Here is a 144,179-nt window from a genome sequence, read left to right as displayed (position 1 = left end):
CTACTTGAGGCAGGACTGAACATCTCAAGTACGCAAGCCAACTGCAGTTAAACCCCTTCTCAGCTCCTTTTGTTCCCGTCTGATACTTCCTCTTCCTTTAAGTCCGAATTCAGCCATGCCGTGAGCATAAAAGGGAGCGGTTTCACTCCCGTGGGGGACACGTCCTCCCCACAAGGGCCCACGCAGGCGACTTGCAAGGAAAAGGTCAAAGTTGTCTTGAGTGCCTGTGATGAGGGCCGTTTTAAAATGAGGGGGATGCTGGAGAGGAGCAAGGGCAGACAGGGTGGTACCCGCCATAACTGAACTAGAAGAAATCAAAAGAAAAGGGGAAAAAACAGCAGGCAGCACTCGGTTACAACTGTCTCTTCATCATCCCCAGAGAATATTATTCTCTGCTTAGTAAAGGGAGGCAGGGACTGAGGTGGGGAGACGGGCGGCAGCCATTAGGGGAGATGTGTATGCCACCTTAGTTCCCGCTGGTTTGTTAGAAGAGCAGGTTAGATGAAGTACCAGGTATTTGTCTAAGTCTGTGCATGCATCAACTATGTGTGTCATCTTATCCACAAGGAAATTCGGGAAGCTAGTGTTACCATATTCATTATATATACAAACAAGAATACTGAACCTTGTAGAAGCTCAAAAAAAAAAAAATCAGTGTAAGAGCAAATACCTAGTCAGTAGCAAAATCCAAATTTAATCCCTGATCTATCTGATTCCCCCAGTGTGTTCATATTCAAGTATGTCATCTGGCTTCCATCAGACATATATTTAGGCCAAAGACTCAACCAGACCCACTGGTACTTAGACCATGTGTAAATAAAAATGTAAAGTTACGTTTCGATTTGCCCGTACTGCTAAACCAGATCCACTGGACATGGCCTCACCCAGAGTAGATAGGTGATGGGCAAAATGCCTTTGATTCCTTTGGCCTGGAATATTGGCTTCTCTCACCAAGGCCAGCTTTCCTGGTCTCATCCTTCATTTATTCACCTATGGTAATACTTCACCTACCCCTCCACTAAGTAACCCACTGAGATATGAAGGGCAGGGACAGGCAGATTGTAATGTTGATTGCTTCACCCCGTAATAGAGCTTGGAGCTCCTCCATGAATTCAAATCCAGGGTGGTACCTGGCCACCTTCTCCAGCACTCTGAACCAAAGCTAATAGAAAACTTGGTTTTACAAAGCTTGAACAGTGAGTTTGTTTTAAAAAAAAAAAAAAAAAACAGAGCTAGTGGTACACATCTGGGTTTTGTCTGGAAGCATGTTCCCTACTGTCAGCAAGGGTCATCCAGAATGAAGAAGCAAAGACTGACCCTTCTGCGTGGCCATGGGCACACTTCAAAACATCTGTGGAACAAGCTACACTACGAGTCATCGTCTAGTCCTCAAATCCAGAGGCAATCCCTTCAGTGTGTTTGATCATGCCGTTCAGCTGCACCCTTGCAGGAACATCAAGGGACCTACTAATCCAGCAGCTAAGCAGTCAATCCACTCACTGTCTGACAGGCAAGAGTGCATGACTAGTGTGGGACGATAATGCACAGACTCATCCCACGCTGACATCTGTTACTTCAGGCCAAAGTCTAGAAGACCATGGATGTCATCACGTGAGGCTGTATGAAAACTGAAATTCAGCACGTGCTATCTGCCATGATGCTGCACTGCTTCCCATGTGGAGGTGAGAGGGGGTTCCTTCATTCCTGTTGTGTTGAAGGTTAGCTCGGATTGGCTGTGATATCACTGGAAATGAATACAGAGGAAAATAGAGGTGTGGAGTGTCGGGGGGTGCATGTGTGCGGCTCATGAGATGAACCATATTGAATAAGCATTCCTTGTTAGACTGTCTCCCAGTTCCTAGATGCTCCCTCAGCCCTTGCTTGCTCTAAATGGTGCTAAAACTGGCTTTCCCCAGACAGTACCATTGTGGATGTTTCAGGCCAAAAGGCATCAAATTTACTCTCTTTCCAGGGGTCATCGGCATGCCCTGGCATATGGCTCTACCCAAGAAGAGAAAGCAGTGATGCATGAACTTGGACAATTTCTTACAGATTATGAGACAGGGAATTGAGCGTAGAGTACCATGGGCGAACACTCCCATGAATATGTATGATTTGTCTCTAAGAGGAGACGGAGTCTGTGGACTAACTCTGCATGTGAGACGTGAGCCACTTAGAACCTCACTTGCACCATCCAGCTGCCAACATCTCAGTCTCTAGAAGCTCCAGACATGTGACTGCCACATTTTCAGAGTCTATGTTTTCCTTAAATCTCCTAGGAAGCCCTATGTTAAAGATCCCACTAGTTGGGAAAAAAACCAAATACTATGTTTCCTATTGGAAAATTCACAAGATATGATATTTGTGTTAAAGGCTCTGGGAAGTCCTGAAAAAATAAAATAAAGGAAGGAAGGAAGGAAGGAAGGAAGGAAGGAAGGAAGGAAGGAAGGAAGGAAGGAAGGAAAAGAAAGACAAAAACCCTCTTTTTACCTTTAATCCAACATTCCCAAGGGATGTTTGCTTAGTAACCATACCCTATATTTCTTAGGAATAACTATTAGTATCTTGAGAAACTACTAGAAACCCCTCCCAAAATGAGTAACCTTGTAGGTGTTGTTATAGATAATACTAACCTGGCAATCGAAAGCCGAAGAAAGCATCTAGAGAAGAGTTAAAGGGACCCTTTACACCAAGGACTCTGCACCAGGAACCCTTGGTGGGGAAGGACTCTTTAGGCCTCTGGATGGGGAGAGACAGGCAGGAAAGGGGAGGGATGTGAAGAGTCCCAAAGGCAGGGGTGAGCACCAGGGAGGAAACAGGGCCAGGCGGAGACAAATCTTCAGGGCAATTTGAAGAATGGAGGAGGCTAATCTTGCTGGTGGTGCTGGCATTATGTTCCCAATTCATCAAGTGATCATCTGCTACTACATCCACGGCAGCCCTTAATTTGCTTTAATCTGTATTCACATCCCTGTTATTGTTTTAAATTCACTGGGGATAATTTTAAACCAATCTTCTAATCTTTCTCCAAGAGCCCCCATCAATAATAACGGGAAGGAAGATTAAAATAACCCACTGTGTAGAACAAACTGAGTCAAAATTACCGTGAGGAGTAAATTACTCTAACAGAGATACAACGTCAATGCCATTATTTATAAAAGATTTGTTGTCGAATGCTATCTCAATGCAAAACTGTCTGTGAGTTGCAGAATGATCCTTGCTAGAGTGTCTAAGGAAAACAAAAAGATAACTGAGGACTGGATTTTGACCTCCACTGACTCATTGTTGTAGGAAGGATGTGATGGACGAAGGAACTGAGGTCCTGGGAACTCAGGAAACCCTAACTCACATCCACGTTCAGCTGTCCTCTGCAAGACCACTCACTTTCCTCCGAGCTCTGTGAAGCCTCCATCCGAATAATGATTTCCTTTAAAAGGCAGTTAAGCCCGGGAGGAAGGATTGATGATGGAAGATGAGACCAGCACAGGGGATACAGGAGCACACCACCTCCATCAGTCAGACACTGCACTCAGGCTGTCTACTACTTCCCACAGGGCATTTGCAGGCATTTTTCTCAACAGCAAGCTCTTGGGTTCCAGAGTGACGGCTGGCTAAGAGTGAAGTGGTATCTGGTAGAGCAGTGCAGTAGCAGAGCATTGTGAAGAAAAACAGCAGGGAGGGTACTTTAGAAATCATGCATTTCATTCCCCTCAGTGTGCAGAATGGGAAACCGAGGCTCAGGGATGCTCAGCAATTTGCTCATAAATCATGCAATCTAATTAGGGTGCAAAAGAACTTTGCCTAGCAGAGATAGTTCAAATCCCTGGCCTTATTACTAGGCGTGAGATCACTTCCTATCTTGGTCCCGCGTTGTCATTTAAAATGAAAGCTTTTCTCCTGCCCTCCTTGACCGTCAGCATGGCATGGCTCAGTGAGATCAAGGGCTGCATTGGGCAGGACTTGACAGTTGGCCTCGGTGACCAGTTATCTGAATCGATGGCAGAGGCTATTAACCCAAGCAGAGAGCGGGGCAGTGACTCAAAACTAAGAAAGCTCACAGAGAGCCATGCACAGGAAGGCTGTGGCTCACTTCAGCACTGTCCTCCAAGAGTCTCTCGGACATAGTGTTCCTGGAGTTGTTAGGATCAGTGTCTAAGCCCTGGCAGTTCTAACAAGCTGGGTTTGGCCACTCATCCTCAATAGGTCATTAAACAGAGAGGAGGACTGGGGATATAGCCAGTGGATAGAATGCTTGCATAGTACGTTCAAAGTCCTGGGTCTAGTCCCCACCCAGCACGGCATATCCAGGACATAGTGTCACATACCTGTAACATCAGGACTAGGAGATAAAGGCAGGGCCATCAAAAAGCAGGAAAGGCCACATTGGAAAGAGAAACAAAGAGATCCAATGACTTCTGCCACGTCCATCATGGGGATTCTGACATGAGGCTTAGGTTTAAATAGAGGGTGAGAGGTATGAATAGCTGAGCGGTCCCTGTCAAGATGTGGTCCTGACCATCACTGACCTGTCACTGTGTCAGCTGCTGTGGTCTCTCCTGCAAGGAGATGAGACAAGCCCCTCCTCTGGCTGGCAGAGGCCTCAGCATTTTCCCTCCCAGCATGAGAATCCTGAGGAAAATTTGGTTTCTGAGGAAGTTATTGTTTTCATCATCAGAAGGTAGGGAACCTGTCTCTTCAGGATCAATTCATTCTGCCAGGAAGATTACAACACGGTATTCACTCACTCCTAAACTCATCTGTTCACTGTTGGGCACCAAGGATTGGGTTTGCTTGGCTGAACAGAAAGGGGGCGTTGATCTGGGAGGTGGCTGAGGTGGGGAGGGGGGGCTTCAACCCTAACTAATAAACCAGAACCAATCCAAAGTCATGGGGTAGCCAGGAAACAGGTGAGCCAACACAGATAAGAGTCATCCCAAACTTCCAGCTGTGACTGGAAATCCTCAGCAATCAGGGGCCGACCACAGAATAACTAATGGTTAGTGATCTGGAAGAACTTCTACATCTTCCTGGACACACATGCTTGGGCCCCCAGGGAAGCCTGACGAGTTACCAGTGAGAACCAATGGAGATGTCTTGTTTCCCTGGGGATGCGCCCAACATTCAATTGTGGCTAAAGTTGAGAAGGTTCAAAACAAAGATACAAACTTGAGATGCGAACTGGTGTTTGTACGTAAAGAGCCCTACAACAGAGGGCAATAGTTTACAATAATATCGGGTCATCACTGTCCTCTGAAAATTGGGCGGCAACCCTGGGGTCAGCATCTTCATAGCTCCCCTGATGACTTCCGGCACAGTCGAGAATCATTACCTAGAGTCAGGCATGCCTGCAATCATAATGCTTAGGAAGGAAGATTAGGAATTCCAGATCACTCTGAAATACAGAAGGAGAAATTCAATAAATAAATAAATAAATAAATAAATAAATAAATAAATAAATAAATAAAGCAGCTACCCAGACTTATAGGCACTCACATGGCAGCTCACAACTGCCTGTAACTCCAGGATCTGACAACCTCACACAAACATACATGCAGGCAAAACACAAATGCACATAAGATAAAAAAAATAAATAAATAAATTTAAAAATCTAAAAAAAAAAAAAAAAAAAAAAAATACCTGTGGAGAGTGGGAGAGCTGGCCAGATGTCATAAGAGCAGGAGAGCTGTCCCTGCCCCTCACCAGCTGCAACACTCTAGTGGCCCCTGCATCTTGCCTGGGCAATGCAGGAGAGCTGGCCCTGATGGTGTAGGTGTGGGGAAGCTGACCCCGAGGGCATGGAAAGCAGGAGAACTGGCCCCGCCCCTTGCTCATGACTGTAAGGGGTGAACCAGTCAGGACGATGCTGGAGAGCTCACCCTGGTGGTGAGGACTGGGGAGAGCTGGTGGGCTGACTAACCCTGCAACTACCCGGGGCCCAGAACCAGGGTTGTGAGTTGACCCACCTCAACATCCACCCACCCCATCTATGATCTGCTGGAGCATGTGAAGGGGCTGGTCCTGCAGACCCAAAGCTGCAGGATCTCCACGACACAGGGCAACAACAGGATATCCAAGAGGAGTCCCAGTGAGGGCCCAGCATCGATAGTGGAACAGAAACCAGAGGCCTTTGAACCAGACCAGTGACTCTTTGCAATGAACACTTGCAAGTAAAGATATATTGATAAAAGGGTAAAATGTGTGACTCACTGTGTTACACTACAGCTTCCATGAGGAGATTTTTCTTTCTTTCTTTTCTCTTTATTTTACTTTATTTTATTTTGGGGTAGAAGTTGCAAGGGCGGAGGGTGGACACAAAGGGACAGGGAGATGAATTGCATCAAGATGCATGATGTGAAAGGCACAAAGAATCAATGAAAAGAAAGTTTTAAAAATTGCCAAAGCTATAGAAAGTGTTGCAAGTTAGCTTTCGTTAAGGCCCAAGCTCCGGGGAATCCTCAAGAAGCACTGCCTATTGCTTGTGTGGTCCTCTATCTCTCCCAGAACAAAGTTACCCAGATCTCTCCTCCAAAAACCCACAGTCTCCATTATGGGTCATTTGCAATGTAGTGGGAGTTAGAAGTTGCGAGCTTTCTTCAACTATGAGTCACCTTGGGCCTGGGTCTTACTGTGGAATCTGTAAAGAGCTCTTGAGGTGTCAGCGATTCAATGACGTCATTATTTTACACACACACACACATACACATCCAAAGTCATACTGAGGAGGTGACTACTGAGGGTCCAATACATTCTCTGTTTCTACAAGTTTGTTGTTGTTGTTGTTATTGTTGTTGTTGTTTTTGCCCCTCCCTGCCTTGCCCTGTCAGGTAAGATAAGAGTTCCACTCAACAGTAGGCATCCCCAGGATGAGGCTGTCTGCGTCTTTTCATCCTGGAACTAGATACAGAGACTGAGTTCAACTCCGTGGAAACCAGATGCTGCTGCCCAAGCACAACAGCTCTGACCCCATTCAAGCCCCCAAAGCTGAAACAGATGTGCTCAGCTGTCCTCATGACCTCACTTGTCCTGCCACAGCCCAGGCAGTGACATGAGCACAGGTCACAGATGAAGACGTAGATATCAGAGAAATGATTTTAAGTCATTCAAATACAAAAGAGATATCACCGATTGAAATGCGACTTGAGCCCAGGTCAGACCAATGCCAGTACCTCGTCAGGTCCTCGCTACACATCTCTGTCTTTAACCAAACAGTGACAGGCGGCCCCAGACTGACCCAGTGGCCTAGCCAGCCTTCATGCCTACTGATAGGCATAGTGGAACTAACAGAATGCACGTCGGACAAAGTGACCAGATCACCATAACCATTTCTGCTGCTGGGAAAACAACCAAAAGAATAATCTTGCTTACGTTATCAGTCAAGGTCCTAGAGAGAAACAATCCCATTCTGAAGAAGAGGGTGTCTGTCATTAATGAAAGACTGCCGTTAGAGGGATGGGCAGAGTTAGGGAACCAACATGAGCATTTGGCTCCCAGTACTAGCCCCAGGAGGAGGCCATTCCTACTCTGGGGCCTGAAAAGCAAGGAAGAAGGTGGTATCACTAATCCTGGTGACAGGGAAGCCACCAACAGGAGCTATGGTCACTTGGCCACATTGAGTATCTAACAGGGATGCAGTGTTAAGGTACCTTGCATTGTCTGTTCCACACTCTGTCTCCTATTGGTCCCCTCCTGTCAGTCCCAACCAGAAATACATGCAAGTTGGGTAGTCCGTGAGGGTCAGCCCACTCAGACACCAAGGTAGCAGGGAGAGGACCAAATAGGCCTGGAGGAAGGGAGGGCAGAGCAAGGGATAAAAATGTGAACTGAGATGGTTTTACAGGGATGGCGATGCACATTGTAAGGAGCTGTTTTGTAAAAAGGCTTTTCCCAATAGGTCCCCTAATGACAATCTTTGTGGTTTCAGGTGTCTCCTGTGTGGCTGATGCTGTTCCAGAAGCTTCACGGGTGGAGCAGTCAGGTGTGAAGGGTTCAAGAAATGAGGCACATTTTCTTGGCTATAAACTATTTTTTTTTATTATTTATTTTACATACTAACCACAATTTCCCCTCCCTCCTTTCCTCCCGTTCCCTCTCCCATGTCCTTTCTACTCCATCCTATCCACTCCTTAGAAAGGGTAAGGTCGCCGGGTGGTGGTGGCACACACCTTTAATCCCAGCTCTCGGGAGGCAGAGCCAGGTGGATCTCTGTGAGTTCGAGGCCAGCCTGGGCTACAGAATAAGTTCCAGGAAAGGCGCAAAGCTACGCAGAGAAACCCTGTCTCGAAAAACCAAAAAAAAAAAAAAAAAAAAAGGTAAGGTCTCCCAAAGCATGGCATATAAAGTCGAGACAGGACCAAGCTTCTCCCTGCTGCATCAAGGTTGAGTGAGGTATCCCACCATAGGGAATAGGTTCCAAAAGCCAGCTCATGTGCCAGGGACAGATCCTGGTCCCACTGCTAGGGGCCCCACAAACAGACTAAACCACACAACTGTCACCCACTGCAGAGGGCCTAGGTCGCTCCCAGAAAGGCTCCCCAGCTGTCGGTCTAGAGTCCATGAACTCCCATGAGCCCAGGTCAGCTGTCCCTGTGCGTTTCCCCATCATGATCTGGACCCCTCCCCCCCTTGCTCATATAATCCCTCTTCCATCTCTTCAACTGGACTCCTGGAGCTCAGCCCAGTGCTTGGCTGTGCATCTCTGCATCTGCTTCCATCAGTTACTAGATGAAGGTTCTATGATGACAATTAGAGCATTCACTACTCTGATTACAGGAGAAGGCCCGTTCAGGCTCCCTCTCCACTATTGCCAGGAGTCTTAGCTGGGGTCATCCTTGTGGATTCCTGAAAGTTTCCCTGAAACCAGGTTTCTCCCTAACCCCATAATGGCCCCTTCTATCAAGATATCTCTTTCATTGCTCTCCGTCCTCCCCCAACTCAACCATCCTGATCCCCCATGCTCCCATCCCCCACCCCTTCCCCTCTACTCCCTCCCCCAGTTTACCCAGGAGATCTCATCTATTTCCCCTGGGCAGTCTTAGAATCCTCCTTGTTACCTAGCTTCTCTGGGGCCAAGGATTGCAGCCTGGTTATCCTTTGCTTTACATCTAGTATCCACTTGTGAGTGAGCACATACCATGTTTGTCTTTCTTGGTCTGGGTTGCCTCACTCAAGATGTTTTGTTTTGTTTTGTTTTGTTCTGTTTTGTTTTGTTTTGTTTTGTTTCTAGTTCCATTCATTTACCTGCAGACGTCATGATGTCGTTGTGTAAACTAATTTTCATTCTGGAGTCCTGTCCTTCTCAACTGTCAGGACTCTTGACAGCAGTCAGTCCCCCTTTGTGCTTTTGCAATCCAAGAGGACTCATCACACACACAGGCTTTGACAGGCACATCTGCTGTCCTACCATCATGGCCCCTCATATCCAGTGGCTCACTTGATCATCTTCTGGGGCAATGGGCAGGGTTGGGCTCCTTGACAGGGTGGGGCACCCCACCTAAAGCTGCCCATTCCTGCAGCCATTCTTCCATGGGCTTCTACAAGGATGCATGGTCTAGGTCCAGCTGCCCATGAACAAGCAAAACCTCTCAAGAAATCCAGAAACCTTCCTTCAGTATGAAGGAAACTTGTAGACTGAAGTTTCTAGGTCCCACCTGGTCCTGCCCGGGCAGCAGCCATTTTTATAAAATAATCACTCAGAGGCTTAATATTAATTACAAACTGGTCTATGGCTCAGGCTCATTGCTAACTAGCTATTTCATATTAAATTAATCCATTTCTATTCATCTATATTTTGCCACATGGCCATGGTGTTACCGGTCTGCTGGCATCTTGTTCCTTGGGCAGCTGGATGGTGTCCCCCTGACTCTACCTTTCTTCTCTCTGTCTCTCTCTCTCTTGTATTTCCTGCCTGGCTATAACCTGTCTTGCCATAGGCCAGAGCAGCTTCTTTATTAACCAATGGTAACAACACATATTCACAACAGAAAGACCATCCCACAGTACTTCTCCTTTTCTGTCTAATCAAAAAAGAAGGTTTTCATTTTAACAAAAAAACCCTCCCCTCTATTGGCCTAAAGAGAATATCTTCCACAAGTCTCTCTTTACCTCTTCTGAAAAACTTCCACATTGTCTCAGAAGTTTGGGGTTTCAAAAGCAGAAGTGGGGAGTAGTTGAAACAGTGCTTGTCTGCACCGAAGAGCTCTTCTTCAGCTCTGCCTTGTGCTTCGCTGGCTGGGAGACTCAAAGGTGGAAGAAGAAATCCAGGCAAGACAAGACATCAAAAAAGATCACGATAGGATCCAGCTGCACCGTGTTAGCCTTCTACTAATTTTTTCTGTGTTTTGTGGTGACATGACACCTTAGAACCTTGGTGATCCTGGAGAAACCACCCCTCTTGGGGTTGGCTAATTTGGAGGTGGTGAGAGACTTGCTGTGATGATGTATTGTGTACCCTAATAAACTTGCCTGAGGATCAGAAGACAGAGCCAGCCACCAGATTAGACGTAGAGGTCAGGCAGTGGTGACACACACCTTTAATCCCAGCACTTGAGATCTCATGCCTTTGCTTAGAAAGTACTCATGCCTTTAATCCCAAAAAGTAATATGGCAGGGCAGAGAACAGTATATAAGGCGTGAGGAGACAGGAACTCATTCTCCTTAGGCTGAGGATTTTGTACAGGTAAGAACTAGTGGCTGGCTGTTCTACTTCTCTGATCTTTTAGCTTTTACCCTGGGTTTTTTTATTAAAAGACTATCTAAGATTCAAACAGCACTTGCTTGTGGGCACATGTTTGATACACAAACCAAGCAGTCTGGAGCCTCTTCTCTGAACCATTTCTTGTACCTGGAAATCACCAGGAGGATTAGCTTTCATGCTAATCTGTACATGGACGTAGCATCAGACAAAAGCAGGCAGCCTCTGTTCCTGGAACCCATTTTCCAGCTGGGATAAATAACCAGCCTGCTTCCTTCTTACAAAATCACAATAGAGGCTCTGGCCACACTTTCCCTTTGCCCTGCTGTGCCTCCTGACCCACTCTGGTCACACACACACCCTTGGGGCCCCCTTAGTCTTCACTGGTGTGCTGTGCCTCTTGTTTCTAGGGATCATTGAGTTTAGAATCTTCCTTCAAGACAATTATTGTTCCCGTGTGTGTGTGTGTGTGTGTGTGTGTGTGTGTGTGTGTGTGTGTGTGTTGCCACTTGTGAGGAGAACAAATCCTGGGTTCACTTTAATACAACATAGGCTCCAATTTCACCAATGAGGTTCAGAGCAGTTCGAGCCTCCACAGAAACTAGAGTGTGTGTGATAAACCCATTCCTGATTACCTCCAATGCCTGCCCTCCTAATTAATTAATTTAGAGATGGCAAGCAGATGATACTATATGAGCCAGCCCTGACTGCCTGGTGTGGCTGTCTTTGGGCCAGCTCTGACTAGCTGGTCCTAGAAACTATATTGAAGATTCCGGTTGCATAAGAACTCAGTGAGAAGCAGTGTCATTACTGATTGGCAAGGGCTTATGTGAGAAGCCTGTGTACTTGACCTATGTGCTTTGGATCTATTTGCTGAGAATTAAACAGTGTCTGTATATAATGAAACAATCTGTAAGACAGAAGTGGTTTGAGTCCATGCAATGTATGGACAGAGGGATGAGAAGAATACATCAGAACGACCTCCCAAGGGTGGAGTTGCTGAGGGAGGCAGGAGGCAGGCGGCGGAAGAGGAGGAAGCAAGGCACACAAGCTGGGTGGGAAGACAAGGGTGGAAACTGCTTAGTTACCATCAGTGCCCGCCTCTCACCTCAGAGCCAGTAGTTCTGTTGGCTCAGTTCTTCTGATACTTATTCTAACTCATACTTAAACTTCGTGCTCCTTTTACTCAGGACACTGAAGGAAGTAGCCACTCCGTCTGCCCCGCATACCTCCTCTATGGCTGACCCTAGAAACTGATCCCAGAACCCTGCCCGCCACCTCCTGTCCCCATCCACCTACCACAAGGATATCAAGTCAGAAAAAAAAAAAAGAATTATTTCATTATGATTTCCCTCGTATTTTCCTTCCAGAAGCTTTACTGCCCTTCCTCCCAGCCCTGTAGATTGGTTGCTTTGTGTTGATTTATGTGGAGCTGGGGATCTTTGTGGGTTTAATTAAGAAAAAAATTGCACTGCTGTATGTGCTTGTCAACTTAATTTTCAAGATTTGCGCTGTTTTACGTTGTAAACTTTGGGGACAATTTGTTCTGCCTTTAATCAACCCATGCAGGTTTGTTTTTTTTATTTTAGTTTGTTTGTTTTCATTTTTCGCTCTTATGCTTCCAAGGCCAATACAAATAAATATGCGTCACATTCCCCTTGTTCCACAGCCTGTACCATCATGTTTATAGTCAGTTGGCTTTGAGGAAAACACAAAAACCATTTGCGCTTTTATGAAAGGAAGCACTTTGAGCATAATATAAACTAGTTTAAAGAGTCCTGAAAACACGGTCAAATAATCTATTGCCGATGCTGGCTTCATCCATTTCCTGCATGATTTCAAAACCGTCGCTGGCCTTCTCTTACCTATAAAGTGGATATATATCTGAACTTCGTGGGCTACGTGGGGATTTACGGATCTGATGTTAATGTTATTATTTTCAAGCAACAGAGAATTTTTCTAGCTAGCATAAACTTTAAAATGGAGGAGGCTTACATCTATGAAATTGCAGAAAGAAATAAACTGTCGAATCTAGGGAGGACACAAAGAAAGAGGTACTTTGAAAAGTCCACAACAGGAAACCTTGGGCCTGCATTCCGATGTGTTTCCATGGGGATCCATCCTTGCCTCCTCCCACGCCTTGGATGGAGTTTAGAAGTTCCAGGAGAAACAGTGCAGCTGGACCAAGTCATCCTCAGAGCCAAGGTGTGCGATACCGTTTGGGGGCCAGGCTGGAACCATGCCCGGGTTGCAGCATTTTGTTATCAGAAAAAAAGGATGGGAAGGGGTTGGAGCTGTGGAAGAATAATTGGCAGATAAACAGTGATTACCATGGTCTACTACTAAATAGTGCCTAGTGTACACTTGAGTTTTCACTTGGCATTGTTTTTTATTTTTGGTCGAAAGACTCTTTTGTTCATTTTTCCACGTAGGACATCCTACCTCCTAGTACACTCCCTCCCTTTGGGTCCATCTTTGATGTCATTTACAGCCTTGGGCAGCCATCAGCCAGTTTTCTGTAAAGGCTCTGTGGAACATCAGTCTCTATCACAATTCCTCAGTTCTACCATTAAATACTAAGCACCCAAGGTCCATGGATAGTACATAAACAACTACATATGGTTATATGCCAGTAATAATCTAGGCATAAATTTGAACTTCATATACTTTTCATGAAATAAAAAAAATGTGTTTTAACCACTTGAAAATATAAAATTATTCACATCTTCTGAGCCATACACAAACAGACAGGAGACAGGATTGGCCTGTGAACCACCGAAGCTTTCCAACCCTATTATAGGAGCATTGTCCCCAGAGGACAGAGAGGAAGATGACAGAAGCCAGTGTCCTCCACCCTTCCTGTTCTTCTTGATCAATCCACGGCCATAGAGGAATCTAAGCATCCCACACCTGGCCGACAAGAACCCTCAGAACCCACACACCTGCATGGCTTCCAGCCGCTTCCTAGTCCTTCCACTTCCTGCTCCAGCTAATGCTTTACAGCATCCAGAGTGGTCTCCCTAATGTGACTCTAATATTCTTGTTTAAGATCTTCCCAAGGTTCCTCCGGTTCCTCCAGTATGATTAGCACGTGTGTGTGACCAGCATCTGGCTCCCTTCGCTGGCTTCTGCATCCCCTTGTGTCTTACAACCCTGTCTCTCTCATTTGGAAAGGTCTCCTTTGTCATGCTGCTGTGGCTTCCAGGACCCTCCTCACCTTGCTGTCTGCTTCCTCTCTTAGATCCCACTGCTGATGTCATTTCCCTCTGGGTGCTCGGTCCATGCTGGTACCCTGCTTCCTCTCTTAGATCCCACTGCTGATGTCATTTCCCTCTGGGTGCTCGGTCCATGCTGGTACCCTGCATTTTCTGGGAGTACATCCCTTATTCCCACCCAGGATTATCAGGCTGTGTGGAACTGCTGGTGTCACTCGAAGGAAGCGCTACTTGATGACTGAATCATCTTTGTATTTTCCCACTGCCTTTGAAAACTTGGTCATCTGGGGTGGTTTTCAGTCTGCTATTGGATGAAAATTCTCTGTGTCATTTAAAGCAATAAAACATAGCGCCAGTGGAGAAAATAGAATTTCTACTCTACTGTATGAATCCCTCGTCTGTCTTTATGATTTAGACTTCTACTTCCTCACCAACCAGAAACCTTTGGCCTGCTGCCTTGAGAAAAGGGATCTGATTGGCTCCACCTCTTTTTACCTCTCTAGTGTCAGAACATCAAAAAGCACGGAGTAGAAGAGGCCTCAGCTTTTATGTGACTGACTGTGGTCTTGAGTTGGCACCTTACTCTTGTTCTAACTGGAGTTAAAACTGTTTCTCTGTGAGTGACTTTAGTCTTTTGGAGGCTCCCCAGATGGGATCTCCTGACTTGTGTGCCCAATAGTGGGGTACTGCCATGTGTCCCTCTCCCTTGTTCCTTCTCCCGACACCATAGCAGGCTTCCTTTAAGGCCCCCAGCCAGCTCCCAAATCATGACATGGAGATTTGCTCTAAGTTCTGAATGCTCGGCCTTAGCTTAGCTCTTATTTTAATCTGTTTCTCTTTATCTACATTTTGCCTTGGGGCTTTTTACCTCTCTTTCTTCCTTTCTTTCCTTCCTTCTTTCTTTCTTTCTTTCTTTCTTTCTTTCTTTCTTTCTTTCTTTCTTTCTTTCTTTCTTCTTTCCTTCCTTCTTTCTTTCTTCTCTCTCTCTCTCTCTCTCTCTCTCTCTCTCTCTCTCTCTCTCTCTCTCTCTCTCTCTCTCTCCATGTCCTACTTTCCTGTTCTCATGTCTGTCTGTCTGTCTGGCGGCTGCCTGGCTTCTGGCCCTGGGTGTGCCCCTCTCTTTCTCCCTTGTTCTCTTCTCCTTCTTCTCCTGTCATTCCCTCCTATTTATTCTCTCTGCCCACCAGCCCCACCTCTCCCTCTTCTGTCTAGCTGCTGGCCATTCAACTTTTTATTAGACCAATCAGGTGTCTTAGGCAGGCAAGGTGAAACAAATGCAACACAGCTTTACATAATTGAACAAACGCGGAAGAAACAAATGTAAGACACCTTCACATAGTTAGAGTGATGTTCCACAGCATAAACAAATATAACACATCTTTGCCTGGTTAAAATTATATTCCTCAGGTTTTTTAGTTGTCTCCACCACTTAGATTAGTGGTTCTCAACCTGTAGGTCTCAATCCCCTTGGGAGTCAAGTGACGCTTTTACAAGGGTCTCATATCAGATATCCTGCATATCAGGTATTCACATTACAATTCAGAACAGTAGCAAAATTGTGGTTATGAAGTAGCAGCGAAAATAATTTTATGGTTGGGTGTCACCACAACTGTATTAAAGGGTCACAGCATTAGAAAAACTGAAAAGCACTACTCTAGAGTTTCTCTCCAATATCAGTGTTTTCTTACCTTATAGGCCACTTGGAGTTATCAAAATGATAGAAAACCAGGAAGGCTTTCTGTCATACATACATAAGGTCCAGTCCACATCCATATGCCCTGACAGTTTCTGAGAGTAAAAGTCAACTTCAACCTGGTTCCTTTTCCTAAGTCTTTTCTTCCAGATTTCTAGGGCAAGAGTCAAAGCCAAGTCCACAATGCCACCAACTACAGGAAACACATCTTAAGTCCTTCAGCTGATTCTCTGAAAATCTAACTCCCTGTATTTAAAGCGATAAGATACAATTAATTAAGACTATTATCTTCTGGATCAAATAACTCACACATCTCAGTGGCTTAAGACAATATAATTTATTGCAGGAGAAAGGAGAGGGTGAGGCGCGGCTGCTTTCTCTGGGAAATCCTTCAGGACTTGGGGATATCAGATACACTGTCACCCTCAGCACACCATTTCTAAAGTGCCTGTGGTCACCAATGTCCAGTTATCAAATAGGAGAGGAGACAGAAGCTTGGGCAGAGTTTTTGTAGCTAAGACTGAGAACGAGCATTCCTACTTCACCTGTATTCCATTACTGGTCCTCAGTCCCATGGCCACAGATAAGGAAAGGTGAGGAAAGTAGATTAGCTGGAATAAGAGATGACTGAGGAGTAAGGCTGCAATCTGGGGAGACCTCTGGCTTCAGAATCAGGACACATAATTTCAGATCCAATCTATTTCCAAGTATTCGTTAGACTTTTAGCAAGTCACCAGTTCACCTCTCTGTGAACCTCGCTGTCCTCATCTATAAAGTCAAGGGATTGAGTCAAGGCATCCCCAGGTGTCTGCTCTCTGATTCTGGGGTGCTGTGACACTAAGGAACACACCTGCAAACGGGGGTGGCTGTACTCTAATGGCGTCAGTGCCCTGGCTAAGGTGGAAGATGATGCCTGGTCACACACAAAGAAAAACTGTCCTCAGCGATGTCTCTTTCAAGCTAAGGGACATAGGAGCTCTGCAAGTTGAGGAGGAGATTCTCAGAGACTTCTGGAAATCCGGTCTTTCTTTTCACCCCCAACTTCATCTACATCTCTCTTTCCTGCTTGGGTTACCATACTGGTTCCCTAATCAGCCCTCCTCCGTGTTGCCTCTGTAGAAACAGTCAAGTTGTTGGCTTGTTAGTTGCCTCACTACTTCCTTCCACTTTAAAACGCAACCACAGAGCACAGCGCTCTTATGCATCCATCACTGGAACTCAGAGTGCCCACCTACCCCCACTCACCACGACAAGAGTCTGCACACACCACGCCTTCTGTTCCCCACTCAAGCCATTAAAACTTGCTTTTCTTTCCCGCCATCTTTGTCTCCCACAGACGTGCTCTGGCTCCATAGCCTGCTTATTTGGATACACCTCATCTTTTCAGCTGAATTGCAAGGTCCCTGAGGGAAGACACCATAGACAAAGTTATTTATGTTATACACCATTCGAAGTGTCTAATTATTTATAGACTGAATGAAAGACGAAGGAGGGTAGAGGATTGTTAAAAAAGCAGATGCGAGGCAGCGGTGTGGGAAGCAGCAGCAAGTCCCACCTCAGCTTGGCGAGTATATTGTTTTCCTCGGCATCCGCTGTGGCCACGCTAAACAACCCGCGGGAAGAACCGTAGGTGCGAATCTTCAGCCAAGACAATGATTACATGGGAGCTCTGATTGAATTCAGGCTGGCTCAGGGGTGGTATTAGAAAGCCAGTTAAATGAGAGATCATATTCCGTCAAATCCTGAGAAAATGGCTGGTCGCCTGCCAGATGAGAAATTGCAGCTGGTCAGCCTTTCCTCTCTCCCTTGTTTAAATGTGAAACCGTGTGCTCTGAAACAAAACGGAGTGAGCAGATGAGGAGGTTTTTCTGAGAATTCAATCAGGGTGGATGATTGTTCTATTAAATTCAGACAAAGTAAGCCTTCCCTCCTCGGTAGCAGGAAATTATGAGCTACTTATATGAACTCATACTTCGGCCTCCATTTCCCGTTGGTCTGTCTGAATCAACGGTCATAGCCAGCTGTGTTCAGTTAGCTTACAAGGGCAGAGACTGAGCCTGCACCCCACCAGCCGCAACCCTGGTACCGTGAAGGTCCCTCAGCTTCCCTTCCTCTATGTGCCCCAATAGGGCCAGAGGAGGTAAAGAATCAGGACCCAACTGTCCTTGGTGCTAAAGCATTTCAGATGGTACAGTTCCCCAGCACCATCCGCCCGGCCCGGCAACACCAGGACACAGGAAGGCTTTGTGTCCATGTGATCCTGTGTTCACACACATCACTCTCAGAAAATAACAAACACCTGCCGCCGACCATCTCCTCTGCACCCTGGACACGGTCTCCAATTTCACACCAATCTAAAAAGATACAATCGACTTTAAATGTGAGAGAACTGAGCTCTCACATGGCCCAAGGTCACAGAGCCAGCATGTGACAGGGCCAAGATTTGAAGTGACATTCAACTGTTTCACCACACACTTTTGCTTTGGCCCTGCTGCCTAGTTCTTCAACACATACTCCACACATCCCAAATTTGGGCCGTGGAGTTATAAAAATGGGGATGCTGGGCGCTCATTTGGGGTGCAATGCTGTATCATATACACAGCTGATGTGTTCCCCCATGGCAACCTGATACAGTTGACGGTGCAGTGGAAACCCCTGCTTTACCCATCAAGAGAGGTCAGACTGTGACAAACAGAAATTCCATCTCAGTTCTCTTTTCTCCGGGTCTGAATCCCACCCAGCATCAGCCTAGGCTAAGAGGGCAGATTGTTTTCATTTTAACCATGACTAACTCATACTTCCTACTTTAAAACCCCCTGTGGTTTCCGTGACTGTAGGGTTAAATTTAACCACATTATTCCACCTCCTAAAGACCCTCATAATCTGGTAACTGCTGCCCAGCTGGGCCCTCTCGGCTCCCTCTCAGCGTTACCGTCTTGAACAAAAGCGAAGGTGTACATCCTCTGGAGATGTCACAGTGTCACATACCTGAGCCCTTACTCTGCTAGTCCCTCTGCCTGCACAGAGGGAAATCTCATACTCAGAGGGTCAGCCCTTTCCCAGCTCCCCCCAAGTGCAGCGGGTTGCTCACCATCAATCTTACCATGGCACCTGTTCCCTCATCTCTGAGTGACATGAGCCACACGCGATACACTGAGTCAGCGTCTCCTCCAATCATGAGATTTTTCTCTTCAGTGACTATCCTTCTCGGCTCTTTGCTGGAAAGACAAGGTCCTCACAAAGACTAAAGCCAGCACACTCACAAAGACTCACCCGGGTTCCCACCCCTGGTCGTCTCTCTCGCGATAGCAGACTGACTTCCAACCTCCCAGGCACGCTCTCACCCTAGAGCTCTGTTCTTGCTCTTTTGTCTAGAGAATCTTCTTCCCATGCAGTCCCCAATGCTGAGTCACTCACCCAATGCCTTGACTGAGGCCTTTTCTGGTTGCCCTACTAAATTTCTGTCTCTCTTCCAACCCTGGGACCCTAATTCTCCTTAAATACTTTATTTTTCTTCAAGAGATGTCTCAACATCTAAGAGGCTGTATATTTAAGTGTATTTTATTTTTAATTCTTTTTCTCTTTGATATTAGAATAAATGCATCTTCACATCCCTAATTCCTTCCACTCTCAACCAGATCCTCAGTGCAAATGTCTGAACAGTTATCTGGTTCCCTCAGCTGCCTGGAACACTCTAAAGGGCTGGCCAAGCCTGGCTTCTTTCTATGCATGGAGAACACTCAGAGAACCAAAGGCAAAGAGAGTATACTGCAGAGTCAGAGCTGTGGGCCAGGACAGGCCCTTTGTGTATAGACCGTCCCTCTGACAAGTGTGGGCCCTGAAACACTCGCTGTGGAGATCAAGTGTGCAAGGCACAGGAACTGAAGAGAACGCAAGGCAGGACAATGCAGGAGTCACTCAAGAGAGGATGCAGTAGGAGGACATTGTAGAAATGCTGGCCCTTGATGTGTGTCTGGTGGCAAATTCCACGGGCCGAGCAGTGTGGAGAAAGTAATCAATGCAGAATCGATGGATTAGCGACACGGACGACAAAGGAACCAGCCTGGACTTCTAGGGGCCAGTGGCTTTCTGGCCTGGTTATTGAACAGCCTGCCTGTGTGGAAGCTGCGATGCCGATGCTCACAAGAGCAGGTGCGGGGCGGCCCTGAGCGCTCACTCAAGGCAGCGGGGAGGACTCAATGCAGCCCGTTCATCTCCTTTTTCTGGGAAGTAAGACCAGCGTTCCCAGCAGGTTCTTTTGGCAGAACTATTCCACCTGATTAAGGAAATCATCGGCATTCAGTGCCCGGTCTGAAGTTCTGGCTCCAGCATGAGACGTTCTCTGCTGTGAGTCCACTAAACCGAGCCTGAAACGAGAGCTGTTCGACCTGGAGACACAGGCAACTCAACTGGGCGGCCCTGGGGGCCTCTGATGCACAAGACAGCCGGCTTGGGGAAACAGTGCAAATCGGCCCCGCCACCACTGTAGAGACAGTAATCCCCAGTGAATTTGATTCCGGCGATCAGGAAAAGGCTGGGTGCACACACAGAGCACAGCTAGATACTGTCTGTCTCTATGTGGTGTGTTGGAGAGACTGAAGAGTGGGAGCCAAGGCCAAGAAACAACCATTGCTTCCTTTCAAGCCTTTTTGTACCGTCTCCATCATTCTGCCGAGGGTAAGGGCCTTCCAGATGCAGCCAGGACTCTGCCGAAGTGTCTGCCTTTCAAAATGCTTCCTTCGTTTATTTTTTGGGAAACAAAAAATCACAATCTGCACTGAATGAATACTACTGAATGAACTCAAGACTAAACAATATAAATACGGACACGGAGGTCCACATGGGTGCAGACAAAGGTTCGGGTATAGTGGTAAAGATGATATGAACCTGTACATGGTCGGTTCTGCTCTCCACCCCGAAAACACACTGTTCTTTCTAAAGGTAACCACCGACATTAACTTGTCTTCAATGCACTTCTCCATGTATTACAATCACACACGAGCTACGCACACTTTTTGGCATTAATGAGCAAAAAATTACCAAATATAGTTTTTGTGGCTTTTGTCACTTAACAGAATGCCTCAGTGATCTTTCCATGCCTGTCCTTTTAATATTTAATTACCATATGGCATTCTAGTGAGGACACACCAGACTGTATTTAATCTCCTTTTGAGGAATCCATAGACGAAGTTAATTTTTCTCACATCTATGAAAAGTAAACACCCTGGCGTCAGGTCTTTGTAAAGATGCACAGGATGCCTTTTGAATTGCTAGGACTGGAATTCAGATCAGCCATGAGCCTGATTTAAAGTTTTAAATGTGAGAGGAGAGCGGTTGTGGACTTGGCCATATTTCATTGTATACAGGCATGAAATTCTCAAAGAATAAATTAATTAAAATATTAAATATTTTTATCTTTGAGAATTTCATACATATACAATGAAATATGATCATATCTGTCTCCCATTTACAACCTCCATTTTCTGTGAATACTATATTTTTTTATAGCCTACTAAGTCTAGTCAGCGCTGCCCATAGGTACACAGGTTAGGTAGGGCCATCTACTAGAGTATGGCCACATCCAGCAACTCTCCACTGCCAATAGCTCCTCGGTAAGGGGCGGGGCCTGGAGGTCATCTACTCACTTATTTCAGTTCAGCTGGCGTGATCTTGTGCAGGTAAGCAACCACATCTGCTGTGAGCTCGTGAGTGTAATTCTAGGTCCAAGGGCAGCATCATTGCAACGCTTCTCTCCCCATCCATTCTTACATGCTGCTTCTCCTTCTGGGATGTTCCCTGGGGTGGGGGCGGGGGCGGGACTATATAGATGTTCCATTTGAGGCTAAGCGCTAGGTTTAAGAGTTAATTAACTCACCAACTGAAGTGAAATTTAAATATAGTAAGAAATCCACCTTCTAGAAAAGTTCTACCTTTTTTCTGATCAATTTGCCCTTGCACCACAGTGAGTATCGTCCATCTTCTAAATATATGCCAATGTGATGAATACGGAATGGGAGTATATTTTATTTGCAGACCTGTGATTTCCAGTGCATCTTTTCGTACGTGTGCCACTTTGGCTGCCTTACTCTGTGGATTACAGGTTGCTATTCTTGGCCTACCTTTTGCTTATGCTCTTCTTCTTCTTCTTCTTCTTCTTCTTCTTCTTCTTCTTCTTCTTCTTCTTCTTCTTCTTCTTCTTTTTCTTCCTCTTGCTCTTCCTCCTTCTCTTCCTCATCTCCTCCTTCTTCCTTGAAAGACTTTTGACATAAACTAGGGCTTTGTTTTAATAATGATGGTTTTTTTTCCTGCAGCAGTTGATGTAGGTTTCATCTGTCCAAACACATTACAGTCTTTCTCAAGTGGGTACCTTATGGCAGCTATGATAGTGCTATTTTTCTATTTGCTGATACCATTTATTGGCTGCTTACTATGCATATGGAATATGTCCCTGCTCAGCTCCCTGTACAGATGAAGACAGATCAAGCAGAGTGGATTCTCATCAGAAGGTCTGTGTTAAATTTCATCCCTGAGTACACCATGTCTCCCTCATACACACACACACACACACACACACACACACACACACACACACAGAGAGAGAGAGAGAGAGAGAGAGAGAGAGAGAGAGAGAAACACACACACATACACAGAGACACACTCACAAACACACACACAGAGACACACAAACACACAGACACACACACACACACACACACATGAATGTGCACACAAGATTTAGTCAATCTTTCTCTGTATGCTAGTGTCCTTATTTAGTGTTGCTTCAACCAATTTTCGGAGACATTTGAGCCATCACCTTTACATACACATAAACTTCGGCTACTGCAGGCGTTCTATCAGTAACTCTTACTGGATGGTAATTACAAGGTCTGAGGGTGAGAATTCTCCCCCAACTAATCCCATCAAGAAACATCAAGGTCATTTAACAGAAAATTTCACAGTGTCAGTCGCCTGAAATTTTCATAAAGCCAGTTGTTCTGTGGCCTGAAGTAGGAAAGTTTTCTGTTTACTGCAGTTTGCTGTGTAGACCATAAAAAGGAGTCGCTTTGTGATCAAATAACAAGGCTTAGAATGCAGCCAGGCATATAGCGCAGTATAGTTCACGGAGAAAACACATTCTGAACATATGCAAGGCAAGGTGCAATCCCCAGCACTGGGAAGGAGGTAGAATCCAAGGACCTCAATTCAGAGAGAAGAAACTGGGCAAGCTTTTAGCACACATATGGTTACATACTGGCGGTGGCCACTGCTTGCTCCACAGCCGAAGGCAGCTGCAGATGCTGCGTCTAGACTCACCATTACAGTGCAAATCTCGACACTCTACAGAGCCCGCCCACAAGGCTGTGGCTACCACTGACAATCCCACAGCACCCAAGGAATGTAACTGCTTAGGAAAAACTAGGCTTTCATTCCAACAAAGCCTTGAGCTTAATTAAACCGTCAAGTCACTTTTTAAAATTGATGCCGATCTCATTTCTCTTGAAGCAAATCTGATTTTCCTAGGACTTCTAGAACCTATACAGATCTAGAAGGAAGATCACAAGAAACACATCTGTAGTGAGATCATATGTAATTGTTAACAGTAATATAACTAACAATTATAATACTTTATGGACACTTGGGAGTGTGGTTATAATTAAACCTGTATAGTGAACATCAGACTTATTTTGAAGACATCACTCATCCATCAAAACAAGAACAAGGCTCCAGCAAAGTTCTACCCAGTAAGAAATGCCAGGTTGCCTTCCCGTAGTCTTCTGATGCATGTCTGAGCTTTCAAATGGCTCTTTCTCAGTCATCCAAGAGTTCACTGGCCAACAGAATGAGGAGTCTCTCTGTGTAAAGCAGTATCCATCACAAGCTTCCTCACAGCGTCACACACCACGCCTGCCTCCAGGCACAGGCCCAGTTACTTGCTGACTATGTTTCTGGTCCCTAGAAAAAGCTGAGATAAATTGGAGATCAGTAACAAGGCCTGACAGTACCAGGTTCGTTCATGATTTTTGCTCTCAGAACTTTCACGATGATTACTGCCTTGCATCCGATAACAGTCATAAGTCCACAAAAGAACTAACATTCTTTAAATAGTAAAGAATCAAGCCTTCGAAATTCACAGTTTAGCAAGTAGTATTTCACAAATAATAAATCAATGCCTTTTGTAACAAATTAGACTTCCCTAAACATCCTGACATTGAATATATACTTTTTAAATTCCCTTAACCACATAATTGCAATTACAAATCTAATGTCAAAGTCTTAGAAATTCATTGAGCACCTCAAGAGGTAGACGAAGCCCTTACAAATTATCCCAAGGAGTAAAGGACTTACCAAACTTAAGTGCTTTTGCACCGTGACACCAATGTAAACCTTGTAACTTTCTAGCGTTGTAGTGACTAGATACGAAGGACCTCCCCCGCCCTCTCAGGACTTAGAGTGGTCTACCGAGTGTGCAGGGTCTGAGGTGGGGATCCATCGGCCTTCTGGGGTTGCCGTTTGATGGGTTCATCTGGCTAAGCCATGGATCTAGCGTTCCTTTATTATGTCAGTCAGAGTGTAGAATCATACTTTCCACTTCGAAGTAAAGTTCAGTAAGTTTCACTCGGCCAGCAGGAGCCGTTGTCTTCCCACTGCACCTCAGCAGCCCAGCTTGTCACCGTTATTAGAAAAATCTCATAGTCCTAATTACTACATTATGATTAGCAAATCCATCCAGGGGGTTGGTTTCCTAGGAGATGAGAGATTGAGTTGGTAAAATTACCTCTTCTCCACAGGACACTTGGACAATTAAAAATCTTACCTGTACCCTGCTCACCTCTCCCTCGACTCAGTTACAGTGATCATCGTGCCAATTAAACCTTAGCGTCCTTTGTAAGTCACTTTATGTGAGGCAGGGGCACTGACCAGCTATCCTGGTTTTTATCATTTTTGACTATTTTACCCAGTGCTATTTGGGGACATGTCTCTACAATGTAAGAGCAAATATAATCTTAATAAAATCAATGAAATACCAGTGTCTATTAGGACTCTCCTGGTGAGTAAAAATAAATTTAAATTTTATGCATTCCCTAGTAGATTCCCTTTATTATCATAACTAGGCTTGGAGTACCTACTTTAGAGTATAGTTCCAAACTCGTGAGCTTTCAGATCTGCCTTTCTTCAGACAAGTGTAATTCTGAGGTTCAAATGGTGACTTCTTTGTCCTCTAAGCTGGGCCCTTGTTCCTGGCAATGCCACTTGATCCCTTAGAAATGCACTTTTCCCAGGAGCCATAGAATTCTCTTGTTTTCATGTGTCAGGACATCAAATCCCCATCACCTCCAAGAATCTTTGGCTCCAACTAAGGGCCAACACCAGGAACCTGGGATTGGTGCTTCTGAGCCAGAAGTTTCCAGAAGGACTGTGCTCAGGACCACCTTGGAGGCTGATAGAGCTGGAAAAATAATTCCTTCTCGAGGTTATGAGTTCAAAATATTTTTTTCTAATTAAACACAGTCTTAGTCAGTGTCGTATTACTATGAAGAGACCATGACCAAGGCAACTCTTGTAAAGGGAAGCATTTAACTGGGGCTGGCTTACGGCTTCAGAGGTTTAGTCCGTTATGAGTATGGCGGCATAAAGGTAGACCTGGTGCTGGAGAGGTAGATGGGAGTTCTACACCTGGAGCCATAGACAGTAGACAGTAGGGAAGAGGGGAGAGAGGGCGGGGGAGAGAGAGACTGGGACTGGCTTGAGCTTTTGAAACCCCAAGTCCACACCAGAGTGACACACTTCCTCCAACAAGGCCACACCTCCTTATTCCTCTCAAGTAGTGCCTTTCCCTGATGACCAAACATTCAAATATATAAGCCCATGAGGGTCATTCTTATTCAAATCACTACATACATTATGCTAATACAACTTAACATATCTTAGAGATGCTGTTTTACAGACTTGACCATAGACAGCCCTCCATTATCTATTAAGATGGTTGTTCCACAAATGCTTGATAAACCATATTAAGTTTAAAAAAAAATCGTCTGCTTCAAAGTGAGTTTCCTGTCATCCCATTACCCCGATACAAGGCTTACTGATGACTCAATCGCCATCACCACATGCCCGTCAACTCCAACCCACACCACCTGTTCCTCGAAGTTCACAAGCAGAATGGAAACGTTTCATCACATAGCTGACCTCCTGCTGGAGTGTGGACAGAAGCTAGTCCAGAATCAAAAGTTACCACACAACCCCTGCTCATCTCCCTGCCTGGAGTGACTCACACTCTTTTTTGTCCTCAGATCGCCACTAAGATACCCAGGACAGTTGTTCGGACCCCACCCATAGTCAAACCCTTCACTGGCCTCCCTTTTCTCTCACCCAAACACTTTATTGTTGTTTTGGTTTTTGTTGTTTTGTTTTGTTTGTTTTTTATCTTGTTCCAGTTGTTTTGTTTTTGTTTGATTTGGTTTGGGTTTTTTTGTTGTTGTTGTTTTGATTCTACTCCTTTAGGTAGTAACATCAACAACGTCATGAGCAATGACAGATTACTTCTGAGTCCTTCTAGGGCGGTGGGGGCAGGGACCCCTTGTCCCCTCAATCTCACCACAAGAGAACAGTTAAATGTTTCGATGCCGAGCGGAAGGCTGGCAGGAAATGGGAAGGAAGGACCATTCTCCTTACAGCCTGTATTTCCTTTCTCACCACCGTGACAAAGCATCTAACGAAAGCAGATTAAAGAAACTGGCTCACAATCTGAGTCTACCATGGCAGGAAAATCACGGGAGGCTGAAGTCCGAGGCAGCTGTTCACATTGCATCCACAGTCAGGAAGCAGACGGATAAATACTGTTTCTCACCTCCTCCTACGTCTTCAACACCCCAGCCCATGGGACAGTGCTACCCACATTCAGAAAGGGGTCTTTCTCTCCTCAGCTAAACCATTCTCGTAGAAACATCCAGAAGCATATTTCTGGTGATGCTAAATCCAGCCGAGTGACGATGAAGACGAACCATCATCACCCACCTAGGGGAGAATTCTTAAGGGATGCACAGAAGTGCCAGCTCTCCTCCTAAGAAGAGAACTTCGTCTGTTTCTAAACAGTTTGTACTTTAGAAGTGACACTGGGAGGACTACGCGGTGAATATGCCAGGAGTGGTATCATGTGCAGGGTATAATCTGGACCAGAAACGGTAGGGGAGCAAGTGATGGACACAGAGAGAGATGGGGGAATTTCAAAGCTAGCTAAAATGGAAGCTCAGTCAAGGACGGAGATGAATGGGATATGGAGAAGGAGGGGATGAAGGCTAAGGCATGTCTTAGTTCTTCAGTGAGAGTTGCTAAGGAGTGCTGGCCCTGTGCTCTGCACTGAAGACACCTGAGGAGGTATAGAGTGAAGCAAAGCCCGGGCTTACGGTTAGTCTTCTTAGGCAATGGAACCTTCAGGTTTGATATAGAGGACAAACCAGATACTAAGATATGGATGTGGGATCATCTGCGGGATTAGGTGTCATGAGGTGACTACTGATAATGTAGGACAGAGACAAGGTGGCAAGCCTGGCAGACATAGGAAAATTTTGAACCCCAGATAATGAGGCCGGAAGTTACTGTGTGGCCAAGAAATAAGAGCACTCTACTTGGTAGAAAAAAACACTGTAGTTTCATATTTGTTGTTTTAATTAGTTTCCTTATATTCAATCTCATTCTTACAGAGAAGGTTGAAAAGATGTTAAATTACAAGATAATTTTGTAAGACCCAAAATAGATAGGAGAGGAAGGATAAACAAGAAAGCAAGGTGAGACAGTTTGTGAAACTAAGCAAAGTAAGCGTGCTAAGCACAGGCACCAGGCGGTCATGTGCACACTCTGTGTCTCAAATTCATTTCAAAGCTGTAGGGCAGCCAAAGCCAAAAGGAAAATGTTACTGAATTCAAGCGTCCCAGTGAAACAAGAATGTTCAAAGTCCAGGCTGGGGACGTAGTTCAGCTTTAAGAGTACTTGCTTGCCCAGCGTGTGCAAGCCCTGGTTGCCATGCCCAGCCTTCCTGGAGCAAAAGAAAGGGAATGACCATAGTTCCAATGTTCCTGAGGAAAGTAGAATCACCTGTTATTGCAGTCTAAATGGAATATTTCCCAAAGGTCTGGTAGGCTGTAGTTGGCAGCGGCTTATTGCTACACCAAAGCGCAGTAAGTGACTTTCAGCTTTCCTATGACTTCATACAGCATCCTCATTGCTGAACCTCTACATCCCTCTCAGCAGAAGCAGTTAAAGAGACAAAGCAGTGTGGGCCGCGTATGCAATTCTATGACGATCCGGCTTAATCTGGGGCTGGATTTGGAGCTATGGAAGACCTGGCAGGCTCTCAGCAATCCCCTAAGAACTGTAGTTCTCACAACTGAGCTTTCCATAAGGACCAAACAGCAAAGCTCAAGGTCAAGGCATCTGGCCACAACTAGAGTACAGATATCCTGGGGCCGAGCTATAATACATTGAGAGTGTGTGTGTGTGTGTGTGTGTGTGTGTGTGTGTGTGTGTGTGTGTGTGTGTGCGTGTCCTAAAAAGGAACATTCTCTTCATATATCCTCTTCAGCAGACGTTGTTTTCTGGAAGCTAGAGACTGAGTACGCCACACCTGACGAGAGGACCTTTGTACTTCTGCAGCAAAGGCAAGCTCCTGCCTCAGCAAGTGAGTCTGCAGATTCTGCACAAAATTAATGGCCAATAAAGCCTCCCCATCCAGGCTGGCCATGTTTCATAGCAGCTAGGGATTCTGAGAGCGTTTCATTCAGGGTGAATATTTGTTCTGTGCCCTTGGGGCTCTAAATAAAGAAGGAACATAGGAAAACTAGGGCTAAAGGAAGTAGGAGGAAAACTCCAACCAATAAACCACATACATATTGAAATATATTTAATAGTAAGATGATGGCTTCAAAGTGAGGGGAAGGAGTTGCCCAGTTTGTCACTGAAAACCAGAGGGCAGAGCACCCTCATTAATTCAGCCTGGTCATGAGGAATTATCTCCTTTATTGCTGTGGGACGTGGCTGAGGGGAGGGTGACCTAGCTGAGATAGCGAGCTACTGGCTGCTGCCCCTCGAGTTAGGAAGAAGGATCGTGTGTCACAATGGGAGTGAGGAGGATGAAGGTGTCCGGTGTCTCCACTCCTCAAACTTCAACTCAAGCGGACTAAGCTATCGACTCTGCTGTGCCTGACAATGGTCTTGCCCTCTGGAGTCCTCTGCCTGCTCTTAGTGACTGTTTCCAATTTTAGGCAGGAAATCCCAGGGCACGTCAGAAAACTCATTTGATTCAGGGCAGAAGCAATGATAGTGCAATAGAAATGGTATGGTTCTGGTCATTTCCAAGTGTAACAAGGTCCGCGAGGCTGCATTAGGAGCCGCTCTGTTTACAGCCAAAGCACGGTTGCATCAGTTCCACATGACTGAGTAGGCTGCACTCTCAGTGAGAAGAACCTTCTTCCACTACTGCAGTTCTCAATCTGCAACAAAAAATAATTGATGTCCATACTCACCAGCACGAATACATTAGCCCCAACCACATGCCCAAGACATCAAAGCATCTTATCGTGTACACGCAACATATTCCTGTGTCTTTAACTTCTGTGTGGGTGTCATAGTTGGGAATACAAGGAACATTCCTAAACACAATAAAGGCAATTTACAGCAAGCCAACAGCCACCAAATTAAACGGAGAGAAACTCAAAGCGATTCCACTAAAATCAGGAACAAGACAAGGCTGTCCACTCTCCCCACACTTATTCAATATAGTACTTGAAGTTCTAGCTAGAGCAATAAGGCAACATAAGGAGATCAAGGGGATACAAATTGGAAAGGAAGAAGTCAAACTTTCACAATTTGCAGATGATATGATAGTATGCATAAGTGACCCCAAAATTCTACCAGGGAACTCCTACAGGTGATAAACTCCTTCAGTAAAGTGGCAAGATACAAGATCAACTCAAAAAAATCAGTAGCCCTCCTATACACAAATGATAAAAGGGCTGAGAAAGAAGTCAGAGAAACATCACCCTTTACAATAGCCACAAATATTATAAAATACCTTGGGATAACACTAAATAAACAAGTGAAGGACCTGTTTGATAAGAACTTTGAATCTCTAAAGAAAGAAATTTAAGAAGATATCAGAAAATGGAAGGATCTCCCATGCTCATGGATAGGTAGGATTAACATAAAATGGCAACCTTACCAAAAGCAATCTACAGATTCAATGCAATTCCCATCAAAATCCCAACACAATTCTTCATAGACTTGGAAAGAAAAATACTCAACTTCATATGGAAAAACAAAAGACCCAGGATAGCTAAAAGAGTCCTGTATAATAAAGCAACTTCTGGAGGCATCACCATCCCAGACCTCAAGCTCTACTAAAGAGCTATAGTAATAAAAACAGCTTGGTACCGGCATAAAAACCGACATACAGACCAATGGAATCGAATTGAAGACCCTGACATTAATCCACACACATATGAACACCTGATTTTTGACAAAGAAACCAAAACTATACAATGGAAAAAAGAAAGTATCTTCAACAAATGGTGCTGGCATACCTGGATGTCAATATGTAAAAGATTACAAATAGATCCATAGTTAGGGTTTCTATTGCTGTGAAGAGACACCATGACCACGGCAACTCTTATAAAGGAAAAACATTTACTTGGGGTGGCTTACATTTTCAGAAGTTTAGTCCATTATCATCATCACGGTGGGACATGGTGGCAGGCAGGCAACAGGGAAATGAACTGAAACACTGGGCCTGCCTCTGTAGTGACGCACTTCCTCCAACAAGGCCACACCCACTCCAACAAAGCCACACCTCCCAACAGTGCCACTCCCTTTGGAGGCCATTTGATTTCAAACCACCACTGTGTGTGTGTGTGTGTGTGTGTGTGTGTGTGTGTGTGTGTGTGTGTGTGTGTGTGATTGGTGGCTTGAGTATATACACATTTATGTGGAGATGTGTGCATATCATGTGGGTGCAGGTAGAAACCAGAAGCCAACACTGTATATCTCTTCGATCACCCTACACCTTTATTCTTTGAGTCTCTCACTGAAAATGAACCTGCGACCAGGGAGCTCCTGGGGTCCACCTGCAGCACTAGGACTGCATGGGCATGCCACTGCAACTGGTTTGGGGTGTATGCTCTGGGGATCTGAACCTGGGGCCTCAAGCTTGTTGAGCTGACACGCTTCTGGCTGAACCATCTCCCCAGCTCCCTTTTTATTTTCTTAGAAAGAACAATGGTGACACTCGTTAACAACTGCTCAGACCTGAACTTTCCAAATATCAGCAGGCACTCCGACAGCGAGCTTAGCTTGGTTGCAAGCAACAGAAATAGAATTTCTAAACTTAAATGGTAACTTAAGTAAAAGAGAACATTCTAGAAATCCGTTAGGCTTCTCATAAGATGCAAACGGGGCCATTTTTTTTTATCTTTTTATAATGACTCTTGGTGATTGCACACAGGCAAGCTGCTTGGTGACATTCAGAAGCTTCCCAGAAAGGGGCTTTCCTGACTGGTTGGTAGTTCTCAGTAATGACCACGAGTCACTTGTATGAAATCATTCTCAAATCCAAAGGACCGCATTGGTGCACCCTGCTGGAAGGGTTGTTGACAACCTGGACATTTCCCCCACGTGACCATGTCTCCTTGTGTCCTAAGGCCCAAATCCTGCATGTTCGCTTCAATAGCTGAACATTTGGTCATTATGCCAAGATGTCAACGGTGGGAATGCGTGACAGATTCTTTTCCTTCATCCAGTATTGCTTTCATATTCTACCTTCTGCAGCCTGCTTGGTGATCTGGCCAAGCAAACTCCAGACAGAGGGAACTTACTTGGTCCCCAGCAATAGGGTCTCCTCTTGAAACCAGGACTACATAAGGGCAAAGTTGAGAACGGCCTATCCCAACTGTGAAATAAGAATTAAATCCTAGGGAGCAAGGAGCCAGGAGATGGTTCACTGGGTCAAGCAGATCTGAGGGCCGACATTTGGATCACCAGCATCCAGATAAACACTAGGCAGGCATGGCAGCCTGCCTGTAGCCCCAGTGCATGAGAGGTGGATCATGGGATCCCCAGATCAAGCTAACTAGTGAGACTAGGCAAATCATCAAGCACTGGGCTCAAGTGGCAGAACTTGACCTAATATTTCAGGTGGAAAGCAGTCAAAGAAGGCACCAAACATCACCCTTGGCTTTCACACACGTCCACACACCCATACTCACTTGTGTGCCTACACGCATGTGAATATACATGAGTGCACATCACATACACATGCAAATAAATAAAAGTTTTCGCTTTTTGAAATAAAGAATCAAAATCTATAGTGATAGGTAAACCAAATCAATCTTGTTTGGTCCTATCTGTCAAACAGGAAGTCTAGTCATAGTCATTTTTCCTTAGTAGAAGCAGAGCTGGAAGGCTTATGAAGTGGTTCATAAACTGTGAAGGTGGCCATGGCATTGACTTTACCTTTAACCCTTCTACTTAGGGCCAGTGTTCTGAGAGGGCTGCAGCAGGCGGGAGACATCATCCCCTCCTTCCACCGACGTGTCTTGCCTCATTTTGTATATGGTGCGGTGTGGTTTCGATAGTAAGTCTTTACTGCCCACGTATAACACGAGCGTGGTTTCCTCCAGCAACATTGCTTCTTGTTTGCCTGCTGGGGTGAAATCCATCACCATTTTATGGTACTCCATAAATCCCATGGTGTAAGCAAAGAGCACAGTTTGTCCAGAGGCTCTGTCACCCAGATTAGCTTGTGCAGCGCCGCTGGCTGCCTGTAATGCACGGAATGCCTTTGCTGCTGTGGTGGGCTTCACAGCCGCGCATTCTCTTGCAGCTGTTACTTCTGTTTGACCGCTTAATCTTGAACCTACGATGCATTGCTCATAAAACCCCTCAGCCCCTCGTCAGTCCTCCTTAAATTCCTTCTCTGCCGGAAAACATGAGGGCAATGTAGAGGAGACTTTGTGGTTTAGGACATTTGGGTCACTTAAGGAAATCAGGTCGCTTTAATTAATGTTAAGACTCTAGATCCATTTTGCATAAACCAGTTCCAAGCGTGTGTGTGTGTGTGTGTGTGTGTGTGTGTGTGTGTGTGTGTGTGTTTCTGTGTCTGTGTATATGTCTCTCTGTGTGTCTATCTGTGTATGTGTTTGTGTGTGTCTGTGTATGTCTGTGTGTGTATTTGTGTATATGTCTGTGTGTGTCTGTGTATGTGTCCGTGCATTTGTGTGTATATGTGTCTCCGTGTGTGTATTTGTATGTGTCTATATGTAACCGTGTTGAGGGTGCCAAGGGTGGTACAGACGTTAAACTGCACAATGTGAACTTAAGAATGAGTCATCCTTACACATTATCAGATACCTTGATTATCTTTACTAGAAAACTTGGTCTTTCTTGTTACAACGAGAAACAAGAATTAATTATAAATAATCTCCAAAGAAACAATAGCAGTGCTACCATTTAGCCGGGAGCCAAACAAATTGTAGTTTCTCCCAAGTACAGATTCAGGTTGGGACAGGAATGGTGACGTACGAAATGTAAGGAGACTCGGGAAGAGATACAGGAAAGTGGGCACACCCACAGTCTTCACAGTTTTGTCAAGATCCTGTGCTGTTCCTCCTTTACAGTCCTCTCCAGAACGGGTTCTCTAGGCTCTAGAGTGGATGAAGAAAGAAGCATCCACTGGCTTCCTGCACAGGCCAGATTCTATTCTTCAACTGAATCAAAGCAGCGTACACTAAGTTATAGACAAGCCAGAGAGGTAAAGAGCAGCTCTAGCCATCAAGGGGTGGTTAGTTACTTGGAGGACTACAGAATACACACAGAAAGCACTGGTCTTCAGTAAGTGCCCAGGGAAGAGAACGATAACAGTGGTCTGTGGAGAAGAGACCACACCATCCTGTGTGGTGGCATTGTCAGGATCGGATAGACCGGTTTAGGAAAGTGCCGTGAAGATTTGAGGATTTGGGCCTTGAACGTGAGCAACAATTCTTGGCTGAAGGTCAGTGTTCTCTTAACAAGTTCATGAATGGAGATTTGCGGGTCAGTGAACCCTCTGGATTCGCAATTCCTGGGATGAGGTTTCAGGGCTTACATCAGATTGGAAAGGTGAAAAACCACTCCCTATACGCAATTGCATAAGCAATAAGGAAAAGGATTGTAAGTAGGCTGCCAGTAGATAAGAAAATGTTGGGGAAAGGAGCAAAACATGTTTAAATAGAAGTGGTGGCCCCATATCCACATAGGGAATGTCAAGAGATTAAATTGGGAAAACAAGGAGATTTAAAAAAAAAAAAAAAGACTTAACTGTCAGGATTAGCCTGTGGGCTCTGTTCAAGGGAACGACAGGGCAACCTGGGCTTTAAGATGGTTAAGCTGACGACTCTGTGCATGAGATAAAGGGTAGTGAGCCTGACGTCATAAAGAACGTAAGTCCAGGGATGAGGTCAAGAAAACAAGCTGAGCTGGTGGCTGTAGCAGGGAATAGATATGTGGGACTCAGGAGGTACTTTGAGGAAAACAGCTAAAATGCAGTAACTTTAAATGTTAAGTGGTTTGGGATAAGGTGGAGGAAAAAAGACCAAGATTAACTGAGAAGCCCTAGTCTGCCTGACTTATATGTAGCAATGAGGAATCCTGGAGTCTTTGTTCCAGCATTTGCTGTGCCCAAGAAGAGTATCAGAGACATCCCTGGTCTTGCTCTTCCCGCCCAGAGCCTTCTAGCCTGGACGACTGATCCCATCTAACTTCTGGGGATACTCAGCATTGTTGGTTAGCTGGAGGCTGTGACATTTTTGTTTGTTATTAGCAGTCCTTCTCCGAATGACGTTACCACGGTGTGATAAGGAGACAAGCAAGGACATGAACATTCCACATAGATAAAAGCAGCCTGGCTTTCCGGGTGCTCACAGCGCGTCAGCTTCATTAGGCTCCGTGGTGTTTCATTAGAGCCAATGTCATTTAAGATTTTATGCTCACTTCAAGGCTATTTGTTTTGACAAAGGATTCTTTAAAAAGGCAGTCAGAACTTTCTGGGTTTTATTTAACTTTATAACCATCTAATTTACTCCCCAATAAAGAGATAACTAAGCATTCCTGTTACGTCGCTAAAACACTCTTTACATAATCTTGAAATACAATGTAAGATTCTCCAAGGAGGAAATTAGTGCCGAGGAAATGCTGACCCAGCTATCTAGGTTTGGTGCCAAGGTCTAGGGACTGCACTCTTCCCTCATGAACACACGCATGCTCTATAACTCTGAAAGGTGCTTTCTTCCATTGATATGCTGGTACTTCTCTGAGAAAGTGAGACTCTGACCCTGGCACACACACGGCAGGAAAGGAGTTCCCCCAGAGGCAGCAGTCAGGAGTAACTGTGATTAACAATGTGTTGGGTGACTCAGGGCTAGGAAAGACTGCGGGTGTGGGCTTGGAAGATTTGTCCTCGGCTGGGTTTGGTGACGCGCGCCTTTAATCCCAGCACTTCGTAGGCAAGAGGCAGGTGGACCTCCGTTCGTCTTGAAGCCAAGACTACCTAGTGAGTTCCAGGACAACCAGAGCTACATAGTAAGATCCTGGAGAATGAGAAAGAGAGAGAGAGAGAGAGAGGGAGGGAGGGAGGGAGGGAGGGAGGGAGAAAAGGATAGAATTTGCTCTCTTTTCTCCCAAAGATGACTCTAATAGATTCAAGTAGGTCACTGTGTCTGATTTACCATCTCATAATTCAACCACTGTTCAGCCTAGCATATTTGTTCCATATTGTTCTCTGCTACCTAGGATTTCCTCCCTGTCTGTCTAGGTACAGCTGGTCTCAGAGCTAACTTAAATCATGCCTGTCCCCTGGACTTCCGTCCATTTATATGAGGCTCTTGCACCGCGTCTTCTCTCTACAACCCATCAACAACAGCTGCCCATCCCCACCTCCACCCCACCCCCACTGCAGACAGGAAGTCAGGTAGACTTGCTCCTGTCTCCCCCTCTGACAGCCTGATCCTCTAATGCGGGTGACAACAAAGACATGCCTTTTCTCTTTCTCTTTCTCACAGTGCAGCCCCAGTTCTCAGGCAGGACATCCCTGGATGCTCATGTGTAAAAATGTGCCTGGTGTGTTCTGAAGGAAAGAAAGAAACAAAAGCATTTTTAGAACCACCTCCCATGGGAAAGAAAACTCAGACTATGGAGCTATATGGTTGTTTGTTTGGGTTTAGTTCTTTTAGCAGAATGAACAAAGCGGACCTGGTATGATGGTGCATGCCCACAGTCCCAGCACTCCAGAAGTTCAAAGTCCCCCCTCAAATATGTGGCAAGACCTTGTCATAAATTAAATAAATAAAGGAGAAAAGAAACAAGGCAACAATCCCACTGGGAAAATGTCTCCAATGCAATAAGCTGAGGGATGTGTTTGGATGGTTTTGTGGAGATGGAAGTGGATGGAAGAAATTCCCACTTGTGTATCAGAGGTTCTGTCCCGGCAAGGCTGTGAGCTGTGTGAAGACTATGCTTGGACATGAACGCTGACTCACTCACATCACCCGTGACAACCGCTGCTCTGTGTTTCCAGAAACAACCCTGCAAGTCATATTCTCTAAAATTCAGTAATTAAGCTTCTCGGGTCATTCTCTGGGCACACAGCTTGAACTCCTTTGCTGGGTGGGGTAAGGGGTTACCATCATAAGTATATGTGTGTGATTATATTTACAGGGTGGGATGGGGGTTACCATCGTAAACAAATATATATACATATATGTATGTGTGTGATTATATTTAGAAGAAGATAGCTTGAGGCAGGAGAGTAACATGATGAAGCATCTTTTTGATTAGCAGAGGCTTTGTTTCTGCTTCTTTTCCTGACTATGAAGTCAGAAACCCTATACTCTCTTTCCCCAATACAGACTCAACAGAGTTTCTTTATTTATTTATTTTTCATGGCTCTCAAGTAGCTCATATTGCCCTCTAGAAGGCAATAAATATTTACCCACCTGAACTGCTAGTTTTTCTCACAGACATCTGGTGAGTTTTGTGGACCTCTTAACTACTGGATTTCCATATCAAATGCATTTTCTATTTAAATCTTTTATTTATGATACTTTTGAGTAAATCCAGACCAACGGAATAAACTCTGAAACAGAGATTTTAGTAGAATAATGAAGTTTTTTTTTTTCATTTGTAACTTTCATAGCATGGTTATTTCAATACAGAGGAGACAGGGAGAACAGTTAAAGAGATTGTCTATGGACTCAGAGGGAAGAAAAGAAGAGAAGAGAAAAGAAAAGAAAGCCTTTAGTTAAGTAGGCACTAAAGAAACATTTCCTCAAACATACAATTTATCCTTCTCCCAGAACAGGAGGAGAATACATGGCCATGCTCTGTAACGAGGAGAATCTGGCAAGTAGTTGCTGAGAAACTTATCTTTGGTTTCCTTTCTCAGAAGCCGCTGATGTTTCAGTGATAAGGTACAGGCACTGGGAAAAATGTCCTCCACATGCATTCCTGTGGGATCTAAAAGAATACACTCTTGGAGCCGAATATCAGGTTTGTCGAGCATTACACAAAATGGACGCTATTCTAGCTTCATTTCTGTTGCTGTGATAAAATACCCTGGCACACAGCAGTGTAATGAGAAAGGGTTTGCTTGGCTTACATTTTCAGGTCACAGTCCATCATTGTCAGGAAAACACGGTGGCAGGGACCTAAAACAGCTAATCACATCATACCCACAGTCAAACGCAGAGAGAAGAAATCCACATATGCCATTCCTGCTCAGTACCATCTTACACTTACACATCCAGGGACCCTGCCTAGGGAATGGTGCTACCTGTAGTCGACTGGATTTTCCCACATCGGTTAGTAATCAAGACAATCCCCCACAGACATGACCACAGGCCAGCCTCATCTAGACAGCCCCTCATTGAGACTCTCCTCACAGATGATTCTACATTATATCAAGGTAATAATTAAAACTGGACACCACAGATACGTTTATGGATAACCTGATTATCTATGTGGCAATATGAAACTTCTATGGCTTCTCTGGGCTTCGGGTACAATGGTGATATAAATCAGCAGCTGCTCAGCACTCAGTCAGGACTAGAGAATAGAGAAGATCATCTGATGTCCTGAAATAGTGTCTGACTGTCTGACATACCCTAGAAGCTCAATAAATGATGACTTTTTCTCTTTCTCTCTTGAGAACCTTTTTTTCTATCTTATAGAACAAAACTACTAAGAAATTGAGGTAGACATTCACATCTATCTTAAAATAACATTTATTGGGGGATCTTTGAGATTAGCTCTTTGTCTTATTTACTTTTTTATTGCTGTCATAAAATACCATGACCAAAGCAACTTATAAAATAATCATGCAGTTGGGTTACAATTTCCAGGGGTTAGAGTCTATAAACAGCTGAGAACTCACATCTTGATTTGCAAGCAAGAGACAGAGAGGGCCAGTTGGTGGTGGTGCACACCTTTAATCCCAGTACTCAGAAGGCAGAGGAAGGTGAATCTCTGTGAGTTCAAGGCCAGCCTGGTCTACAAAGTGAGTTCCAGGACAGGCCCCAAAAGCTACACAGAGAAACCCTGTCTCAAAAAAAAGTAAAAATAAAAACAAACAAACAAAAACAATAGAGACAGAGAGAGAGACTTGGCATTTCGTGAGTCTTTTGAAACCTCATGTGACACATCTCTTCCAACAAGGCCACACCTCCTCATCCTTCCCAAACAGTTCTACTAACTGGGGACCATGGGACCATTCTCATTCAAACCATCACACTCTTCATATCAGTTTGCGCATATGCAAAATGTAGATTAAACGGCTTACCTTACCTACTTTATAAGGTGCTGTGACGTATTTGAAAAATGTACAGTACTGAGGAAAAAAAATCAGTGAGATAGGAAAACCTGACGGACATTTAGAAGACTAGATTCTAGTCATGTGACCTTCATCAAGCTCCTAAGTGTCACTGCCCATCATTTCCCTTACATTTAATACAATCAATGATAATTACATTACTTTCTAGGTGTACTTATATGTTGATAACATAGTATTGGTTATAATAGGAATGTGGTACACCTTCTTTACTATTATCTCTCTAAATCCTTGTACTTATGAACTATTAGTTTTGCTTCCTTCATCTACCACATAAAGAAAATCCTAAACCTCCATTAAAAGGTAGTAGAGAAATTAAGTGATACAGTGACTTGCTATAAATAGAAGGCAGTCTATATTTTCAGAATCCATGCGAGGAATAGGCAGCAACAGAGAGCACTGTGTGGAAGGAAAGCACACAGTGGACCTTTGCAGTCATAACAGAGTTTAAAAAGCACTGTAGAGGACAAAGTTGAACCTCTCACCTTTCCCCATTTTCAGATCTGTTCCCTGTGTTTCTGTTGTGACAAGATGAGCTAAGGGCTCAGGCTGAGAAAAGGAAGGCTCCACCAAGGTAGAACGCCACCCCATCCATTTAAATGTTTGTGACTGGGCCCTTTGAACAAGCGATAAGCATTTTTAAAAGCAGACCAGCGTATGTAAATGTGTTTCATGTGACATGGAAGATTCAGAATTGAACACCCACTGCAACAAAGGAGCCTGTGAATTCCTGTACTGTTAGACAGGGTCATGGGAAGTTGTGGAGAGTCATGACTGGACACGGGGTGGGGGGCATGATTCAACAGTTATATAGAGAGAGACCTTAGGAAGACCGGTTTATTCAGAGTCTTCTCTTTGGTAGGCCGGAGAGAAGGATTCCTTTAGTGTAGGGTAGATGCCTCTACCATTAGGGTCTTATGAGGTGCAGAAGAAGGTCAGAAAACTTCGTGGCCGGCCTCAGAAGATGGTGGGAGAAGGTCATAGATGCCTTCCTGCCTCTGTTCTTTCCTCCAATGCAGATGTGCCCTACTTTGGGGAAACTGCATCCTGAACACCATCAGACTTGGAAACTGGGCTTCTTCCTCTTCTTTGCCTGTCTGTCTTCCCTTCCAAATCCTCACAAGTAACATTTATATGTACTTACAGTTCTTCATCAAACATGCTGCTGTCATTTTGACCAACACACACACACACACACACACACACACACACACACACACACACACACACTATTAGAACCTCACATAACCACAGAGACATTGATGAGGCTGAGGCAGGAGGATAACTGCATGTTTGAGGCCAGCTTGGAATACATAGGGAGTTCTAAATCAGCTTGGCCTACAGTATAAGATCCTGTCTCACAAAAAAGAGGTAGAGAAACGGAAGTGTGCACACAAATACATCCATCCTTTCCTTTTGACCACCCCTTAGCAGTTCAAGAGACTCACATGAATGGCAGGAACGGATGGGATTTATTGCAATTAAAATACAACTGATGAGGCGTCTACTTAAACATGACAGACTAAGCAAGTACATTTCTCTTCGCTTCTCCTCGAATCCTGTTAAAATGATGGCCACACGGAAATTGTGGGAATTGGGAAGTAGATGGCCTGTGACAAATGACCAGAATAGGCTAAAACTTAAACTAAGAGGAAAGGTGGCCTGTGTCACCCACTCCAGAAAATTTTAAGGAATGGAGTCATAAGCCGGGCTTAATGGTGCATGCCTGTAGTCCAAGCACTCAGACCTGCTTGTGGGAGGCAAAGAGCTTTTTGTGATCCTGTAAAGAGGAAATGTCATCCTGAAGTCTTGATTCCAGCTGTCTGTGCTCAGCTTGAGACTGAGGGAAAATCACAAGTCCCTCCACAATCCTGCTACTGAGAGCCATGGTGACCCAAGAACCGCAGATCAACTTACTAACAGTCCTTTTAAAGCTAGCTCAAAGGAACAGACCATCCCCTCAACAGTCTGAAGTCAGCCCCAGAGCACAACATGAGGGGGGTAACCAGGAAGTCAGCCCCAGAGCACAGCATGAGGGGGGTAAGCAGGAAGTCAGCCCCAGAGCACAGCATGAGGGGAGTAACCAGGAAGTCAGCCCCAGAGCACAGCATGAGGGGGGTAACCAGGAAGTCAGCCCCAGAGCACAGCATGAGGGGGGTAAGCAGGAAGTCAGCCCCTGAGCACAGCATGAGGGGGGTAACCAGGAAGTCAGCCCCTGAGCACAGCATGAGGGGGGTAGCCGGGAAGTCAGCCTGCACGGAGTGTCCACACAGCAAGTTCTCAGTTCTCTGTATCAGCTGCCCAACCTCTAATGAGGTCTGAAATCATGATATCCATGCTAGACCTCTAGGTTAAAGAAAATGTCAATATCCTTGTCAAATGAATGGCCTGTCTCTTTATGTGACTTTATGTAGGAGAAATGAGGTTTTGAAACAATTATTTTCATGATCTGGGTTTCATCATCTGACATAAACGTTTTTTGTTTGATTTTTTTTTCTACTTTTTTTTTCAATGTTGTGATCAAACCTAAGGCCTTGGCCATGCTATGCTAAGCAAGTCGTCTACCAGTGATGCACAGCCTCAGCTGTTGGAGGTGTGTGTGTGTGTGTGTGTGTGTGTGTGTGTGTGTGTGTGTGTGTGTTGGAGACAAGATCTCATGAAGCCCAAACTGGCCTTGAACATGCTAAGTACTAAAGACAACCTTGAATTTCTGATTCTTCTGCCTCCACCTACCAAGGACTGGGATTACAGCTTTGCACCACCTTGCCTTGTTTTATGTGGTGCTAGGGATTAAAGCAACAACTTCATACATGCTAGGTAAACCACTAGCAGAATAAGCACATAGAGTTTTGAAATAGGGTCTGTTTTAGATACTTCTCCATTGCTATGAAGAGGCACCATGACCAAGGCAACTGATAAAATGGAGCATTTAACTGGGGCTTGCTTGTAGTTTCAGAGGTTAGTCCACGATCGTCATTGTAGAGAATGCTAGCAAATATGGCACTGGAGCAGTAGCTGAGAGCTCACACCTGGTCAGCACGTTGCCAGCAGAGAGAGAAAGAGCAAGACTGGAGACACACAAGACCACACCTACTTCAACAAGGCCACACCTCCTAATCCTTCCCGGATAGTCCACTAACCAGGACCAAGCATTCAAATATATGAGCCTATTCGGCCATTTTCATTCAAACCACAGCAGGATGGAAGGGAGCCTACACTTCCCAAGTTCTAACATTAGAGGTAGATGCCACCACACTCAGGTATTTTCTGTTTCCTACAACTAAAGACCTATAGACCTATAGACCTCAGATACTATCTCGAACATGGAAGTCCTTAAGGCAATTCGAATATCAAACACCTCTATAAAAACAGCAATATCCACCATCACGCTTGAGTTCCATGGAGTCTCTAACATGCCACAGAACTCAGGAAAGCTCTTACAACTACTACTGTGTTAGGACCCTGATTAGAGTCAGCTGAGGAGAGCAGAGAGCATGGTCTGCAAGATCTATGTGCAAAGCTCCCATCATCTCCTGGGACCCGGACCCCAGCCGCCCAGCACTTATGCACGATCACTCAAATGGATCTCTGTGAGCCAGGATGATGTCCCAAGTGTCCAGGATGTGTCCAGAGTATTGAGGGATTCATCACACTGGAATGGCTGCATCAGGAGAATCTCACAACCCAAACCACCTAACTGCATGCTTGGTTTTTCTGTATTAGAAAGATCCCCATCTTGAGTCACCTCATTAGCATAAACTATCAGGTCATGTGTGGAGTGAGTGGGCCACCATCAATAGCAAAGACACTCCTTTCGAGTCAGGAGCAGAGACGATGACCAGATCCCTTTCAAAGTGAATTCTGAGTCTCACTCCAGTGAGTCTACAGCATGGTTAAAAGGTCAGGAATGCTTCCTCTGGAAGCAGGTATGGCACTCATTCTCACAGGTCAAGCTAGGGTTCTGATAAATGTCAAATATGTATTCAGATGAGGTGGAGGGTTTCACTGCCTGGGAAGGGACTGGGCAAGGAAAGGCAGGCTGCCTAAGCAAATCATAACCTGGACTTTTTCAAATGTGTCGAAGCTAATCCTTCAGTATCGATCCAGCAGCTACTGAGAAGAATGAGAGCAGCAAAAGGGGAAAGTATGGCCGCCTGGAAACCAGTGATTGAAAGCGATATTACTAAACACCAATTAAAAAAAATCTCTTCTAAAATATCCAAGGACACCCTCCTTTACTCCTGAAAGAAGAAGAAAAAACTCCAAGTATGAAGTATGGAAAAAAATCTAATCGTGCACCCTGTGTTGAGGCTGAAAAAAAAGATACCAAAATGTGCTCTGTGAAGTCTTGGAAAGTGCAATTTCACGGCTCGACCTCTGCCCCTGCAGGTGGAAGGGACCTGAGGGTGGGGAATGGGCGTCCAACATATCCTGTGTCGTACAGCCCTCCGCTGTCTGTCGACTCCTCAGAGAGGCAGTGGAAGTTCTCAGCATGACAAGCTCTCAACTTACACGTAGAACGTTTTGGCAGGAAGTGAAGGAGCTCTGAGAAAAGTTCCTCTAAAGGTTTCAAAAAGCATATGTGTGTGTGTGTGTGTGTGTGTGTGTGTGTGTGTGTGTATGGTGTGTATGAGCATCTGTGCATGTGCCTGTATGCACATGTGCGTAAAGGGTATGTGAATGTATAGGTTTGTATGTGTATGTGTGTGGATGGTGTGTGTGAGCATCTGTGCACACATGTGTGCATGTATGTGCATGTGTGTGTAATCTGTGTGTATGTATGGTGTGTGTGTGTGTGTGTGTGTGTGTGTGTTTGGAAAGAAAAAGTATGATGCCTCCCCCTGCTTCCTGATATGTTTCCTTTCTTAAGTTTTCTGAAATGTCGACTCAACTAGATTAATAACTAGTATTATGAGGAAGAATGAGGAAGGAATCTCACAGGAAAACCAAACATGGACCCCTGCACCCAGGGAGTTTACAATCCATCTCACAATATTCTTTTTAAAGTTGATGATGTAATAAGTATTTTAAAAATTCAAGGTGAATAGAAAGTGAGCCTCTGCTGAATCTGGAATAAGGATGTGAATTTTAAGCTACACACACACACACACACACACACACACACACACACACACACACCACACACACACACACACACACCACACACACACACACACACACGCCTAAAGAGAATGGAGGAGAGAGAAGTATTCTAGAAACAAGAGCTAGCACTAGGGAAGGCTCACATACAGGGGGAAAAAATGCTCACCAAGGAAGCTTGTTGGGTGGAAGGACAGCATGAGAGAGAAGTTCTGATCTATTCTATGTTACAATAATGAAATACTTTAGAGAGGCTATCTTTATAAAGAAAGAAGCATGAGCTCACGGTTCCGGAGGTTGGGAGACTGTTTGTGTCGGGGTCATCTTGTTTGCAGAGTCTCGTAGCAGTGTAACATTGCATGGCAATGATAAGAAACAGAGACTGGATACCAGTGGTAAGTCTATCTGGTCTCTCTCCTTCTAAGGCCATGAGGATTCAATCACAGAAGCCCCTCCTATGATCTAAAGCTAAACGCTTTGCGAAGTTCCAACCTCTGTACACCACAGTCAGACTAAGTGTCCACCCTCTTTATACCTCACAAAAGGAATTGCATTGGAGACAATGCAAACTATGTCCAAACCCCAGCAAGTATGAAGCATGGCCCGTGCACCTGCGTAGATGTCCACAGCTTTTCAAACTGTTTAGATAGACAAAGAGAATCTGCTTCTAGTTGTCTAGTATCTGATATAAGCTGCAAAACAGACAGCAAATATTGGAGTAGGTGTGTGAACAGGACTGTGGCCTCTATTCTAGAATGAAAAAATATGTTATTTCTTAGAGAAACGATATTAATTATGTGATGGCTCAGAAGTTGGTTTTCTTACCCTATGTTTTTTCTGTGATCCATAACACTGGGTGAAATTCAAGCCCATAAGCAGGCATTCACAGGGAAATAATATCAGAGGAAAAACAGCCTGCAGAGAGAATTCAGTTCTAACAAATGTTCTTCAAATTCTAGCCACACCGGGTACAAGTTGATAATTCAAACTAATGTTATTTTAATGTCACAAGTCTGGAGGATGGGAGAATCCACTAGATGGGCAGGATTGGTATTTGTAGCAAAATATAAGGTGACATGGTTATTACAAGCTAACCAGATGTATTTAAACAGAAACAAACCCCACGTTCCAGTGCAAGGCGCAGAACGTGTGCATGGATAACATAAGCAGAAAGCACTAGGAATCACAAATGCAATGTGCTTTCTCCTCATAGAACAGAATGCAATTTGGGCTGTGTTTAAAGAGGTCAGTGTCCACAGGCAGGGCAGGGACAGTCTGGTCTATTCTATCCAGACAGCATCATGTGGTGTCACCACACACTCTAGAGGAGAATGTGGAGATCCAAAGTTGGGTACAAGGACAGTCTTGTTCACTACAAGGCGAGCAGACAAGACCACAGTCTCCTCTGAGGAAATTATGCCCAATGTGTAATTCTATTCCCAGCCACACTGTGACTCCAGAGTAGAGGTCAACTTCCTGGTAAGATGGGGGACTGGATGCTGCCTCTGTGTGACAAAATGAAGTGTCAAACTCGGAAGACGAATGGACTCCGTTACAAAGAAAGAAAGCGAGAAAGAGAGTCAGAGGTCCAGGAAATGGATGGTAGGACAGCTGAAAATTGCAAAAGGAAAAGCTCAGAGCACCAAAAAGAAGAAAGGCAAGCCCGGCACAACTCCACCTGGGGGCCTGGAGGCAAAAGCCTCACCTGAAAAGTAGCCCTGGTAAATAGAAGTTGGCGTGGCCGCCCACAGGACAAGCCCACAGCCTCACCAGTAGCAGAACTGGTTGCAGGTTCACTGAGCATAGACTACTCCACTCAGCAGTAGAGAGACACATCATCAGTCCAGACAGTACCTGCCAGGCGCCATCTTGAGAGAGAGCCCGTTGTTTTAGCCTGAGCTACCCCGGGGGCCTGGAAACCAGGAACACTGTAATAAGAGAACCTGAGTTCAACCTACCACAGCCCCCAGGTGAGAAACTGCATTGGGAAATAAGAAAGGCCTAAAGCAGGAAATCCGCAGAGTCTATTTAATGAGCAAAGGAATTTATTAGGGGGTAACTCACTACAGCATGGGAGATTTAATCATAGGGTCCGGGAAAGCCGAGCTCTGTGTCACACTGATCTACCTGGTCCAAGCTCTGCCTGGTCAGTCCCGGCATCCAAACCAGGAGAGAGCCAAGAGAGTACCACATACATGCATCCCAGGTCTTAAGTGTCCCGAGCGGCCACGCCCCAGGAGCATCTACTTCAAGGTCATAGACAGGTGTAGCAGTCACCTGCTGCCTCTCTAGGGCAGTGCTTCAAGGTCATAGCTAGAACAGCTACCCATTACATGGGCCAGATGCTGACAAGTCAGAGTAAGGAAAGCCAGAGATATGGCCCAGGCAATCGTGTCTAGGGAAAGCTAGACCCATCTTTGGTGTCTGGGAACAGAGGTCATCAACTGGAACTAAAGCCGCAGTTCAACAGCCTTGAGCCTGAAATCAGCAGGTAGATCAACCTCTGGACCCAACTACCTGCCATGAAAGCTCACCGCTGTAGAGTCCATGAACTCGGGACCTCCACAGCTGCAGATCTCCACTGATGTTCAGTCAGTTCAAAAGTTCAAAGGCATGACCAGCTCTCAGCACTGTGATTGCTTTCCCAACTCCCAACACTCTGGAAGAAACCCTGTCCATCCCCAAGCCCAGCTAGGACATTAGCCACGTTAGGTGCTACAAGCCAGGGAGGTTGGGAGAGCCTGCTTACTCTACAGACAGGAAAACTAACGGTGGACAGTGGTGGTTCCCATTATGAGGAGGGTGAGGAGAATCTGCTGAAGATAAATATCAGACACTTGTCCAGTACAGGCTAATCAGGAGGAGCTATAAATATTACATACAAAAATAAATCAAAATCCTCCAGGGCCTGTGAGATGGCTCCAAGGATAAGGGTGCTTGTGAGGCAAACCTGGTGGCCTGGATTCCATCCCTGAAACTCATCCAATGGTGGGATTGAAGGGTCCAGGAATATAGAAATATAAAATGATAAGCTTAAGAGATAAAAACTGACCATCATCAGCTCTAAAGGTTCACTGCTAACAATGGCTGTCTGCTTACAGCCAGCTCCTTTGTCAGCAGTCAGGGGTTAACTTTTAACCCCCTTGCCCCTTATAGCCAACAACTGCTTGGGCCAAAGTTAATTTTTAATAGTTGTTTCTATGTGACTTCAAGCATGCATGCCATGCCTGATGGTCGTACTTGATTCCTAGCATGTACCCCGTGCCTGACACTATAAAAGGGGACCAGTACCTGCCTCCATTGCCACAGCCCCAGAATTCCAACATTGGCTGTGGTCTCTGCTAGCTGATAAGCTTTTGTGTCCGCAGTGTTTTATTTTTATTTTCTAGAATAAAGTTTGCTTCTGGTTTAATAGACTTTGATAGTCTGTCCCCCATTATTGCATGACCCGGATCAAACAGGATAAGAAAACTTAATTCACAACATGATCTTCTGGCCTGCACACATGGACCATGGCATGCATGCCTACAGACAGAGAGATGGAGGTGAAAATAAATTTCAAAAAACGTTTAAACCCACCAAGTTAATAAATGGGCTAATAAATTGAATAGAGAGATAGAAAGGGGAAAATGTTAGTGGCTAATTAATATTTGGAAAAGTTACTCAACACCCTCAGCCATAAGGAAAAGGTAAATTAAATCTATTTTGACATTCCATCAGCCCAGTTAGTATTGCTATCACCAAGAGATCAGAAAACAACAAATGCTGATGAGGATGTAGAGGTAAGGAATGCTTATACGCTGCAGGTGGTAATGGAACCTGGTAAGGCCAATATGCAGATTCCTCAAAACCCTAAATATAGACACACCGTAGGATTCAGTTATGCCACTGCTGAGTGTGTATCCCGAAAGTCCTCTGTCAGCACACAAAAAAGATACTCACATAGCCATTGCAGCCCTCTTCATAGCAGCTGAGGTACACAATGCATATGTAAAGAGAACGTGGAACACACACACAATGGGGATTTGTTCAGCTGTAAAGAAAAATCAAATTATAACATTTACAGGAAATGGATGGAACTGGAAATCATTCTGCTAAACAAAGTAAGCTGGACTTAGAAAAACAAATACCATGTTTTCTCTCCTAGATGACATGTAGATGAAAATTATGTGTGTCTTTATGCATGGTGCTATATACTTATGACATGAAAGTAGAAAGGACATTACGAGAGGGGAAAAGGAACCTAATGGGGAGGGTGTCTTAGTCAGGGTTTCTATTGCTGTGGAGAGACACCATGACCTTGTCTTATAAAGGAAAACATTTAACTGGGGTGATTTCACTTATAGTTCAGAGGATTAGTCCATTATCATCATGGCGGGGAGCATGATGGCATTCAGGCAGACATGGTGCTGGCTACATCTTGATCAGAAGGCACCAGGAAATGGACTGTGACACTGGGTGGTATCTTGAGCATAGGAAACCTCAAAGCCCACCCCCACAATGACACACCTCCTCCAATAAAGCCACACCCACTCCAATAAAGCCACACCTCCTAATAGTACCACTCCCTAGAAGATCATGGGGGCCAATTACATTCCAAGCACCATGGAGGGCATGGTATATGCATGTTAGAAAAGCAGAAAGGGGGCAGTTAGTACTTAGGAAAAGGACCAGCGGAGGGGAGGGAAGGGAATGGGAAGGACAGAGGAAGGAATAAAAACAGCATAGAGTGATATATGTATGAAATTGTCGCAGTAAGACCCATTTCCTTGTCTGCTAAGAAAAAAAGTGACTTCAAACATAGAGGAAGAGCCCACTGTCTATATGCAAAAATCTTTTTAAAAATATGCTTCCTATGTTTGCTCTCTCGGGAAACTTGTAGCAGATAAAGTTTCTGCAGAAACAAAGGAGTGACTGAAAAAGAAAAAGAGGAAACGTGGGAGGCATTTTAACAGGAGATCGGGGCAAAAGAGGCAGAAAGGACTCTGTATACGAGAAGAAGGAAGTCTCCAGGCAATAACTGGCGGCCATTTTATAGAGCCACCATTCCAGATTAAAACAGGACAGCAAAAGGCCCTGAGATGAAGCGCTCCAGAAGAAAATAAAAATGATAGATCTTATGGCAGGCTCATAGGAAGGAAGAATGGATCGTGGGGTGTTTTATAGAGTTATAAGGGAAGTAGGAAAACTTATCAAGAGATTGGAAGAAAACTGAGTAAAATGTGTAAAGAGGCAAAGGAACTTCTGAAAAACCAAAAGGAGCCCACGGGAGAAAAAACATTGGTATGGAACTCTGTGCCCAACACTGAACAGAATCAGCATAGTTACTAACTATGAAAAGAGTGAATATGCATGTTATCAAATGCATGACAGAGATACAAGGAAATGAAATATGTATGAGTGATGAAATGTCGTGTCAGGAATCTATTTCTGTGAAACATACCACCCCCAAGCAGTGGTTTAAAACAACTACCATCTCACCTGCACACAGCTTAGCAGTTTGGGTTGGACTCAGAGGAGCATGCCTTCAATCACCCCAGGGACCCGGGAAAGACAGACCATACAGAGCGGCTTCACATTCATATTGAGGACCAGTGCTGGCTGGCAGCTGGCAAGGCTACAGGCCTCAGCCAGGGCACGATGCTCCTGTGTTTCCTGTGGGCTACCACACTCCTGCGGATAAGACAGAGCTTACCTACGGGAGCACCTCGGGGCAGTGCCCCACAAGGGCAAGAGCAAAGGTGGAGATCTTTTCCCTCTGGTTTTAGAAGTGTCATTGCCAGAATAGCCTACTGTTCAAAGCAAGTCACAGGGCCCTCCCACGGTCAAAGGGAAGAGAGCTAAATCCTGTCTCTTGATCAGGGACATCCAAGCATGGACAGGAGGATTTACTGTGGGCTCATTTCAATCCCTCCACTGTAACGGCACTTAAGACTTTATACTCCATAGTGAGAAGGCAGCGGAAAACAAAATGTGAAAAATCAGTAAATCATCATTTAGAAATGTGGAAAGAAGTGCAAACGGCTACGGAATCTGAAGCGCGGACTCTTCAGAAAGGGCAGAGTGGAAAGACGCAGGGGAGAGGCCGCTGGTGTCGTGAGTCACAGAGTACTCTCTGACACTTAAAACTTAGTATGTGATTACTGTTAAAAAGTAAAAGTGAGGGCTGGAGAGGTGGCTCAGTGGTTAAGAGCACCAACAGCTCTTCCAGAGGTCCTGAGTTCAATTCCCGGCAACCACATGGTGGCTCACAACCACTTGTAATGAGATCTGGCGCCCTCTTCTGGCCTGCAGGGACACATGCAGGCAGAACACTATACATAATAAATAAATCTAAAAAAAAAGCATACAAAAAAAAACAAAAAAAAACAAAAAAAAAAAACAACGTAAAAGTGAACAATGGGTTAGCTGAATGAATGGCCTATATTCCAAACAATTGAAAGCTGGGTCTTGAACAGACAGATATCCCAATGTCCATTTACAACAGTATTAGTCAAATTAGCCAAAAGCAGAAACCTAAGGGTCCATCAATGGCCAAACAAAGTAAGATGTGGATGGACAGCGGAGTGTACATGATCTTTGAAAGGAAGTAAATTCTGGCCAACGCTACAGCACAGATGAACCTTGAAGACATTATGTTGAGGTAAGCCAGACACAGAAGACCGCTAATGCATGAGGTAGGTACACTTTCACCCAAAGCATCTAGGGTAATCAAGTTCATATGGATGAGGAGTAGAGTGGTGATTTCCAGGTGCTGGGTTGGGGGAAAAGATGAGTTATGATTTAATAAATTTAATAAAGATAGTTTGGGGGTTTGAAAAGATTTTTTTTAAAGTCTGAAACTAGATGCTCATAATGGTTACAAGACAATACAGAGACACTCATAAATCCACTGAACAATGTGATCAAAATAGTAAAATGGTGTTTTATGTATTTATTAAAACAGAAAATAAATATAGATGGTGTCCTGCCCCCTTTTCTACAAAGTAAGATTGTCCATGAAAGGATGCTTGGGAATGACTCTGTCTTAGTCAGGGTTTCTATTGCTGCCACGAAACACCATGACCAAAAAGCAAGTTGGGGAGAAAGGGTTTTTTGGCTTACACTTCCACAGCACTGTCCATTACTGAAGGAAGTCAGGGCAGGAACCCAAGCAGGGCAGGAACCTGGAGGCAGGAACTGATGAGTAAGAGGAGTGCTGCTTACTGGCTTGTTCCCCATGGCTTGCTCAGCCTGCTTTCTTATAGAACCCGGGACCACCAGCCCAGGGATGGCACCACCCATAGTAGGCTGGGCCCTACCCCATCCATCACTAGTCAATAGGATGCCCTACAAGCTTGCCTACAGCCTGAAGCATTTTCTTAATTGAGGATCCCTCCTCTCAGATGACTTTAGCTTGTGTCAGAGCCAACACAGACTCTTACAGGAAGGGGAAATTCTAAGGACTGTCGGCTTGCTCTCCTTTTTTATTCCTCCTTTTTTTTTTTTAATCATAAGAAGACTTGACCACACTCATAAACTGAGTGAAAATAACTACTAGTGTGGACTTGGAGCTTCTCAGCCCTGAGAGGAGGAACATGGGGGTAAGTGTCTGGTGAAGGTCTCTGAGAGAGTAAATGAGGCTTCCTCCCACTGGATGTGATAAAGACATATGGGTGAGCACCGCCCGTCATGGAATTGCCACAGATGACAGCCACGTCTCCCTGTAAAGTCATACATGCCTCAAAAAAAACCCTACAAGTGAAATACATCAGCTGACAGGAGCATTTACCAAGCTCTTCCCATTTATCAATCTCTCTGACTGGTGAACTAGTCGGAGAGGAAGAGAGTATTTTTATACAGAATATCAGAATCAAAATCCCTGCACATTGTCAGGAGTGTCTCTCAAAGGAGTGAGCTATAAATTCTCTTCTGGTTTAAAGGGCAAAGTCTCTCGACATCACAGAAGAACAAGTCCCGGATTATGTGGCACCTGGTAGTCAGGTCATCTGAGTCTGCTGGGGATGAGTAACAGGAGAATCCATCTGAGCATTGACAAGGTAGAAGAAGCAGTGGAGAGAGGGGTGAGTACCCCAGAGCAACCACGAAAGAGATGGTTTTCCCCAAACGAAAAAGAGGTCAGAGATGGTGTTACATGGTGTTCAGTCTTTACCTAATAGGCTCATGCCTCCCGTCCATGCAGGACAATACATAGTCTCAGGTACGGTGGCCTCCTTAATACTACAAGAGAGTACAGAGACATTTCCATCCCATGCAGGATGGCAGACAAGTCTCTGAGAAGGCTTGGCATCTCCAAGAGGGAGGAAAAGCTCCCATAACCAAGGGGGAAAGGAGTATCCAGAGATGCGCTCTGAGACAGAATTGGCATCCTGCTGCCTAGGCCAAGATACTAGGATAATCTGAGATGAGCTCATTAAAATTTGATGTTCTCTACAGAAACGTATTGTTACTAAATCTGGAGGGGAAAAATATGAAAGGAAGTTATCCCATCCACATAAGCACCTGAGGCAGGAAAGCAGCTCCATGGTAGCCTCCTTCCCTAGCCTGAGCTTTCTGTTCTTTTGAAATAGCAACTCACCACGTGTGATACGGGAGGGCTGGTAAAATTTCTTCGAGCCATGACCATTCTTCAAAGACAAGAACTTTATCAACTTATAAGTAAAGAACAGCAATAAAACACTGCAACCACTCTAATTTTCCAACCCTATACACTGACAGCTACATTCATCTACATCATTCTACTACATTCGTCTGGCAGCACACACGATAATAGATGGTCTAAAATTAGAAGCAACAGCTATTTCGACACCGTTCCTTGAGCCTTTCTCTGTGGACACCAACCTGAACCTCCAAAGACTTTCTGTCCCCAAGGTTCTCTCACCCCGAAATTCTAGGGGCAGTCTTAGCCTCTGACCCATCCAAGGTCTGATCCTATTATCTTGGTAGGACTCGGGTTTTGGAATCTGTGTTTCCATGACAACCATGCACCATTCTACAATCTACCTCTTCAGGCAGCATTTTATAGATTCTTTCTGGAGGAAATGGGGAGCAGGGGGGAGGGGGAAAAGGGGAGGAGAGGCAGGTGATAAAATTAGAAGAATTAGGAGAGGAGGGAAGTTGGTGTTAGGAGGGAAGAGTCACTACATCCGGGACCAACTTACCCTACAGCCTCGGGATATAAACATTATTACACTGCTCAATCTCTGGAAGACATTGGAATCGTTCTATTGTGATTTTTTTTTCTCTCCCCCCCCCCTTCCTTCTCTTTTTCCCACCCTGAAACTCCCAGCACCACCCTGGCTTTTCTCAATATGTTTTACCTGCATGAATGTTCCTCATGGAATTTCTACCAGCCAACCCTCTGAAGTTTGCTCCCCTTCCTTTTGAACATTTAATATACAGGCATGAGCAGGGGGTCAGCTTCCAATGGTGAAGCCACTAATCATTACAACACTCTAATTGCAGACCCCTGGAGCAGGGAAAATTGATTTTACCATGGCCAAGAGTGTGTGGGGTACATCCTGGACCTTGCTATGAAGGGAAGTACAGCTGGTCACCATACCACAAACTTCCAACTTCACAAAACTCCTAAGGCTGCACTAATCTTCAAGATGCTGCAAAAATTGTGTGCGCGTGTGCGTGTGTGCGTGTGTGTGTGTGTGTGTGTGTGTGTGTGTGTGTATGTGTGTGCATGTGTGTGCATGTGTATGTCTCTGTGTGTGTGTGCGTGCGTGCGTGCGCGCGCGCGCGTGTATGTCTGTGGTGTGTGTGTGTGTGTGTGTGCATGTATGTCTCTGTGTGTGTGTGTATGTCTGTGGTGTGTGTGTGGGTGTGTGTGTGTAGTGTGTGTCTGTGTGTACGTGTGTGTGTGTGTGTGTGTGTGTGTGTGTAGTCTTCCCATCACTTTACAACACCCACTTTCCCCACCTTTAATTTACTGGAAGTGACACCGTGTTACTTTTTTACTTAGAAGCAATTACTTCAAAAACTGTTCAAAGATTACAATTAAACATTACTCAGTTCTAGAGAATCTGCCACGGCTCTCCTGAGGGAAGGTCAGTGGGTAGGGGGTGGAAAGCAGTACCATCACTTTCTTCAGAAAACTCTGTGCTCATGGGGATGAGATGAGAACAGTGCACCCTGCATTTCATAACCACTAATACTCTCCCCAACGAGTCTCTTAAATCCGTAAAGAAACAGTGAGCTGTTTTCCGGAATGCTTATGTTTGTTTGTTTTTTTACAGAAAAATCTGAGGATGTGTAATTTAATGACAAAAGCAAAAAATCTAAGGCCAGATTTTCTGGCTGCTTGATGGGTTACCTCTCTGCTCTTCTCAGTCACGCTAAATTGCTAAAAGGGTTGATGAATCTGCCTCACGGAGCCAGCCGCACTCAGTAGAAAGAGGAAACCGATCTTATGGGGTAACTGTGAACGGCAGTGGGAGAGACCATGGTGAGGAAGAGGAAGTAGGCAGAGCCAAAGAGAGTTAGGAGAGCCTGGGAAATAAAGACACAGGAGAGATGTAGGAGAGAGGAGGTAAAGACGGAAGAGAGAAGAGGAGAAAGAGGGGCTTAGGAGGAATGAGATAAATTTAAGGGACACAGGAGGAAAATGGGGGGGGGGCAGAGGATAAATGGGAGCTGCCAGGCCAAAAAAGAAAAGTCTATAAAACACAGAGGAGTCCAAGGAGAGCGTGTAGCCTTGGCCCAATGGCGGTAGAGCCCTGACATACCCATGCCAGTATTAAACCTGAAAACCAAAGGAGGAGAAAGACCAAATCCAGAGTTGTCTAGTTAAAGCAAACTTTATTTTAGAGCTGTACCCAGGAAACCCAGGATGTGGGGAAAACAAGGATTTTACAGCTCAGGGGTTGGGGGTTTCCAAATGGGGCATTAGTGGACAAAATAGGCTGTGTTATGGGAGCAGAACAACCTCCTGAAACAAAGACATGGTTGCAGCATGGTCATAGCAAGGTAGTCATAACCACAGGTAGTCATGACAACAGGTAGCCATAACAACCTTTTGAAACAAAGGTAGTGTTGCAAGATGGTTATCAACTTTTTTTGTTTTGTTTTGTTTTGTTTTGTTTGTTTTTCAAGACAGGGTTTCTCTGTGTAGTTTTGGTCCCTGTCCTAGACCTTGCTCTGTAGACCGGGCTAGCCTTGAACTCATGCCTCCCGAGTGCTGGGACTAAAGGCATGTGCCGCCACCACTGGGTGCTCATTAACTTTTTGAAACATTTCCTGCAATAGACAGTACAGAGCCATTTGTAGTTAAGGTTACAGGTGGGCCACAGCCCAATCCTTAATCACAAACAAGAAGGATTCTAGTTTGTCTTTATGATAAGATGCTTTTAAACCTAAAACAGAGGCGGCTTGGTTCTTCATCAGCCTACTCTCACCCAAGATAACAGCCACCAGAGCCTCCTTTTCTGGATTCTTGGATTGTCTGAGCCAGTGAGAATAGTTCATTAATGTGGGGGAGGTTACTGGGAGGGGTGGTAGGACCTTGTTTCGAAGTAACAATTCAGGATTTTCCATTCACTTCTTGCCTGTGGTTGTGGATCTTTTATCTGCGTAATCTGTGGAGCCAGATGAATTCCTGTAAAGTCTCGATAGCAGTGATCTTCCCATTTAAATCTCCCCCCGATCCTATTTATTGGAGTCTGCAGTTCAGAGTGCAGGACGCTAAATTATATTTTTACAACCATCTCCAAATGCTGACTTTGGAAAGTGGTTGGTTAGGTTGCCAAAAGGACACTCCCCGGCAAGGAATAAGTAGAGCCTGATGGATAGGTAGCATGTCCTTCCCTCTTCCACGGACTGTGTCTGCTCTTTTGAGTACTCAGCATGCACTGGGGACTCTCCTCGGAGCTTGCCTAACTCTTCAAGGAGCCCGAGAAATGGATGACAGTCAGAAGCCTGTCTATATTATGTCCCAGTCTTAATCTGACTGCCAGCTGAGTTCAGAAAGCTCTTCAAGCTGTGGTTTTCATAGGTGTGCATTGAGAGCCGTATACCTGCCTCTTCCACACCAGCCCTGGGAAGGGAACATGATTTGACTGGGTATAAAAAGGTGGATGAGTGCTTCCCAGGAACCCCTCAGTACAAAGCTAGAGACAGGCAGATAGCTGGAGCCGAGTAAGAGACATCTTAAACCTTCCAGATTCCTCTCAGGCCCCCGACCTGTAAAAAGGGTAGAAATTATACACAAGGAGCCATAGTTCTTCCTAAGGAGTTTAGTTCTTCGGATTTAAAAGTACTAAGAAAATCTGAGGGCTAGGAAGGCAGGTCAGGGGTAAAAACCTTGCCACCGAGCCTTAAGACCTGAATTTAATCCTCAAGACCCACATGTTTGAAGGCAAGAACCAATTCCCACAAGTTGTACTCCGACTCCACACACACACACACACACACACACACACACACACACACTTTTTTAAGTTAAGCACTAAGCAATCCTGAGGGCTACCTCCCTGTTCCAACCTTCTGACCCAACCTACAGCTCCAATCCTTCCATGGTCCTGAATCCCTAGTCCTGGACAAGGCCCTATCTCTGTTACAGCTAAAGCTGTCCCAGGGAACCACATGTGCCCAGCACTGTCGGGTCACCAGAACCGTTTTTTCATGGGATGCAATCCTCACACTCACACCAGATGACATTGCCATCCAATCGTTTCGCTACAAAAACAAAGGCCTATTAAGACAAAAATAGGCACCGTTGGGAAGAGTTCACCATGCTACCTTTCCTGGGTCTCTCACCCTGTCCTTGCCTTCAGCGATGATGACATGCTCCATCCCAGTTGTCATTTTTAGGCATTCCCCCAACAGTGAATATTTCAGACGGGCAATAAACCATTATGTGTAAGTCACAGCTTACAAGTTGGATGCTTGAGTATTTTAGGTTCAAACTGCTGGATAAGATTTCAGAGTTGTCTGACCTCAAATGCTGATACCAAATGGAAGGTTACAGCAAGCCACAAAAGTCCCCACTGATGAGACACTGGAAGACCACACAAGTTACTTACAGTAATTATCACAATGAATGGTAACTCATTAAATGTCTTGGTTGGTCTTTAACATTTGAACTTTATTAGTGCATGTAGATATGTCTCTGTATGTATACATACATGGCACCTGAATGCACCAAAAAAGCATCAGAGCTTCCTGGAACTGGAGTTACAGGAGGTTGTGAACCGCTGAGCATGGGTGCCAGGAACCAAACTCAGGTGCTCTGGAATAGAGTCCAGCAGATCTTAGCCACTGAGCCATCTCTCTGGCCCCTTTGCTAGTCCTTAACATCCTATAAAAGCAAGCCCTTAAGTGGGGTAAATTGGGAGGAAATAAAAATGACTGGAGGTGTCCTAGGTGTAGCAGGGCTGTGGTAGATATATTGGACACATTGTTACATGGGATTCCTACATGTCACTTTAACAGCGACTCAGGAAATATTGCTCAGGATGTACATGACTTCCCAAGGGTAGCAAAGTTGATGAAAATGATGACATTAAGAGGGTGAGGAGTATGTGGAATGAAGAGTGATCAGAAGACACAGTGAGAAGGGATGAGGAGCCCAGTAAGGCACACTAAACTATCCAAAAGATGGGTGTGAGACTTAATATGTTTGGAGGGCTGCCCTGCAGCTTGTTTTCTGACTTTCATGACACTTATTTATTCATTTATACTGTAAACAATTAATGAATGCCTACTACATCCAAGGTGAGTGCATCTGCTCTTGCAGGGTGGCCATCAATGTGAAAGACAGGATTCTGTTCTCCACCAGCACAGAGCCTAGCAGGGGTCAATGGGCATGCACGGAATCCTGTCCCTTTAATACAAAGTGGATAGGCACGGAATCCTGTCCCTTTAATACAAAGTGGATAGGTATGCTTGCTGAGAAGTATACAGACAAAGCTCCGTGGCCTTCTGTAGAGGGGAAAAAGAGATGGATTTAGATGGCGAGGATTTAGGAAGGCTTCCTGAAATAGATCACACAGAAGTGTGGCTGCGTTTGAGACACAGAGAAAAGGGAAGTCTCAGTGGTGGGCTAGGACAGACAATAAAGGTGCAAAGCCAGGTAGAGAGTGCGCACGAGGAAGAAAGGGGGTTCATTAAATAAATAAATAAATAAATAAATAAATAAATAAATAAATAAATAAATAAATAAATAAGGAGTATGAAGGCTGTGGAGTTCTGGCACACTACTCTAAAATAGGACGCCATGGTATGTTAGATATGTGAAGACTAAAAACAAAACCAAAGCCTGCAGAAATGGCAAGTCCTAGACAGTACTTCTGACCACGCCCTGCCCTCTCTTTAGACTTGCTTATTTTTATATTTTTGTGTATGGGTGTTTTGCCTGCATGTCCGACCATGAACCACATGCATTTGTGCCTGTGGAGGCCAGAAGAGGGGGTAGGGTACAACTGGACTTGCAGAAGCTTGTGAACTGTCACGTGGGTGCTGGGGATCAAACCCCCATCCTCTGGAAGAGCAGTGGGTGCTATTAACTGCTGAGCCATCTCTCCAGCTCCTGTTTTCTGACCCCTTGAAGCAGATCATAGACCATCACGTGGGAGGTGCCCATCTGCAGCCCAGGGGATAGAAGTACATCATCTCGGCAGGAGACCAAGGAATCTGATTGCAAAGTCCTTGCTTTGACTTCAGGTCTATTACACTGTCTCTTAACTGTTTCTCTGGTTCTTCTCTCTGCCGACAAACCATAAAAACACCTGGCCTTACTGACTTTGGGTCCTAGTTTCTTAATAAAGTCTCTGTGACATGTAGAACTTGCATTTTTTTTTCCTACTAACCTGTCTTTTGTTGTAAGGAACCATCAGTGAGCAGAGGGAAAGCTATTTCCCCTCCCATACAAAAGGAAAAGCCAACTATGAAGCTGAAAATGTAGCGTGGGCCCAGTTCCTCCCGAGACCCCAACAGATCTGGTGACTGTAATAACGGCTCCTTTGGGGACCTGAGTACAAAATGAAGCTGATAAAATCCCACCTTTCAGGCTGGCTTGCACAGTCACTGTGCAAACACACACACAGCTCTTTCAGTGCTCAGGGATTGTAGGGAACTACAAATGAGTGCTGGTGAGGGCAGTCATGTGACTGGGGCGGGGCTTCGGAAGTGCTTACCCAGGGCCGCTGGGAGTGGCAGGGGGCGGGGCAGTAAGATTTAGAAGATCTAGAAACGACAGGTGAGGAGACGCTTGCTGAAAAGGGACTGGAAAAATTTGAATGGATGGGGTTGGCACTGGGTTAAAAATATCTCATGGAGGCTGGAGAAACGCCTCAGTGGTTAAGAGCACTGGATGTTCTGCCAGAGGACCCAGAGTCAGTTCCCAGCACCCACATGGCGTCTCACAACCGTCTGTAATTCCAGTCCTCTTCTGGCATCCTCCGTCACTGCATGCATGTGTTATACATACATATATGCAAACACTCAGACGCATAAAGTAAAAATAAATAAAACCTCAGGAAAAAAATAAATAAATAGCTCATGGGTCCTAGGGGGTGAACATACTACTGTTATTCTCCTAAATGAACATAGTATCGAAATGCTGTCCAGAGACATACCTTTATGCCCATAGATGAGTACAACTGTCAGTCCTAATCAAAAGCTTTCCTGAGCAATGTCTCTGTGCAGCGGATGGAAATTAATACAGAGACTCACAACTGGGCAAAGTGCAGACAACAAATGTCTATGAAGTGCTCGGTCGGTCATAAATGGTACGTGTGTGTCACAGCCCTTCTCACGAGTCTCAGAAAACATCACGGAAGAGGGGTAGGAAGACTCCGAGAGCCAGGGGTTGAGGAAGATTGTTGCAGTGTCTTCTAGACAGGACAGGACCCCTGCACTCGTGAACCACAGGAACTGTGGTTGCCTACACAAGATCAAGCCAGTCAGCCTTGCAGCATGGATGGGGAGGGGTTGACAAGGCCCCATCCCTAGCTGAGGAACGAACTGATGGCTTCTGGGGAAGGGAGAGACGGTTTTCTTTAGGGATATGGTCCTGTGGTGTGGTGGTCATGGTCCGGTGTTTATTTACACCCGTGTACATCTGTCCAGCACTAATTGGACTCTGTGGGTTTAAAAGAAAGAAAGAAAGAAAGAAAGAAAGAAAGAAAGAAAGAAAGAAAGAAAGAAAGAAAGAAAGAAAGAAAGAAAGAAAGAAAGAAAGAAAGAAAGAAAGAGGGGAGGGAGGGAGGGAGGGAGGGAGGGAGGGAGGGAGGGAGGGAGGGAGGGAGGGAGGGAGGGAGGGAGGGAGGGAGGGAGGGAGAGGGGACCAGATTCAGGAGGAGTTGGAGCGGGAGAGAGGGGATGAATATGATTGAAATACATGGTGTTTATATATGAGAGTCTCAAAAAATAAAATAATAACTGGGTGGTGGTGGTGGTGGTGGCGGCGGCGGCGGCGGCGGCGGCGCACGCCATTAATCCCAGCACTCGGGAGGCAGAGCCAGGTGGATCTCTGTGAGTTCAAGGCCAGCCTGGGCTACCAAGTGAGTCCCAGGAAAGGCGCAAAGCTACACAGAGAAACCCTGTCTCGAAAAACCAAAAAAATTAAAAAAAAATTAAAAAATAATAATATATTAATGAAAAGGACAAAGGAGAAGGAGCAAAAATGACTATGGGAACAGGAAAGTGTAAGACAGTATCATTGACAAATGTGAGAAACACGTGTCAGAGCTCTGTATACCAAATTTGAGAATGTCCTGGGAACTTTAGGAACAATTATCTTGCATATACCTAGAAAATCAATATGGCACCCTACTGCACATGAGGTTCAGAGGTCATCTCTACATTGCATGACTGAGCATAGACAGAACTGCCCAGAGAGGGTGGAGAGGGGAGCAGGCAGAGACTCAGTCATTGGGGAACCCTGCCTGTGGGACTCAGGAAAGGATGAGGAATGCAGACACGAAATCAAGAAGCCAGAAGAACCGGGAGAGGAACTGCTCCCGGATGTAAGTGAAGGAACAGTGAGGAACCACATGTGACCAAGGAGAAGCATTGGCTTGGACAAAGATGACTCTGTATCTTCACGAGCAAATTCGTCAGTGATGGAAAAGTGATATGCCAGCAAGTGGGAGCAGCAGGGGATGCTGGTCTGCAGTGCACGAGAGGAAAGGAGCCATTTTATCAAGACAGGGATCCTAGGTACCAGAGTAATCCAAGCATCCTCCTGGACAGAAGGGGAGAGGCAAGAGATAGGGGACCCTGGCCGCCCTTCACAAAAGGTCCAGCACGGAATGACTTAACAGGAAAGCCATCTTGTAACATTAAGCTAGTGCAATGGTTTAGATAGTCAGTGTCCCTCACAGATAGATGATCTGAAGGCTTAGCTTCCCCAGCCTGTGGTTCTATAGGGGGTGGGGGTGGAATGTTAGGGAGGAAAAGTCACTGGGGATACATCCTGGAAAGGGATATTGAGACCCCAGGCTCTTCCTGTTTCTCCCTTCACTTCCCAGCTACCGTGCCGTGAACTGTTGCATCCAGCCATACAGTCTCGGCCATGGGCCTTGACCTTGCCACAGGCTCCAAAGTGGCAGAAACTAACAGCCACCATCTTAAAGCTCTAAAACTACGAGCCAAAATAGATCTTTCTCCCTTAAAAGTGGATCGTCTCAGGTAATTTTGCCATCATAACAGAAAAGCAACTAACACACGTACCAGTCAACTTGCAGATACTTAATTTTCTGAGGAATACATATTTCTTAACACAGAAACATGCCAACATGGAAAGGTTTTGATGTGGCAATATGGGCTTGTCTTTTCAAACGACAGCATCTTTCTCAGCTCTTGGTGAGCTTGGATTGGGGACCCAGGGTCCTGAGAAACTCGGCCACCATCAAAGCCATTCCATCCAGTGCTTCTTGTCTGAATAATTTGAAAAATGAAATTTATGAGAGGATCATTATAGACTTATAGGTGAGGAAGAGAGACAGACAGACAGATAGGGAGACAGAGACAGGGAGACAGAGAGAGGAAGCAGAGATATAACAGGAGGGTGTTCAGGGAAATAGAGTACCATTGAGTTGCTGGTCTGAAAACTTTTTAGAGACCACATGGAAGAAACTGGGGTGAGATCTGGAAGAAGAGAGATAAGCTAGGTGGTCCCCTTTGTGCCAACCACAAGGTGTTCCGGGGCCTCCTCTTCAGTTCAGTCACGTGGTTACCTATAGCCTCTAGGAGAGGAACTCATCTAAGAAACAGCTAAGGAACAAGAACCAGAAACTCTCTTTTGGTTCCCCAGCCTCCAGCAAGGACATCCTCAGAACTGCTCCACGGGGTCCTGGCCCCAGCTGGCCAGCTTCTATCTCTTCTTCTCATTATTTGATGTTTTAGCAAGTGACCCAAGGGCAACATATTGAGATGGTGGCGTAAGCGACCTCTGTAGACAAGATTCGGGGAGAGAGTGGAGGGGGCAGTCGGTCCCGAACGGGCAGAACACTTCCATCTGCCTGCATCTGTGGTACCAGCCTAGGGTCTGTCTGTCCTATGCAATGCAGGTTGGGGTGTTAACTGTTTAATCATAAAAGAGCAGAAAGAACAAGAGTGACAGGCAACCACTGTGGCATTTCCATCAGGTCTTGTGATAATTGTGATAATCCCACAGCCATGGGAGAAGGGTTTTTTGAATGAAACTATAAGTGTCTCATTGAAAAAAAGAATAATGTCTTTACTGAGGTATCTGGCAAGCAAATCTCTGTTTCCTGTTCTCCCTTAAAGAGACAAAGACAAAGCACACCTGGCGCTCCTGTTCAAATATCGCCAATAACCTAATTGCTTTAATCTTATTGTGGCTCCACAAACCATCATCTCAAATGTGTGGGACTCCAGCTTTCATTAATTCAAACCTGGTGTTTTCGTTTGGACATTTACTTTTAATCAGCCTCGATAAAGGGCCTGATTACCTTGAGTATTAATAATAATAATCCATTTGCTGATGACTTCTTTTCCCTCTAAGTTGCAGGATTAAACACCACCATTTAATCATGCTATTTAGCATTTTCTTCACTGGAGAAACCAAATAAAATGCAAATGCAAGAGCTCCTTTTCTATGTGCATCCACACCAACTTGTCGACACAGTTTCCTCCTCTTCTGCTAGGTTTCTTTCTAACTTGAATCCCCAGGCTAGGAAGCCACTTACTGTGCTCTCCAAACGAACTGGACCTAAAGTCCGAGAAACACCAGGAAGCCAAATGTAGCACTGCCTGCAACACCAGCTCTTGGGAGGTAGAGAATGGAGAATTAGTAGTTCAAGGCCGGCTTCAGCTACAAAGCAAGTTTGTGGCCAGTATGGGATATGCGAGAGTGTGCCTCATCAAACAAGAACCAGGGCTGTAGAGATCTCAGTTGGTAAAGTAGTTGGCACTCAAGTACAAGGACCTGAGTTCAATCCGGAGAAACACATTTAAAAAAAAAAAAAAAAACAGATGTGATAACACACAGTTGTAATCCCAGTGATATGGATGTGGATACAAGCAAGCTCTGAGTCTCACTACGCAGCTAAGCTCGTCTACCTGGTGAGTTCCAGGCTACTGAGACACCCTATCTCAATAAACAAGGTGGACAGCACCCATGGAATGATCCTCGGTTTTCCTCTGGCTTTTATACGTACACAGAGACATACGTACATGTACCTACACACACATGAGGGCTGGAGAGATGGATCAGAGGTTAAGAGCACTGACTCTTAACCAGAGGTTAAGAGTCCAGAGGTCCTGAGTTCGATTCCCGGCAACCACATGGTGGCTCACAACCACCTGTAATGAGATCTGGTGCCCTCTTCTGGCCTGCAGTCATACATGCTGTATATATAATAAATAAATAAATCTAAAAAATAAAAAATTAAAAAAAAAAAAAAAAAAAAAAAAAGAATATCCAATAGTACCTACACACACATGAATACACACACACACACACACACACACACACACACACACACACAGGTCAGGGATGGAGCACTTGTACCATAGTCAGTGTTAATTATAACAACAGCTACAGTTGAAGGGTCAGGCTAGGCAGTGTTTGCAAGCTCCATACACATCTCATCTAAAATCATGTAAGATTGATACTTACGGTATTGCCACGTTCAGGTAAGGAAACTAAGGCATAGAGTGGATACGGAGGGAACAGCAGCTTGTGGGTGCCCAGGCTATTCAGACCAGCCTACATTTAGAGTAACAAAAATGAAAACAAGATGGCTGCCCGCAGACCTGTAGCTTACACACTCATGTTATTATTTACTGACATGGACAATCTGCTTAAAGGGTCCGTTGGCTCATCCGTATTCCCTGTGGTCCTTCAAAGGCCAGGAGACACTTAAACCCTTATGTCAGGAAGGTGACTTTTATTTTTAGTAACAGCTTTACTGAGACATGATTCTGCCACAAAATCCACATTTTTAGAGTGTATAATTTGGGGAGTTTTAGCATATTCACCATTATACATCTCACTGCTATGCAATTCTAAAACATTTTTATCACCTCAAAAAGAAACTCCATGGCACACTCTCAATTTCTCCCTTCCTCAGCCACTGGCTTCCACTATCCCCCCTTCTCTCTATATATAGATTTGCCTGTCTCAAACATTACTATGGACAGAATAATTTCACGTAGATCTCCCATGACTCCCTAAACATAATGTATTCAAGATTTATTGCCCAGTGTTATTTCATTTCATAGATATACCACATTATATAACTGCTTATACACTCATCAGTGGATGGGCACATGGGTGGTTTCTGGTTTTTAACTCTTATGAACATTGTGGTCATAAGTATGTGTGTATAAGTTGGCACCCAGTTCTTTAAGCCTTCAATTTCTGCTGGACTAGATGCCCCACCAGGTGAATGAATCCGCCATAAACAATCAGTCTTCCTGAGGCTTCCCTAGAGATTTCTTCATGATGTACCCTCTGAAGGAGATGAATTTACACTCTTTCCCTGGTCATCCTGACTCCAAGCTCTCACAAGCCCAGATCACACATATTTTTCCTGGAACTGATCTTCACAGGAGCCATTCTGCACACAATAGCCCTCCCTGGCTAGCACCCAAGTTTGGCATCCTCTTCCTCCGCCACCAGCTCCACTCCCACCCATATCTTCCCCTACTGTCTGAGCTGGAAACCCGTTCTTTAGCCCACTCACTTACCTCTACTCAATCTCTACCCACTAGAAATCACTTGGTACACCTTTCCGCCATCTTATGCCTCCCTCCTCATGCATCCGCCACCATTGTGGGTTTCTTGTGGCATGGCTAGGCATAGTTCTGGGCACAGGAGACACCGATATAATTGGAAGTCTGTGGGCTTGAAGAGCTCATCCTCCGGATCTTGGTACAGCGAGGAGATGAGGGGGTAAATAGATAGGCTCACAGAGAATACAAAGACAGCGAAGATACAGAAATGAACTATTTGCCCAATCCTATGGTGACTTCAAGTACCTTTTTTTTAACTACAGATGAAGTTTTTGATAAATATTATTTAACCCAGGATTTTGATAATAAATGTTGAAGATCGGTATTTGTTTTTGTTTTAATAAAAAGATTACAGGAAAAGAAAGGGGAGGGAGACATAAGTAAATACTCCTCACCCCGAGTTCTGAGGCGGGAGAAGGAGAGGCACCCTCAGATAACCCGGGATGGCCACATCTGCACACTTCAGGATTATCAGAATTACCATGACAATGACCTGAGGGTCCTTCCTCAGATAAAGCCTGCAAACACACAGCTGATTCGAGCCAGATCCAACCGCATGCCCTTGAGGTTTGTGTGCTGTTAAAAAAAAAAAAAAAGGCAAGGCGAGGGAAGAAAGGGGGAGGGGCGTACCAAAGCAGGGAGCCGGGGAGTCTGCACAGCCTTGGACTTACACGGCTCAAAGACGTGGAGAGTTCGCTTGACATCTGACTTTATCTTCCTTTTAGAAAGGTTGGGGTAGACCACAAGACAGCTCCAAGATGAATTACAGGTGTCTTCGGTCTCAGCTTCCCCCAACTACTGACCACAGGAGAGGGAGTCCTGCCGAAGACAGGCCCCTGGGGTTTCATTCCCCGAGGCTTGGAGTTAGACAGCCAAGGCACTGAGATGTCACTGAGTTTCCTGTGGAGACAATAGACGTTGCTTTCTGGGCTCTCCGATAGCCCGTCTAGGTTCCTAATTTACACTGAGGGTCAGTTCTCCTGTTTGCCGGATGGACACACAGAGGTCCAGAAAAATGGAGGGACTAGAAACTAGTCAGTTCGGGTTATTGTTGACAAACTACAAGATCAAAAGAAGACACAGTCAGACAATCCTTAGTTCCACCCAGTGCAAGGTGTTCTGACACGTGATCAAAAGCAACACAGCACCAGACAACAACAAAATCTGGATCAGAACTCAGGTCTCCTCAATCCAGAATCCAGTCCAGAATCCACTTCAGGCTGAACCCTGCTTGTTTATATCAGGACCTCATCAGCAATTTGAATCGTCGGTTCAGATCTTCAATATCTGTTAAGCAACCGTGTAAATGTGGCCTTTGCAGGTCTCACAGAGAGAGAAGGAATGGATGGGGGAGAGGTAAAGAGGGACAGAGTGAGACAATAAGAATTCCCTTTGCAGCAGACCTTCTCCCTAAAAGGCGAAAGCATGTGCTCTACAAACCAAATTCTGCCTGTAAATTAAAACCCAATTGCCCTGTAAATAGATGACACACAAATTCTTACAAAGGCAAGAGCCCTTTTTGCCAAGTGATGCCCTTGTAGTGTGTTAATGTAGGATATTCAGATCTTTGTGCCATTCACCACGCAAAAGAAGACAGTAAAATCAGCTCCAAGGCGCAGTATATCTTTTCCGAGAATTCTAAGGTCTAACTCCAGATTCTGACAACTGAGATTCCTTCCTTGTCTGTTCATCCTCCATCCTTTAAGGAACTTCGGCCCCTCTCACAGTGACCAAGAACTCAGTTGGGCCTAACTTCAGAGTCTTTTTAAAGCCAAACTTCCAAAACTTCATGCTGCACAGCAGCAGAGGCCTGTCGCTGACACACAAAGCCAGTCTCCCATCCCTAATCCCGAGCAATCCCCTGCCTGCTGGGTGTTATTGCTTAAAAGCAACTTAAGCTCTTTTGACATTGACTTGGACAGGTAAGTGCTGTACCCAGAGCAGAAAGGAAGCGCACAGGACACCTTGAGGCGCGTTCCTGTCTGCTTCATCTCTGTGGGGCACTCCAGTTGGACTGACCCCCCTCCTCTGCAGGAGGGACCTTGAGACCCCTCGGAATGGCAAAGCACAGGCTCATGGGAAATGATGAACTCCAGGAACAAGCTTCCTTTTCCAAAACTGTCAGGCCCACAGACTCAGCTTCAGAGGACATGAAATTGTTTCTCTTTTCTCTTTTCTTCCACTTCCCTGCTCAGGGACCAGACCATTCATTTCCCAGTCGGGTTCAAGTGGTGGCCCTTCAGCTGTTGACAGGCCGGTGGTTACGTCATATAAGGCTCTAAACTGACTCCCAGCTGTTTGGGTCTTCTCACTCACACAAGGCCAAGTCTGAAGATTAGAGCAGGGCCATCTGGGTCCCTGCTTTCCCCACAAAGGGTCTTGCTCATGTTTGGAGTAGAACTGACACTCAGCAGATTCATTACTTTCACGGTTGAGAATTACCTCAAATACATTGTGAGGCACACAAAAGAGAACATCGTTTATTTTCATTAAATTAAATGAATTTCCACTTGAGTTCCAGGCTCGCAAGAATCTTTAGTCTTGGGCATTGCTTGGGTCGCTTTTTCACTCAGAGTCTCCCCAGAATACAAGAGACTTCTGAAATGTTCAACCGTTAGGAATAGACCCCTCTTCTCTATCATGGTCGCTGCTGACAACTTCATTGTCCCAGCCCATGGTGATGCCTTGATGTCCAATGTCACTCTGCTCCAAGAAAAAAAAAAGGTTATTTCTTCTGGAACACGGGGATCTAAATTCCTCCTTCACCCCTCTGAAATCTCACTGCCGTGCTAGGCAAGGGGTTTTCATGTTGCTGTATCCAAATCTCGGCCAGGCTTTCTCACTGCCTCTGCCCAGCCCGGGTGCCACATTAGACTCCTAAGGAGATGGCTTTTCCTCTCCACCCATTGTTCTCAGCAGCCTTGCTGGGTCTCAATAACCAGTGGCTACACCAATGTCACGTGAGCTACAGCAGCCTATTGCTGGAGCTACAGGTGAGAAGTCAGTTTGCTTGCCTAGAAGAGAAACTGTCCTTTCCACTTTGGGACAATGGAGCAGAGAACACAGTGACCATGTTGTAGGGGAGACAAGTAGAGACTGTCACAGCCACTGGGGTCTTTTCTTTGCCTACAAATGACTGAAAATGTCTGAAAAAATACATAGGCAAAATAATTTGTTGGGAGGGCAGAACTCTGGGTAATATCTTTTTATTAAAGCAAGCGTTAAACAATGCATCCTCAAGAAGGACAAGAAAAGCGCAGTTCTACGAATTCACTCAGGATCTCACAGAAGAAAGGTGAATTTGTTCCTCCCCAGCCACCTCGGTCTGCAAGTCATCCCACCAGACAGGACTCCCAGGAAAAAATGTGAGGGGTCTAATTTGGGGATTGAGCACCCCACCTACTCTGTAGGGTAAGCTAAGGCCAAGGGGCATTTTGAATGATAAGATAACTAAACACACTAAAGAAAAGACAGAAGTCTTCCTACCAAAAGGAAAAAGCAAAATTTAAAAAAAAAAAAAATAGGATAGAATCCTCAGTAGGCAAAAAAGGGCCAGTGCCATCACAGACCAGAGCCTTACCAAGACATGGGCTGGCAGGAGGGGAGGGGAAGAGAACATCCTCAGCCCCACGAGTTAGCACCTGGAATTTAAGGGGAACATGAAGCACTTAGCAGTCAGATGCCGTGAGACAACTGGAGAAAAGGAATTGAAGCATTAAATAAGTAATAAGCAGCCCTGAACAGAGCACAGGGAGAGAAAAGAACGGACCATACCCTACAGGATCAAGGAGATGGGCCAGTAAGATTAGACAAGATACAGAACTGTTTGCTTAGGGATAAATATTTTACCAGTTACCTTGAAAGTAGCGGTTTGAGATTTATTCAAGAATCATAGCCCCAAACAATATATCATTGCTGTCCAGAAATACTCTCAAGCTAACTGCGTAGTGAAACATATATAAATCTCTTAATAATGTGTGATTTCAGCTCTTCGCTAACTTTTTATGTCTTCACAAAGTCCCCAGTCAGAGGAGCCATCCCACTACCCAACACTTACCCTTAGCCAGGTAGCGTTCCAGAAAAATCTAATGCATGTGAACAGTGCTTTGCTTTATTTCCCTGTGGAACAGTGGACCACAGGGAAACACAGAAATAAAGATTTCTTTTTTAAAAAACAAAACAACTCTGTTAAGCATCATTTTCCAAACTGACATACCAAGAAATGATCTCTCTCTGTCTGTCTCTGTCTCTGTCTCTGTCTCTGTCTCTCTCTCTCTCTCACACACGCACACACACACACACACACACACACACACACACTAGACCTGTATGAGTGAACAGAAGCAGAGGCTAAGAGTTTCCTAGTGAGAAACCACCGAGACAGATAATCAGGACCGTGATAAAGAAAGTGACTGTGGAAACAAAATAAAATTCAAACAAAAACATGGATGGGCTAAGTGACGTATCTCATCCAGGAAGTAACATTATCAAAAATGCCCAGTGATGGCCCCAGAACTCAGAGGTCATAGCCCTTCGTTCTTTACCGTAGCTTATCTCAAGCATATTTCAAGAATCCGTTTGCCAATGACATGGATAAACCTCAGAAGGATCATGCTGAGTGCAAGAAACCAAACAAAGAAAAGCACATGTCCAAAATGATGCAAACAAATCCAGGGAGACAGAAAACCCCTCACTGGTTGACTGTGGATGGGGACGGGGTGAGTGCAAAGAGTAATAGTAAGGCTAAGCTACAGAAGGGCAAAGAATTGTTTGTTTGTCTGTTTTGAGACAAGGTCTCTCTGTATAGCCCTGGCTGTGTCCTAGAACTCACCCTGTAGACCAGGCTGACCTTGAACTCACCAGAGAGCTGCCTGCCTCTGAGCAATGGGCACGTTGATTTTCTCAGTTGTAGGAATGACTTCACATGTGCAAATGTCAGGCTTCATCAAATGGTACTGCTTATCACTGCGGAGCAACTATGCCTTTATACCTGATACGGCTTTTTAAATGGTAAAAAGAGTATCACGTCCGATGAGCTTGAGCATATAGTAGAAGTCACAGCCTCAGGGCTATTGACATTTCGGCATTGAGGGCAGGGGGCAGTGCATGGTAAGGTACCTGGTCTCTACCTGCTGTTACCAATAACATCACCAGTGACAGCCAAAGATGATGCCAGACACCAAAAAAAAAAAAAAAAAAAAAAAAAAAAAAAAAAAAAAAAAAAAAAAAAAAAACTCCTCACTATGTGGAAACTGAGACCTAAGAGAGAGTTAGGTTACTGCACCGTACGCCTGGACACTCATGGCTTGAGCTCTGAGTCTCATGGGTAGGAAGCCTCAGTGATGTTCCCTGGCCCAGCTATAACTGCCATGTAAAGGCTCTGGAGAGCCAGGAGGGAATGTTCTTCTTCCTTTCTGGTGGCAATCTAACAAGAAACAGGCTGTAAACCGTGAGGAACTGAGGATGGACAGCTTGAGGGGACATTCCAGGTCAAGTCTTGTGGGACAAGGAATATGAGTCGGGGGTGTTGAAGAATATTCTTTTCTGACACTTAAAAATGGGAGGACTTTGCCTCTCTGAAATGACTTGGTGTCACTGATACTGGACTGGAAGATAAACCAAAGGTCAACGTCCAGCCCTAGGATTCCTTTCAGCACGAAAGAGAGAGGTTGATGAACAGACGGCCACTTGAACCTCAGCTGTTAAAGAAGCAAGGTTACAGTATCGCAGCCTCCCTCTTTGCACCCTTGTCCTCCCAGAGGCTGAAGCCCTTCTTTAGAAAGGCTTTGGTTTAGAAGAATATTGTTGACACAAAGCCTCTCCTTGAACAATGGGAAGAGAGAGACTTGGCAAAGGGGCTTTTATGACCCACAGATGACAGCACATAGTCCAGCCCCCTCCCAGCCCTAAGAAATCTAAATTAGTCCTCCATGAAGGGAAAGTACCCAAAAGCAAATTCACACAAGAGACCTGAATCCCAACATTCTGATGGGACCTTAGTTATCAGGATTTTATGACCATCTGTGTGTGAGAGAGACAGAGACAGAGACAGAGACAGAGAGACAGAGCCAGAGACAGAGACAGAGAGACAGAGACAGAGACAGAGACAGAGAGAGAATGGATGTGAATGTGTGTATATGCTTACAAGGCAATAATATTTTAATGACCAAGGGTTGCATTTTTAAAGTTCCTTTCTCCTTTAGATCTCAAGAAATGTTCCATACGGGCCTTTAAATTTTGTGATTATGTATTTTAACAACTTGATAGTGAACAATAAACAGAATCATCAAAAAGGAAGGAAAAAAAAGTCCCTTCCCATAAAACTTAAACTAGTGTCAGAACACCACAGCCTCTCCTTTCTTTTATATTATGCAGATATAAATTTTTCATAACTGCTATTAATATCCCCACATTACCTTAAAGTTTTATTTTACTTACCATTACATAACCTACATGCGGTTCATATCCTACCTCATTTACATATTTTAGAGTGATAGGATATTCAAATTGTTAACACAGCAGCTTACTCAACCAAATGGCCGCAGGGTTTGGGCACTCACGTTGCCTTCCACAGGAAAGTCGGTTACCTTCTGGCATGTTATTGATTTGTTGGTTTGCTCGCTTGCTTTTGAGACAGGGTCTCACCATGTAATTCTGGCTGACCTGTCACTCAATGTGCAAACCAGGGGGGACTTGAACTCACAGTGATCAGTCTTCCCCTGCCCCGGCCCCTGCCCCTGCCCCAGCCTCTGGAGTGCTGGAACTAATGGCATGTGCCACCACATGAGGCTCTGGGTCATTCATTTATTCACTGGCTCCTTCAAGGTGGATCAGAAGGATGGCAGCATCCTGAGCACCTGACAGAACAGCATTGCTGTGACGCTGGCCTTAAACTGCCTGCCCCCTGGAAGCCGTCTATGGAAACCCCAACAGTGGAAGTCCTGCTTCTTGCAGCCAAAGCCACCTAGCCACCACACCCCCAGACTGCCTTGGATCTCTGAGGGAGTGGAGCCCCTGCGTACTGTGCCAGGCCTCTCGGGGACTCAGTCCCTTCCCCTGGCGTCATTTGGGTCAGGCTGTGAAATGGTGTCTCCTTTGTCTGCACCCCCAGTCTCTCCCTCGGCGCCTCTTTCCATCTGCTAATGGCATTCTTCGATCTGATGCCTGCAGCACAGAAAAGCAGGCAGGGGCACAGACTTCCTCCAGAGCTGGGTTTGCCTCAGGGACTCCTGCCAGCCCACTGAACTCTCTTTGGACTTCACTGTGGGCTAGGAGGTTCCTCCAGCATTCCTTCCTCGGTCCTTCATTCTCCTCTCAGCCTGAAGCCACCATTGCTGGCTTCCTTTCCATCTTTCCCTAACAAACTCCTGTGTATATTTGATGTCATCTTGGCACATGCTCCTTGAAGGACCCAGAGTAATACACACTGCAGGTGAAATAGTCTTAACAGATGTTTGTAAGTAGATGGAGCGGCTGTCACTGTAGGAACACAACCTAAAGGCCAACAGAACAGAATGCTGATAAGCATTGAGCTAATTTTACTAGAGGGTCCAAAAAGTCTTGGGGCTTTACCAGAGGAGCGGAACGTGTGGGGCTGAATACATCTCTATTATTTGAAAGTCTGTATAGATCCAATATTTTCTATAGAAAGCCCTCAACTCTGGAATCTTGGCTGAAGGATGTATGCATAACTTCTAACTCTCAGTGGAAATTACCATGCTGCTTTCCAAAAGATGTTGGTCATTTTACATGCACTAGCAAATTGGTTTGCAATCATTTCTCGGCCCTTGGGTTTCCTTCCCATGACTTCTCTCTTGGCTAGTTTAGGAGGAAAGTTAATATACAAGTTTTTTTTTTTTTTTTAACTTTCACATCTTTCCTTCAGAGTGGAATGAACTTGCCCTTAGGTTTTGTCTACTGTTTTAGTTGTTACTGAAGTGGATGGTCTGTGTCCCTGACCTGGAGCATGCCTCGCTCCCCTTTGTAGGTCTCTGGATGCTGCCATCAGTCTGTTTCCCTTCTCCATTGGTTCTTCATACCACTCTAATAAAGTATTTTGTAGAAGGTGACATCTTCCCACCCATCCTCAAAAGTCACCTGAGACATTTAGGGTCTACATCTCCAAAATGGATGCCAAATGTACAGGTGTAGATTTTTCACAGTGGGTACCCCAAACTCAAGAAACTTTCCCACAGTGATTGTTAAAGGCTGATGAGGACCATCTGTGAAGTCTCAAGTTTCTTGCTGATGAGGACCATGGATGGATTCTCAATCTCCTTGCTGATGAAGACAATAGAAGAAGTCTCAAGTTCCTTGCTGATGAAGACCATGGAAGAAGTCTCAGGTTCCTTGCTGATGAGGACCATGGATGGATTCTCAAGTTCCTTGCTGATGAGGACCATAGAAGTCTCAAGTTCTTTGCTTATGAGGACCATGGATGGATTCTTAAGCTCCTTGATGAGGAAGAACATAGAAGAAGTCTCAGGTTCCTTGCTGACGACCATGGATGAAGTCTCAGGTTCCTCGCTGATGAGGACCATGGATGAAGTCTCCGGTTCCTTGCTGATGAGGACCATGGAAGAAGTCTCAAGCTCCTTCCCCTCACTTCAATGTTTCTTCTGCTCTGATCAGTGCGGTTCACATGCTGCCTCCTAGTTCTCTTCCCAGACACAAGTCACCTCAGCTCTGCATAGCTACACAGCATCCCTGGTCACTTCTGTCCTTCATGGACACTCTCAGCCCTGTTGCCAAGAAGAAGAAGCTTCCACTGAATTCCCTTTTAATGAGAATCCAAGCATTCTGCTTGCAATCACTCAGCCTGGAATCCACAGCACAGTACCATGTGCTATTCTCAACCCATTGAAGGGTCCCCCTTTTAATGAAAAAAAAAAAAGCCTTGCAAACCCCAGAAAACAGGGGGTCTCTTTGTCTACACTGCACAAGATGTCCAGAAAACATAACTCAAAGCGATCAGTTTTAGCAGCAGCAGGCAGAGAGATGGTACATCTCTGATAGTGCTGGCATGAAGCAAGCAACCTGTAAGAAGATGAGAGGAAGAAGAAGAAGGTGAGGGGAAAGGGCTGCCACATCCTGCGCAGTAGCCAGGGGAAACAAAGGTTTTTCCATTTCCCCTAAATTTCGTTCCGAATTCCCCTGAGCATGCTGTCAGTAGAGCCTTCTGACACCTCAGTGATGAGACGAAGCTTGTAGTAGAGATGGCTCCTTTCCCCTGGGACCAACCCCAGTGGCCTCCCACAACTGCAAGTCCTCGGAAAGTAGATCATTCACATGAAAATATCACCGGCGCCGGGCGGTAGTGCACGCCTTTAATCGCAGCACTCGGAGGCAGAGCCAGGCAGATCTCTGTGAGTTCGAGGCCAGCCTGGTCTACAGATCAAGATCCAGGACAGGCACAAAAAAAGAAAGAAAGGAAGGAAGGAAGGAAGGAAGGAAGGAAGGAAGGAAGGAAGGAAGGAAGGAAGGAAGGAAGGAAGGAAGGAAGGAGAGAGAGAAAGAGAGAGAGAGAGAGAGAGAGAGAGAGAGAGAGAGAGAGAGAGAGAGAGAGAGAATCACTGGCTCCAATTGCTTCCATTCTGATGTGTATTTTAAACCTTTTCCAAAATAAGCCTGGAAAGGGCAAGCTAAAACATTACATAATGACAGAATATGCCGACCTTGAGGAATGGAAGGAAAAAGGGCCCAAAGGACCTTCCTGTGGGCACCAAGTCCACACACTGGTGTACCTCATGGATGCCTAGGCAGCCACCTTCCAGGCCAGTAGAATGGTTCTCTGCCATAAAATCAAGGGGTTTTAAAAAATCTGAACAAGTCCATTTTCTCAATTCTTCCAGGGTCTTGCATATTTTTTTTTTAGATATCCAGAACCCAGAAATTCTACAGTTAAAGAAACTTATTTAACCTTTTTAACTAAAGTTTCCAAAACTTCTTGAGTTTGGGTGCCTTTTCCCTAAATACTATCAATTAGCAAGCAGAAAAACCTGGGGTCCACACTTTGAGTCTGCATCCATTTTTAAAAATTAAAATCCTATTTCCCTGTTGACTTTTATCAACATTCTGGCATTTTCTTCTTTCCTTGTTGAGTTTGTCTAATACTTTGGCTTTAAACCTAACTTCTAAATCAAGGTCACAGTTTTGCTAGAAAGCCTTATCTGAAATTAGAAGAATGTTTGGTGAATTGTTTTGTTGTAGTTGTTGTTGTTGTTTTAATGTAGCTTCCCTAAAACAGGAGAACATTGTCCTTACCACTGCCTCTGTTCCCTTATTCATTCAAGCATTCATTCACTCACCCACTCAACCTCCCAGAGGCCTAAAGAGAAATACCGCTAAGATGATGCGGGACAATTCCCTGGGGATGAGTCCTACAGCAGAGATAAAAACTGAGAAAACCTATTTCCCTCCCACCTTGCCAAAGGAAGGCAAAGTAGATCTTAGAGCCAACACCAAGGCTCATAGGGGAGGAGAGGATTTGGGGTTACAGATGACAGGGATTTCAACCCCAACTAGCGTAAGCAAAACAGTGAATGTGTTGGCTTATTACCTGGGAAGCCCAAGGATAAAGACGATGTGGTATGACCAGCTTCCTAAAGTACACCTGCCCATCTGTTTCTTCTCTCTTTTGTTCTCTACAGAATCGAATCACCTGTGGTGCAAACAGGCTCCTTTCTTGAAGCAAGGCAGAGAACAGAGCCCAATGCATTCACCTCCCTGCCACATGACCAAAAGCAAGGCTCCCTGCCCAGCCTTCTTTCCATTAATTTCAGAGAAGGCTTCTCATGCACCACACCAGCGTTTACATCCCAATATCGAACCCATCCAAGGACCAGGGCCCATCAGTGGATGGCAGCTACCGACTTCTCTCCTGCCCACAAGAGCTTCAGATGGGCCCTGCAGGTGGTGACGTCTACTGGTGACGTCTCTGGTTTCCTAGAGTGACACCATCTTTGTGCTCTGCCTGGTTTGGTTGGATTTTGCTCCAGCTCAGGGCTGTAACTGTCCTTACTTCTTGCTTTCTCTTTTTTGCCTCCGACCCACACTTTCCCTTCCTTCCAAGGGAAAAGTAAAGCCATTGCTCTTAATATGAAAAAACATCAGTCCCCGTGCTAACCAAGTGTGTTCTCAAGAATCAGAACATTCTGCCTATGCTGGTTTCTGTTTCTTTAAATCAGTATTGCTTTGCAAATGCCTCTAACCCTAAAGTCACCCTAAGTCACCCTAAAGTCACCGTTTTGAAAACAGATTCCCTGACCCTATGACATTCCAAAAGCAAAAAACTAAAGAAACAACCTCACCCATGCAACATGCCACATAAATGTGAACATTAAGTACATACACTACTGTCTGCATGTGTTCATTACACGTTTTCTTTAACAGCGTATCCAAGTCCACAGGCTTCCTTCGAAGTCCTCAATGAGAATCACGTATGTGTTTATTTTATTGTATCCCAGACTGACCTGCAATTCTCAGTGACCCTCCTGCCTCAGTTTCCCAGGTACTACATTACAGACAAACATCACTCATGATACCCAGCTATTCATAAGGATCCTTGAGCTCCCCATGGGAAAATTCAGTTTCTAGACTTGTAGTTTTAGTGTTTTTCAAATTCTGTTCTGAGAACCCTCGTTGCATGTATCAAGATGTGTGGAGCAGCTTCTCAAAATGCAGATTCTGGCCTTCATTTTACATCTATTGAGTTGGAATCTCTTGGGGGAAGTCTTGGGAATCTTTGGTTTTTAAGCTTTGTAAATGACAGTTCCATAACCTAAAATGTGAGAAGTTCTGTTCAGAAACTTTGGGGAGTTTTACTGGAATTTTTTTTTCACCCTTTGTCAGTAAACTGTAATTAGCCATTCTATGCATCATGCTGTTTTCAAGTTTTATGACAAAAGTATCTCCACAGCTAGTTATAGAAAGCAGAAGCCCCTCAGATCTAAAACTACCCACTCCAAGGTGGTCACCTATTAATGAACAGGAAAGGCAAATTCCACTGTAGCAAATTTTTGTGACTGTAACCAGCAATTCAATGTGATTTGATTATCATGGTTATGTAGCAAGAATCGGCTGTGATGAGACCCAACTGAAATTAACCATGGACAGAATTTTTTTTTGTGTAAAACTTTCTTCCATGTGAACATCCTCATGAGAACAGGATTTGATTTCCATAACAAGTTATCAGGGGGAACCGCTCACAAAGTCCATGCATTTTGGAAAAGGAAAACTCTTTGGATAAAAGCAACCCTTCCTCCTACAGAGGAAGAAGCTAAAGACCAAGTCACAGACAGAAGAACCTCCCAAAGTCTCCATTTCCCAGTACTTCTGCTACTACACAGTGACACAGCGATTCCTGGAATAACCACTGCTCTCAGATCAGCCGTGATTGCAAACAGTATATACATGGGGGAGTGGGAAGTAGATATGTGCTCTAGGAAAACACACACACACACACACATACACACACACACACACACACACACACACGTCTATATATATATATACATATATACATATATATATGATAAACTATAAAATAAAAATAAAGGCCACACACAGAACATGAGACTTGGAATAATGCCATTCAGCCACTTTGAGTTCCTCATCTATTATCTCCTACCATCAAGGCTACATACATGGTGGAAGTGTTTAAAGCCCAGTACGACTTCACCAGCACTACTAAAATCTGACAAAGCTAAAACTGGAGGCAGAGCATGATCCCAATGTATCTATGGATACGCTGAGTACAAATCAAGTACTGCTGTGAAGCTCTTCTCTTGTGACCCACTGAGGATCTGCTACAGGCCTGAGCCCGGGTTTCACTACTCATCTTCTTGTTCACCAGATACGTATGGAGCACCAACTTTGGACCAGAAGCTATGACATGCCTCGCAGTCCTAAGATCATTTGACAGGGGAAAGCAAAATCATATGCTTAGTTGCAGTTTGAAGTCACAAGCTTTCCAGCTAGGCACTAGTAAGCTATGCTAAGTCACGTGGAAGGGGCAAGAGTCTTTCTTAAACTACAACCAGAAGTACACCTAATGGAAAAGAGAGAAGGAAGAGGGCACCATACAAGCCTCGGGAAGCATGCACAGAGATGTGAAAATATAAGTCAGAGATCACATGTGGGCACAGCTGGAAGATTTAAGAACAACAGCAATAAAGACTATAAACTGGTGACTGAGGAAGCTGCCCCTGAGAACTGCCTTCTGGAGAGATCTGCCCTTCTTCCCACCCTGAACACTTTACAGGCCTTTTCAGCTCCCACCATCTGCCTCATCCTGCCAACATTTCTAGAGTTCAGAATTAATCCTTGGAAGGAACAGAGTAGAAGGGAAATGATTGTTCTCAGGGTTGCTGTAAGATTGGGTCTTCTTGTGCCGGGCGGTGGTGGCGCACGCCTTTAATCCCAGCACTCGGGAGGCAGAGCCAGGCGGATCTCTGTGAGTTCGAGGCCAGCCTGGGCTACCAAGTGAGCTCCAGGAAAGGCGCAAAGCTACACAGAGAAACCCTGTCTCGAAAAACCAAAAAAAAAAAAAAAAAAAAAAAAAAAAAAAAAAAAAGATTGGGTCTTCTTTCCATGGGGCTTAGAATCACAGAGCATCAACTATGTTCATAGCAGCACTATTCGTAATAGCCAGTATCTGAAAACACCCTAGATGCCCGTCAACTGAAGAATGGATTAAGAAAATGTGGTACATATACACAATGGAGTACTACTCAGCAGAGAAAAGCAATGACATCATGAAATTTGCAGGCAAATGCATGGAACTAGAAAATATCATCCTGAGTGAGGTAACCCAGACTCAGAAGGACAAACATGGTATGTACCCACTCATAAGTGGATACTAGATGTAAAGCAAAGGATAACCAGACTACAACCCACAGCTCCAGAGAAGCTAGCTAACAAGGAAGACCCAAAGAGGGACGCATGGATCACCCTGGGAAGGGGAAATAGATGAGATCTCCATGGGTGAACTGGGGGTGAGGGGTGGGCAATGGAGGGTGGGGGATGGGGGATGAGAACATAAGGGAATGGGATGGTCGAGCTGGAACAGGGATGGAGTGGGAAAGCCATGAGAGAGATACCATGATGGAAGGAGATATCATGGGGATAGAGAGAACCCTGGTGCTAGGGAAGTTGGCAAAAATCCCTAAGGATGACCCCAGCTTGGAATACTAGAAATAGTGGAGAGGGTGCCTGAACTGAACCGGCTTTCCCCAGCGATCAGATCGGTAAGTACCCTAATTGTCATCACAGAGCTTTTCTCCAATGACTGATGGAAGCAGATGCAGAGATCCACAGCCAAACACCAGGCAAAGCTCCAGGAGTCCAGTAGGGAAGAGAGAGGAGGGATTCTATGAGCAAGCGCATCAGGATCATGATGGGCAAACCTGCAGAGATGACCAAACCAAACTAGTGGGAACTCATGAAAGCTGGATCAATGGCTGTGGAGCCTGCATGGGACTGGACTAGGCCCTCTGCATGGTGAGACAGTTGTGTAGCTTGATATGCTTGGGGGGGGGGGCAGTGGCAGAATCAGAATCTATCTCTGGTGCATGATGGGGCCTTTTGGAGTCCACTACCTATGGTGGGACACCTTGTGCAACCTAGAGGCAGGGGGAAGGGCTTGGACCTGCCTCTACTAGATGTGCCACCCCGTGGAAGGCCTTGCCTTCTTGTGGGGGGTGGGTTAGGGGGGACTGAGGGGAGTGGGAGGGAAGGAAGAGGGGGATCTTTGATTGGTGTGTAAAATGAATGAAAAAAATCTTAATTAAAAAAAAAGAATCACAGAGCATACAGCAGGTGTTTTACATTGGTGAGAGACCGGTGAATAGCAGACAGGCGTCCCAACAGTATTCCTCCATTTATAAGCAGGCTGGCCAAAGAAACGGAGTTCTTGCTGTAAGCGCCCTGCAAGTTTCCTGTGACACTGAGACACGATGTGAGGTGAGGCATCTGTCACAAGGTTAAAGTATGCTGGACACTCGTTGAGGTTAGGCGCTTGCTCAATACAGTCCTTTCAGCCGTTCACACAGCAAATCTTTATTAACTGCAGAACGAACACAAAGTAAACCCGAATTGGATTTTGCTCTCAAAGGCCTCACAATGCAGTGGGGGAGATAGAGGACAAACAGCGATGCTGAGGAATACAGTCACAGTCACCAGAAGTAGAGAGGGTCGCTGGGCAAGCGGCGAGGGAAGAGATAACTTGGAGTTAAGTATGGAGGAGCAGAGCAGGAGCTGAGTGAGACACAGCTCAGCCCGCACTTCTGCTGTTCTGCTGTGGATGTGGACAGCCAGCGACCATCTGATCCTCTGTAGAACCAAGCCAGGATTCAGAAGTGCCGGAGATCCCACCGCTTCACACCCCTGCCTGGCAGGGCGGAGTTCAGAACCCCTACTTCTCACCGCAATCCCTTGACCACATGCCACTCTGCTTTCAAACCTTGAGTTCATTTGCAGCCTTAGAGTCGAGGACGGGTCACAGGCAAACAGCGATGGGGGTAGCTGGCCACCGTCCCAGGTCAAGGAGAGCAGGGACGGTGAGAGGGGAGGGCGGGAGCGGGTGGGGGCCGGCGGGTTCGGGGAAGGCAGGCCGAGGGGCGGGCAGAGGGGGCGGGCGGCCCCCACCCCCGGGTGGTCCAAGATACTGGCCCAGCCCGGGAGCTCACACTCAGGCTGGCGGGCCATGGGGCGGCGGGCCCCTGCGCTGAGACTGATGCAGGCGCTGGCGATTCTGGTGCTGAAGCTGTCACCGCTACAGCCCCGAGAGCTGCCAGGGTCGCGCTGCCCCGAGCCCTGCGACTGCGTCCCGGACGGCGCCCTGCGCTGCCCCGGCCCTCGCGACGGCCTCTCCCGACTGTGAGTACATGGCGCCCCACATCCCTGCCTTTGGCTGCTCAAGCCTTGAGCCCCTTTGCAGAAAAGCAGAGCATGGCTCTTCGCCCTAGGAAACTTATCACCCTTCCGAGTGACGAGGACCCCCCGAGTTTGGCTGTTTCTGTTACTTCCGTGCAGCTCAGGCCTGCACTTTCCTCGTGGGGGGAAACTGAGGCAGGTAACTTAAAACTGTCCTAAAGCCACAGCTGACTGGAGGTCTGGCGAAGCGGGTGACAATCCCTCACCAGTGTTCTCTGCCTGAGCAGTCTGAGTGGGTGTGAGCCTTGGCCAGCTGGGTCTACGTAGGCTGCTGTGGGCTCCGCAACTGTGGTCATCTAGGGGCAACGTACTCCGGCCATAGCGCCCGCCCGGGGTGACCTGATTTGTCAGCAGGGATGCTGGCAGTCTGGCCTCCAGCCACCAGGTGAGCTCCTAAGTGCCCGTGGCAATGTGCTTGCCACTCAGCCTGGTTAGCTACATAGTGAAAGACAAGCAGCCTGTCGTCTGGCTTCTGCTGTGCCACCCACAGATGTGAGTGAGGGATTGCAAGCATCAGCAAGCAGAGGAAGGCCACGCTTCCTGAAACCATGGGATAAAATGGGGGGGGGGGGCATTAGCCATTAGTACCAAGATACCCAATGTCCTTCCATTTAGAGGAGTTTCTCACAATTGCATGATCCTGTTAATATGGAAATGAACTGAAAGCTGATAGGTTAGTCCTAGGGGCTGGGGTGGGTGTCTGCTAATGGCTGTAAGGTTAAGGTTAAGGGTGATGAAATTTTCCCGAAATTGGATTGTGGTCACCGGCTTCACGGTGGTGGCTCACGCCTTTAATTCCAGCACTCGGGAGGCAGAGCCAGGCGGATCTCTATGAGTTCGAGGCCAGCCTGGGCTACCAAGTGAGCTCCAGGAAAGGCGCAAAGCTACACAGAGAAACCCTGTCTCGAAAAACCAAAAAAAAAAAAAAAAAAGAATACTAGAACCATCATTTGAAATAGGTGGATTTTATGTTACATGGCTTTCATCCCAATAAAACCATCAAAGGAAGTGGAGGGGGGGGGAGGTGCCACAAACGTACCCGTGTGGTGGAGGTCTTCCCCGGGGCTCCATTTGAAAGGATGACATGGTAGGATGGGGCAGGAATGAAACCCTGGCATCGCCCTCGGAGGCCTGTAGCCCCTGTGGCAGCTTCTGGGAGGAATGTACCCTTCCCGAGCGCTTGCTCTGCTCCCTGGGGACACGTTAATGGCCTTCGAGGATAGTTGTGGTTTCCAGAAACAGTCAAGGGTGAGGGTTTTCTCTGAATTAGTTTCCATTAACTATCTTGTCAGCTCTGCTCCCTGAAGGTGATGGCCATGCTGATGATAGAATTTGTTTCAATCAATTGACAAATCTATGGAACCTGCCTCCCCCGTTCTGGCCTTGCCCTTCCGTGACAAGCCCGGTGTGCTGCTCTTATAAGTGATCGCATCACTAACAGCCCTTCTTGCACACCTGGCTTGTGCACTTTAGATGGTGATGCTGAGATCTAACTAGATGGAATACCTTGTTCCAGGTCCCTCAGCTATTATGCTGCAAAGAGAGACTTTATTAATTACTTTTCTGTGGTTGCCTGTCTAAGAAAATTACTTTTCCTTTAATTTAAAAAAAAAAAAAAAAAAAAAACCTGCTTCTAACGTCTCTAACTTTGGTACCGGGTGGAAACTGCCTATAGCTAAGGATGGAGAAGAAACAGATAAGCCAAGCTCTAACCTCTTTGACTCTAAGCTGTTCACATATTGCCTCAGGAGGGGACCCCGACAGACCCCTTCCCTGAAGAAAGCAGAAGTAAAAATATAAGATGCTTTTCACTGCCCGCAGCACGGTTGAAACAAGCCTTCAAAATAGTTTCAGGGCTCACTATGGCTAAATGGGAAGCGGGAACAATAAAAATGAAAGTGAGCAATTCTGGTTCTCTAGAAGGAGTTGGTTCTGAAGGCTTGGGAGGGAGCCTAGAGTATCCTCAGCATCCTCCATAGGCCCTCTTTTAGCATGCACCACTGACAGCATCCTCTCCTAGACGTTTAGCAAGCCTCACACCAAGCATGGCAACTCTTACAAGGTCATGCTTCCTGAAGACCAGATGACTGAGAGACGACCTTGTCCTTCAGGCAAGAACTCGATGAAGATAGAGACGTTGTAGGAACAATAAAGAGAACCCAACGTTCATGTGAAAACAGATACTTATTTTAAAAAATAGGAAGGTTGTCACTTCGAAACAAAGTTTCTCCAAGTGTGAACTTGAGGCTGCAAAGACACATCTCCAGGCTAGACTTGGATTTCAGGTTGATAGTACTGAATTAGAAATTCTGGGAAATCCCCGGAGAGCACTCCAAAGCATTGCTCTTCAAGGTGACACAAACGTCCTCCAGCTGTATGTATATACCTTCCACATCACCCTCTCCATACATTTGCCTATTTATTGAAGGAAGAAAGCATAAATTTAAAACCTCAAACTCAGAGACAGATGGAAACCAATCAGAACAATGGAAGGTTTGTTTGGTTTCGTTTTGTTTTTCTTCAAAGAAGAATAGAGGAAGAATTCCGTAGGGAAGGACAGGCGGAGGACACCAGGGATGAGGAAGGACACATTTGTTAGAATGAGTTCTCATCCAGAGCAGCTGGGAAGCAGCAGTCTGAGAACTTAAGGGAAGGGTTTGTCTTGGGATAAGGGTGATCTGTGTGCTAGAGAAAGAAGGTGTGGGCAAAGGTGTAACTCAATATTGAAGTAAAGTGGGGGGCCACAGGCTGTCATCCCCATCATAAATGTATCATTTATGATGAGAAGTAAATGAAGCAGCTGAAAAATCATCATGAGACAGAAAAATACCAGGGATCATGAGTTATCCGGGGTTAATACACAAAAGAGAGCTGAGGTTTCGAGGTAAGGCTTCCAGAAGGGAGCTGTGGTCTGGTATGAACATGTGTGCAGGGTTAGACTTTGCGGGGGGGGGGGGGGGGGGGGGGGGGGGGGGGCTGTGGCAGTCATAGGAGGGAAGTACCTCGCCCGCCTCACCTCGGAATTCGTCAGTCTCCCTCAACAGATCCATCTGAGCTTTAGTCATTCCAGATGCTGAAAACTCTGCCTTCTAAGGTCTTTGTCTGAAGTCACTACTTGGTTTAAAAGGAAGAACAAAAGGGGACGCGAGTGATAATTGCTTATCACTGACAACGTGCTGCTGGCAATTTTTCAAAATGGCATTGTTCAAATTATTCATATTTTCCTCTCCTTCCATTTCTCATTAAAGACATAAGTGTTTAAAACCTAAACTGTGACACAAGAAGCAGCCTCCTACATTTTCATTTGTTTTAATGGGGGGGGGAGATAAATGGAAAAAGTAATTTAAAATTTTCCCTTTCCTTTCTTCCTGTTAGCTCTAGGCAACTGGTAGGAGGGAGGGGGCGGGGAAATCTCACCTTGCACATAGTTATATAAAGATCTTTGTCTCTATGACAACAGAAATGTTGATCTGCTTGATATGGAAACAGCTTCTGAAAACCTGTAAGTACATGCTAATAATAATTGTGGCAATTTATTGTTTGCATGTTGCGTCTTCTAAACAGAGATCAAGTTTCTAGATGTTTGCTTGTGACACAACCCAGAGACTCTGTAAGGAGAAAACGTGAGCGCCCACCCGTCCAGTGTGCCCGGAAGACGGGCCTCCTGACACACTCTCCCGAGTGTCTCTCTCTCTCTCTCCACCGCTCCCTCCGGGTGGGGTCAGGGTCAGGAACAGCTCCCCGCACAGTGACTGCAGGCTCCCGTGGAGAACGTGGCTCTATCCTGGGGAGGGAAACTCGCCCAGCAGACTAGTATAAGAGGACAGAGGGCATGACAGGCTCTAAGAAACTTAGAGATCCAGTGACTCCTGAGGGACCCAGTGCTCCAGAGGAAGGCTTAGTGGACCAAGGGTGAGGTGAGGAAGCTGAACCTTGAAATAGAGAAAAGAAGCTGAGCAAGAACCAGAGGTTCCGCTAGAGGTGCCTGGCTGGAAAGAAAAGAACTAAGTTGAGTGAGGTCTTCCTCTTCTTCCCTCTCCCAGACCCTTTGGAGAAAAAGAAAAAAGCAATTTTAAAGGAAGATGGAAAGCCATCAGAAATCCTTAATTTTGTACAGAGAACTGTATGAAAAGAGAAAATATCCCTGTCAACTAATTCAAGTCATTGTTCAATGCTTGCATGCAAAGAGATCAAGCGTAAACCAGGAATCTCTTCCACCTGAAACTTTCACCATGCTTGCTACACACAGCACACACACACACACACACACACACACACACACACACACACACACTCACCTCCAAATACTCACAGACATCTTTCTTCCATATATCATCATTTGTACAAGTGTGCCTTCTCCAATAGAGCGGTTGTCTGAACCTTAACCTTTGAGGGCTGAGGTGGTGTGTTGTGGACAGTTGGCCAGCATCCCTGACCCCTGACCACTAGATGCCAGCAGTTCTGTTCTCCTAAATTCTGACCAGCCAAAAGAGAGATGCCTTATGGGGGCAAATCTTCCCTCAGCTAATGATTTTCAATCAGCGTGATGGACTGAGAACCACTTGAAGAAGTCTGATTTAACTTAGCATTCCCAGAATTCCATAGGTATGATGATTAAACTGTTTGTTGGGCTACAGAATGATTGAATTGAGGAGACAGGTTGGGTGTGGCAGTTCATATCTGTAATCCCAGCACTCAGAAAGCTAAGGCAGGAGAATTGTCCTATCTCCAAGAATTCAAGGTCAGCCTTGCTAACGTAGTGAGTGCAAAGTCAGCCTAGGAAACCTGAGTACATAGCTGAATAGAACAATGAACCAATGCAAGAAGTGAGTGTGTGTGCTAACACATCCTACATCTAAACATCGCAAATCTTCATCTACTCAAGAACAGTAGTAGAAAGGGTTCTGTGGGTAGTCAAGGGAGTTCTTTGTATCTTTATGTTATGTTAGCATCCAGATCCTACAATCTGCCTGCACTCTGTTTGTCCTTTGGAAGGTAAATAGCAGCTGCATCTCCAGAGAAGCAAGGCCTGGCTGGGAATGTAAGTCGCTGACAGCGCTTGCCTCACAGGCTTGGAACCTGGGTTCCGCCCCCAGTACTACAATCTGTCAATCAACCAATCAATAAAACAAGAGGTGGGGACTACAAAAATGTATTCATATCACTATACCCATTTAGATTGTTTTAATCATTGATCTCCATCCTAGGAGCTATTAAAAACAACAACAGGGCCGGGTGGCGGTGGTGCACGCCTTTAATCCCAGCACTCAGGAGGCAGAGCCAGGTGGATCTCTGTGAGTTCGAGGCCAGCCTGGTCTACAGAGCGAGATCCAGGACAGGCACCAAAACTACACAGAGAAAACCAATAACAATAACAACAAGGCAAGTTACTTGGGACATACAGGTTCCAGAGCAGGGACACCAACTACCAGGTCACATCAAAGTGCCCACAGAACAGAAAAGAAAGCCTTCCAAGGTCCAGCAAGAACTTGGACTTCTAGAAAATTCTGTTGAGATTCAGCCTGTCTAGCCATACTTGGAAGATAATTCTTCCATATAGTTGAGCCGATAAATAGTCTCCTTGTACCAAGCTCTGGGAGAACCAGATTTTGTTTGTGAAAATCATCCTTTTGGAGAAAGCAAATGATGCCCATAGCTGAACACTAAAACACAAACAGCTCCTAAAAATCTCAATGAAAAAGCATGGAAACCAATTGGATCACATGAGAATCCCTTTGGCTTTGGGAGTAGATCCTCATTTAGAAAATAGTTCCTTGGGCTGCCTGGGGTTTTGATTGTTCAACTCCCAAATCTGTGAATTCAAGGCTCTTTTCTGCTCATTCACCAACCACTCTCTGCCTCCCAAGCCTACTAGTCGGCCTTCATTTACTTTTCATTTTTTATATTGATTGATTTGGGGCTGAAGAGATGACTCAGCAGTTAAAAACACAGGCTGCTCTGGCAGAGGACCCAAGTTTGGTTCCCAGCACCCACATCAGGCAGTTCACCAACGCCTGTAACTCCAGTTTCAGAAATTCTGAACCCTCTGGCCTCTGTGGGCAATTGCACATAGTGTGCATAAATTCATGCAGATACCAACATGCACACACACACACACACACACACACACACACACACACACACGAGAGAGAGAGAGAGAGAGAGAGAGAGAGAGAGAGAGAGAGAGAGAGAGAGATTTTGAAAAGAAAACTTAATTTTCATGTTGTATGTATGAGTATTTGCCTTCATGTATGTATACGCACCACATGGGAGTCTGGTGCCCAATGAAGCCAGGAGAAGTATCAGATCCCTGGAACTGGAGTGACAGATGTTTGGTTGTGAGCATCAGGAGAGTGCTAGGAATCAAAGGCAGCTCCTCTGCAAGAGCAGCATGTGGTCTTAGCCACTGATCCATCTCTCCAGGCCCAGCCTTCATTTCTTGAAATACGGAACCAAAAACTCTTGCCAAAATACCATCTCCCAGAACAGCAGCCCCCGAAGTGTCCTAACCATGTGTAATTCTGGTTGATCACACGGTTTAGCAGCTGGGTCAGAACCGTAGAGAGAAGCCTTGCTGTTCACTTCAGACTGAAGAGGGCTGACTCCTTTGAACAGCTTTCTCTGTGCCTACACTTTCTCTTGGTTGGAGAAAACGCAGATTTTAATGAAGATTAGCAATTTTCCTACCAGAGTTTTTGTTTTGTTAAAGAGAGTTAAAAGAATACCACTCACCAAGCTCTGGTTTGTGGGCGGTCTCTGGGAGCTTCATTTTTCCCCCCAGCTTTCTCACTATTGGCAGGTGACACCCCTCCCAGGCAGCAAACTGCCCACAGCGGTTCTGCACATGACCTTGAACCATAACCCTCTAATAACACCTGAGCCAAATTCAGAAAAGCCCACTTGGAAAACAAAATTCCGCTTACAGTAGGAAGACTTGGCCCTTGACTCTGATGCCTGGGGGTTACTCCTGGGTCCCCAACTTCTCGTGACCATCAGCGGTGGCGTCTTGGAGCCTGGGGTAGGGATGCTCTGGTGTAATAGAGCAGAGGCTAGCACAGCCCCCCTAATTGATAAAGAGGATAATCCTGGGCAGTTAAACTAACACAGGCCCTCTTCCCTAATTTTCACTGCAGGTTTGGTCTAGCAGTAGATCCTGGGCCTTTTATAATGAGGGTGGGATGGCTCTTGCTTCTGAGTGTAGCTCTGTAAGTATGGCAACAAAGCCAAGGGGACTAGAAAATCGAGGTTTCCCATAATGCCAAAGTATTATCGTAACAAACTAGTAATGCGGGAAGACTGAAGAATCCACAGCCCAGATCTACAGCTGCACAGCAAGTATCTATCATCCAAAGGCCAAGCCTAACAGAACGGTTTTGTGCCTGGGAGGTGTTCATTAGAGAAAATGATCCACTGGTTCTAGTCAACCTGGGAGGCGAATAAGTTAAAACCTCAAAACAACAGAGCTCATTACTGCCTGGAGTCTAATATTCTGACAACCCGGCTTGAGCCGCCTCTGAAATATCCCTCTCCAGGACCAAGCTGATTTCAGACTCAGATGCCCCAGAGGACTGCCAGGCTCCTTTTTGAGTCCTTTTCTTTCCTTATTTCCCATCCCCAGGCCTCAGACTAGACCCGGAAAAGGTTGTGGTCAGACTTGCTGACCACTCATGATCTATACACTGAAATATGGGATCCAAAACCCCATGCCCTGCCCTCCAGGAACCGTATGAGAAAAAGGACCAATGCTCAGGTGACTGAAGGAAATGTGGGTGACTACAAGCCAGAGGAAGACCATTAGCATGGTGGAGTCCAGTGATAGGAAGCATCTTTTTAGCCAAGGTAGCAAAGAAGCCTTTGAAGGGCTAGTTCAACAAGCTGAGTTTTGTAATTTCAGGTACTTCAATTCCATCTTCAGGTTAATTAGCAGTGTTTGGTATATCAACTGCAGCCAGTATTTATATGTTCGGTTCCAAAAGAAAGAGAGAGCGAGGGCATTTGGAAGTGTTGGAAATGAGAAGCTTGTAATGAATGAAGGAGCTTCCTGAAGCACAGCTACAGGGTCGCTGCCCTGACAACATAATATTCTCTACCTCTGAGAAATATTTTTGAGAAATTGTTACAGATGACACAGACATTCCCTGGGGAGAATTCAACACATAGTTTCATTTACCAGAGTTATTCTTGTCATGTTATATTATTGCTGGAAGAATTCGAGTTTAGAGGGCACATTGAGTTATTTTGCTATGTGTCTTTAGAAAACTTTAAATGGATTTTGAGTAAGGGCTTAGATGTGTTTACCATTTTCCTCGGAGGCTTTATATTTTTAATTTAGTTGTTGCACAAATGACTTGGAAAAGCCATTATCCACAGAATCTTCGCAACGTCTTTGTTCACAGGATATTTCATAAACTCCTTGCAGGAGCTTCCTGGATGCTCTGGAAATGGCCGTCTCAGAGGCTAGTCACTCAAACTGCATTTCCCACTGGGGAAGTTCCAACTGGCTGGAATTTTTTAAATCAATGAGCAAATGTGAACTCTCAAAGTGGCTCCCTAGAGTCAAAACATTTCACAGGAAAGTCGTTCTTTGTCATCTCCCTAAAAGGCTATCAAGTGAAGCTTCTACGAGTTGAGTCTAAGAGAACAGTACCAAGTGGGGATGACCACCCTTCCTCTCTGTCATCCCATCCCTAATCAGTGGAGAGGCAGAGTGAAGAACAAGGAACATGTACTTTATAGACGTGAGAGTGACCCGGGACAAATAGAAGACTCAACTCCAAATTATTGCACCCATTCATGCTGGTCCCCACCAAGGAAGTAGAGTTATATGAGGCATAGTCCAGATAACTTCAGTCATTCACAGTGAGAGGCTGTGAATAAAAGCACATGCTGAATTCCTGTCTTGTGCTAAGTGCTAGGTTAGTATTATGTAAGATTTTTCCATATAATATTTTGTTATTTGAGAATTACATACAATGTATTAATATTCTCTCCGACTCCTCCCCAAGCCTAACTCCTCTCAGATCCACCTCTTCATACCCCTGGCCAGCTTCACAACCTCATTTGAGAAAAAAAATAATAACCTACCAAGTCCAATTTGAACTGCCCACACACTCATACACTGGAGAGTGGTAAACCTATGAGGGACCACACCCTTAAAGAAAACTCACTTTCCCTCTCCCAGAAGCCACAAATCGACAATAGCTCTTCAGGAGCTGGGGGTGTTGATCCTCCCTTGCAGATCATCACAGCTGGTATGAGTTCATGAGTATAGCAATCTTGCCATGTCTGGAAGACACTGTTTCCCTTTGGTCGTCCCTGACCTCTGGCTCTCACAGTCTTCCTGCTCCCTCTTCTGCAATGATTCTTAGCCTTGGGGGTTGAGGGGACATATACAGATGCCCCATTTCTGCCTGAGCACTCCATGACACTTATTCTCTTCCCTTTGGTCAGTTATGAGTTTCTGCATTAACTAATGTCCATTAGACAAAGAAACTTCACTGATAAGGTCTGAGAGCTGCACTAATACTTGGACACAGAGATAGGAATTGGAAGGGCAGTTTCATATTACATGCATTTAGGGAAATAACAGTGTACTATATTCACCTCAGGGGCCTCTGAGCTCCCCTACAATGGGTTCTCAGCCAAATTCCTAGTCAAGCATTTCCTCCCGTGGAGTAAGCCTTAAATACAACCAGAAAGCAGTTGGTTGTCTCCTAATATTCATGCCACTGTTACAGCCCGTTCTTATCTCGCCTCACTGGTCATTACTGTAATTCATAAAGCTTACAGCTATGTAAGACTTGTTGATGGTGTTTTTACTACCAACTGCCTACACAGCTCCCTCCAGTGATATGAAGCTAGCCAGCAGGGAGGAAAGCAACTTGATTAGTACCAACTTGATTTCTCCATGTCCTGCAACCAAAGTGTGTGGTGTCTTCATCAATAGGGTATCGCTGAGTTCTTGTGGGCAACTAAGAGCAGTGACAATAGCCTGTATTATTTGGGGGGCTTCATGACACCCCTGACCAGCAACTTGAGAGTATTCCACACCTGCCACTGGACTTTTCGTTTGACAATCTATGGCTTCCAGGAAAGATGCTGTCTTAGTCACTCTTCTATTGCTGTGGAGAGACACCATGACCAAGGCAACTCTTATAAAAGAACACATTTAATTGTGGGCTGGCTTACAGTTTCAGAGGGTTTGTCCATTATCATCATAGTGGAGAGCATGGTGGCATGCAGGCAGGTGCTGGGACAGTAGCTGAGAGCTTTGTATTATGATCGGCAGGCAGAGAGACAAAGAAAAAGACTGGGCCTGGCATGGACTTTGAAACCTTAAAGCTCACCCCCCCCCCCCCCCCCCCCGCCAGTGACACACTTCCTCCAAGAAGGCCACGCCTACTCCAACAAGGCCACACCCCCTAATCCTTCCAAACTGTTCCACTCTCTGGTGACTAAGCCTATGGGGGCCATTCTTACTCACACCACCACATACATTATCTCTCCTGTGTAGGATAACTCCAACTCTTTTGTATGGATACATATATATTTAGGAAGCTTATAAAATAGTAGCTTTCTAGGAGGCATTTTCAAACATCCACAGTGTTACTTATCTCCTCTGCCCCCCTCTCTCTATCTTGGTATTTTTAAATTTAGTATCAAAACTATAGATTTTACAGATGACATGCATTCTAGCAATCTGAAATGCAGATGTGGTTTGAAGCTGAGTGCTTTGGTTCCAGAATACATGTTCTGTGCACCTCACACTGCTTAGAAGAGAGAGCAGATACAGTTACATATGGAAGATACATTCCTTCGAGTGCATAGCCTAAGAGGGACCTAGGGTGAAGATGTACCAGGGTGAAGATGTACCGGGTGGTAGACACCGTGTGAATGATGTCAGGCACAGGTGAGACAAGTTCAAGAAGCACAGGTGGTTAGGTTTGTCTAGGGCAATAATATCCAGAGGAAAGGTGTGAGCCATGAGCATAATGTAAAATTTTCCAGTAGCCACATTTAGGAAGTTTTCTAAAGTTGAAATGAATTTTAATAAACTATTTCATCGAGTATATATAAAACACATCATCTCAATAAACAAGCAATATAAAACTTACTGTGATATTTGACATTTTTTTCTTACCAAGTCTTCAAAGGCTGGTATATTTTGTTTTGTTTTTTAATTTCCAATAATTTAGTCAAACCATAGATTAGAGCATGGATCCACCCTTGTCAGAGAAGCTTCTCCTGGTAGATGTAAATTTATTTACTTATTTATTTTATAGCTTAAGTAATTTAATAGTTTTATCACATCTTTTCCATTTTTGTTCCTATCATTTCAAAGGGTAACCTAAAATGACTTGGAATAAAATTACTGAATATCATATCTTTATGCCAAATCTTGGTATGTTTTTGAAACCCACAAGTCATCACAATTCAGACACATTTTCGGTGGACTGGGGACCGACCACATGTGGACTAGTGGCTGCCATATTGGACAGCACAAGTCTAGTGTAGGGAAGGAAGTGTAGGAAGTACAAAGATTAACACCTGAGTCCACTCTAAGACATTTGTTGATGGTTAACTAGGCCAAGGGACCTTACAGGAAAGGTACTTGAGCACCAGAGTGGCATGATGGGAGTTGTCAGGAAGAGTGATTGGTAGGGTATGAAGAAGTTCAGGTAGAATGGAGAAAAACCTTTTAGGAGATCCCAAAATGTTCAAGGTAGAGTAAAAATGGCCAAGAGTGGTAATTAGAACAAAGGGACTGGAAGAAGAGACCAGGTAGAGGCAGAAGCCACCAGAAACTAAGTGCTCTATGATAGAGGAGTGGACATGTTCGTACAAACACCCGGAAGTTCCCAAACAGCATGCAGTGTTAAGAGCAGTGAGGTCATTAGGCCCAGATTTGGACAGAAGAAGGAGAGTAATCCCCTTTGGGGGACTCTACAGCTTCAAGGAAGAATAGGATTTAACTGCACCTTCAAGTTGAAGACTGAGAGCATGCCCCCAGAAACACCACAGGCTCCATTCAGAAGGTGAGATTTTTCACAGAAAAGGCAAAAGATTGAACGGTTGGGTGACTTGATTCTTGGTGAATGTGGTGACCAGTGACCAACATCAATATCCATCTCTAAATTATCACATGCTTCAGGAAGTCACTGCACTTTTCCTAGCCCAAGTCTGCCTCTGTCTAGTGAGGAACTGAGGCAAAGAACCTGCAAGGAGCCCACTGCTCCGGCTCACGGAACTAACACAGGAAGTGTGTCTGTCAGATCATGGTGCTATTCACCTGACTGTCCTTCCCAGGGGCACTCCAAGATTTCCCGATGGAAAGCTTAATTAGCAGATTATCTGCTCTGCCTACCTCATGCTGAGTTAGCGTGGAAGCCTCGGCTGAACCGTAGAGACCAGAATGAAGGGACCCTCAGTGGCAAAGGAGAACCATTTTCATTTCGCTCTAAATGAAAGCAAACGTTATTGTAATTGCTGAGAGGTCCAAAAAGAGCAGGAAAATCTTGTGTCTGTTAAATGTAGAACAAAACCGTGAGTAATAAACACAAAAGCATTAGCATTCTTTGAATTTAAATATGCACGTCTACTTTTCGACAGGTTTATGTACAAAAAGTTTTTTTTTTCTTTTTAAATCAAAAGCTTTGACCTCTGAATTCTCCCTTTTTCTCATTTTAAAATTCAGGGTGTAGCTCTAGCAATAAGCTAATGGTCTGTGGAAAATGTATGTGTTTGTACCTTCCTTGAATGGATAATGGGGACGGCGCTCTTAAACAGTTAGAAGGTGGTTAATAAAATTATTTCCCTCCTACCCCATGCTGGGCAGAAAGAAAGGTAAGAGCTCCCACAAGATGACCAAAGACTCTACCCAGCTTTGGAGGACTTCAGATGAATGCTGGATTTCTCCTCTGGCCTCCTTGGGCAAAGTCTCTGACGAGGCTCTCAGAAGGTGGGGCTGCCCAGGAAGCAGCTTGCACTCTGAGAAATCTCAGGGAGGTGAAAATCCTCCAGCTATCATTTGCTTTATGCCCTGAGAACCTGTCTTTTTTTAAAAAGTGTCAATTGAAGTCTATTTTTTTCATTCACTTAGAGAGTTTGCTATTTAAAGGAACCCTGCAGTGAATCCTTCTGTAGAACAAAGGCCTTTTGATAATTCAAATGTGTCTCAATTGATAGGTTTTCTTAAACAAGGATTTCTAAATCCATCTGCTTCTGTAAAGGGCGAGGGCCCCTGGAGCCCTCCTGCAGAGCAATGATGCTCTCCAAACAAACCTTTCTTTGAGAGCTGGTTAACAAGCCCATGAGCAGGACAAACTGCCTCCTTCCAGGATTGTCTATGCTACTCAGAGACATGAGATGTTAGAAATGACTAGGGAAACTGGGCAGTGGTGGCGCATGCCTTGGCAGGTGGATCTCTGCGAGTTCATAGGTTCCAAAGAAAGAGAGAGAGAGAGAGAGAGAGAGAGAGAGAGAGAGAGAGAGAGAGAGAGAAAGAAAGAAAGAAAGAAAGAAAGAAAGAAAGAAAGAAAGAAAGAAAGAAAGAAAGAAAGAAAGAAAGAAAGAAATGACTAGGGAAGGCATAATAAACTGACCTTGTTTTCTTCATGGACATTGCATTTATCTGCAAATATGAATTTTCAGTTGCTTAATTCTGGCACAAGGTGCACTCAGAGCTTGGCAATTGGGGCTGGGTAGAAACAGGATACAGTTAGCAGCCCAGGTTTTAAAAGTTTTTAGAAGATAGCATGGCCCTTTCTGGGATGGCCTCCCTGAGAAAGGGGTGGTGCCTTCCACCACAGCTCCTCAGAGAAGAATGGGGTAGCAATCTTTAAGATGGGGGCATATGTCCGGGAGCACCATTCCATGGAGGTGGCAGACAGATGATGAGCCTACGACCTAAAGGATAATGTTGGCAGCTCACCAGAGCATTTACTGAAATACAACCCAGTCCAGGGTCCCCATCTGTGCATAGAGGCCCAGTTGGACAACTGGAACTCAGCAGCATGAGCTACTGAGTTAATCCTACACGGACAGCTAGGACCTGTGCTCAGGCACTTGTGTTCCCTCGGGAACGGGATGTGGTGTTGGGATGACAGGAAGGAAGGACTGGATGGCGTCTCAGGTCAACTACTGGGTAAAGAAATTTGCTGTGGATATCGCTCTGTATAATTAAAATGCTGATTGGCCAGTAGCCAGGCAGGAAGTATAGGCAGGACAAGGAGAGAGGAGAATGCTGGGAAGTGGAAGGCTGAGTCAGAGGACGCTGCCAGCTGCCACCATGAGATGTTAAGATACCAATAAGCCATGAGCCATGTGGCAAGGTATAGATTTATAGAAATGGGTTAATGTAAGACAGAAGAACAGTTAGCAAGAAGCCTGCCATGGCCATACAGTTTGTAAGCAATATAAGTCTCTGTGTGTCTACTCAGTTGGGTCTGAGCAGCTGTGGGACTGGCAGGTGAGAGAGATTTGTCCTGGCCCTGGGCCAGGCTGGACCAGGAAGACTCTAGCTACAGAAATTGGGTCAAACAAGCACAAAGTGGCATGGAAGTGAGTACTGGCGGGCACCCCTGCTCTCCAGAGATGGTTGTGCCCCATTGAAAACATGTCCATGGCTTTACAGGAAACACAATGTTCTGGTTTCACTCTGACAGAAAGCAACTTGGGGGGTGGGGTTCCTTCAGCTTGCACTTCCAGGTAGCAGTCCCTCCCTGAAGGAAGTAAGGGCAGGAGCCTGGAGCAGAAAGCATGGAGGAAAGCTACTGGCTGGCTCCCTCTCTGCCTTTCTGACGCCTTCCAAGGGACGGTGCAGCCCACAGCAGACCGGGCCCTCCCACATCAATCATTCATGAAGACAGTCTCTCACGGGCACGGCCACAGGCCCACCTGAGAGTGGCAGCTCAGCTGAGGCTCCCTCTTCCCGGACTCAAGTTGAAAGTAAAACTAACCAGGACACGTGGCCATTTCCAGGACCCCTGGACTCCACGTGGCTTCATTGCAACCCTAAGGGGTGGAAGCCACTCCCACTGCTTTAGCCCATATGTGGCTTGGGACCCACAGACTGGACTAATGAATAGAGACCATCTCAAAGCTGGTAGAGCTGAGTCAGCCCTTGCCATGCCAGCTAAGGACTTGTTGTTGGGATCCCGTATATGCGCAGCTCCGGGTCTTGCGTCTTACGTCATCAGAGGGCTCTGACGACTACGTACAGGCCTTAAAAAGCTGGATGCAGACCTCACGCACTCTTTCTGCTCTCTCTCTGCTCCCTGCTCTCGGCTCTTTGCTCTGCTCCTGCCATCTCTCTCTCTCTCTCCAGGCCTGGCTCTCCTCTTGTCCTATCCCCTCCCCCCTTCCAACAAAGCTCTCTGTAACTCTGGTAGTGGTGGCTGTGGCTTGTGACTTTTCTGCCAGTAACCAGCGCCATTCATCCTTTCACTTGTCATAACCCCTACGGCACAGGCTTGCGTATTGTCATAATCTGGGTGTCACCTGTACTGTGTCACGGATTCATTTAAAAATCCGTCTCAAACGGTAAGACTGAAAGGTGAAATCAGTGCAACACCCCTGGTGCCCCGGCTGTCCACTCAGAGAACAACCCATGCTGCAAGGTGGACTCTTGTGGGCCATGGTTCTTCCCACTCATCATAGACTCCTTGCTTCTTTATCCTGGCAACTGTCTGGTAGCCCCAGAGGCCATCTAAGAATGAGGGCCCTTCCACTGCCGCTTACCCTTCTTCTCAATCCCGAGGTTGTTGTGGAATATTTAAGTTGTGTTACATTCGCTTATGCTGTGGAATACTTGTCTAATGATGCAAAGATGTGCTGCATTCTTTTATGTTGCATTTGTTTAACTCTTTAAGGCTGTGTTACTGTGCCTGCCTGAAACACCTGTTTGGGCTAATAAAGAGCTAAGTGGCCAATAGCAAGGCAGGAGAGAGAAATATGCGGGGCTGGCAGGCAGAGAGAATAAATACGAGGGGAAATCTAGAGAAGAGGGAGGAGCAAGAAAAGGAGATGGAGAGGAGGATGCCAAGGGCCAGCCACTGTAGATGTAATTCTAAATGGTCTTATTAAATAAGAAACACAGAGCCAAATGTGGAGTTAAAAGCCCAGAGATCAGAGCAGTCGCCAAGAGCTAAGACCACCTTATCTTACCACTTCCAGCTGTCCTTCCCCTGAGAGAGAGACCTTCTTCTTGTGTCCTGTCTTTTTATTGCCTTTCTGTTCTGCCTTCTCATTGGTTCTAAACCCAAGCACATGACTTCCTCATCACTGCCTGTCTGTACAGACCTCCGTGTCTCTATGGTTCGTACTGAGATTAAAGGTTTGGGTCACTGCTTGGCTGTGTCCTTGAACACACAGAGATTCTTCCTGCCATGTAATCGGGGATTAAGGGTGTGTACCAAGAAAACCAGATTTATGCTAAATAGCTTGCTCTTAGCTCTGATCCTCAGGCAACTTTATTTATACAAACAAAATCACATTTCAGCACAGATAAAATATCACCATATTTACCCCTTCTATTCTAATAAAAAGGAAAAAGGTTATAACTAAGATAAGAAAACTATATACAATAAGTACAATAACTACATACAGTATATACAAGCAATAAATACCTAAACAATGTCTAGTCCATTTGCATTTGACAAATTCAAGGAAAATAATTCCATTAAGTCACACAGCCACACAGCCAGCCACAGAGTAAGTGAAAGGATAAATGGCACTGGTTGGTCGGTGGAAGAGTCACAGCCACGGCAGAACCCAATATTAGTTTTTAGAGCTTTAATGGAAGGAAGGGGGGGAACCAGGCCTGGTGGAGAGGAAACACAGGAAGAGAGGCACAGAGAGAGTGTGGGGATCCATGTGTGGCTTCTTAAGGTGGAGATTGCATGACCACGCACCAGGTATATCAATTATGTAAGACTTTAGACCCGGAAGAGTAAGAGCAGGATCCTAACAGTAAGAAGGAAAGATATACATAATAAAGAAAGGTAAAAGGCCCAGACACAAATGTAGTTAAAGATAAATGGGATAATTTAAGTTAGAAAAGCCAAGCTAAGGACGGGCATTCATAAGTAAGAATAAGTCTCCATGTATTTATTTGGGAACTGGGCAGTGGGCCCCCAAAGAATTAAAAAAAAAAAACTACACCAGGTCCCCACCCCTGCATCCCTCTCCCTTAGGGAGACATGTCTAGTTAGGAGTGCCATCCACTTGCTTTAGACAGAAGAGGGAGGGGCCTCCCTTTGCCTTCCCTGCGGTGTGCACAGCACCCATTCCCTTCTGGAGGCTGGCCTGGAGAGCTGAGGTCCTAGCCTCACCCTTTCCCCCTCCTCCCTGGCTTCTGCTATTTATCAACTTTCCACAGGGGTTCCTGACAGTCACAATTATTATTATTATTATTATTATTATTATTGTTATTGGAATGAAAGTATGTCTAACTTCAAAAAATAAATGAATGAACGAAAAGGAAAAGATATCCGATCAAAACACAGAATTTTCTTCTCCTTTTGCTTCTTGGGTACAGGGCATTCAGTGAGCATGCATCTTCACTGGGGTAACATGATCATTGGCCACTCGAGTCTCTGATTTCAGCTAACCTTTGAACCCCCTTTTCCAACTTCTGCTCCTCTTTACTATCATTCCTAAGGAATGCACATGTATTTTATTTTTAGATGTTTAGTGTCCATGGGAATAGGACTGTGGGCTTATTTAGACAATTGTTCCCACGGCTAAAAGTTCCTGGCACTACGGAAAAAAAATAATCAAGGCCTCCATCAAGAAGGGAGCACCCTCAAAGGGAGGACTTCCGAATGGATATTAACAAATCACAGCTGGATAGGAGGAAGAACTCCGCCAGGGGCATCCATCAGGGAGGGAGCACCCTCAACAGCAGGACTTCCAAATGAGTATTTACAAATCACAGCTGGGGGGGAGGAAGAACTCCGCCATCCTACAGCACAATAGGTTAACTGTAGTAACAATTCTTTGACTGTTTGAAAATAGCAAGCAGAGAGGCTTTTGAATGTTTCCCAGTTTCCAACACAGAGAAATACAGCGTGACTGAGGTGGTGGGTGCACTCATCTGCCCAATATGCATTGTAGACCTGTATGAAAATGTTACAATGCCCCTTGTGACTATGTGTCAATATTTAATTTAAAATAAAAATGTGGGCCACATCATGAATGGGTGCTTTCAGAGATGAAAATCAGCCACTTGACAGCACAGAAACTGTTGTCAATTGAAGACAAATCAGAGATGAATATGTGTGACATCTTGGAATAAAAACATGTGCCTGTGGGAAACCATTTTGGAGCCCCGGACCATGTTCTCCATGCTGCTCCATCAGTGAAAGCAGCGGGCACCTCCTCACTCCACTTCTCTGCTCATCCTCTGGCCCCAGGCCTCTCTCTTGACCTAACCACACCCACAAAGCCGCCCACTGTTCTCAGTGGTCCTTTTGATGTCGGGGACTCTTTATTCTCATCTCAGCTGCCTCTCTGGCTCTGCAGAATCGCCATCAACTGCAAAGTTTCATCTTGCACTGGGGACAGCCAGTGCATGATCTACAGCTGCTTTCACTCCCGCCCAACCTTTGCTCCTCATCCCTCAGCCCTCCATCAATCAAGAGCTCAGGCAACCTCTCCGGTCAGATCGAAACCAAACTGCTCCCGCGGGAACCACAGCATGCTCCCGTTTGGAAGAGGAGGCTGTCTGCCCGGAGGAGGCTTCAGCTGTTTGAGCTCCATTTGCATGAATAAACAGCTCTGAAGGGTTCAGTTGAAGCTTTTATGTAAACACTCTCCAAAATATGTTCTGTGCTGCATTATCCCCAGCCATAAAGATTCTGGAATCGGAATTTGGCTGTCAGTTTTATTGATGTTGCATGGGGTACAGTAGAATACAGCTTTCTCTTTTGGAAATTTATTGGCATGGCAGTGCGAAGAGCAATAAAACTGTGTTTTTAATCAGTAAGCCAAGCAGACATGATTCCAGGAGAAATATAGGAAGCAAACATGCCATGGTGAGGAGGTTTCTCCACTGCCCCTGCTGTTCTGAGAGCTCTGGTTAAATAATACAGTGGGGGGGGGGGTGTCTTGATGGGACTGTCCTCAAGAACAGAACCAGAGAACCTTGTTTGCATTACTCCTTCTGCATGGTCTCCAAGGAACCAATGAGTGAAAGCCTTTTCCAGAAATGAAGTTTCTGAAATTCCCCTTCATTATCTCCAAGGAAGGGATCTCTGGTGAAATGGCTTTGTGAGAGGAACAGAGAGGGTAGAACGCTCTAGAACACTCTTCCGTGAGAAGCAAGGTGCGCTGCTTTGCTTCCCAGCAGAGAAAAGGTTAGGATTCAAATGTCCCCTGCAGTGCAATGTTGCCCAGAGGAAAGGCCTTCTGAAGCAGTCTGCTGGGTTGTTGCCCTGGTCCAGTTACTCAGTCTCTTTGTGACCGAATTTCTTCTGCTGTCAAAAGGAAGTACCCATTTCACCCCACCATCCTCCTGTCCTGTGGACTAAATAAAGTTATAGGTTGCTGTGCATAACTCATGCTGCATTTTACGAAGGCAGCCAATCCCCTCTGTCACCCGCTGACTGAAGTCTGCAATCAGAGAGGAAGTAAGCTTTCCTGGTGGCTAAGGTAATTTCCTCTGTGCAGATGTGTGAGCGAGTAGGCTGTTCTCACATGTGTGAGAGCATTATCACCGGAAATGTCCTGATCTACATCCTTCATGGCCTGGGGCCCAAAAGTCTTGAGCCATTGCAAATACTCAGCCAGTGGTTGAATAATCTTCCTTGACTTGACGAAGCATCTCCTAAGTTATCTTTACATCAGGCTCCTTTGACATCCCCACGTCACTCAGCACTGGTTTTGCTGTAGCTGTCACTCTTTCCTCAGTGCTTACATCCTGTACAGCTTTGGAAACAACTGTAAGAATACACAGGTACTCCCAGTGGCTTTGAGTATCTGGAGGAAAACTTCTCATAGGTACTCCCTCAAATGCCAGGGAAATGCACAGATGAATGAACCAGAGGAGGAAGTGATCAGGCCGCGAGACTCGAATCAGCTGCCTGCAAAAGGTCTCCGCGGTTGAGAGAGAAACCTAGTCCCAGTGGATCTTTCCTTCTCTCACTCACAGAGTTTCTGGTTGTCATTCCCTACTTGTTTCCTCACAACCCCAAATAGCTTCTTGTCCACCTTCAAAACCAAACCAAGCGGGGCGCTTCAGAACTGTTGGTAATTATTTACTTGGTGCCATGCCCCGTTTGGGGCTATCCTGATGAAATCTCTCAACAGCCCTACAGGACAGGAATTGTTATTGATGTCGCTGTATTGATGAAGAAACTAAAGCAGCGTGCTGAAATGGCATGCTCGGGCTGCAGCACCAGGTAGAAGGACTGTGGAGATGCAGTCTCAACATTCCTCATCTTCACCACCAAGTGACACATTCTGATAAGGACCAGGCACAATCGCCTACTGATACAAGTTAGATGATTAAACCGGAATCCAGTTGTTAATCTTACAGTGGCAAGTGAATGCATGGGCGCGCGCATGTACACACACACACACACACACACACACACATTGTTCATGAACTTGAAAAACAGCCAGTCCCAACCCTTGAGCTTTTTACCTTTTCTTTTTTCCAGATCACTCACCTATCTCCCTGTCAAAGTGATCCCATCTCAGGCTTTCAAGGGACTTAATGAGGTCATAAAAATGTAAGTAAGATACTGCATATCAAAAGACATTTATAATTGAAATAATTAATTTTTTTTCTAAGAGAAAGACACAGTTGAAAGGGGATAATTTTTCCAGGAGAGAAACTGTGTTTAGGAAACCCAACTATTTTTATCTTTATAATACAAATAATATCTAGCAGCCTTTGAAGAAATGGTATGATTTTCGAGAGTCATTAAAATCCAGATAATTAACCTTGCTTCAAAGAATTGAATGCATTTTGATAAGTGACGATATTCTTTTTAAGTAGAAAAGGGATAGATTCCAATCATAAAAGTTCTCCATTCTACTACAGCAGCTATTCCCTATGTTGCCTTTTTTTTTTGATAACTCCCACATTGATGAAAATGTTAGAAGTTTATTGTGCATCATAAGATAATCACTGTATCTAAAATACAATAAGCGCCCGACAAAAGCACGGGGTTTAAAGCTGAGCTGATGAAAAGCGTGGACCAAAAGCATGGAGCAGCCCGATGATCCTGTTCTGCAGAGGAGACCTCGGTCTCTTGTTCTGGGTTTCAGCTTCCAGAGCCAAAGACCTCACACACAGATAGAAAAATCTCCAGGAAAGAACTTTGCAATGGCCTCATTAACATTAGCCTGAGCCAAACTAGCTCAGTGGCTGTTTCCTCCCCCTACTGACCACCTCTAAATAATCCAAGTGACCGCCAGAGTAGATTTGCATACCCAAACAAGACTGCATCGGCCACCTTTGCTCCACAGGGAACCTCTGCTGTTCCTTGAGTTATTAGCAAGCAATGATAACGTTAAAAATGCTATCATCATCAAGAGTGCTTCCTGCTCTTGCTAAGGACTGGAGTTCGGTTCCCAGCATCCATGTTTTGTTACTTGTAACTGCTTGTAACTCCAGTTCGGGGAGGATCCAATGCTGTCTCCTGGCCTCTGAGGGTACCTTCACACACATTTACGTATGCACAGAGAGATATACCCACAACACATAAAATAAACTCTAAAATCTATAAGTCCTCAATAACAGTGTGCATACAGGAGACTCACTGCAAGTTTCGGAGGTGGGTTTGCGAGCCTGCCCTGCGCTCTTCTGTTCTGAAGTTTATATGTTGAGTTTCCACAACTTTTAATGCATTGAGACCTCCCACTGAGAAAAGCAAACCATCCGACATCGATGAGATGAAAGAGTCCAGGAGCCATCCATTACAGTGTTGTCGCCTTAGGCTCTGCCTTTCTGTGAGCTCAGCTCTCTCTCTTGGAGGCTGAAGCCTTCAGTGAGCATTAACCTTAGAAATACACAACCCTGTCTGTACACCACTTCCCTAAGATGACGTAGGTCCAGGGTTTGACTAAACTGTCTAGATAATTGATAATTGAGTCTAAATAGGTGCTTTGCACGTATGGGCCTTCAAAGAATAATTGTTACATGGACGAACAAATAAATGAAAACTGAACTTAAAAAAAAAAATAGAAAGAAAAGAAATACACAAACCGGCACTTGTGAATTGGGGCCTTTTTTCTCAGCTGGCAGCAGATGGCAGCTTTTGTGGGGGTTGAGACATTACCATCATGCTTGGGTTTGGTGGATGACAAAACTGATTCATTCCCTTTTGTGCCTTTCTTAAGAAATACATTTAATCGGTAGTCTATCTGCACCCATATTCATTCAATCTCTAGCCATGTACCAGGCAAGATGAAGCCACCAGGGACTCGGAAGGAAATAGAAAGGATTCCTTGTCTTGAATTTGCTCACAGAGTGAGACACTGGAGGAAAGGGATAATTAGAATCCATGAAGTGATCTGATAACGTCATGTGTAGACGGTAATTACCTTGAAGGAGCCCCAGAAAAGGCTTTTGAAAAAAAATATAAAAAAAAAAACAAGAGTTAAAAGTCATCAAACAACTAATTCAACCCAAATCCAAGCCTTGCTGGAGTGATAGAACATCAGAGATCTCAACCATAGCCTTGAACCTTAAGGTAAATTCTACTAAGGTATCACCTTCCAGAGCTGTCCAGCAAGGGAACCAGACCGGAGATTTTTTTTTTAAGGGGCCTGTGCACTTCCAACAATGTATGCTTCAGAGTCAGAAACAAGAGAATAGACTTTTGTATAAATGGGCGTGACTCAAACTCACAGTTCAATTGTGCTAGAGTTGTAGACACCCAATGGTACTCCTAAGGGAAATGTTAGCCCTTAGTGATGTAGAGACAGCTTGTACACTCACGTTCCTTCTCAGAGGACGCAGTGGAGCATCTCGTGATCAGGTCACACACAGAGGTCATTATACAAAGACATGGTCATTTCTCTCATGTTTCTTCATATTTTTTTTTTCCTCTCCCCTAGTGAAATCTCTCAGAGTGATTCCCTGGAAAGGATAGAAGCTAATGCCTTTGACACCCTCCTCAATTTGTCTGAAATGTAAGCATCAGATGACAGATAGTTCATTGCTGTACACCATTACCCTGGCTGGTGGGAGTCCACTTGGTGTTTGTGCTCAAGCATCCAATGCTAGGAATCGGAGAGGAAAAGCTTGCAACAATGACTAGGTCTGGGCAGGCACTAATCTCTCTCACTGCAGTGGCCTGAAGGTTGCCATGGTGACAGCGGCTTCTCCCTAGGAACTGTGTAAACTCTGGAACATCACAACACAACGCTGGAAATTAAAATTGACATTGGGAAGTCCTGCCAAGTAGCTCTTGCCTCATGGGGGCTGGGGGTAGGGGTATGGAACACTTGGAGTAGGTAGGAAGTTGGAAGGGAACTTAGGGATCATGAGTTGGTTCATCAGGGGCTGTTGAGACATATTCATTCTTTCAAGTTGAAATGCTCCTTTAATACCAACCGTGACAAGCCTTGTGTTAATCCTGTGAATGTTGGAGTCATTGGGCTGTATTGGTGTTGTTATTGCTAGATTTATTTGTAGCTAGATTTTCCTGCCTTGCCCACAGTCAGGACAAATCTTTGTCACCCACCAGTCCCACAGCCGCTCAGACCCAACCAAGTAAACACAGAGACTTATATTGCTTACAAACTGTATGGCCGTGGCAGGCTTCTTGCTAACTGTTCTTATATCTTAAATTAATCCATTTCCATAAATCTATACCTTGCCACATGGCTCGTGGCTTACCGGTGTCTTCACATGCAGCTTGTCATGGCGACGGCTGGCAGTGTTTCTCTGACTCAACCTTCCACTTCCCAGAATTCTTCTCCTCCTTGTCCCACCTATACTTCCTCCTGCCTGTCCACTGGCCAATCAGTGTTTTATTTATTGACCAATCAGAGCAACAGATTTGATATACAGACCATCCCACAGCATTTATTCTTAAAAGTAAGAGTTTCTGTAAAGGATAACCATTGCTACAGTCCAAAGACCCAGAGAGAAATTAGGTAACAAGGAGGGCCCGAGAAGGGGACCAATGGATCTTCCTGGAAAGAGGAAAAAGAAGAGATCTTCTGGGTAGACTGGTGGGGGTGCGGGGGTAGATGGGGATGGGAACTTGAGGGAATGGGTTGAGGGGTGGGTGGAAGGGGAGAAAACGGAAAGAGGTGACTGGAAAGAGGGGAGCACTTTGGGGTTAAGAAGAAACCTAATGCAAGGGAAACTCCCAGGAATCTACAAGGATGACCCCAGCTAAGACTCCTAGAAATAGTGGATAAGTAGCCTGAGTTAGCCATCTCCTGTGATCAGGTTGGTGCCTACCCCAATTGTCATCAGAGAGCCTTCATCCAGTAACTGATGGGAACAGATGCAGAGACCCACAGGCAAACATTAGGTCAAGCTCAGGGAATCCTTCTGAAGAGAGGGAAAAAGGATTGTACGAGCCATATGGGTCAAGGACATCATAAGGAAACCCACAGAAACAAATATCCAGACTCAAAGGAGCTCACACAGTCTGAACCAATAACCAGGGAGCCTGCATGACACCAACCTAGGCCCTCTGCATATATGTGACAGTTGTGTAGTTTGATCTACTTGTGGGACCTAATGATAGGAGCAGGCACTGTTCCTAATGCTTTTGCTGGCTCTTGGGAACCTACTCCTCATACTGGATTGCCTTGCCCAGCCTGAGGAGGTCTTAAAGCAGCTTGATATGCCATGCTTTGCTGGTACCCATGGGAGGTCTGCCCCTTTCTGAATAGAAATAGAGGAAGAGTGGATTGAAGATGGGGGGACAGGGGGGGCAACACAGGACACATAAACTACATTTAAAATAAATGTTTCTGAATGATATGCCCAACTCAAAGGGATGGGGTGACTCAATTCAGCTTCCAAATGATGAAACTACGGCCCCAAAGCATTAACTCACTTGCTTGATATTATATAGCATCAGGTTAGAACCAGAGCTGGACTTACAAACCAGGCTTTTTGTACCACCACAGGGGGCTCCCTCCTGGGCTTCTTGAAGCACCCTCAGACCAAGTCAAAAGGAAGGGAAGGGGCGTACATCAAGAACTTGTGAGCGCCCGTGCTTGGCATTTCCTCTAGGTTGTATCCTTGCTCTCACAGCTACCAGCATAGTTAGATGGTTTCCGTTTTGTTCAGAGAAAGAAATGGAAGCTGGGAGTGTGTGTGGATACCTCAGACACTGGCTGGTCTGGTTATAAACTCCAACCCATCTTTCTCCAAACCTTGTGCATTTTCCATTATACCAGAAGTCCTCCATCAATAGTCCAGTGAGAAACTATCTAAGCAGATTAATTAAATGATAAGTACATGAGTACCTGCTGGATGCCTGTCTTGGCCCAGGAGCTTCTGGGACACAAAGGAGCTGAAATACAATTATCCACCAGGACATGACAGTGCAGCCAGAGAAGTGGCGGTAATTCACCAGACAATTACTGGAAAAGCCAAACAATAGGCATTTAAATTCCAAAGAAATAGTCTGGACTTATTGTGGGCAGTACATAGGGTTCATTGCTTTGTGGATGACTGTGCAACCCCAGACCTGAAATTCTGCAGCATTAACAGGCTGCCCAGAGAGTGCTGAAGCACCATCAGGACAGCAAGTGATAATGGAAGCAAGACATCAACTGGAAGAAAAAGAAGGCACTTTGCAGGGGATGTATGTGGGCTCCTAAAGAAGGCCTTGGGACTCAACAAGTTATCGTCAGGCAGCCTCTGTGCTCTCCACAGTGGTGGACATCTTGCAGAGCTAGGGCAGCACCCGATCACATAGACACTCAGAAATGCTGATAGAATGAATGACTGTGTGAGGAAACGCTCTATGGTTAGACCTCAAAGGATCTTGGGAGGTAACAGTTCCTACCTCTCTCACATGTCTCACTGAGGACTGCTTGATTCGGTACTGGAAGAAGAACTGCCGCAGAATACCACTCACATCTGTAGAATTTAGACCTTCAACCCACGTTCCAAGTAGCAGTAGTCACTGTAGCGTGGGGGAATGATCAGCAGAGTTGGAATCAGAAAAACCAGATCCCATTCAAGTCCTGTTACTCTTCAGATACAGATCATTCAACTTCCACCAGCAACTCTGGCAGAGACGTTAGCGGGAACCAAACCGTCACATTTACGTCTCAGAACCCACTCTAATGATGGATTACCTGCAAAAGAAAAGCAGAAGGGGGTACTGATGGGGGAGGGAGGGGAACGAGACAGGGGAGGGGGTAAAAGTGATAGGGAAGGGTGTTACCATTAGTACCTATAGAAGGCACACCAGCTCAGGAAAGCTAGGAGGATGGGACTCCTACGTAGTAAATTAGCTATAGACTGGGCATAGGATTCTAGACATCTGAATCCCAAGGATTCTGTGCTGTGCTGTTCCAGATGCATGCCCATCTGGATCACTTTTCAGCATGCTTACCAACTCAATATGAACAGAAACTAGTTTGCCTCCCCGGGGCCGTGTTGATTTGTTCATTCTCCTGAGAACAGCGCCTCCCATCTCTCCCAATGCGCAGGCTCTAAGCTCTACTTGGCCAGGACCTCTAACGCCCTGGCCCTTGTTGTTATCTGGTAGGAAGGGGCAGAAGTAGAGACATTCACAGATAAACTCTGGGCTAAGATGCCTCCACCTGCCTCTTTGAAAGGGTGGGTAAACTTCCCAGAAATAGCTGGCAGGACCCCCAGGACACCCCAGAGTTCAAGGAGCTTGTCTTAGGCATATGTGATGGCAGTTGATTTCATCCGTGGGATTTTAGTCAAGAATGCCTGATGACCTGTGCCATGTATTCCAACATCTATTAAACCACCACCCTTTCCCCCTTTTCTCTCTACAGACTGATCCAGAACACCAAAAACCTGGTATACATTGAACCTGGTGCTTTTACAAATCTCCCTCGGTTAAAATACCTGTGAGAATTTTTCCTTTATCAGCCTTTGTAGAGGGGAAGAGGGGTATCTGGTGAAATTGGAAATGTTCAAAATGCTAAAGAAGGTTTTTGATTTTTGTTTTATTTTTTAAATCATATGTATATATGTGGGTCCAAGTGTGGGTTTGCACACTAGTGGAATGTCCACAGAGACTAGAGGAGGAATTCGAATCCTCTGGAGCTTGAGTTACAGGAGGTTGTGAGCTGCCTGACATGGGTGCTGGGAACTGAGCTCTGGTCCTCTGGAAGAACAGCAAGCACTCTTAATCAGTTCACCACTAAGCCGTCTCCACAGCCCCTTGAGGGATTTTTTAACCTATAGTCAACATTGTGTTTGCATGTCCCTCCTTGTTGGCTCTCTGATCTAAATTTAATCACTATGTCTTGTTTGTTACTATGCTGGGAGTTTCACACATATGTAAGTGGCTCCCAATATTCCCTGTGCCCCACACGCCTGAGGAGAACATGGCCCCTTGACAGTGGTTTTCAAAGCTGGAAATGGGAACAGGGGTTCTCAACACTTCATAAAGGACAAATCAGAACTTCGAAGGTGAGTGACAGCAAGCAAAATTGTGAGAAGTGATTGCAATTTGATTTCTCCCATTGTATGATGAGAATTTCCTCCCTTTGATCTTGCTCATTCATTCATCCATTCATCAAGGGAAAACCTAAGCATTGCCTGAGGCCGGCACTGTACCACGTAAGCTCAATCGTTTTCTATTTCACACTAAATCCAACCAAGTCTACTGATGAGCATGAGAGACTGAGTCCCACCATAGCCCAAACAGCAACTGTCTCTACCAGAAATGCAAAATTCCTAAAACTTCCCCAAGTCTCTACCTCTATGGCAATGAATCTTCCCACATAACAAGTCATCCCTATCACACAGAAGTTACCACCACCACTCAAATGCAAATAAATAAAGAAAGCAGAGGATGAAGGAAGGGACCTCTGTGACACCCTACACCATCAGTCTTGTTCCCGGGTGCCATGCAGAAGTTGTAGCTGGCTGTGGTGTCAATCCTTTGTCCTCCATGAGTAATTGTAAACCTAAGCTCGATGTGTTTCCCAACCTCCAGGGTAGCTTGGGCACATAAGTGTCAACTGCGGTGAGCCGCAAGAATATGTTATAGGGAGGCCAGCTGTATATAATAAGCTATACTTTGACCAACCAAGGGTTCGTCAAATGGGAAGCCATTTATCACGGAGTATTTGGTGTTATACAGCTTTAATATTCAGCTGCTCCTCGTTATGAATTTCTTGTGCTCATAATTCCCATAGAACGTATATGTATAAGCACCCTGCTCTGGCCATTATTCTGCTAAAGTCACAGAGGCAGGGCCTCTGAGCTCCCTTTTTGGCATTTGAATTGGGCATCTGCCTTTGGCAAATATCCCCTTTAGCTACATCCAAAGATAGTGCCAGGTCCAAACAAAGCAATGAAGGACAAGCAAGGAACAGAATAACTACGAGAGCACCTGCTAGGTGCCTGAAGCCCCTGACCTAAGGTAAAACCTCTTTAAGGTAACCTGGCTCCTAGATGCATAGCTTTGTTTCTTGTGCAAATGAAACTCAGACCATCCCCTTCCCTCAGGCCTAAGGGCAAGACAGAGAGATTGACTGAGGACAATAGGGCTTTTTTGCATAACCAGGTGCAGTAAGGACTGAAGCGGAATTCCAGAAGAGGGAGTCATGTGGATGGGAAGGGGGAAAGGCAGAGATTCTGTAGATGGTAAGACAGAATGGCTCAGGCTGAGGAGTGAGGAGCAAGGAAAAGTTTCTTATAGATTGTAGGTGAATCAGATCAGGAGAGGAGAAGAGGAAGGAAAGATGGAGGGCGAAGGAACAGGGGACGAAGATGAGATCAAAAGCATAAGAGCTTAGTTATTACCAGGGCTGTGAGGGGACAGAAAAAGTAGGTACGGAGAGGAACTGAGAGTCAGGACGGAACAGAAGCTGTATAGATAAAATTTAGTCATAGAGGAATAAAGTAAATGGACAAAAGAACATGATGTACGTAGATTCCTTTCCCTCAGATACCCCATGTTAGTTATTTAGCCGCATTGTGTTCTTACCCTGCAAGGAAATGTCACGAAACACGACAGAATCCGCTTATAAGAGTTTTATTAGAGATAAAGGGATAGAGAGTGCGCAGGCCTATGGGAGAGACACGTGCGTGGAGAAGAAGAAGGAACCGGGAACATGGCGCTCCGCTTTAAAACCGGCTGGGTGTGGTCAGGTCACGTCACTACTCCACGTGTGTGCGTAGATCACATGGTCACGTTGCACGCTTACGTGGCCATGAAACGTCACGGATCCTGGTTACGCAAGACGCCTTGACCCGGAAATGGCTATCTTGACCTGGAACTGGCTAGGCGGAGGTGTCCAGGTCTGCTGGGTATCCTGGTTACAAGAGATGCCCTGACCCGGAAATGCCTATCCTGACCTGGAATTGGCTAGGCGGAAGTGTCTGCCTGGTATATGCGACCGTGGGGCCGTGTTGTGAACCCTTCACCCCACACAGGACTCTGGGAGGAATTTTCTCAGGGCTGAACTTGGGAAAATTCCTGCAGTCGACCACTTTAGAAGGCACTAAGGATAACCCAGACCCAAATTTGACCAGCGTTCCCCAATCCCAAGTTCACACTGCAGTCGGAGCCTCCTGCTAGCCTCAGTGCAGACAAGGCATGGCTTCACCGTGAATGCTTCTATCCCAGTTGCACACTCATTCAAATGAATGAACAGTAACATGGAGACGAGAGGGTCTGGAGAGAAACCCAGCTGTGTTCTGCTGTCATCAGAGTGCCAGGCAGCTCCTGTCAGTTGTCCAGAGCCCATGTCTGCTGAGTTTAAACTCCACTGGGGGAAGTCCAGGTTCCTGTGTGCCTCTGAAGGAGCCTCATTCTTTTAGTGAAATATTCCCCAATTTCCAGTAAGCCCCTTTCTTCTTTAGAGGTTAAATAAAAGGCAGGAGCCTTAACTGTCTCCAAACACAAAAACAATGTTCAATGGTTTCAATGAGATACAAGGAAGAACCTTCTGAACCAGAAAATAGCTAAATACAGTTTTTTTTTTTGGTTTTTGTTTTTTGTTTTTTTTTTGGTTTTTTTCGAGACAGGGTTTCTCTGTGTAGCTTTGCACCTTTCCTGGAACTCACTTGGTAGCCCAGGCTGGCCTCGAACTCACAGAGATCCGCCTGGCTCTGCCTCCCGAGTGCTGGGATTAAAGGCGTGCGCCACCACCGCCCGGCCTAAATACAGTTTTAATAATGAAGGGTATAGGTTTCTCATAAGATTAAGCTTCCTGTGCCAAGTAGTGGTCCCAGCACTCAGGGAGGCAGAGGCAGGCAGATCTCTGTGAGTTTGAGGTCAGCCTGGTCTACAAAGTGAGTTCCAGAACGGCCAGAGAGCTACACAGAGAAACCCTGTCTCAAAAAACCAAAAACTAAAAAATAAATAAATATTTACTTTCTTGCAATGTTTGAGTTAAAACTCCACTCCAAAGGAAAAGGTTCCTCTCTGGAACTAGCAATAACATGGACTAAAGTAGTTATCCGTAGGAAACAGAATGCAATCCAACAGGAAGATGAAATGTCTTTAAAGGAAAGACAGGCTGGGAATACCAAGGCAAAACACCCATATGCTTGGTTTCAGCCCCTAAACCTCAAAACAGGAACCATTCCGGCAACTTCACCTAGCCAAGGAGCCTTTGAAATTCTGACCATCTTCATCAGCTAAAAGTGTAACTCCTGAAGTCAAATCCAATATTTTAAAATTTAATGTGAAAATAGTGTCGGCAGAGTGCTTTATATTTATGACCTAATAATAATTCCCTGTACTTTCTGCACACATCACCACCCTGCCCCAAATTGCAGGAGCATCTGTAACACAGGCATCCGAACCCTTCCAGATGTTACGAAGATCTCCTCCACTGAATTTAATGTCATTCTGTAAGTATCAGGCTGATCACTATGCACAAGCATTTCCTATTTGCAGCTAAAACTTAGAAAGTAAATATTTCTCATTTCTTTCCTCAAGGGAAATCTGTGATAACTTACATATAACCACCATACCAGGGAATGCTTTCCAAGGGATGAGTAACGAGTCCATCACACTGTGAGTAGCATCCTGGATTCTTACACTGCCACACAGCCTGCTCGGCCACTCCCACTTCTGGTTTGAGGTTAGCGATCTGCTCTGTGTTTCACCATGTTCTTGACTCTCTGGTGACCAGGATCTTCTTAACCTAGACTGCCGACGTTGGGAGGAGTTGTATAGGATACCTCATGTGACAACTAAACCAGAAGTTCAGTTCTGCTCTGAGCAGAGAGGTCCTGAGGACTGGTGGCATTATTGACTTCCAATTAGTGAAGTTCTTCCCTGCACAAGGGCAATTCTTTGAGGCCAGGCCTTTATACAAAGATCAAAATATAAAACTGACAGTTAATCTTGACCTAAACTTAATCAGGAACCGGAGTGACTCCTCACAGGAGCCTATGATGGGAATGGAGCCAAGCAGGAGTGAAAGGGTGGAGACCTTCGGGACGCGTTGGGACAGTCCATGGGGAACTGAGCTCCCAGGAAGCCTTTTCCATAGAGTGTGACTCTACATGAGTGCAAAAGAGCTGCCTTGTGTTGGCTTCACAGAGCTATTAACTTATGTTGGTTGTGATTTTAAGAGGAATAGTGCACACCGGCAGGGTGTAATTGCCCCACCTCTGAAGTTAATGGGGACTTGGGATCTGCTGCTCCCAGAGCACCTGTGTCCCATTGTGCTCCATCCCCCGCCCTGTCCTTGGCCCTTCATCTCCCAGGGGTGTGATTAGTCATTTGCCTGGCACTTGTTCTCAGTTGAATGGGCCCTTGTGTGAGTGAAGGGTCATGTGAAGCACCCTGCTGGATAAAGGGTATTATGCTTGCCCGGGAAAGCCTTATTTTCCCAGCTATAAAGTTCAACTCCTTAATTAGGAAATAATGAAAGCAAGCCTTCTCCTTTCATTATTAGCAAGATTTGTGATTTGATTCTTGGTGAAACTGGTCTGGCCCTTCCCCTCGCCCAAATCTTTACCAACTGTGAGCTCATTTAATGAAAACAAAACACTTCACGTAGTGCAGAAGAAAGCTCTGAGAGGCCAAGTCTAAACTTCTGCATTATACTCATATGTCCATCCACAGCCATTGTGGCTTTTCATTAAATCTCCTCTAGAGGCCACCTTGACATATCCCCACCCACTCCACCTGCATTTAGCTGTACAGCCTTTAAAATATTCTGGATGATGATGGGTCCAGCTAAACTCCTCCAAACAAACAACTTTGATTTACACTTGAACTCTACAAGTCCAGGAAAAGTCACTGCAATTCCTTTTCCTAGGCGCCTTCTGAGTAGAAGGACCTTGCAAAGTGAGATGGGATTTTTGGCTGCACCTATGACAAGCCATAATACAAAGACAACTGGGTGTGGCACCTCGGTGTTAGCCCAACCAGTCTCAGTCAGTTTTGGCCTGGAGAGCCGGGTCCCATCTCTACTCAGTGAAATTATTAATGCCTCCTTGTGCAGATCCAATCACACAGTATGCACACCACAGTTACCACAAGTGCCACAATTAACCACAGTTAGCAGCTAAAAACTAACAACCCAGAGCAAGTCAGTGGTTACAGACCGTCTCCAATAGCTCACCATGTTTTAAATGTTTGGATTTTGTTGAGGATGTTCTAGTTTGATTTTCTGTTGCTGTGATAAAACACTCTGACAAAAAGCAATTTGGGGGAGCAAGGCTTTATTTTATCTTACACATCCAGGTCTCAATCCATTATTAAGGGAAGTCAAAGCAGGAACCTGGAGAAGAACCCATGGAGCAACACTACTTGCCTACTTGTTCTCCGGCTTGTTCCCAGGCCTCTGCTCCACTGGCTGTCTTATACAGCCCAGGCCCACCTGTCTAGACATGGTCCTGCCCGTGGGGGGTGGGGGGATCTCAGTGGAACCTCCACTTGTAGCCACTTGTTGGGCCCTGACCCCCATTCCTTGGGTAGCTGTTGTCTTGCTTGCTGACCTTGATCATCTTGAGTCTCTATAATTGGGTAAGCAACTCCCCCCCCCCCTCCAACCTCTCTATGGGTGCGGAAGGAAGGACCTCTGTGCTGCAAAAGTCAGGGTTATGGGCTGGAGGTCTATCCTTGTAAGAAATCTTCTGTAATTTCCCTCTTAAGCATCTAGTATCCGTTTCTAATCTGACTTCTACATCATCACCCTCTGAAGACAACTCTGCAGTGTTAGAAACATCGGAAGTCTGAAGAGATCTGAGAGCCTCCTCTACCTGAGCCTCTTCCAACACGGCTTTAGCTCCAGTTAATTGTTCTTGAACTTTGACATTATCACTAAGCAACGCATCTTTAACCAAGAGAAAGTAGCTAAGGGTATGGAATCAGGCCCTTCTTTATGCAAGCATTTTTGTAAGTCAATCTTAACCTGTTCCCAATCTGGTATATTAAATCCCCCAGAGACCAGAAACCAGGGACTAACATTCTGGAAGATCTGAATGAAATCTTTAGCTGTCCTGCTCTTAATGGCAGTGCCCTGTTGCTTCAGCAGTCCAATTAACTGCTCCTCCAGGAGCGACTGCGAACTAGCTGTATCCATAACAATTCACGCGCTCTTACCTTCTTTTAAAATGCTGGCCAGCCTTCTTCAGGTGTCCTTCAGTGCATCCCTTCTTTCTCGGATCTCGGTGGAACCTCCACTTATAGCGCCCTTGCTACCACCCGTTCACTATGTCCAAGTGAGGGGCTGAGGATTAAAAACAGAGACAAGACAGGGGGGTCTCAGTAGAATGCCATTTATTGAAGGAGGGAGGAGGCCTTAAATACAGGCTTACAGCACAGTTGGAGAACCCCAGAAGGCAGAAGTTCGCTACAGATGTTTTACATACTTGCATCCTAGCTGTTTACACCAAAAGCAAGATACATAAACAAGGAACCTCCGGTAAGCAGTTTTAGGAGGAAGGAAACCGGCAGGGAATTAGCATAGGGAGGACACCTGATCAAGGTCAGCAAGCAAGGCAACAGCTAACAAGGAATGGGGGTCCGGGCCCAACAGAGTTGGCCCTCCTACATCAATTATCCGTTAAGACCATGGCCCGTAAACATGCCCACAGACCAATCTGATCTAGGCAACTCCTCAGCTAAGCTTTTCCCTTCCCAGGTACTGTCCACTGCTTTCCATTGTTGTGATGACCGAAAACACCATGACCGAAAGTAACTTGGGAAGGAAGGCGTTTGTTTGGCTTACACATTCCAATCCCAGTCAAGCTGTGAGGGAAGTCTGGGCAGGAGCCCAAGCAGGAGCAGAGGCAGGAGCTGTGGACGAGCAGGTTTCCGCAAAGCTTAGAATCTCGTTCACACACTCACCTCCCCTGCCTCCTCTGCTCCTGAGCTGTCTCTGTGCCTTCCTGTATTCTGTTAGGCTCGGGATCAAGGAACCCAGGCCGGTCGTCTGAGTCCATCTGCCTGCATTGCCATGGCGAGATCCAGCTCACTCATTGTCACGGGGCACTGCAAAGGCCACCTTGTGTCTCTCTTGCTGCAATGAGCCAGGAAGTACTTCCTGTCACACTGTCCTCCTACTTGGCCACTTGCTTAAGATGTGATCTGCCAATACACTTTTCCTTTGTCCTTTCCAAGTCGCCTGTGTTGGGATTCTTTGAGTTGTGACATGCCTTTGGCCCAGCCTTTTAGCGCCTGTTGTTTCTTTAGAATCACAAAGAGAATTACATGAGGATTATTTGTACATCCCATCCCTCTTCTGTATTTATTACCCACTATTTCTGTTCTCTTTTTTTTTTTTGTTTTGTTTTGTTTTTCTTTTTTTTTTGTTTTTCGAGACAGGGTTTCTCTGTGCAGCTTTGAGCCTTTCCTGGATCTCACTCTGTAGATCAGGCTGGCCTTGAACTCACAAAGATCCACCTGCCTCTGCCTCCCAAGTGCTGGGATTAAAGGCGTGCGCCACCACCGCCCGGCCCTATTCTTAAAGAGGGCTTCCTTTGCTGTGATTTCTCCTGCATGCTCTCTCTCACTCTCTCTGTTTTGAAGTAGGACTTGGAATGTGGATTTCTCAAAGCTGTTATCTGCCACATTAGAATCCATTCCTGTCACCTTTCTTTCTGAAACCTTCCATCTTCTTTAATGCAGCATATGGTAAAGTCACCCAAGTTGACATGTACTCGACTGAGGGAGCGGGAAATACGCCCACAGCTCAGTGCTGCTGAAAATCGGGAGGCTCAGCCAGCTCAGAGAGCAGGACAGCCACAGAAATGGAGGACCCTGGACGTTCAAACCAGGTTCATAGGGGCGCATATGCGTCAGAGAGCAGCAGCTATCCACACAACCCTGCCAGGATGTGCACTGAAAAGTGGGCTCTGTCCACAATGACGTATTCAGATTAGAAAACAAAACAAAGAAAGAAAGAAAGAAAAAAAACCCTCCAGCCACATAGGAGGCAAAGGGTGAGTGGGGCAGGGTGTGGGGGTCTATTCTCCTTTAGGATGCTTTTCCTACAGTCATCTGGTTTAATAGAAATAAACATAGCAGGGAGGGAAGGAGGGAAAGAGAGAGAAGAAAAGAAAAAAGTTGCCTCCATGCATTCCACCAGCAGGCAGAGTCCTAAACTGTCATACATTGTCTTTCCACAATAGGGCCACTCTTTGAGATCCTGAGGATCTGCAAACATAATCTTTCTTCTTTGCAATCAACCAAAAGCTAGGTGGCCACATGATCAAGAGAATGTCTAACACAGTTCATAGAAGTCCCGGAGCACTGTGCGGCAGGCACCCTGGGACTATTCAAAGGGGAAGGCAGCATTCAGAAGTACAGTACTGTCTGTGATTAATTTCTAACTCCCGAATCTTTCTTGGATTAAAAGACGCCATTCTTCCTGTTTGATGCGTAATTACTGATATCTGAATAGAGAACCCAGACAATGCCTGCAAGCGTGGGACTGCTTCTGCCACAGGGAAGCAAGGGGGATCTTCATCTCATCTCTGTGCCAAGGAAGCCCCCCCCCATTCATTCTGACACCATGAGATTTGGGGAAAACAGCATCTGAAGTGACTCTCCAGATGTTTTCAGAGGCATTGAAGGCGCTGTACGAGGCTGACAGCGTGAGGCCTCCCACTCGCATTCACAAGTTCTCCAAAGCGAGGCAGCTGTTCCTTTAATCAAGTCAAGGCGGCGTCCTCCACTCTGTACCCGCTGGTGAGAACAGAGAGCAGTTGCCGCTGAAAGGGAAACAGGGAGCCGCAGTCTAGAAAATTCCAACAAGCATGACCCAGACCATTCAAGAATAAAAACAAGACATGAAAAAAGTCCATGACAGTAGCCCAGACAGAGAGGGCGCTGAGGGCCAAGCCAGTGAGTACAGCCTGGGCCAGTGACCGGGCCTGCTCTGCAGAAGCAGAAAGGTCCCATTCCAATGGAGGGAAGTAACAATTTATTTAAACATGGGCCTACAGCTCAGAGAAATCCTGTCCAAATGGGAGACCTCTCTGCTCCAATTATGGGGCTAGAGGCCACTGCATTTATTATGTTCCAGAACCTACTTCTAAGTGACTGACATATGCTTACTCACAACAGTTTTATAGGATTGACACTGTTATTATCGTCCCAGTTTTTGGATGAAGAAATTGAGGCATGAGAGGTTAAGCAAGTTACCCAAAGTAATTCAGTATGTAAGAATTGGAGTGTGATGGAAGCCCAGGCACTTTGGTTTGATGCCTACAGACTTAACCACAAAGCCACATAGGCAGCATTGGCTTGAGGAGTCCAGAGAAAAGTGACAAGATCTTAACATGTATCAAAACTGAAATCACAGGGTGCAGAGATGGTCAGCAGCTAAGGCTGCTCTTCCAGAAGACCAGGGTTCATGGACTCAGTGCTGAGCAAAAAAAACCCTACGTGGTTGGCCCGGTGGAAAAGACACATCACACAGTGATATACCCTAGGACGGGGTTTCCCAGTCAGGTGCAGTGGGGCTGGGCTGCACATGCAGGGGACCGAGTCTCCACTTCTGAGAATTAAGCTCACGTGATTCTGCTTAGGTACATAGTGGTATATGCTTTGACAAACACTGGCCGAGACAGCTCTGCAAACTCAGAGGAAACGGAGGTGTGACTCCTTCCTGGAAAAAGAGTTATCTATAAGAGAACCCTCACCACGAGAGGAGATGGACAAAGAACAATATTCTAAGTATTAACACTTCTTAAAAGGTCCCGTGGGTTCAGCTGCCAAGAAGGCGAGAAAGCTGTATGTAATTACCCAAAATGACAGGTCTGAAAGGACCTATCCTCTTACATTTTACACTAGAAAATGGTGGTGGAAACTGTTGGAAAATGGTATCCAACGATCTCATATAGGTCATAGGCGCTCCTGTGTGCATCTGTATACAGAAAAGAAACCCAGAAGTTGGGGAGGACTCTCTTTACTATGGATGCCAAAGCTGATGGCTCCTATTAGGTCCCTGGAGCATTTAAGGCTCCACATTTGGCAGGGATGTAGGGACTAACTTCGGTGTATTTATTGTATACGTTATGGAACATGGTGCAATATTTATATACATAGCATATACCAATCAGAGCAGGGTAATTAGCATTTTCATCTCTTCGTTGTTTCTCTGTGTTTGGAGTCTCTGTGTTCCCTCTTCATCAGTTTTGATTTTGAACTCAATCTAATGAGGAGGCCGCAGGGATTATTTTGTAATCTCTAATTTAGATTTCCTGAGTTTCACAGTTGAAATGTCATACTTCAGCACGAATGCCACTGCTGTTTATTTGATGCTTCATCAAAGGTTTGCTGTGGTTGGTGGGAAGGAATGATATACCCATGCACTACATACATGAACTTGCAGCAGGAGGTGGACGTCCATGCTGGCCTGAATTAACAAAGACCGGAGAAACCCTAAGGATTTCTCTGTGGTCGGCACAAGTGTCTCAGAGCAGGTATCTGTACCATTTTCCAAGTTATCCACTCACATACCTGCCAATACTAGGCAGGAAGCCAAAGTGTTGCGGACAGGGTGAGCTCAGTCACATCACACCGTGGCCCTTTCTCATCTGGATGGTATTTCATGGCTCACAAAGAGCTTACACAGATATGGACAAGCATGTCTGGTTATGACTCTTAACAAGATATCTTCCATGGACCCATTCGAATGTTTATCAAATTCATTTAGCACATTTATTGTAAGGCTCTGAATTCCAACAATTGCTCAGGATACAGGAGAGTCTGCAATGGATGCCATCGTTTGAAATTCTTGTTGTCATGACATTATGCGCTGCTAAAAAAGGCCAGCAAGGAATAAGGAAAGCATTTTGGGTTACATGGTGATAAAGCTAGAAAATAAAGACATCAGGGAAGGCCAATAGGAAGAGTTGGGAACGAGGGGCTGGAATTTTGAACAGGAAGACCACGCTGAGGCTTATGTGGCATTGAACCCAGCCTGTTAGGAGAAGGGTAAGTACCTCTTAAGGTTATGGAGACTGGAGAGAAAAACAGTCAGCAAAACGAATGTACTGAAAGTAGCCTCGAGCAGAGTGTTCTCTGGTGCCGTCCTCATCACCCGCCTTGTCTCAGCCCATGTCCTTCCTTCCTTGTAGGATGAAGGGTTCTAAGTAAACCTTCTTAGGCTCCTTCCTGGCTCTGGCACTTCCAGAATGGCTGGAAGCTGGAGCCTCTTAGTTCTCAGTCTGGGCAGGTGTGTGTGTGTGTGTGTGTGTGTGTGTGTGTGTGTGTGTGTGTGTGTTGCATTCATGTATGGGGGGCTGTTTTATAGATACCGCATATAATGGTGGAATGATATTTGATAAACATTCATACCCTATCTGCTGGCAGTACACTCCAACACTTCTTCCTTGGCCGACTCCATTTCACTTTTTAAATGCTGGTCGCACTCAACTACATTGATTTCACTACTCACTAGTGGGGCTTAAAGAACTGTTTGCAAGCATTTAGATCTTTGAGGCTATGAAGCCAGCTTTGGCATTAAAAAAAATTTTTAAAAAAATCATGAGCACACACACACACAAAAAGAAATAAAGAGCAGGTGACTCGGCCCCAGAGCTTTGCACGACAGTCCCCAAAGCCCACAACACCCAGGGATCCACAGAGGCTTTCTGAGCCAGTCTGGTATCTCAGCCTCAAATCCCAGCTCTGCCCCTGCTCCCAGGAACCATAAGCCAGCTGTACCAGTGCTTTCTTATCACTATAACAGAAGCAACAGCCACAAGAAGCAAATGAGAAGATGGTATGCCAGGGCTGGTCAAGTACCCGGCACCTAGTAAATGTTTTATGAATTGGTAGTGGTGATGGAGGGAGAAGAAAACCAGAGTAGAAAGAAGAGCTTCACCCCACGCGCCCCCAGAGTCCAGAACGGGAGACCCAGCTAGCTGTTCTGAATGCCAGTGGTTACCTTAGCAGTAAATGTCACAGGAGGGAAGGCATCTGCTTCCAAACTGGGCTTCTGTCAGCTCCTTCCCATCCCTAAACCCTCTCTCCTCCCTCCTCCAGCAAACTGTATGGGAATGGATTTGAAGAAGTACAAAGCCATGCATTCAATGGGACGACGTTAATCTCGCTGTAAGTATATGCTTATTTCCCTGGCTCATGAATAAAAATGAAGTATTACTCTGGCTACCAGATCACATTCAATCTTCAGCAACTAAGTCAGGGCAAAAATAAACTTTCAAGTGGCTAGTCCTCCGAGTTGCACGAGTGTTACTAGGCAACCGGCTGGCTGGAAACCCCAGAGCACCCTGATTTCAAAGACAGAAACAGCTTCCATGCATTGAAGTTGACAGTTTGCTGAAATATTCAACACCCTACTTTGTGCCTCCTCCATCTCGCCGCTCCCCTCTCTAGCCTCCTTGTAGAGGTTGATGGTGTGGTAGAGGAGGAATATTTCAGAAAGAGACTTCTCCCCAGACCCCACTGCAGGGAAATGGGGTGACACCATTTAGCAGCCTAATCAGCCACAGCGGCTTCACGTGCCCACCTCCCTCCTGCTCTCCACAGGAGAGGGAGCTCTGGTTCTTCCCCACTTCAGTCCAGCACTCTGCCCGCCGGGCGCCCCCTCCCCCCCCCACCCCACCCCACCCCCGTAACAGCCTTTTATTCAGGGGTCTCATCCTAAGGATGGCTCCCTTCATTGCTCTCCACCGCCCCACCCCATGGCCATCCTCAGGAATGGTGGTGCGTTTACATGTTGATGAGGATGTGTGGTCCATCACAATGTAGGATGAGGCTCAATGGTCATGAACAGCAAAACCTAGGAGCACCTGAAAAGCTAAACTGAAGATAAAGTTAATGAAAACAAACAACAAGGCTTTGAAAATGAATGAGTTAGTAGTCAGTGAGGTGGCACTGGAGTGTGAAGAGGCTTGTCCCCAAGCCTGACTACCTGATGGAGAGAACTGACAACCCAAAGTTGTCCCCTGACCTCCACACACACACCATACACACACCACACACACACACCGCAGCATGGCTGTGTTTTCTCTCACATATACATAAGTAGGTAGATAGATAGATAGATAGATAGATAGATAGATAGATAGATAGATAGACAGGCAGATAGATGATAGATAAATAGAAAAGTGAATAAATAAATGTAACAAAAATTTTTATAAAATCGTGTGAAGCATGATTCACAAACGCATGAAGAATCACCTCAGGATTGTTAAGGCAGACTCCTGAGGCCCACCTCTACTGGCTTTGCCTTGGGGGATCTCAAAAGCACTGAGAATTTGCACGTTTAACAAGCTCCCAGCAACCCTGATATGTCAAGGTCTGAGGTGAAGGAGCTTGGGTCTATATAATATGCTAATAATTTTTAACTATGGATCTTAAACCAAGGAGCTTGCTGTGCTGATACCATGCTGTATAGTTTCACAGCCCCGGGGAGGCTGACGGGTCACTATGGCTGGCTCTGAACTCCAGCCCACTGTTTATCAACTTGCGTCACCTGGAACATGCTAACCTGCCCAAGCCACAGTGTCCTCATTCATAAAGCAAAAGTGCCAATTGTGAGCATTGGCCCAAGAAAATGAACGGGTCTACTTTGCACCCTTAGTGCTTGGTACAGGGCCTGGTACTCAGTAAGTGCTCCTTGATTAAGTTTATTCCATGATTCACGTGAATGAGTGAATAAAGATTTTTATGCACTCAGCTCAGGGTCTAGACCCTGCCGAGTACTGAAGAAGTGGGAGTTGTATAAGCTTTGTCCTCATGGAGGGGATTTGCACATTGTCTTGTTGACTTGACAGTTGCATAAAATTCATTAACAAGCACCCCAAGATTAGGTCAGAAGCACAGCAACCTCTCTGGTCCACTCCCAGATGTCTCATTCCATTAGTCACTCAACAAACCACAGCTCTACTGAAGGGGCTGCCCTATCTTCCAGAGGAGAAGGCAAGCAAGCTGTTTTTGCTGAAGGGTTTCCTGCGGAGGTTCACAGCAAAGGAAACGGCAGCTCCAAATGGTGTGCAAACTGTACCTAACTCCTAACTCGAGCAGAGGGCAGTGTGATGAGCTTGCCCTGAGTGCAAGCAAGTCCTCCAGGATGCCAGAGGCAGGGGGAGGTGTTACAGAACACAGGGAGTCGGGGCGCAGGCTTTGAACCAGGCTGAAGTGAAGAGGCAAAGGTAGAACTGTGTCCCAGGCAGAAGCCAGCAAAGATGAATGGCTGGCTCACAGATGAGATGTGTTCCAATCGGCAGCTATCAGAACTTCTGGAATGTGAGGGTCAGAGCAAGAATGCTCCTCCTTTAGCAGAAAGGACGGAGGCAGGAGGAGCAGGGCAAGGCTGAGGTAGAGATGCTGGGGTCTTCCCAAGAGAGAGGGGGCTGGAAGTCCTTTATGACTTCAGCCACCTCGACACAGGCTGCCATCACTCCCGGTACACACCCACTGAAAACGTACGTCTCCAAGGAATCAGGCAACATTATGAAAAGAACCGCTTGGAAGGAGCCTTGCTCTTGTTCGGTATGTGGCTTTTGACAAATTCTGAGGCCTCCAAGGTCTCAGCAACTCAGAGAAAGATAAGGCGCAGGCTGCACTTTCACCCAGTAGCCTTGGATTTGCGGAGAAGCATTTTAATCCTCCGCCAGCTGCCTGGTAGGAAGTTCTTACAAATCCAACAGGAGGGGCTGAATCCATTAAGTCCCAGGACAAAGGGTTCCACCAAGTGAGAGGGGAGGGGGGAGGACCAGCAAGTGACACCAAATACAGACACCCGCAATCTCACAATGTCCCTGAGGACTCGCGGTTTCCTTCCCGTGGTCTACCCCTCCCTTTTCCCTTCTGCCCCACCACCCCGTGCACACAGCCCAGTTTGAGCACGTGTGTACGCAGCTATGGAGGTTGATGGGAAGGGCAAACATGACTAAGGAAGCCGTCTTTCCACACAGGGAGCTAAAAGAAAACATCTACCTGGAGAAGATGCACAGTAGAGCCTTCCAGGGCGCCACAGGACCCAGCATCCTGTAAGTACAGTGGTGCAGCCTCCCCTCCACACACAGCACACCCTAACAACCCTGTCACATCACAGGCAGCAGGAGCCTGCAGGCCGCCAGCTGAAAAGGACCAAACGGGTCACTGCCTATGACGAAGCTCCATATCTGGGGGGGGGGGGAGGGAGCAGCAGGTTTGGTGCCTCTGAGGGAAGACTGTGCTCCTCTCTCTCATCTGCTGAGGGTCCCTCTGGTTGCACAGCATAACTCCAGTCTCCATGTGTTGTTGTTATTGCTGTGTGTTCGAGTGTCTAGCTTCTCTGTTAATTTAATTCCCCCCCCCATTTTATTAGGATATAGGCACAGTGGATTATAGCTTACCATCACGGCCTCATTTGATCTTGATAAAAAGCCTGTGTCCAAATAAGATATTACTAACTCCTAAACAACAAAAAAGACTTAAACGTGTAAATTTGAGGGGTGTCATAATTCAACCAGTAATGTCAAACAGGGTGTGGACTCGAGGGTGCCCCCCCCCCACGCCTGGAACCCACTCAGAGACTCCATTCTGAGCTGGTCCACCCCCAGCTCTCGGCTAGCCGTGGCTGAGATGCTGCAGGCGGGTTCTTCCTACAACAGTGCAAGGTGGAGCCTTCAGCCCTCCATGAGCAGGGAGGGGTTCGCTTCAAGGGCTGGTTCAAAGAAGAGCTTCTCCAACCGAGGCGGAGAGAACCTCAGGACTATGGGTGAAAGCACACGCACTTAGAAGGCAGTTTAGTAAGGTGACCGTTTCTCAAAATCACAATAGTAGGTTCCATTCTAGGGCTGCTGGCTTCCCCGGCCACGTGAGGCACTAATTTTAAATGAAACCATTCCAAAAGTAAACAGCAGCAACCTCCTCCACGCCTGAGGAGAGTCCCGAACCTGATCACTAACTATCCATAAGACTCTACAGCCGAACAGAGCATGGGCTTCCTAAGCCAGCAGGCACACAGGCGCAGGAAGGAGTCTTAGAGCCCTTGCCTCCGGGGTCCCTCAGGAACCTGGACCGTGTACCCTGTACCCACCCCTCCTCACACTCACCCTTGTGACCCCTCCTTGTGCTGGGCCTGAGCCTCACCTGGGGGCAGACTGCTGAAGAGGATGTGCTGCCCAGAAAGGTTTGGGCATTAGCCACTTAGAGGACCAGCAAGTCTTTCAAACTAAAACTCCCACCAACGCCCTCTTCCTGGAATTTTGTACATCTGGGGTCTTCTTAGATTTTTTGCCTCGAGTCTAGTAAAGCCGAGGAGCTCTGTTTAAAGGCCCGCGGTTGTGCTAGCTTGGCGTGGTGTTTGCTTGCTGTGGATAGACACATCCAGCTGGTTATCAGAGCGAGCGCATGTGCTCTGCTTCCCCGCGTGGATGATGGCCAGTGCCACATGCAGCTCTTAATAGGGTGGCCCGCCTGCACTTTATGAAAACCTCCCCTGCAGCGCCTGATCAATCAAAGACCGAGGCATCAAAGCTCTGAGTATTTCCCCCTAGGGCAGAACACAAAAGCTGATGTCACCTAGGTGCCTGCTTACCTTAGAAAGCAAGCAGCTGGTTTTCGTAAAATTGGGAGAGGACAGGAGGGAGGGAGGGAGTGAGGGAGGGAGGGGTGGAGGGGAGACAGAAGGCGGGAGAGGAGGAAGTCAGGGGTAGAGAGGAATCAGGAGAGAGCAGAGAGAAATTCTAGTGGCCTTATGAAAGGTCCAAAGTGTCACACGCAGCCTCGAATACAATAATGGGGTGCCCCCGGGATGAAAATCCCAGAACAGTTCTTTGGACGGCAGATCATGATGAAATGGAGATTTAAAGGGAAAGCAAAATGGAGGAAAGGATCTCTCAGCCCCGAGAGGAGGACTGCGGAATGAGACGTGTAAAATCAGTCGATAAAAGGCCTTTCTCCCCTGTGTGGTGCAGGGATATTTCTTCCACCAAACTGCAGGCCCTGCCGAGCCACGGGCTGGAGTCCATCCAGACCCTCATCGCTACCTCATCCTACTCACTGAGAACGCTGCCCTCCAGAGAAAAATTCAGCAGCCTCCTGGTGGCCACTCTGACTTATCCCAGCCACTGCTGCGCCTTCAGGAATTTGCCAAAGAAAGAGTAAGTGAAGAGCTGGGGCGAAGGCGCCCCCTGTGGAGGAGCTGGGACCTACATCCAGCCCCGAGCTGGGACCTACATCCAGCCCCGTGGTCCACAGCGCCCTGTCCTGTACGGGCTGCTCTCCCGGCCAACTCTGCAGCCGTGGAGTGGCTCTCAGACAGACAGAAAGAAAATGAGCCGCCCCTCATCCTGAGCAACTGCCACATAGTTAAAGCACCTGGGCAGCCACGCAAATACCCAGTGTCAACAAACAAACAAACAAACAAACAAACAAAAGCCAGCCTGTTCTAATTCTTAGCAGAAAACATCATTTACCCAATTAACCTTGAATTTAAAATTGTCAGAGTACTGCCTGGTATTGCTTGGGCTTTGGTTTTGCTTCTTAACTACTTGTCTCCCGTGGAAAGCAAAGTCCACTTCTGAACCTTGCTCGGACAGATTGGCTAGGGAGCAATTAAAAGGGGCGGGAGCTCCTGGCTGCGGTGTGGCCAGCAGGGGGCGTCTGACTGCTTCACCGCACTCCAGGCTGGGGGCAGAGGGTGGGGTGGGGTGAGAGGCGTGAAGGGGCCAGGATTTCATTTCTTACAGCAGCGCTTCGTTTTGTCCAGAGCTCTCTGGCCCAGAGGCGTCATTCCGCATCCAGTAAGTGTCACATGTATGAAAGAAAAAAGCCAGGGCCAGCTTTTTAAACGTGTGATGTAGGCATGAGACACTTCCATGCTGACTCCTCTGTCTCAGGCCTGTTTGTTTTCACCGCAAGCCTTGATGTCTTCTATCGTTTTCCTAACCCACTCTTGGGTCACAGCTCCCAGTGGGGCAAAACCAGTGCTCTGAAGAGTCACTACTGCAGCCCGCAGAGATGTGCTCAATCGAGTAATTAGATAAAGCCCTGCAGGAGTGACACCAGGCTGCCGCGGGCTTTGTTTGGAATTAACCTATTCATAGCTGATCAACTAGCCTGTATTTTTGTGCCTTGAGTACGTAGACTTGAGGCAACGGAGAAGGCAAAAACATGTGCTGTGTTTAATCATCTACACCACTTGGGGAGGGGTGGGTGGTGGTGAGGATCTCACTCTGTAGCTCTAGCTGTCTTGGAGCTCACTATGTAGACCAGGCTGGCATCGAACTCAACAGAGATCCACTTGCCTACGCCTCCAGGGTGCTGGGATTAAAGGCGTGCGCCACCATGCCTGGCTCAAGCTCTACACCATTAACTGAGCTTCCAGTGTACCAGGTTTGAAGATAAAAAGATGAAGAGTCATCTCCGCCCTCACAGAGTGGACAGGCAACATAAAAGAGTAGGAATGCTTGTGTTAGCGAATGTTGGAACAGAACAGAGAAGGGGGCAGGATGCTCCAGGGCTGTGGGGGTGTGTCTAGGGCTCATGGGAGACTTCCTAAGGGAGATGATGACCTTTGCTGAGCCTTGCAGGGAAGGCTTGGGGAAAGCATGCCAAGACGGACTGACTCGTGCGAAGGCGTGGGGCAAAAGACACTGGAAGATGAATGATATTCAAAATTAAGCACAGGGAGATGTGGGCACATAGAGGAAGATGAGTCAGGAGAAGAAGCCCAGGGAGTGGTGGGCCATGGTGGGCTTTGAATATCAGCCCTAGGTAGGGAGAGGATGAGGCGCTTCAAAGATGTCAAAATGGGGATATGCAAATTTGCTTTCAGGAACTCTCAGTAGGGCAGCAGAATGAAGGAGGGGTGAAGGTGATGAGTGATGAGAGAGTCAGCAGACAGGGGTGATGCTGAGGATAGGGCTGGTTCTGGTCGCCTGCTTACACTACTGTAAGGCTAGCTCTGGTCACCTGCTTACACTCCTCAAGTTACTGACCTGTGACTGTTTAGTTCAAGACCTCTTGTTCCAGAAGGCGAAAAAGACTACCTCTAGGTAGAAAAAGGGTTATGGAATTATGACTATCTGAGCTTGGTGTGAATATCATCACTCACGGGCCGTCCTGACTGAGCTTGGAAACTTCCACTAATTCACAGGTACTTCTGTGACTATAAATCCCAAAGCCTTACAGGCCAGTGAAGATGAAGAGTTGAAGTTGGGTCTGTGGGATTTTGGTGCAAACTAAGGCTCCCTGTAGGTGATGCACACGCTGCCTGGGCAGAGCTCTCTGAGACGTTCTTGGTTAACTGTGAAGACAGAATGGCTATCAGGCAGTATTATCATTTGAAGGCCAAGTTCCTGTTGACTCTGGACTTGTCTACATACCTACAGGATCTCTGTCAAATACTGAGCCAGAACAACCCCACTGCATACTCACACAGGTTGGGGAAACTCTGTCCAAGTTTGTAAACTTATAATAGTACCTAGATAACAAGATGATTAGTCTTTGAAAGGCCATTTGGTTAAATCATTCTGACATCATGCCCCATCTTTCTACACTTATACACAATCATTCCTACGAGGACTTGTTTCCTCAATGCTGGATAATAAGAGCACAGAGAAATGTCCACTTCGGGTCACCTCATCTCCTCAAGGAAGACTGAGGCACTCACAGCAGCTCCCATACCCTCAACCTTATTTTTGAACCTCCCTTAGGCCTTGTCCCTAAGTACCACTTCTTCTATCTCCTTATCATGTTCCCCTTTTCCCAAGCCAAACTTCCCAGAGGGAAGACAGAAGAGAAGGGAATATCAAAACCTAAGGCCTAAAATACACAACAGGCACCCCCAGCCCCACAGAATCCTGACAGGAAGACTTCCAGTTACAATTCAAAGCCGTGAATGCCGAGTAGTTAATCAAGGCCAATGGGAGGGAGAAGAGTTGGTGAGGAGCACGATAGAATATGCCACAAAAGGGAGCTTTTTATACGCCCTGAAAAACCCATGATTCAAAACCACAAATTTACGTGGTTTCCCCCTCCCTCCCGAGCCCACACAAAACACTTAGCATTCAGAAGCATTTTCTCGAAGCTGGAGACAGGCTAAGGACAATGCAGGGGGCTTTACTCTCTCTTCAGGAAGCATTTCAGTCAGGACAATGGTGCAGAACACACCAAGGGAGGGCTAGGGAAAGAATGTGGATGAGTAAGACATAAATAGACACGATCGGGTCCAAGGATCAAATGCTCAATGGCTTGTTTGTCTTTTCTTTTCTTTTTTTTTCTCTACCTCTTCTATTTCAGACAGAATTTTTCATTTTCCATTTTTGAAAACTTTTCCAAACAATGTGAAAGCACAGGAAAGAAACCAAATAATGAAACGCTGTAAGTATTCGCGTGCAGACGCTCGGGAAGTCACATCTCGTTCAGTGGGCACCTTATTGTTATTTGCAGCGATGATTTTCTTTTGATAAAAGTCTTGGTGAGTGGATGTTTGCACGGTGTTTTTCTAGAGTTTAAAAGGGGAATATTTTTTCTTTGCAAGCGGCAGCGAGTTGTACGTGTTATCTTAGCTGTTTTATAAAGAAGCCAAACGAAATGAAAAGGTCTCTTTGAAGAGTGTAACAAAGTTGTTACTGTATGCATTAATGTATATGAAGCTGCAGTTTATTTCAGACATCTGGGTGTCACTAAGGGCTACTCTAAATAAGGGCTTCATCTGAAGTAACTGTCACTACTTCTATTCCACAAAAGCAAACTGGATTGTAGACACAGCTTCTAAAGGCAGGTACTTCCCTTCAAAGACAGCCCACAGTGGCCCTGAGTGTGGTATCATTCTTTCATGATGTGTGTTCCTGTATGTGTGGATACACATACATGTGCTTCCATGGGAGGTCAGAGGGCACCTTGGATGTCATTTCTCAGGAGCTGTCCACTTTGTGTTTTTGAGACAGGGTCTCTCCCTGAGACCTAGAGCTCACCAATTAGGCTAAGCTGAGTGGCCATGAGCTGCAGGGACCCTCTCGTCTCCACTGTCCCAGTACTGCGGTTTTTACAAGGATTTTAGGGATCCAAATCAGGTCCCCCTGCTTGAGGAGTGAGTATTTTACCAACGGCTCCATCTTCCCGGCCCCCTTAACATTAATCTTAATGTCATCATTACCATTCACTAGATGGCAGCTGCATGTCTATTCTACTGACTGATTCTAACATTTTTCCTGCTTTAAATGCTGACTGCCCTGGCATTTCACTTACCTTCAGTTGTAAAAGAGCATGCCTCAGAAGACAAGCCCCATGTCCCTAAGCCACATTTATTATCATTCCCTCCATGTGCCCTGGAGGACTACAAAACCAGATGTCCTTCTGAGACACTCTGCAAATCTCTTCTACTTCCTCATGTCCCCTTCCTACCAATCTCAGAGTACAGTGGGGGCAATCCCAGTGTGATGGGGAGGTCGGACCAGAGGTCGTCTCCAAGTTGGATGTGACCCTTGGCGGTAATGTTCTTGAAGCACAGAGTTTGACATGTACCTTTCCGAGGACAATAGTTTGGGACAACACTTATGCTTTCTGGAACGTCTTTCCTTCTCAATAGGGAGTGATAGAAATGAGACTTGACTTTCAGAACCAGAGTGAAGGGCATTGTCGCAGCATCACGCAGGATGGACGCCAGCCTGTCACCTCTCCCTTTCTCTTCTTTGGGTCACCACTATCTAGCCTATAATACTCCTTTCCTCATGCTTCCCTCCTTGTGTCCCAGTCTCCTTCCACAGGATGCTTTTGCAGCCATGGGGCTTTATACTCAGGAACAGAAAACCATTTCTAATTACACTCTGTTGTGGCGCCATGGGTGGTTATAGGGAGAGACTCAACCCACCCTCGGCAACTGCCAGCAACCCTGCCCCGGCCTTTCCAAATGAGCATCGTCTTTGAGTTTACTATGGTAATGCTGCTTTGAGACAAGGCTCCAGAGTGTAGCTCACACTCTTCAAACCACCTGAAGTTAATACACAATCGAAGTTGCATTGCTCCCCATGGAAACATTTATTTTTTTAAACATAGGGATTCACATAGCCTGGGGTTGGCCTCAAACAATGTAGTTGAAAATTACCTTGAACCTCTGATCCTCATGTTCTGGGATTCCAGGCATGCGCTCTCCTATCCTGTCTGTGTGGTGCTGGGTACTGACTCCAGGGCCCCATGCCCGCTAGGTGAGCGCTTACCAGCTGAGCTCTGTCACCAGCCCCAGACGGCTCTTTTTTGCTAAAGGCAAAGCTCCTCCAGAAAGTCCCTCTAAAGCCATCCCCTGAGCCTTAGCTGTTCCTCCCAAGAAAACCTAGTGCTCTCGCCACTGTGGCTGACCCCACTGCCCTCCTCAGATCCCTGTATTTCCTCACTCTCTCTCGGTTGTGGCTGGAGCACTCACTGCTTCTGCCTCCTAAGCCAAGATTCCTAAGCCCCTGAGTCCATTCACACTCCCTGACATAGCCACCAGAACCTGCCGCCTTTGTTAGCAGGCGTGACACCGCCCTCGGGAGCCAGCCCGGGAGAACATGCAGGACCCCTTCCTTACATGTGTTCAGAATCCTCACAAGTTTTAAATTAGCACCTCAAACAGTGGTGGTGATTTGATAAGGGGAAGTGTAAAAGAAATTAGGACAACAATGGTTGGAATATTTTTATCCAGTTTTGAGCTACTATTTTGTAGGAAGCAGCTACAGAATCTGCTTGGAGTGTAGACTCATGGGCTCTGTGCCTCTAGATTTTGATCTGCATTTTAAACAAGCCCCCTGGTGATTCCGATAGACATTGATCCACCCGACCACACTTTGGAAACCACTGACTGAAAGATGATCAAGATCTCGGAGCCTAAGATGTGAGGGCCGAATCCTGACACTGTCCCCACAAAGGACCTCGGTATATCCCCACCTTCTTTAATCTTGGTTTCCTTTCTAACAATATAAGGAATTCAATCAGATGATTTCTAAGCACCAATATTAAGAAGGATTCAGTTCCTTAATAATTCGGTATAACCATCTTCTCCTGGAAAACTAACAGGACGTAGTTATATTGATGTCTATGATGTAAAAACTAAGTGTGTTGCTTTCAAGTTATTTAATAATAAAACAGATAAGGTTTTGTCCTTTGTGTGGCCACAACCCTTCCCCATCTCTAGCATTTTCATATCTTAAAAAAAAAAAAAAAAATCAGCCGGGTTGTAGTGACACATGCCTTTAATCCCAGCACCCGGGAGGCAGAGGTAGGCAGATCTCTGTGAGTTCTAGGCTAGCCTGGTCTACAGAGCAAGATCCAGGAAAGGTGCAAAGCTACACAGAGAAACCCTGTCTCAAGAAAAAACAAAATCTACATATTCCCTCCAGTACTGAAGGCCTCAGATATATTCTCATCAACTAAGTGAATTAGGTACAACTTCCAAGTAGAGAACATGAAAGGTTTTGAGAACAGGGAAAGATACTTTTAAAAATACATTTTAATTAATTCTTTGGGAATTCCATATAATGTGTTTTGATCATATTCACAACCACTCCTCCCCTAAAATCTTCCTATATCAACCTCCCATCTCCCCACCTCTCCTAACTTCATGCCCTTTTCTTCTTTTTTTAATAACTTTCTAAGTCCGGCATGTGCTGTCCACACACTCATAGGTGTGGGGCTATTCACTGGAGGCATGATTAACCTACCAGGAGCCACACTCTTAAAGAACACTAACTCTCCCTTCCCCAGAAGCTGGTAACTGAATAGATCCTCAGGAGTCTGGGCTTATGTATATCTTGCCACTCCATATAGGATTGCTAACTGCCTTGATCTTGTGTAGATCTTATCCAGGCAACCATAGCTGCTGTGAGTTCAGAAGGGTATCCTGCAAGATCCAGAAGACACTCACTGCTCATCCTGGTCCTCTCCAAGCTCTGTCTCATAAAATCTTTCCATCTCCTCTTCCATGATGGCTTCTGAGTCTTGGGGTTGGGGTGGATAGATGTCTATTTTGAGGCTAAGCACTCCACAACACTTAGTCTCTGACCTTTGACCAATTGTAAGTTTCTGCATTAATCACCATTCACAGCACAAAGCAACTTCTTGAAGACTGAGAGCTGCATACTTACAATGGTCTTTGCAGAAAATTACACCCATTTCTCCAACTCCCAAAATTAGCAGCTTATGAAAAAAGTCAAAACTCACTGAGCCCACATCCATTATCAAATACATGCTCAAGGTTCTTACACCCTATTAATTCCTTCCAGAACCAGGGTTTCCTAGTCTAGATTTATTCTCTCCACAAAAAATTTATTGAATGGAACAAAAACTCTGCTAGACACCATGACTTCAGAAGTAAGCTTTTGATCTTGGTAAAGTCCTTGTCTTATAAGCATGAATATCCGAGCTTGATTCCCAGAACCTACATTTTAAAATAGAAAGAAGAAAAACAGCCAAATGTGGTCATGTAAGCTTGTAGTGCTGGAGAATCAGAGACAGGCCAGCCAGCCTAGCCTACTTGTAAGTTCCAGGCCCCATCTCAAAAAACAAAGATGGACAGTTGCCTGAGGAATGGCATCCATGGTTCTCCTCTGCCCTACACACATGTGCGAGCGCGCGCGCACACGCGCGCGTGTGCACACACACACACACACACACACACACACACACACACACACACACACCAAAATTAAGAGACAGCCAAGAATGATGGTGTATACCTATAATCCAACACTTGGGAGGTAAGATCAAGAGTTTAAGAGATTAAGGCCAGCCTAGGCTACATGGGATCCTATCTCAAAAACCTAAGAGAATATTAAACAAGATAAACACACATCATTACTTATTGGCAATATGTTCTGACAACTAAGTGCAACTCTAGCAGAAAGGGAGGATAATAAACTCTTTGGAGAACAGGACCAAGAATGCCTTCCTTGAGGAATTTGTCTCTCACGATGAGAGAGAATTTTCCAGAGAGATGAAGAAAAGAAAGAACATTTCCAGAAGTAGGCAGAAGCCTTGAGGCTAATCAAAAGAAGTGTGAATTTTATCCCGTAGATAATGGGGACATGGAGAAGGGCTGAGTCGGACAAGTAGAATTCAGACTTCTGTTTAGGAAAGGCCATTCCAGGAGGCTGGAATGGAGAGAGCTAAAACTGAATAAAGGTGTCAAGAAAAAAAAAATCAATAGAAGTGCCCCTTTGAGAGAGTGTGGATTCGAGCCCAGGAATCTCTGGGGTGCATCACCAGCAACAGGCTTGTACCCTAAGGAGAATCTCAGCAGGGTGGGGGACTTCACCAGCAACTGACTCACACCCTGAGGAATGCTGGACTTCATCCTTCTTACTGTTTGTTCATGCTCTTCTTCCCCTAGTCCTAAATTTCTAGTAATCTGCTGTTGTTTTCTAGTTCCCATTTGGAACACTGGATTAACCAGGGACTTCAATGCAAACAAGTCCCCAGGAGCTGATGACTCTTAATGCTGCAAGTCTTCCAATGCCACTGTGTGCTACTGCAAACAGCTTGCTAGCAATTTGGTTAGCAACTAAATGAGATAAATAGATAAGAAAATGCCAAGAAAGGGTTCTTTCAAATTTAGCATGTATATATTATGTCTCTAACTTGTTTTCTAAAGAAAATCATCCCTTGTAAACAGCTTCATTAAGAATTTGCATCAGCATGTTAAATAGATATATATATTATAAAGTCTAGATGGCTTTTCATTTTCTTTTGAAAGAATTCCATCAAATGAGATAATTTAACAAGTAAATGTAAGGCTAAGGCCATGATGGATTTGTTTTCTTTTGTTTCTTAGGCTCTAAAAGCCCACTAAGGATGATTCTTGAATTTCTTTGAATACTCAGAAGTCTAGGAAACCTCTTATGTTTCCCTCAAGCCATTGTTTGTCTTACAGTTATTCTGCCATTTTTGAGGAGAGCGAACTGAGTGGCTGGGACTACGATTACGGCTTCTGCACACCCAAGACACTCCAATGTGTTCCAGAACCAGATGCTTTTAATCCCTGTGAAGATATCATGGGCTACGCCTTCCTGAGGGTCCTGATTTGGCTGATTAACATCCTAGCCATCGTTGGCAACCTGACCGTCCTCTTCGTCCTCCTGACAAGCCGTTACAAACTGACAGTGCCCCGTTTCCTCATGTGCAATCTCTCCTTCGCAGACTTTTGCATGGGGCTCTATCTGCTGCTCATTGCCTCCGTGGACTCCCAGACCAAAGGCCAGTACTACAACCACGCCATAGAATGGCAGACCGGGAGCGGCTGCGGCGCCGCTGGCTTCTTCACGGTGTTCGCGAGCGAACTTTCTGTCTACACCCTCACAGTCATCACTCTAGAACGGTGGCACACCATCACCTACGCTGTCCAGCTGGACCAGAAGCTGCGACTGCGACATGCCATCCCAATTATGCTGGGAGGGTGGCTCTTTTCTACGATGATTGCCGCGCTGCCCCTTGTGGGTGTCAGCAATTACAGGAAGGTCAGCATCTGCCTCCCCATGGATGTGGAATCTACTCTCTCACAAGTCTACATATTATCCATCTTGATCCTCAATGTGGTGGCCTTCATCATCATCTGTGCTTGCTACATTAGGATTTACTTTGCAGTTCAAAATCCAGAGCTGGTGGCTACTAACAAGGATACGAAGATTGCCAAGAAGATGGCCATCCTCATCTTCACGGACTTCATGTGCATGGCACCGATCTCTTTTTTTGCCATCTCCGCTGCCTTCAAAGTGCCCCTTATCACTGTCACCAACTCGAAAGTTCTACTGGTCCTTTTTTATCCTGTTAATTCTTGTGCCAATCCATTTCTGTACGCGATTTTCACGAAGGCGTTTCAAAGAGATTTCTTTCTGCTGCTGAGCAAGTTTGGCTGCTGTAAACACCGGGCTGAACTTTACAGAAGGAAGGAATTTTCTGCATATACCTCCAACTGCAAAAACAGCTTCCCAGGACCTAGAAAGCCTTCCCAAGCTGCCCTGAGGTTGTCCACAGTGCACTGTCAACATTCTGCTGTCCTAGACAAGACTTGCCACCAAGAATGCTAATTTAGTAACCGCACTATTGAATTGTACTTAAATATGTAAAAGAAAAAAAAGTCTACCTGAATTAGTCATTTTAAGATAATGCATCTTAGAAAAATATTTATTCTTAGGCACTTTAGGAGAAATGCATTTGGTTCAGAGGGTGGCCCATGACCAGTGGTCATTGGAACTGGGCAGTCAGAACTGCCCTCTGAAACGACATAAATTTCAGGAGTGTTTAGAAACTTTTGTAATAATTTAGACAGTAATTTTGTGTGTTGAATCAAATATAAGGAAAACCTAAGGTGTCGTTTTTGCACATCTTCGGTCTTTTTCATTCCAATCTTGTAATTTTTGTTGTAATCTCCAAAGTATTAGTTCATAACAGACTGGAAATGTTAAGTGGTCCTTGCCCTCAAATAGTCTGATAAACACTTTCGGAGACGTACTGGGCAGTGCGGTAACCATGAACCTTACACGGTAAATAAAAGTTTCTTAGCTACGTTCCAAGTGCTTCACTTATCTGACTAGTAATGCGCAGTACAGATGCAAACTGTTTTCATCGGTGTAGGGAATTCCACCAGACAGCTCTGTTCTGGAGACTTCTGTTTCCTCTTTACGTTCCATTCACTTAACTTGCAGTCTGGTGGCTCATTTCTGCATTCCTGTCTGGCTTGCAGATCATGAACACCTGGCGGGCAGGAAGCCATCTCAGCCCACTCAGCTTCCTGGTCTCTTCCCTCAGGATCTTGGAAATGATACACAATCAATGTGCCCAGTTGAATTGACTAAATCTGCAAGGAAATGTGTTCCTAGAGCCTTTGACTTTCTAAGCAAAATAAGATACTTAAATATTGAAAATTATTTACTTAACATTATTTCCATCCTTTGCAGTTTACTGAAAAGTATATCTTGTATTTGTTAGAAACATTTTTTCTTACTATAAAATATAAGTTTTAAGACTTACATTTAGGACAACTGAAAGGTCTAATTGCGGCACTGTTTGCTGCTTCGACTTTTTTTTTTTTTTTATCAAAAGTTCATTATATACCCAGCATCTTGGTTTTATTTTTTCTTTTTCTTTTCTTTTCTTTTTTCTTTTCTTTTTTTTTTTTTTTTTTTTTTTTTTTGGTTTTTTGAGACAGGGTTTCTCTGTGTAGCTTTGGCACCTTTCCTGGATCTCACTCTGTAGACCAGGCTGGCCTCAAACTCACAGAGATCTACCTGCCTCTGCCTCCCGAGTGCTGGGACTAAAGGCGTGCGCCACCACCGCCCACGCATTTTTTCTATTTTTTATTATGTAATTTCACCAACTGAATCTTCATAAAACTCTATGGAGCAGATGTCATTCATCTTATATGAGAGAAAAACCGATTATCCTTTTTGAAAGTTCTGAAAACTAGTAAGAGATTCACTAAGAGGATTCAGTCTCAAAGTTCTCCCAAGTCTTAGTCTCTTAATGATTCCCATATTGGTAATCATGGTTTTCCAAGAGTTACTTTGACTTGAAATACACCAAAAAGTAAGATACATTCATGGATGGACAAACAAATAAAAATTGGATAGACAGGTTTTGTTACCTAAGAGTTTATATACATTGAAAGTTCCTTAAATTTTCCCCAATATTGTATCAGGAACATTTTCAAATGTATAGAAATGTTGTGAACATCCATACCACTACCATTTACAGTCAGCAATATTTACTACAATGGCTTTCTTACACTACTATATAATTATCTGTTATTTATCTGTCTGTTAATGTGTCCTATATTTGATATTTTAAAGTGATTTGCAGACATCAGCCTTACACAAAAGTATATACTGTACAACCCCACGTACAATCTTAGTGCTCTTATTCACCAGAGTGTAATTCAGTATTTATTTACATCTTAGGTATAATTTACATGCAGAGAAATGGACAAATCTTAAGTGTGCCATTTGGCTTTTGAGAATTGCACGCACCGGTGTGACCCAAGCTTCTGTCAAGATTTAGCCCACTGTTACCATTGGAGAGCTGCTCAGCCCTATCACAGAGGTGCTAATGGCCAGATCTCTGTTTCCCACAGATTAGTGTTTCCTGTCCTAGATGTCATATAAGTGCGGTTATATAACACATGCACTTTGTCACAAGGCTTCTGGGACTCAGTATAATGTTTTTGCTATTTATCCACTTAATTGCTTATATCTGTTTATTCCTTTTCATTGCTGGTTAATATTCTACCATAGAATCCTCCTGTGGTAGAGGGTATCTTGACTATTTCCAGTTTTCAACTCCCTGTGAGCATTGTATTAAATAAATGTCTAGCCATAACTAGACTCTACACATTCAGTTTGCTCTTAGTTTTTAAGTCATTATGTAAAATGATTCCAAGATTATAAGCGTTAAAAAAAATCTTCTGTGTTTTTTCACATTGATGACTTTTCTGCTCCATAACGAATGACTTGGGTCAGATGGAGCTGTCTTGAGCTCATTCTAGAGTCTGTCTCATCGATACAGCAGAATACTAACTCATCATGTAACTATGTAACTACTTGATTATTCTTTCTGATTCATAAATCCCAGGAACAAAACAGCTTAGTAAGAAAAAGAAAAGTAAAATAAGAAGATTCAAACCCATCCTTGTAAATCAGCTCTTAAGCCAGCACACACTCAAATAGTTTGTGACTAGAGGACTCATAGCATGCTCTGAGAGCAATTCATGACCTCTTACCCAGATAATGATCTTTATTTTCCACATTATAACAAGGTTTAATAAATGAAGTCACAGTTTGCAGTCTCCCTCCTTCCCATATTTTCCCACCCAGGTCTTTACTTTATATCCCGAGTACCATGCATACATCCCAGGACATTCCTCCACTTACTCCTGGACTATGCCATAGCTACCTATTTCGTATTCACACCCAGTCTTTTCCAAGTCCTCTCCGTCACACACACCGCTGACAAACCCTCCTGAAATCCTATTTCATCTCATTACGTGCCTGCACAGAATTCCCAAGCACCTCCTCAGCACCTGGAAAGTGCACATGCCCACTCTTAGGCTAACACTCGGAGAACATGGACTCTGTCCTCAGATCTGCTCATCCTTTCTTCTGCTATTTTCTTCATGAAACAGACTGACCCAGCTACTCTTCCCTAGGCCGTTCTCTTCCGCCTCCGTGCTAAAACCTATGCCATTCATACATCAGAGTAACATATCCCTTGTCCTCTTTCTACTGCCTTTGGAGTCCAAACTGCGGGTTTACCTACTTCAACAAATGCTCTTTGATCTATTCCCTCCCTAAAGCATTACAGTTAAGACACCTCCTCTGTGTAAAACAAGGGACATGATAAATATGTAACCCACAGAACTCTTTCTCTGCAGACTTCTTTAGCCTGCGTGAATGTCCGTGCGCACATGTGCACTACATGTATGTCTGGTACCCACAGAGGCCAGAAGGGGGCGTCAGATCCCTGGAACTGTAGTTACAGATAGCTCTGAGCAGCGTGTGGGTGCTGAGAATCAAACCCGGATCCTCAGGAAGAGCAAACAGCGCTCTGAACTGCTGAGCCATCTCTCCATCTCCTACAGACTTCAAGAGCATTCTTCTGTATCACTTTTTCTGTCTCCCCACACTGGAGTAGTAATTACCTACACCAGTCCCTCTTTATTTCACCTGTGTTAGGAAGATAAACTACTTTCATTTAACAACCTCATTTTCCAAACCGGTTCATTTTCATAACCAAAATATAAAACTGCCTTTTGCTAAGTATTTCACGTATGACATGTCTAGAATGGGTGTTACATCTGTACAGGCCCTCATGGCTAAATCAGAAACAGTCGGACACTCAATAATTTTGTATCTCTTGTATTTTTTTACTGTTAGATATTGTCAGGAGTGAATTGCAAAATGATCTAAAAGGACTAAGCTATCTGGAATAAACCATCTAAACTTATAAAAATAACTTTAAAAGACATTGGTATTTTGTTCTCGGCTTACTACACTTGTTATAAAGGGCTTGGCTTTACTTTTCTTAACCTATTAATTCTAAATATAAATTAATAATCTTTCTCACAAAGTATTTCAATAAGTGGGCTCATATAAGAAATCACTTTTTCTGGGCTGAGGAGCTGGCTGGTTGATAAATCCTTGCCACACAGCCCTGAGGACCTGAGTTCAGAACCTCAGCACCCACACTGAAACAGAGAGCAGTCGTGTGCATCTGAAACCCAGCACTGATGAGGAGATGCGGACAGACACAGACTTCTGGAGCTCCTTGGTCAGCCAGTCTAGCAGCATCAGTGAGCTCCAGGCCGAAGGAGAGCACAGAGGCCCAAATTACTCAGGGTCAGGGAATCTGAGCTTGCTTTACCCAGCAGGGCTACGTAAGGGGATGATTTGACCACAGGCGTGGTTACCATGTTTGGAAGGGTCTACACTTGGCTGTATCTAGGTCTTTTGCCCTGCCCCTTGGCATTTTTATGAAAAGCCCTTTGAATAAAGTTCTGGGACAGTGAATTTTGATCCAGGTCCTCCCGAAGCTATCCTGTGTTTCTGTCTTTCTTCTCGTCAACTAGGTCTCTCTTTCCACCTGATATTTTCTTATCCCTCTCTCAAGAGTGCCCAGGGAAAGGTGGGAGCAGGTATCCCACAGGAGAGACCTTGTCTCAAAAATTAAGGTAAGAGTGACCAAGGAAGATACCCAATGCTGACCTCTGGCCTCCACATTCAGGCACATGCACTCACACACATCTGCACATGCATACACATACACATATTCATATACACAAAAATAGTTTTCCCTTCAAAAATGGGTAATCAATTAGCCACAGTCATCAGCCTGAAAATATTTGATAGAGAACTCCAGAAATCAGCAATTGACACATTTCTGATGGATCACTTTCCTGCATGGTAGCATAAAATCTCGTACCATCACGTTCAGTCACACGAGGACTGGATCATGGTTCTGTCCTGCATATTCACACTGTGCTGTGGGTTGTTTAGCAGCCACTTCGGTTATCAGTTTCTCTGTCACGATATCACATCCAAATAACCTTCGTTTCACTTATCGTCAGGACAGAGTCCATCAGTGATGATGCAAAGGCGGCTCCACTACAGAATAACAGTAACCCTTGTGCGCCGCGGCACAAAGCACGGGTAGACAAAGGCGTGGCACACGCAGGGTTTGGTACTGTCTGAGATTTCAAGCATGTGCTGGGGTCTTGAGATGCGCTATCCCTGAATCAAGAGGGGTTGCTGCCTTTTTAATTAATATTTTCCCTATGAGTTATACTGTAGGCTTTCTGCTGGCCGTCTAGGTTTCTAGTTGAAATTGACCTAGAGAACATTTGTGTGGAAAACAGTATAACATTGACCTGTTAGAGTATGAATGATAATGAAGTCCTCAGCTAAATTCCCTGCTTTTTTTTGTTGTCGTTGTTACCATAACTAGCTGTTGCTATTTGCTCCAAACTTACTAGTTCCCCCATAGAACTTAGAGAGCACCAGGGTGTCAGTTAATATTAGAAACCCAGTGCTCTGTGAAGTCTGTGATGTGCAAAGGACCGTTTGCACATCTCCAGCACCTACTTAGATGCTCTGCACATCAAACAGAACAAAAGACGAGGACCAGGGAAGGTCAGGTACTCGGTCCCTGAGAGACTAATTCTGTGCAATTGCAACAAGATCTTGGCTTGCAGAGAAACAGAAAGAGCGTTTAACGGCATGATCAGACGTGAGGAGGAGGAGGTTTGGGAAGTCCTCAAAGTGTGCTGGCACAGCATTAGGACACATGCTACTCTCACAGATGTGTAATACAGCAAACTCTAGCCTGCAAGGGACGCTTTCTCCATCAGTAAAATGGCATGTGACATTTATGAAGGTAATGTTTATGAACTTAAAAACTTATGGTACAGTAATATAATTACTACAAGGTACAGTAACAAATACCTTGGTTGTGAAGTATAAAGAGTTAGAAGGAAATAATGGAATGGGGAGGATTAGAGCTGGAGATGAGAGGGCAGGAAAAAGGAGAGAATACCAGAAGGGATAAATAGCACTAACTACCTTTTGAAAAAGTCATGTGGAAGGTTACTACTACAGAAGCTTCCTAAAATATATACATACACACATATACAGAGAGTCTAAATTCAGTTACCCTATAACGGAGTAACAATTGCCCCTACTAGACACCACACACCAATAAATAAAAGCCCAGTGTCAGGAATGGATGACCTCTTTTCGATTCATATACAGAGAGTCTAAATTCAGTTACCCTATAACGGAGTAACAATTGCCCCTACTAGACACCACACACCAATAAATAAAAGCCCAGTGTCAGGAATGGATGACCTCTTTTCGATTCATTGGCCAGTAAGGGCCCACAGGCCTCCAAGCATTGCAGATTGTTGTCTAAATTCTTGGCTACCCTCCAGAACATGACAGGAAGACCCTATTACTAAAGACGCCACACACGTGAGACATAGAACGTTTCTATCAAGCTGATACTCGCCTGGAAGCTTCAACTACTGGCTAGCTTTCAGTGATGGAAGGTGCCATTCTCACTACTGGAGGAGAAAAGTCATCATCAACCTTCCCAGATGTGAAGCCTGAGAACTACAACACACAACCTGGCAAAAAGTGCTCCATGGCAGTACAGTGGCACAGATGTCACGGGAGGAGCAAACTACTTTCTGGTTGGACTTAAGGCCTACTCCACACGTTGAAAACCACACCTGGCACCATTACCAGGGCAAAGAACCTATAGGTCGACATTGGTCGACAGGCGATAGTTCTAGGAGAGAACTTACAACTATTACTTTGCTAAATGGACATAGTACTAAATAAACAAACTTATCATTATGCTCATCGATAACCCATTTCTCAATCCTCATCAGAGAAGCTTCTATTTACAATAGGCAGCAACTAACACAGAGACCCACAGTGGGTCACGGTGCAGAAAACAGTAGCCTGCAGAATGCTTAGCCACAAATGGGACATCCATCCATACCCCATCCTCCCAAGGATGGGGGATCATTGTGGATGAGGAGGCAGAAAGCCTGGAAGAGCCAGGGGTGATGAATGGCTGCCAGGAAACTATTTTCCTGGCACAGCAGTCGCATGTGAGAACGCACGGCAGATGTGACAGTACATATATGACTGATGCAAGCCTGCACCAGACCAAATTCCAGCACGGAGGGAGGTGAGCAAGAAGTCCCATCCAGTCAAGGAACCATTGGCCATTGACGGCTTCTGAGGCAGGCAGAGTCAGTTTTCTCAGAGGTGGACCCCTAGTTAGGTCAGCCATGCTCCAATGGGAGGTCATGGATCCAAGAATATACAAGGAGCACAAATTGGGCTCAGTGGGTCTAAAAACAAAAAGAGGACACAAAGTTGGGTGAGCGGGGAAGGGAGGTAGGTTTGGAAGGATTGGAGGAGGGGACTGAAAATGATCAAAACACACTCAAACAAAAATAAGAAGTAAATAGCAAGCAATCAGATATCACAGTCAAGTCTTATTCCTTCAATTTATAGGGCTTAAGAAAGTGGATGAAGATTTGACTCATGATATCTTAAACAAAGGCATTAAAAATATCTCATATACACAGAAAAGTTGATTTGGGAGAGGTTTGTTTGGTTGGTTGGTTTGGTTTTCCGAAACAGGGTTTCACTGTGTAGTGCTGGCTGTCCTGAAATTTACACTGCAGACCAGGTTGGCCTCGAATTCACAGAGATTTGCCTCCTGAGTGCTGGGTTTAAAGGCATGCACCATCACCCAGCTAGAAAATTTTTAAAAACAGTTGAATTTCACTTTGTGACATTTTTTTTTTTTTTTTTTTTTTTTTTTTTGGTTTTTGAGACAGGGTTTCTCTGTGTAGCTTTGCGCCTTTCCTGGAGCTCACTTGGTAGCCCAGGCTGGCCTTGAACTCACAGAGATCCGCCTGGCTCTGCCTCCCGAGTGCTGGGATTAAAGGCGTGCGCCACCAACGCCCGGCTTTTTTTTTTTTTTTTTTTTTTTTTTTTTGGGACATTTTTATTAATAAGTTCCTTACAATAAAGTTTTTATTTTTATTTTATGAATTTCATACAGTGTATTTTTCATCATATTCTTTCCTATCTCCCAGCCCTTCCCAGGTCCTCCTCCCTCCCTCCCTACCCTACTTCAGGCTCCTTCTCTCTCTTAAACGAAAACAAAGGAAAAAATAACCACTAAAAAACATGGGCATCCATTTTGTGTTAGGCAACTACTCCTGGGCACGGGGCCTGTCCTGACCGTGGTTGATACACCCAGTGTCTCTCAGTTGAAGAGAACAGATTTTTCCTCTTGCAGCAGGTATCAGTTGCAAACAGCTTCTCGGTTTGGGGTGGGACCTTGTGCCCACTTCCCCTACTTCCCCTTCTCAGTGCTGGGGTTTTGGTCTGGTTTGAGCTTGCGCAGGTCTTGTGCATACTGTCACAGTCTCTGTGAGTTCCTGTGTGCATCTGTCCTGTTGTGTCCGGAAGACACTGCTTCCTTGGAGTCATCCACCACCTCTAGCTCTTTTTGTTGTTGTTGCTGCTGCTGTTGTTTGAGACAGGGTTTCTCTGCGTAAGAGCCCCGGCTAGCCATCCTGAAACCCATTTTGAAGACCAGGTTGGCCTCGAACTCACAGAGATCTGCCTGCCTCTGCCTCCAGAATGCTGGGAGGCTTCTACGTCTGGCTCTTAAAATCTTTCTGTCTCTCCATGGATTCTTGAGCCTTGAGGGGAAGGGTGTGATAAATACATCCCATTCAGAGCTGAGCAGTCCAAAGTCTCTCATTCTCCATCCATTTTCTTTGTTAATTGCCATCTACTGAAAGAAGAAACTTCTCTGATGAGGGCTGAGTGTTGCACTGATCTATAGGTGATCTATAGGTGTG

At 45.4% G+C, this 144,179-nt stretch overlaps 1 protein-coding gene and 1 long non-coding RNA gene across 4 annotated transcripts; one reads left to right on the top strand and one right to left on the bottom strand.

The window, feature by feature from the left end:
• Positions 1 to 23,204: 23,204 nt before the first annotated feature.
• LOC121825096 (uncharacterized) lies at positions 23,205 to 52,555 on the bottom strand. Its single transcript, XR_013047231.1, has 2 exons — positions 52,443 to 52,555; positions 23,205 to 23,561 (listed from the first exon to the last, which is right to left on the bottom strand). It is a non-coding gene; the product is annotated as an uncharacterized LOC121825096 (long non-coding RNA).
• Positions 52,556 to 80,503: 27,948 nt separating this feature from the next.
• On the top strand, positions 80,504 to 135,807 carry Lhcgr (luteinizing hormone/choriogonadotropin receptor). 3 transcript variants are annotated; one of them, XM_006985792.4, is made up of 11 exons: positions 80,504 to 80,687; positions 101,405 to 101,476; positions 103,812 to 103,886; positions 107,706 to 107,780; positions 111,673 to 111,747; positions 111,836 to 111,913; positions 120,353 to 120,421; positions 123,250 to 123,324; positions 125,239 to 125,424; positions 128,567 to 128,647; positions 134,172 to 135,807. In XM_006985792.4, exons 1-11 carry the CDS (start codon positions 80,515 to 80,517, stop codon positions 135,322 to 135,324), a joined length of 2,112 nt encoding a protein of 703 aa, XP_006985854.2. In that variant the 5' UTR covers positions 80,504 to 80,514; the 3' UTR covers positions 135,325 to 135,807. The 3 variants fall into 3 exon arrangements, with proteins under 3 accessions (XP_006985854.2, XP_042123228.2, XP_042123229.2); XM_042267294.2 differs by having other exon boundaries at positions 80,513 to 80,687; positions 134,600 to 135,013; XM_042267295.2 differs by having other exon boundaries at positions 80,513 to 80,687; positions 134,438 to 135,013.
• The last annotated feature ends 8,372 nt before the right edge of the window (positions 135,808 to 144,179 follow it).

Source organism: Peromyscus maniculatus, chromosome 22, assembly GCF_049852395.1.
Source record: "Peromyscus maniculatus bairdii isolate BWxNUB_F1_BW_parent chromosome 22, HU_Pman_BW_mat_3.1, whole genome shotgun sequence".
Lineage (NCBI taxonomy): Eukaryota > Metazoa > Chordata > Mammalia > Rodentia > Cricetidae > Peromyscus > Peromyscus maniculatus.
The sequence above is the reverse complement of the archived record's forward strand: the minus strand, read 5'-3'. Positions and strand labels throughout refer to the sequence as shown.

Excerpts from the sequence above, each read along its gene's own strand:
- Lhcgr (XM_006985792.4), top strand. The coding sequence starts at position 80,515 with ATGGGGCGGCGGGCCCCTGCGCTGAGACTGATGCAGGCGCTGGCGATT. Across the intron at positions 80,688-101,404 it reads CGCGACGGCCTCTCCCGACT|ATCACTCACCTATCTCCCTG; the intron begins GTGAGTACATGG and ends TCTTTTTTCCAG. Across the intron at positions 101,477-103,811 it reads CTTAATGAGGTCATAAAAAT|TGAAATCTCTCAGAGTGATT; the intron begins GTAAGTAAGATA and ends CCTCTCCCCTAG.